Consider the following 144,179-nt stretch of genomic DNA (forward strand, 5'->3'; position numbering starts at 1 on the left):
GTTAGATCAGTGGCTGTCAGGGTAGGATTACAAAGAGCATTATCTTGGCTGGCGCCGTGGCTCAACAGGCTAATCCTCCGCCTGCGGTGCCGGCACACCAGGTTCTAGTCCCGGTCAGGGCACCGGATTCTGTCCAGCTCTCTGCTGTGGCCCAAGTCCTTGGGCCCTACACCCACATGGGAGACCAGGAGAAGCACCTGGCTCCTGGCTTCAGATCAGCGCGGTGCACCGGCCACAGTGGCCACTGGGGCGTGAACCAACGGAAATGGAAGACCTTTCTCTCTGTCTCTCTCTCTCACTTTCCACTCTGCCTATTTAAAAAAAATGCAAAGAGCATTATTTTGACTTAGACACTTCAAATATGTGCAGTTTGTTGGTGTCAATAAAACTCCCGATAAATCTCTTTGTTTATTAAAAAAAAAAAAACCCTCTGTTTATGGTTCCTAGCTGTTTTTCAAAGCAGTACTTGCCTTAGTACTCCCTGCCTCAGTAGCCTGTAGGTTCAGATGAGGCCAGGCCCACATTCCCTGATTCTTGTTCCACTTGCTGATGTGAAACATTGGCTCCACACACCCACACCCATGCTCATTCACACACACACACACACACACACACAGTCATTCAGATATTTGGGGAAGTTCCTTGCATCTGATTGGCTGCCTCTGCTGGGCTCCATAGTTCATTAATAAAACAACTAAATCATTCTGTGCTCCACCCATGGGAGAGGCACAAGCTCCTCCTCCCTAAATTGTGTCAGTATTTTATCACTGGGCACTGAAACAAGTTCCTTGAGCCCCGGTGTTTCACAGAATCTTTCACGAAACCTGAATCCTCAGCTCTGACGGCAGCTTTTCTTCCTGGAAGGCTTCGACGCGTGGCCAAGGGAGCAGACCAGTGGAATGGTTTCTGAACAGATACCAGGACGTCCACTGAATTCCTCCTCATACTCTTCTTCCAGTCTCCCTTCTCCAAAAACGCTGCTGGAGCCCAGATGCTTCACCACAGACCCATCCACACGCCAAGAGAAGCCTCAATTCTGGGCACAAACTCAGGCAAGACTGAACTGCAGAGTCCACATACATTTTTTGTGTGAAAGCTTTTACTTAATAAATATAAATTTCATAGATACTGCTTTTGGGTTATAGCGGTTCTTCCCCCAATACCTATCCTCCCACTCCAAACCATCCCACCTCCTACTCCCTCTCCCATCCCATTCTTCATTAAGATTCATTTTTAATTATCTTTATATACAGAACATCAATTCTATATGAAGTAAGGATTTCAATAGTTTGCTCCCACAAAGACACACAAAGTATAAAGTACTGTTTGAAGACTAGTTTTGCCATTAATTCTCATAGTATAACTCATTAAGGACAGAGGTCCTGCAGTGCACAGTGACTCCTGTTGTTGATTTAACAACTGACACTCTTGTTTATGATGTCAGTGATCACCCGAGGCTCTTGTCATGAACTGCCATCCACATACGTTATCATCGTGGTGTTGAGACACTACCATGTTTGGTCATACTGTTAGGACCGATCAATTCTAAGTTCTTATATACTCATTTGACAAATATTTGGCACTTTTCCCTAAGGAAAACCAAAGCAGAATGCTCAGGGGTTTTGTCAGATAGACTACTGCCTAAAGGATTACATTTGGCAGTTAAAAATTAAGGCACCAAAGTGTACGCCCTGTTCTCTGGCAACAACCTACACATGCATTTATGAAAACAAAGTGGCTACATGATGCTCTCTTGCATTCCCATCAGGTGCAAGACCAAAAGTATAAGGGGGAATATAAGACAACCAGGAGAACTGGTTTCCTTTCTGCCCACACCTCTCACTGCCTCACTGTGGTAGGAAAAGACAAGAGGACAAATAAAGTCTGCACTCAAAGTCTCCACCTTGCTGCTTTGTGACGTGTGCAGGCAAGGCAAGTTGACGCACAGTGAACCCATGAACCCCCAAAATGTATGGCTATGGTTTGAGAGCAGCAGCTAGGACTAAGAACTGAACTGCTTGAAGTAGGAAGAGCAAGAGGGAGCTTTAGACAGGGCTCTGAGTTTCCCTTGGGTAAACGTGGCTTGAACGGGATCCAGATCATCCCACGTGCAAAGCTGGTGAGGCACGGTTAACTGAGGGCAGGGGCAGGCAGAACTTCCCATCCCATATGAGTGCCAGTTTGAGTCCCAGCTGCTCCACTTCCAATCCAGCTCTCTTCTGAGGCCTGGGAAAGCAGTGGAGGATGGCCCAAGTCCTTGGGCCCCTGCACCCACATGGGAGAAGCTCCTGGCTTCGGATTGGTACAGCTCTGACTGTAGAGACCATTGGGGAGAGAACCAGCTGATGGAAGACCTCTCTCTGTCTGTCTCTCTCTCTCTGCCTCTGCCTCTCTGTGGCTCTGCCTTTCAAATAAATAAATCTTTTCTTAAAAAAGTTTCTCTTTCAGACATAATCACCCTGTGAAGTCTCTATGGAGCAGAGTGCTACCCAAATTCTAACACAGTGTTGCTCAAACACAAAACAAACTTCAGTTTTTATAATCTATAAATATTTGGAGGCCCTTTGTTACTGAAGCCCAAATTGGCTGATTCTGACTGATACAGGACCGTTCAGACATGCACAGACACTGTAGCTTCTGTGACGTATAACAAATCGGACCCCAGGCACTAATTGGCACATGAACCGCTCTATTCCACTGAAACAATCCTTGTAGGCATTGTTCAGTTCCTCTTCATTAAAATGTTCACTTCTTCAAATAGCCTCTTCTTGCTGTAGGATGATTTCCAGTAAAAGTGAAGGCAGGATTCAAAGAAGTCTTATACAACCTCATGGCAATGGGAAAGAGTGAAGGCCCTCAAAGGTGCTGTCCTCTGCTTTTTCCAGATACAGATATTTTGATTTTCCACCTGGGACTCTCAGCTGGTGCCTGCTGTGGTCACAAACTGTGCCTGGGGCTCTCTGGGGGCAACAACAACCAGAACTAAGTCCCTTCAGCCTTCTTAGACCATTCTGGGTTGTGTAAGACCCCCCTCAGCCAGCTGGTCCGCTTCTCTCTGATCACTCCTCACCCTACTATAGATAGCTCCCCTGCATACAGTCAGCTCCCATGAGAAGCAGCTTCCTGGACGCACAGCAGTTTCCGGGCTCCAATCAGAAAGAGGAGCAAAAGGAGTGGCTGGGCTTCCAGTCCTTTCCTCCTGGATGCACAGCAGCTCTGGGCCCACGTGGCCGTGACTCTGACTGGTGCCGGAAAAGGTCAAAATGAGACAGGAGAGAAAAGGCAGCTCATCAACATCCAGCCTCTCTCTCCCAGCCCAACTTCACATCAGTCTTTGCCCACAGGTCCCTACCCATCAGGAGCACAGAGCGCCGGACCCTAACTGCAGAAGATGCCCTAGCACCCAGCGAGGGAGTTTCCCAAGCTGTGCGTGCCTTGAAGAAGAATCCAGTACCACCAACCAACTGACTGACACATGACCTTCCTGGGGAAGGGACTGCCATCCTGAACATGCCCCATGCAAAAGGAGCAACTGTGCCTGCACACAACACTGTGCTGATTCCAAACCAAGCTGCCATGTGCTGAGAGCAGCAAGCAAGATACTTGAGAAGGCACAGCCAGCTAAGCATACACACACACACACACACCCCTAGACCCTGTTTGGGTTAACATTGGCCTCCTGTCAACTTCTATTGCAAGTGAGTCAAAAGCACTTCTTCCTATGCAGCCACTGAAGAAAGCAGCCAGCCTGCCTTTCTCAGCCTCCTCCATGCCTGACGAAGGCGGATGGAGACTTCAAATCCCCACATCTCACCTGACCTGCCTCCCTGTTCTTGGCACAATCTCCAGGGGCAAGAAGACAGAGCTCCCCACTCTGCCCCCACTCCCACCCACCCCACCCCCCGTCCTTGCTGTTGTCTGTGTGAGAGGACACAGGATTCCTTCCACTTGGGGTGTCACCAAATGGTCAGCCTCAAGTGGGAGCTGCTCAAGGAAAGCTTTATTTGTTTGTGGCAAGTAAAGAAGGCAATGGGAGCATATAACTCCCTCAAGAACTGCCCCCTTGAGAAGTCTTTTGCCAGAGCTTTGGCAGCGAGGTTTAGGGAGTATCCAGGTGTAGAGAAGGGGGAGCCACAGCAGCAGCACCCTTCCTGCTCCAGCAACATGTATCTTCATATATCCTGTGTTGGAAGCTTTGACTCAGACTGGATTCTTGCAGCCTCCTTGGTTGACTCCTGGTCTGGCACCTTCTGAGTACAATGTTGCAAGATAATTGCTTCCCAAAAACAAGCTCTGATGAGTAAACTGTTAGAGATTATCACCCCTGTTCTTGTGCCTGCCTCTTGCCTAAATGCTAAAAACTCTCGGTTGTATATGGATCTCATAAATTAAACTCTAAAGGCTAACCAGCAAACCTGACACTTGATATGTTAAAGGGGCATTGATGGCAATTCTTTCTCAAGACAGCAGTCTGGTTGAAAAGCCCCGTGATAATTTAGCTTCCAAATCCCATGACTATCCTCCTAGAAAATTTTTAAGAGGCTATTCAAAACTATGTGTATATAAACATGCTCTCATACAAATATCTTTACACTACAGCTTTATTCACAATTGCCAAAAGCTAGAAACAACCGTGTGCCCGTATACTGGAGAAAGATGGACAACTTATATATTCATGCAGTGGACTACTACTTAGCAACAGAAAGGAACTAGTGACATACACCGTAGGAGAAACCTCAAAAACATCATTCTGAGCAAAACAAATCACATATGAAGACTACACACACTGTGTGATTCTATTTATATGCTTTTATAACAGACAAAACTAATCTGTGGTGAAAGCAATCAGAACAATGGTTTCCAGGGACAGGGATAATGTGGGAGCTGATGGGGAAGGGACACTAGAGATCTTGCTGGAATTATGGAAATATCCTACAACTTGATAGAGGTAAGGGAATATGCATTTGTCAAAACATCTTATGTAAAGTAGATCTCAATTAAAAACTTTAATGCTAATTTGAATATCAGAAGCTAGCACTATAGGGGATTCATGAACAGAGACAAGACAGCAAGGCCTTATAACAGGGAGTGTGACAGGTGACTCAAAAGTTTAAATTGTCTGGGGCCAGCGCTATGGCCCAGTGGGTTAATCCTCTATCTGAGGCGCCAGAATCCCACCCGTTCAAGTCCCAGCTGCTCCAATTCTGATCCAGCTCTCTTCTGTGGCCTGGGAAAGCAGTAGAAGATGGCCCAAGCACTAGGGCTCCTGCACCTGCGTGGGAGACCTGGAAGAAGCACTTGGCTCCTGGCTTCAGATTGGCCCAGTTCTGGCTGTTGCAGCCATATGAGGAGTGAACCAGCGGATGGAAGACCTTTCTTTCTGTCTCTCCCTCTCACTGTCTATAACTCTACCTGACAAATAAATAAATAAAATCTTTTTAAAAATGTTTAAATTGGCGGGCGCCGCGGCTCACTAGGCTAATCCTCCGCCTAGCGGTGCCGGCACACCGGGTTCTAGTCCCGGTTGGGGCGCCGGATTCTGTCCCAGTTGCCCCTCTTCCAGGCCAGCCCTCTACTGTGGCCAGGGAGTGCAGTGGAGGATGGCCCAGGTGCTTGGGCCCTGCACCCCATGGGAGACCAGGAAAAGCACCTGGCTCCTGGCTCCTGCCATCGGATCAGCGCGGTGCACCGGCCGCAGCGCGCCAGCCGCGGCGGCCATTGGAGGGTGAACCAATGGCAAAGGAAGACCTTTCTCTCTGTCTCTCTCTCTCACTGTCCACTCTGCCTGTCAAAAAAAAAAAAATGTTTAAATTGTCTACAAGGTATAGCACACCTGAGTGGTTATAGGCTATAGGTTATTTTGCTTGGTTGTTTTAAAAGCAGAGCCTGTTCTTCATAAGAATAAATGTTGATTTATAACTGGTCTGTTTCTGGCTTCTGTATCTGCTTGATAATGGCCAAGGCCACCAGACTATGGTTTCTCCTGCACTCTCCCAGCTGCAGCCACAAGATAACATAGGTGGCGTCAAGGTCAGTGATTAAATGACTGATAAGAAAAGTAGGTTTTGCCTTTAAAAACCCCACCACCACTGCAACTGGGGCTGTTTCCTTCAGACTTGCTCTGTGAGAAAGGCAGTTGCCAGCTGGCTAGTAAAGACTCCTAATTTGATCTCAAAGTCTCGCTGTGTTTTTAATTTGTGTGTCCCACAACAGAAGTAGCTGTTTATTTTTTTAAAGGTTTTATTTATTTGAGAAGTAGAGTTACAGTCAGAGAGAGACAGAGAGAAAGGTCTTGCTTCCATTGGATCACTCCCTAAATAGCTGCAACGGCCAGAGCTACGCCAATCTGAAGCCAGGAGCCAGGTGCTTTTTCCTGGTCTCCCATGCAGGTGCAGGGTCCAAGGACTTGGACCATCTTCTGCTGCTTTCCCAGGCCATAGCAGAGAGCTGGATCAGAAGTGGAGCAGCCAGGACTAGAACCGGTACCCATATGGGATGCCAGCACCACAGGCAGAGAATTAACCTACTGTGCCATAGTGCTGGCTCAAAATAGTCCTATTTTTTACTTAGGATTTCCTTTATACTTTTTACTGAGAGATTTTCTGCCTTCACCTTTCATAGTGATGACCATGTTTCTGTGTTTCTGTGTGTAGCACATCTTTAAGCATTTTTTTATTAGACAGGTAGAGTTATAGACAGTGACAGAGAGAGAGACAAAGAGAAAAGTCTTCCTTCCGTTGGTTCACTTTCCAAACGGCGGCTATGGCCGGCGCTGCACTGATCTGAAGCCAGGAGCCAGGTGCTTCCTCCTAGTCTCCCATGCAGATACAGGGGCCCAAGCACTTGGGCCATTCTCCACTGCCTTCCTAGGCCATAGCAGAGAGCTAGACTGGAAGAGGAGCAACCGGGACTAGAACCCTGTGCCCATATGTGATGCCAGCGCCACAGGTGGAGGATTAGTCAAGTGACCCATGGCGCCGGCCCCTCTTTAAGCATCTTTTGTAAGGCTGTGTGAGTGGTAACAAATTCTTTCAATTTCTGTTTGTTATGGCAGGTCTTTATTTCACCTTCATTCATAAATGAGAGTTTTGCAGGGTACAGAAACCTGGGTTGACAGTTCTTTTCTCTCAAGACTTAGAGAATATATCTCGCCATTCTCTCCTAGCCCATAGGGCTTCTGATGAAAAGTCATCTGTGAGTCTGAGATGCTCTGAAAGTTTTCTGGTGTTTCTCTTGTGCATATTTTAGTATCTTTTCTTTTTAAAAAAAGATTTATTTATTTATTTGAAAGTCAGAGTTATGCAGAGAGAGGAGAGGCAGAGAGAGAGAGAGAGAGAGAGAGAGAGAGGTCTTCCATCCGATGGTTCACTCCCCAATTGGCCGCAGTGGCCTGAGCTGTGCCGATCTGAAGCCAGGAGCCAGGAGCTTCTTCCAGGTCTGCTACACAGGTGCAGGGGTCCAAGAACTTGGGCCATCTTCCACTGCTTTCCCAGGCCACAGAAGAGAGCTGGATTGGAAGTGGAGCAGCCGGGTCTTGAACCGGCACCCATATGAGATGCTGGCGCTTCAGGCCAGGGTGGTAACCCACTGCACCACAGCGCTGGTCCCTAAAATCTCAATTTCATGCGAAATTTTCCTTCATTTCATGTATGGGTTCCTTTAATTCATGGATTTGCTTCTGATTACTTCTAAGTAATCCTACAATCCATTTTTTGAATTCCATTTCTGACATTTCTTCAATTTCTTCATATTCACATTCTAGTAGTGAAGTGTTGTTGTGTTCCTTTTGGGGTGTCATGTTGTCTTTCTTATTCTTGTTTCTTGAATTTCTGTGGCATTTGTGGAGATACTTGTTGTTGTCTCACAACCCTCATGATGGCTTTTGAGCCTCTGTGGCTTAGTGGAGTGTCTTTCTTTCAGCGAATCCCCTGAGGCATGTGCTGGGTTTGGCCAGGGAGCTCTGTTTAGTGCTCCAGGGTGAGGGCAGGGTCCAAGGTGACACCCAAGTTGGGCATGGTAAATCTTTTTTTTCTTCAGAGGGGAGGGTTTGATAAGCTCTGCGGGCAGAGTCTCACACCCACCTCTCCTCCTCCAATACCTGGGCACCAGCCCCAGTGGGTGCAATATTCATCCACATTGCCACAAGAACCACACAAGGATCCATACAGTCCTCAATATTAGCCTAGACCTTGCAGCAGTGACTCTCACCAGGCAATCAGGAAGCCCTGAGCATGTGGAGCCACTCTCAGTGACTGCTCTGAGATCCAGCCACACCCTCTGGCCTCCTGTGCAGACACAGTGCTTTCACAGTCTGTCCCAGCACACAAGGCTCCCACAGTCACAAGCACCCAGCCCCCTGGCAAATCTCCTGGCTAGACTCAGGCATCTCCTCTTAGCTGGGTGCTGGGCACGTGGGCACAAGCTGGTGTAGCTGGTACATATGTCCAAAAATGGTGCCTGCCCTCTGTCAGCCAGTTACAGGATGCCCATGCTGGATGGCTGGGGAGAGAGAAGTGCGCCTCTCTGGTTTTTTCCTCTTTTTTGGCAGGTACACTGTCCCCCACTGGGCTCCAAGCCAGACTCATGCTAGGCCCTTCCCACAGCTTTATTGCCAGTGGTTTGGGCTGCTGCAGTCTGGTCTCACTTCATTCTCCAAAGCTGGTGCTGAGGCTCTCGGCTGCGGGGGTCCTGAGTTGTGTGTGTCCACACCCTCCATGTAGATCTGCAGTTTTCCTTTAATTAGTGTGGAGCTTCCCCTGTGGGTTTCTCCTTAACTCTTTCCCGAGATTGCACTCTCTGCACTTTTTTTTTTTTTACTATCTTCCCCTAGACTACAGCAGTAAGCTCCTCCCTATTCCACCATCTTGGAATCTCTCTGAGCGCCTCTTCTACAACCGAAGTTTCCAGGTTGCAGTGGTGTCTTAGGCCATTTTGTGCTGCTATAACAAATTAACTGGGACTGAGTAATTTATAGTGTGCAAGCGTTTATTTGGTTTGTGGTTTTTAGAGGCTGAGAAGTAGCACAAGCATGGTGCCAGCGTCTGCTGAGGGATCCTGTGCTGCTTCATCCTGTGGCAGAAGGCAGAAGGACACAAAAGGGCTTGAGTGAGAGAGTGAGTGAGGGTCAAAGTCGCTTTTACCGAATCCACTCTCAAGATGACTAGTCCACTTCTGCAGAGTATCGTGGAAACTCTCACGACTCAATCATTTTATGAGGCCCCCTTGAATACTGTTGCATATGTGTCCAACGTATGAATCTTGGGGGACACATTCAACCCCAAAATCTTGTGAATTATGGGAGTTATGGACCTCAAAAATTCATTTCTCCCTGTATTTTAGGAATGTATCTGAAAAGATGGAATTTAAAGTATGTAAGCCTAGGTCCCAGTGTTTGTTTTATTATTATTATTATTATTTTGGTCAGGATGAATATGGCTGCTTACCTTAGAACAGAGCTTCTTATCCCCATTTTGACCACTTAGTCTTTTTTTTTTTTTTTTTTTTTTTTGGACAGGCAGAGTTAGACAGTGAGAGAGAGATAGAGAGAGAAAGATCTTCCTTCCATTGGTTCACCCCGCAAATGGCTGCTACAACCAGCGCGCTGAGCCGATCCGAAGCCAGGAGCCAGGTGCTCCTCCTGGTCTCCCATGTGGGTGCAGGGCCCTAGCACTTGGGCCTTCCTCCACTGCCTTCCCACACCACAGCAGAGAGCTGGACTGGAAGAGGAGCAACAGAGACAGAATCTGGTGCCCCAACTGGGACTAGAACCCAGGGTGCTGGCGCTGCAGGCAGAGGATCAGCCAGGTGAGCTGCAATGCAGGCCAACCACTTAGTCCTTTATTATACAAATGTGGAGCATTGAAGCATCTATGGCCCCAAGGAAAGTAGGTAACAGGACCTTTAATCAACTATGAAAATCTACCTGTTAAGTCAGCTTTTCATCACTATAACCAGAATACATGAGAGAAGCTGGTTATGAAGGAAGGAGGTTTACCTTGGAGTTGCCTAGTCCAAGTTCTGGTGGCCCTAGCAGTCTGCTGTTTCTAATGAGGCCAGTAGATGAAGGAACATGTGTGGAACAAGGACCACAGGAAGGCCAGGAAGCACAGAGACCAGGCCAAACTCAATTTTTGTAACCAACCTTCCCATGAGAACTACTTTGCAAAGGTATGCCCTCAATGACCTAAGGATCTCTCACTAGGCTCACCTCCCAGCTACCATAGCTGCATCAAATCTGTACCCTTAATCCACCAACCATTGACATTAATCTGTTATCCATTAACATAACACTCTGGGGACCAAGCCTTCAGCACACATGAGCCTTTGGAGATATTCAAACTAATGTCCAAATCATAATGGTATCCTTCTAATATCTTTTATTTATTTACTTTTTAAAAAAGAGTTATTTATTTATTTGAAAATCATGGTTACAGAGAGGCAGAAGCAGAGCAGAGAGGTCATCTATCTACTGGTCCACTCCCCGATGGCCACAATGGCAGGAGCTGTGCCAATCTGAAGCTGGGAGCTAGGAGCTTCTTCCGGGTGTCCCATGCAGGTGTAGGGGCTCAAGCACTTGGGCCATCTTCCACTGCTTTCCTAGGCCATAGCAGAGAGCTGGATTGGAAGCAGAGCAGCCAGGACTCAAACCAGCGCCCATACGGGATGTCGGCACTGCAGGTAGTGGCTTTACCCACTATGCCACAGTGCCGACCCCCTAATATCTTTTAAATTGCATTGTTTCTAAGGTGACCACAAGTAAGTTTCCAAAGGAGCTTTCTAAGCAAAGAACTGACAGCAAGAGCCTTCCTGCTCTTTTGAGGTTCAGTGTATGTAGAACTTGTCCAGTATATTAAAATGATCTCAATGAAGTATGCCGATGGAAGAAGATATTACAAGTTTCAACACAGCATAAAGGAACAAGGAATCTGTTCTGGAGGTCCAGGCCTCAAGCCATGTCTGAATATTTGTGGGAATGGTTAGATCTAGTAAAGCAGAGAAATATGCCTAGTCTAATAAACATGTTTTAGTCAGTATCCAGCCAAGAAAATAGAAACTTCTCTTTGTATTCCAACAGAAGATTTAATACAGGAAATTGACTCTAAAAGTTTTAGAAGAGCAAAAGTGGGATTATACACAGAGCAGGTATTATAGGAAGTCCTACTCACCAATGATTTCTGTTGCAAAAAGTGTTTTCCAGATCCCATGAGCACACACTTGCTGCTACAATTGTGGTTAGAGCCACCACTGCTACCTGGGAGGTGGCACTCCTGCTAATGTTGAGGAGCCTGGAACCTCTGGCTGTGACTATGGAGGAATGGTCAGAGATGCAATGCTGCTTGCTTTGGAGATGAAGGGAGAGGACCATCAGCCCATGGAGCACACACAACCCCTAGAAGCTGAGAAAGATGAAACGGATTATCCTACTACTATCAACAATGGTACTGAATTTACCTTGGGGCAAATTTAGCAAAAGATGCACAATACAATTGCCCAAGAAAATGTAAAATATTGCTGACAGAATTAAAGAATATCTAGATAAGTCAGGAGATATACAATGTTCACAGATTGGAAGATTCAATATTATTAAAATATCAATTCTTCCCAAACTGACCTAAAGATTTAATGCAATCCAGATCAATAGCACAGGCTTTTTTTTTTTCTAAAATGGACAAGATTATTTTTAATACTGTAAGGAAACTGGGCTAAGATATCTAAAGTCAACTTGAAAAGAACAACAAATGTGGAGGACTTACCCCACCTGATTTCAAGACTTACTCCAACTCTGCTCTAACATTGGTAATGTCATCCTGTGGAAAGATGGGGACACAGATGAATAGAATTGTACAGAAAACAAAAAATAAACTCATAAACACAACCACATAGATTTTTAAGATTTATTTTATTTACTTGAAAGAGTTACAGAGAGAGGTAGAGACAGAGAGAGATCTTCCATCTGCTGGTTCACTCCCCAGGTGGCCACAACAGCTGGAGCTGCACCGATCTGAAGGCAGGAGCCAGGAGCTTCCTCCAGGTCTCCCACGTGGGTGCAGGGGCCCAAGGACTTGGGCCATCCTCTACTCTGCTTTCCCAGGCCATTGCAGAGAGCTGGATTGGAAGAAGAGCAGCTGGGACTAGAACCAGAGCCCGTATGGGATGCCGGCGCTTCAGGCCAGGGTTTTAACACACTGCGCCATAGCACCGACCCCAGCCACGTAGTTTTTAACAAGGATCCTAAAAGGAAAGGGAAATATTTTAATATTTCATGAGGCTGGCACTAGATAACCATTTGGGGCCGGCACCGCAGCTCAATAGGCTAATCCTCTGCCTGTGGCGCCGGCACACCGGGTTCTAGTCCTGGTTGAGGTGCCAGATTCTGTCCCGGTTGCCCCTCTTCCAGTCCAGATCTCTGCTGTGGCCTGGGAAGGCAGTGGAGATGGCCTAATTCCTTGGGCCCTGCACCCGCATGGGAGACCAGTATAAGCACCTGGCTCCTGGCTTCGGATCAGTGCAGTGCGCCGGCCGCAGCGGCCATCGGGGGTTGAACCAATGGAAAAGGAAGACCTTTCTCTCTGTCTCTCTCTCTCTCACTGTCCACTCTGCCTGTCAAAAAAAAAAATCATATGGAAATGAAAGAACCTCTACCTTACTTCATATAATACAAAGATATACAAAATGAGAGATGCAATATATAGAAAGCATAGGCAACTATCTTTGCAACTCAAAGAATGCATAAACTATGAATCATGAAAGAAAATATTGATAAATATGACTTCATTAAGGTTAAAAACTCCTACTCATCAAAAATTTAAATAGTCAAGGCAGAGACTGGAAGAAAATATTTGCCATGGATGTATGTGGCAAAGGACTTGTATCCAAAATTTATAAAGAAAAAACAAGCCGACTTTTTTAGTTAAAAAAAAAAAACCACCTTGGCTAGACAAATGAAATTGATGATGAACATGAAAATGTGCTCAGCATCAGAGAAAGGCAAAGTAAAAACACAGTAAGATACCACTGCGCTAAACAAAGAATGTGAATCAAACAGAACTCTTATACAGGACTGTAGGAATTCATGTAGTTCTTCTAGGACTCAGTTGGTTCTTGTGAGAGTGAGTTGTTATAAAATGAAGGCACTACACGTGCTTGCATACAGCCATTTCCCTTTCTGCTTCTCTGTCGTGTTGTGACACAGCCAAGGAGGCCTTTGGCAGACGTCAGCACCATGCCATCTGGACTTTCTAGCACCAGGATTGTGAAACAAATACACTTCTTTTTTTATTTTTTACTTTATTTTATTTATTTATTTATTTATTTATTTTGACAGGCAGAGTGGACAGTGAGAGAGAGAGACAGAGAGAAAGGTCTTCCTTTGCCGTTGGTTCACCCTCCAGTGGCTGCCACGGCCGGGGCACCGCGCTGATCTGATGGCAGCAGCCAGGTGCTTCTCCTGGTCTGCCATGGGGTGCAGGGCCCAAGGACTTGGGCCATCCTCCACTGCACTCCTGGGCCACAGCAGAGAGCTGGCCTGGAAGAGGGGCAACCGGGACAGAATCCGGCGCCCCGACCTGGACTAGAACCTGGTGTGCTGGCGCCGCAAGGCGGAGGATTAGCCTAGTGAGCCGCGGTGCCGGCCAAATACACTTCTTTTCTTTATAAAGTATCCACACTTGAATATTTTGTTAGCACAACACAAAACAGACTAAGACACTCCTTTATATTTAAGATGTTCCAAGGGAGACAGTCCAGGCTGGTTTGACAACAGAGAGTAATCATCTTTCCATCTTGTTTCCACTCTAAGGGTGCCTTCTGCAACTATTCATGGGGGTAGGCATTTAGCCTAGAGGTTAGTGCAGGGGTTAAGACACTCATGTCTCATAGTGGAGTTCCTGAGTTTGATAGCTGGCTCCAACTTCTTGCTAATGCAGACCCTGGGAGGCAACAGTGATGACTCAGAGAGTTTGGGTTCCTGTCACCCTTTTGGGAGCCCTGGATTGAGTTTCTGGCTTCTGGCTTTGGATCAGCCCAGGATCTTTTTTTTTTTTTTTTTTTTTTTTTTTAAAGATTTACTTTATTTATTTGAAAGACAGAGTTACAGAGAGAGGTAGAGACAGAGAGAGATCTTCCATCTGCTGGATCGTTCCCTAGATGGCCGCAATGCCAGAGCTGAGCCGATCCAAAGCCAGGAACCAGGAGCTTCCTCTGGGGCTCCCACATAGGTGAAGGGGCCCAAGGACTTGGGCCATCTTCTACTGCTTTCCCAGGCCATAGCAGAGAGCTGGATTGGAAGTGGAGCAGCCGGGACTAGAACAAGCACCCATATGGGATGCTGGCGCTTCAGGCCAGGGCTTTAACCCGCTGTGCCACAGCACTGGCCCTCTGAGGACCATTTTGAAATAGCCAATGCATCCTGTGAGTCCTCTCTGTAGAAAAGTTCAGGTATGCAAAAACTTTCTGTAAAGTGTTTTGGTAGGTCATGGACCACCTACTGTGATTCGGCATAGAGCCAAGATTTTAAAATTCATGAACCAAATTCATTCAAGTCAATTAAATATTTCTGAATTCTAATGTAGTAAGACAATAGAAACAGTTCTAATAGCTGTCTGGATTAAAAATAGAGTATATTAGATAGTGAAAATCTATTGATTGGCAGACTAGTATGGCTGCATGGGTGCTTTAATTTTCTCTTCTAAAACAATATAATTGTCCCTCAGTATACATGAGAGATTGGTTCCAGGACTCTGTGAGGTCCAAAATCCGGGGAAATCAAGTTCCTTTTGTAAAGTGATATAGCAATGCTAGTAATCTATGCACATCCTCCAAAATACCTTAAGTCACCTTTGGATTACTTAATGACAGCTCATACAATGTGAATGTTATATAAACAGATATTATACTCATACTGTGTTGTTTAGGGAATGACAAGAAAGGAAGTGTGTATATGTTTAGTGCAGGCATGGTATTTTTTTTCCTGAATGTTTTCAATATGCAGTTGGTTGAATCCATGGATTCAGAACTCACAGGTACAGAGGGCAAACTGTAATCACTATTTATAAACTGGGATATTTCAAGCAAGGATCTTTATTTCCCAGAGCTCTTTAAAAATGAAAACTCTGGGCACATATTTGACCTAGTGATTGAGGCATCAGCTAGAACACCATGTCCCATATGAGAGTGCCTGGTTTAATACCCAGCACTGGTTTCTGATTCCTGTTTCCTGTTGATACAAATCACAGAAGGCAGCAGATGATGGTACAAATACTTGAGTCCCTACCATCCATGTAGAAGACTGGGGTTGAGTTCCTGGCTCCTGACTTTGGCAGGATCCAGCTCCAGCTGTTGTAGGCATCTGGGGAGTACACTAGCAGATGGGATGCCCCTTTGCCACCCAAATAATAAAAAAAGAAAGAAAAAAATCTAGTAGTACTGAGCCCCATTGCTCCCACATTTTCTATAGGTTCTTGAAGCCCATGTCCTCTTAGCTCATGTCCACTGACCTGTAGGTCAGCCCAAAAGGCATTTAGGTTCATGATTCCTGAATATGTATTGAGTTTACGTTTTAAAACACTATGGCTCTGTTACTTCATTCTTTAGTTTTACCTTGAAATTATTTTGAGATGAATCAAAAAACAACATTGAAAGCAGGAGATTCTTTAAATATTTTTCTCCTCTCCGAAGTTCTCCTTACCAGGAAAAAAAAAAAATAAGGAACATAGAGGAAGGAGTTAATGTTGGGAGAGAAAAGATAATCTTTTGTGAGATGAAAGAAGAACTCCATGGATGGCAGGCCACGCTGCACTGTTTTGTAGATAAGAGAAGCAGGGCAGGCTCACGGTGGAATTGCGAAGTAGGAAAGTATGAGAGACAACTTCGACATGGGGCAGTTTGCTTTATGTTATCTGGGTTGGGTGTAACTTTGTTGCAGAAGTCATACCAAGAGGCCTAGAACATTGTTTCAGCTATTGTAACTCTCGTTCAGGGTGGAGTTTCTGTGTTCTGCTCATGGGGCCTCTTATCCATCTTCTCCATATGCTGGCATCCTGCCACAACAAATGGCTCTGGCTTAGTGTCAAAGAAAATATTTCTCTCAACACTTTCTCAATCTCTAACTTAACTTTTTTAGTTGACAACTTTCCCTGCAATCATTTTAGTTAGTTTTCAGAGGACAATATATTATCTATTGTGTATTTTGTATCTAGCATTTATTGAGAGTTTATCACATTAAGCACTATTCAAAATTCTTTTATTAACTTATTTAATCCTAACAATCACCTTATTACTTCCAACCCTCTGAGCTCCTTTATTTACTCACTCCACCACAATGCTGGCTCCAACAACGTGTTTTTTCCCCCAAATATTTTTTGATCTGTAGTTGATTGAATCCACAACACACAGCCATGGAAATGGGAGGCTGCCTGTATATAAACAAATTCATATATTTGAAAACCTTTCTACCTCCTAATTTTTACCCGAAATAGTTCATCCTTAAAGGCAGATATTCACAGGGCTCCTGTATGAGGGACACAGACTATTATAGAAATAGCAAGTGACAAAGAAACAGCTCTGACAGGTGAGAGGTGAATATCATTCAGCTGTTCTTGCAGACATGGAAGACTGAGAGCATTGTGTCACGCTGATGTTTTATCCACATTTCTTCTCTTCCTTGTTGTCCTCTCAGTATACACAAGTGCCAGGAGCGGACTTCCAGCCAATAAAACACAGAACTGGAGAGAATGGGCTTTCAATGCCAATTAAAAAGGAAAATTCCAAAACTGTTTTGAGTTCAAAAAACAAGGGAGCTTTCGATACTTGTTAACCCCACACTACTCTGACATGTTCAAATATTGAAAGTTCAATGCCTAGCTCACAGCTTTATATTTTCCAATTACAGAAAGGTATTAAATTGTGGTTATAAAGCTCTTCATTCACGTAATATGAATGAGCTATCAAGAAATGGATTAGGCTCTTGGGAAGTTTTGCTACCAAAAATTCAGTGCAGGAGAAACTGGAGTAATTTTTGTATTCTAGAGTCTATGGTTTCATCACTCCAGGGATGCAATTCACTGCTTATTTATTTTTAGGTGTTTGTTTATTTGAGTGCAAGGAAGGTGCCAAGGAGGCTGACCTACTTAGGACTTTGTGGAGGAAGCCTGACACTTTGAGAGAATTGAGAGAATCTGCTTGCATTGTCTGTGGGAATAACCAGAAATGCAAAAGCATTTTGAGTTGGGGGAATCCAGAGGGGAGTAGGTGGATCTGGGCAACCTCAGTAGTGACCAAGACAACACAGGCCAGAGGCCACTCTCTGTTTTGCCTAGGTCCCGGGTCCTGATATGGGGCCTGTGGTGGGAAGAGAATCTTTTGCCATGGGAGCAGTGAAGTGGGGCTTAGTTGGAGGAGTAAAGAAGTCAGCTCTTTGTTCACCTTGGCCAATGGAAGCTCAGATCCATATCTGATGTGGTTTACAAAAATAAGGAAATGTGATGTTTTTTATTCTTGAGTATTGAAAAACAATTCCTTTCTTCACATTGAACATGTTTTTCTCCTCTTAAACATCCCCTTACCCCTCCCCCCATTCATAGATTCCTTTTCTTTCATTCCTTCCATCTCATTTTACTGCTTTGGGGGCCCTAGATTAACAGCAAGCAGTGCTATAGTTTGGATATTAACTTAGATGTTCAACCAATGGCCCATGTATTAAAGCCTTGGTCTCCAAAGTGTTATGTTAATGCTTAATGGACTAAAGGTTGAGATTTCATCCAAGTGTAGTGCCTGAAGAGGCAGGGCCTTTAGGAAGTCATTGGATTGGGCTGGACTGCCCTATGCTCGAAACATGGTGGCTTTGTAAAGAGAAACCACATGGACAGGGAAGGATGAGTGTACTGTCCATGTTTCTGCTTTCTAACTCCTCATGTGATGCTCTCTCTTACAGGTGCCATTACCACCCACACTAGGTGCCAGACCAATGGACTGCCCACTCTTGGACTATGAATCTCCAAAACTGTAAGACACAATAAACCTTCCTTCATAGGTAGCATCACTCAGGTGTTTTACTTACAGTGATGAAGAGTTGACTGGTCTAAGCAGCCACATCCCTTTACACAGATCCCTAGAGGCTCAATTTTGCTTTAGCTCCTAGATCGGTATGCTATGACAACATAAGCATCAGTAATGCACTGCCCCTTTCTCCACCCACACCCACACTGAGAAACAACTGTGCCCAGCTTCTTTGCAGTTTCCAGAATCTTTCTGCCAGCTTTTGAAAATCTTTTTTAAGTCTTATTTCTTTCTGTCTTTGAAAGGCAGAGGAAGGGAGAGAGAGAGGGAGAGAGAGAGAGGGAGAGAGAGAGAGAGAGAGAGAAGAGAGAGAGAGTGTCTACCATCCACTGGTTAACTCCATAAATGGTCTGGGCCAGGTTGAATCCAGGAGCCAGGAAATCCATCCTGGTCCCACATGGGAGGCAGGGACCCAAGTCCTTAGGCCATTTTTTGTTGCCTTCCCAAGTGCATTAGCAGGAAACTGGATCAGAAGCAGCATAGCTGGGGCTTGAACTGGTTCTCTGTGCTCTGATATGGGGTACTGGTGTTTCCAGAATTTTAGAATGACCTTATGAACCATCAATTATGCTCCTAGATAAATACCCAACAAAACTGAAATGTGTGTTCAAACAAAAGTTTGTACATGAATGTTCATAGAAGCCTTGCTCGTATTTGCCAAAAAAATGGAAACTACCCAAATATCCTTCTACTGGTGAATAAATAAACAAATTGTGAAATACTCATTTAATGGAATTTTAGTCACTAATGAAATGGAATGAAGTCCTGAATTGTACAGCATAGAAAAACCTTGCAAACATTCTGTTGAATGAAAGGAGCCAAATATAAAAGGACGTATTATAGGATTCTATTTATATAAAATGTTCAGAATAAGCAAATTCATGGAGACACAAAGTAGGTCAAAGGTTCCCAGGGGCAAGCAGGAAGGGAGATTGGCAGTGATTTTTTTTTAAAAGATTTATTTTTTTTATTTGAAAGACAGGGTTACAGAGTGAGGTAGAGAGAGAGAGAGAGAGAGAGAGAGAGAGGTCTTCCATCCACTGGTTCACTCCCCAGATGGCTGTAATGGCCGGAGCTGCAGGATCTGAAGCCAGGAGCCAGGAGATTCTTCTGGGTCTCCTACGTGGGTGCAGGGGCCCAAGGGCTTAGGCCATCTTCTACTGCTTTCCCAGGCCATAGAAGAGAGCTGGATCAGAAGAGGAGCAGCTGGGAATAGAATCAGCACCCATATGGGATGCCGGTGCCTCAGGCCAGGGTTGTAACCCCCTGCACCACAGTACTGGCCCTGGGAGTGATTATTAATAGGCACTGGGTTTTTTTTTTTTCAGGGTGATGAAATTATTTTGGAAGTAGTGGTGACTGTTTCACAATATCATGAATACACAAAAAACCACTGAGTTGTTCACTTCAAAATGGATAATTATCAAATGAACTATATTTCCATTTAAGATTTTAAGACTGTAAAGCAAATAAATAAATAAAAACAGCAAATTAGCCTGGATCTCCCTCCTTCCCCTTTTTTGATGGCCCAGTTTGAATCTTACGTTTTACTGTCCTTCTTTCCCAGTGCTGAGGGTCCTTATCTGTAATACACCAATGACAGCTAAAGACTGAAGACCCATGCCAGTCCTCAACTTTCCTGACCCCAGAGCCTCATCCTCTACTCCAGCTCTTCTCTGCAAGCAATGATTACTGAGCAGATCCCCGCCCTTGTGCAGTTCCCAGAAGGAACTCTCATCCAAATCACTACTGAACTGTGCACACTTGACCCAAGGAAGCCAGCTATTCCGAAACCAGCTCATTTCCTCTGGCCTAAGAACATGGAAGTCAGCCTTCTCAAAATGAAGATACTGGGAGAGCATTTGACGCAGCAGTTAAGTTGCTGTGTGGGACATTCACATCCCATATCAGAGTAGCTGGTTTGAGTCTCAGTTCCTCTGCTTCTGACCAAGTTTTCTGCTAATGTGAACTTGGGAGGCAGCAGGTGATGGCTTATATACTTGGGTTCCTTCCACCTACATGGGAGACCCAGATGGAGTTCTAGGCTCTGGCTTCAACCTGGCCTATTCTTGACCATTGTAGGCATTTGGGAATGAACCAGCAGATGGAAGATCTCTGTCTCTCTACATTTCAAATAAAATGAAAATAAAAATTTAAAATAGTAATAAATAAAGGTATCATATTGTTATAGATCTAGATCAAAGGATAGCCACCCAAAATGTATGTTGAAGCCCTAACGCTTTCACAATGTAACCTTATTTGGAGATAGTGTTTTTGCAGAAACAGTGAAGTTAAAATGAGGTCATTAGGATGTGACTGCTGTCCTTCTTAGGAGAGTGAGTTGGTGTGGTGGGAAGACCATGTGAAGAGACACAGAGAAAAGACTTCCATATAGACGGCCAAGAATTGCTGGGAACTCACAGAAACTAGAAGAGACATTGACGAATTCTGAGAGAGAACACAGTCCTGCCAACTCCTTGATTTCAGATTTCCAGATTGTAAAATGAGAACTTTCTCATGTTTAAAGCCATACAGTATTGGGGACTTTGCTATGGCATCCCTAGAAATGAATACAAGTATACATAAAAGGGGGTATTGGGCTGTGGATAAATTTGTATATTTTAAAGAAGTCCCATTGATACTGCTCTTAAACAAGAACAAACCATTAATAATGTGACAACTTGACTGAGTCCTAAAGGAATTATATTAAGTCAAAAGCTGACCTCTAAAGAATAAATATTGAATGAGTCCACTTGTTTAAAATTCTTGAAATGGCAAAATGATGTAGAGATAGAGACACATGAATGGGTTCCAGGGCTTTGGGAAAAGCAGAGAGGGTAATAAGCAGGATCATTGCATGGGAGCCCATTCTGCGTCTTGACTATGGATGTCTATGGCTTGTATTGATGTCAGTTTCCTGGTTGTGATCTTACATTACAGTTAGTCAAGATGTTACCATAGGTGGTGGCAGAGAATTGGGCATAAAGGATCTCTCTGCATTCTTTCTTAGAACAACATGCGAATTATCCCAAAATAAAAAGTTTCATTAAAAAAGACACCACTGGGGACAAGTGTTGTGACACACTGTGTTAAGCCACTGCTTGGGACACACACATACACACATACCATATTAGAGTGCTGATTTGAGTCCTAGCAACTCTATGTGTCTGATCCAGCTTCCTGCTAATGCACCCGGGAGGCAGTGGATGATGGTTCAAGCACTTGGGTTCCTGTCATCCACTTGAGAGATCAAGATGGAGTTCCAGGCTCCTGATTTTCACATCACCCACCCCTGGCTATTGCAGGCATGTGGGCGTATGAACCAGCAAATGGTTCTGTCTCTGTCTCTGTCTCTTTCTGTTACTCTGCCTTTAAAATAAATACATAAAGAATAAATCTTTGAAAAAGTTAAAAGATATGTTTGAGCTATATCAGTATAACCCCAAGAAAACTGTCTCCACTGAATGTAAATGAGATTGAATGTAATTTCCATCTGAACACAACGCAAGGTTTTGCATCTCTTTCTCTCTCTCTTTTTTAAGGGATGGAAACAAATCTGACATAAGAATTTGAAAATTCATTGGGACGCAAACAACAAACAAGAATAGCAAAGGAGTTTTGATTAGAGAAAATTTATGGGGACTATCCCTGTAAGACAGGTAAATATTATAAAGCTGCACTAACTGAAACAGTATGGTCCTGGCAAAAGAAGAGACCAGGTAGCAGGGAACAGAAGAAGTAACCCAGTTAACAGTCTGAATTGTCTCCAAGAAAATGCTTTGCAAGAAAGGCATTTTTTTAAAAAAAAGGTCAATAAGGAACATTCTAAATCAACATTTTGATTCACTCCATTTCAGTTTCCTGCTAAAACCCTGAAAATAATTCAATGAGGTGAAACTGTAGAACGATATTGGACATTGCCTGAAACTTTTAGGGGTTATGGTAGAAAATAGCATAGACAATAGCTCAGTGTAGCAGAGTGCTGTCACCTGAGAGAATTGAAGACCTACCCCATGTGTATCACAAAAGATCAACCTCAAAAACCTCATGGGGGGTGGGGGAGGAGAGCGGTGCGTGACCAAGTGGTTAAGATGCACGTGTCCCACATGGAAGCATCTGGATTCAACACTCACCTCCTGACTCCAGCATTCTTGTTTAATGCAGATTCTGGGAAGCATAAGTGATGGGCCATGCAGTTGGGTTCCTGGCCCCACATGGGAGACCTGGCTTTGGTCCAAGTGGTCATTATAGACATTTTGGGGAGTGAATCAGTGAATATTATTCTCCCTCTCCCCTCTCACAATCTCCCCTCTCCCCTCTCCCTCTCCCTTGGAATGATCTCATAGTATGATTCTACTCAATTAAAATTATTTATTTATTTGAAAGTCAGAGAAAGAGAGAGAGACAGAGACAGAGACATAGAGAGAGAGAGAATCTTCCATTTGCTGGTTCACTCCTTATATGCCTACAACTTCTAGTACTGTGCCAGGCTGAAGACAGGAGCCAGGAGCCAGAAGCTTCTTCCAGGTTTTCCATGTGGGTAGCAGGGGCGCAAGCACTTGGACCATCTTCTGCTGCTCTTCCCAGGCCATTAGCAGGGAGCTGCATTAGAAGTTGAACATACGGGACATGAACCGGCACCCACATGGAATGTCAGCATCATAGGTGGTGGCTTTATCTGCTATGCCACAGTGCCAGCCCTGTGTCAAGATTTTTTTTTTTATTTGACAGGTAGAGTTATAGACAGTGAGAGAGAGAGGGACAGAGAGAAAGGTCTTCCCTCCATTGGTTCACTTCCCAAATGGCTGCCATGGCCGGAGCTGTGCAGATCTGAAGCCAGGAGCCAGGCGCCTCCTCCTGGTCTCCCATGTGGATGCAGGGGCCCAAGCACTTGGACCATTCTCCAGTGCCCTCCCGGGCCACAGCAGAGAGCTGGCCTGGAAGAGGAGCAACCAGGACTAGAACCCGGCGCCCACATGGGATGCCAGTACCACAGGTGGAGGATTAATCAAGTGAGCCACGGCGCTGGCCCCGTGGCAAGATCTTTCAGAACTGGAAAGCACAATTCTATTGTCATGGACAGATGCCTTCCCTGTGGCTTGTTTATTTTCTAGATGGCTTTCTCTCTCATTTATTCAAACCGCAGTCTTTAATTTTATGAAGTAATAATTAGCAGAACATGTTTCTGTTGCTGAATGTAATTTTGTAAAACTTCATACTGATCCCTGTATAGCCCCAGTCAAAGCTATGGGCCGGTGCCGCAGCTCACTTGGCTAATCCTCCACCTGCGGCACCAGCACCCCAGGTTCTAGTCCCGGTTGGGGAGCCGGATTCTATTCCAGTTGCTCCTCTTCCAGGGCAGTGGAGGATGGCCCAGGTGCTTGGGCCCTGCGCCCACATGGGAGACCAGGGGGAGGCGCCTGGCTCCTGGCTTCAGATCTGTGCAGCGCAGGCCGCAGCGCTGGCCATAGTGGCCATTTGAGGGGTGAACCAACGGAGGGAGGACCTTTCTCTCTGTCTCTCTTTCTCTAACTCTGCCTGTCAAAAAAAAAAAAAAAAAAAAAAAAAGCTATGACATAATCTCTTAGAGCCTGTTAAATAAAAATGTAAATTTGAATTATACCATCTGTGCCAATTACGGAGCAATTATTTTAAAAAAGAGTTCATTTAAATGTATCAAATTTTCTTTCTTCTTAAAAGTTTTATTTATTATTATTGATTTTGAAAGTGACAGTTACAGAGAGAGGGGTAGAGACAGAGAGGGAGGATCTTCCATCTGCTGGCTTACTCCCCAGCTGGCCACAACAGCCAGGGCTGGGCCCGGCTGAAGCCAGGAGCCAACAGTTTCTTCAGGTCTCCCATGTGGGTGGCAGGGGCTCAGACACCTGGACCATTCTCTGCTGCTTTTCCTAGGCCATTAGCATGGAGCTGGTCAGAAGTGGAGCAGCCAGGACACCAACCAATGCCCTTATGCTGTGCCAGCACTGCAGGCAGCGGCTTTACCCACGATGCCATGTATTGTTACAATACCTTCTGACTAGCATAGTGTTACAGTATTCATTTTACTGCATTCTGGACATGAATGACTTTCAAAGCTTGAAAACAGACGTCGGGACCTCTGTTATGGCATAGCAGGTAAATAGTTCAACAGCTCATGTGTTGGAAACTTAATCCCCAATACAACAGTATTAGCAGGTAGTACCTTTAAGAAGTGATTAGGTTATGAGTTATCTGCCATCAGGAATGGACTCAGAACATCACTACAGAGTTCTTGATAAAGGATGCATTCGGTCCCTTCACCCCTGCCCGGTAGACACTTACCCTTCTATATTCTGCCACGGGATGACTTAGCAAGAGAGCCCTTATGACATATTAACCCTCTGATCTTAGATTTTGTGGCCTCTAAAACTACTGCCTGGGACTGGCACTGTGGCATAGCGGGTAAAGATGTTGCCTGCATCCCCTATGAGTGTTGGTTTTAGTGCTGGCTGCTCCACTTCTGATCCAGCTCCCTGCTAGGGGCCTGAGAAAAACAGTGGAAGATGGCCCAAGTGCTTGGGCCCCTGCATCCATGTTGGAGACCCAGAAGAAGCTCCTGGCTCCTGGCTTCAGCCTGGCCCAGCCCCTGCCGTTGTAGCCATTTGGGGAGTGAATCAGCAGATGGAAGATTTCTCTCTCTCTTTCTCTCTCTCTCTCTCTCTCTCTCTCAAACTCTTTCAACTAACTAGATAAAATCTTAAATAAAATTCAACAATCTACAAATTAGGAAAGAGGAATAAAATCTAAAAATGCTTCTAGCAACACATGGGAAAATTGTTAAAAGTATTTATTTCTTTACTTGAAAGGCAGAGTTACAGAGACAGAGGAAGACACACACACACAGAGCGAGATCTTCCACCTGAAAGCTCAGTCCCCAAACAGCCGCATCAGCTGGAGCTGGGCCCATCCAAGGCCAAGAGTCAGGAGCTTCTTCCTGTCTCCCACAGTGCAGGGGCCCAACCACTTGGGCATCTTTAGCTGCTTTCCCAGGCCATTAGCAGAGAGCTGCATTGGAAGTGGAGCAGCTGGGACAGGAACAAGTGCCCATATGGGATGCCAGCCCTGCAGGCAGTGGCTTCACTATCTGTGGAAAATGTTCATAATAAAAGACATCTGTATTTAGAGGTAGGGAATGTGTGTTATTTCCAACCCTCTGAGCTCCTTTACTGAGAATCTTCTGTATTTATCGTGTCTATTTTAGACTTTTTAGGGAAAGAGGAGTAGACATAGGAAAAGTCTTCACGTTTTCTTTTCCTGGTATGTATGTGGTGGTGGTGGTAGTGTTGACATGTAATAAGTTAGTGGTTTTTTGCCCAATTAGTTTTTTGCAATTCTAAGGATTTTTTTTTTTTTTTTGACAGGCAGAGTTCGACAGTGAGAGTGAGAGACAGAGAGGAAGGTCTTCCTTTTCCGTTGGTTCATCCCCCAAATGGCCATCACGGCTGGTGCGCTGCAGCCGATCCGAAGCCAGGAGCCAGGTGTTTCTCCTGGTCTCCCATGCGGGTGCAGGACCCAAGGACTTGGGCCATCCTCCACTGCCTTCCCGGGCTACAGCAGAGAGCAGGACTGGAAGAGGAGCAACCGGGACAGAATCCAGTGCCCCAACTGGGACTAGAACCCGGGATGCCGGCGCTGCAGGTGGAGGATTAGCCTAGTGAGCCGTGGCACCGGCAGGATGTTTTTAAAATTAGATTTATTTTATTTCGTGGGAAGGCAGAATTCTTCACCTGCTTTCCCAGGCGCATTAGCAAGGAGCTGGAACGGAAGTGGAGCAGCTGGGACTGGAACTTAGGCTCATGTCCCAGGGGGCTGCTGCACCAGCTGTGCCAGGACATGGCCCCAGTCACTTACTTTCACAGACCACTAAAATCTCTTCAAGGAGAATTCCCACTGAGCAGCATTATGTCACAGAAAGCCTCCCAGGGATGCTGGGAGATTGTAGATAAGAAGTGTGGGACTGAAGCCCAGGGCTGTGTGTCTTGCCTAATTCCACTTGTCTCGCTCTCCCTGGAAATTTCCGACTGCACCCAGAGCTTTCTCCTTATGGACCTGGCTCTCTCTAACCACAGGATTGACTTGCGATCCCAAGAAAGAAAAAGCCCCACCTGCAAAGAGGAGGGTAGGCTGGAAGAATTCGTCCAGGGAAAAGAAAGGAGGCACAGCAGTGAATAACTGTCAGTTCCTCTTCTTTTCTCTGCTCCCTCCGCAACCCTTTAAATAATTGCCTTTTTTTTTCTCCCGTCCAGGAAGGAAGCAGCTGGAATAAGGCGAAGTGGCTGGCCAGGGCTGCAGCAGGCGCCAGTTGCCGCCACCTTAGGAGTTGAGGAAGTGGCTGAGGCTGCACTCCAGTCGCCACGGCAGCGCTCACGGGGCAGGTGGCAACGCTGAGCGCGATGGGGCTCCCCCCTCCGCGGTCACCCACTGACAGCGAGCTCAGAGCCACAGAAGCTACTGGAGCAGAGTTGGCGAAGTGGAGGTGACCAGCCAGTGGGACCGGACAAAGGCGTGGACGCCCAGCAGTGGCGTGTCCTGGAGAGTTTGCTCGCCCACGACGTTGCCCGTGCCTGCTGCAGTGGGCACAAAAGACCGAATTGACCTACGGGGATTCCAGGGACAAGGAGCCTCCCGGAGAGGAGGAGCCCAGGCTTGTGCAGGTGAGGTCTGCGGGTTCCCGCAGCGCAGGGCCGGCGGCACCCCGGGCACAGGGGTGGCGGCGGCAAGGGTCACGACGGGCTGCTGGGGCTTCTTCAGAACAGGGGTGGGGATGCTGAGTCATGGATCTGTCACTGTTTAGCACCTCTCCTCGGCCCTCCAGGGGCCAAAGCAAAAGCGAAAGCGAATGCATCTGGCCGGGCGGCCGGTCCCGGAGTTGCACTCTCCACCTCGCTTGGGCCTGGGCATCGTACGCGCCGCTGGCCCTTGTCGTCCCGGAGGGGCACTGTCTAGCCTGCTGCCATGGCCCGGAGACGGCTCCGCTCCTTCTCGGCCCACGCCTTCCTTGCGCTGCTGCTCCCGCCAGCGGTGACACTGGGTAAGGAACAGTGCGCCAGGGCGGAGCCGCGGGAGGGGTCCCAAGCACAGAGCCGGACGGCACCAGGGGTCCCATGGCCCTGGGTCAGACCCGGAGGGAGTCCCGGGAGGAACTCGGTGAGCGCCGGCACACGGGGAAGGGACGCGGCGTCCAGCAGAAGGCTCAGGTGAGGCCAGGCGCGCCAAGGGGCCGCTAAGCGCGCCCCCGACTGCTCCCGGCTCTCGCGGCTCCTAGGTCATCCACCAAACGGAGCTGAGCGGTCAGGCTTGGGTTCCAAGGTCAAAGGAAGAAAATGGTTTTGTATGGCCAAGGGGGCGGCGTATGGGGAGGCGCTTGAGTGCGCGCCGGGCGCCCGTCCCACCTGGACAGCTGGGTGGGAGTTGCACGGCACGCGGTTCCCCGAAAGGGTCCAGGGAAAATAACTTCTGGAGTCTGTCAGGCACAGATACGTGATATGGGTGGGCAGCTGGAAGGACAGGTAGGACCCGGGAATAACTCCCAGTTCTTGAGTGAGCAAAGCAGGAAAGCGGGAGGCAGCGCGGGGATGGTGGTGACAGCCTGGAGGCTGCACTCGCAGAGAAGTGAGGACGAAAGGAAGCTGGTGATTGCTCCGAGTAATCAAAACCTCGGGCAGGTAGATCTAATCTCAGCAGGAACAATGAATGAGTGACTTGGAAAAAAATTTTTGGGCGGGGGGGGGGGGGGGGCGAGTGCAGCTAGTTGGAGGGGGACGAAAGATCGGTCTAACTGGATTCCTGGATCCTTGCCGGAGCTCCCTCAGGGTCTCATGAAAGCTATGAACTCTTTACCCAGAAAAGTACAGGAATGCATGCTAACTTAGAAAATGTGCATATGAGTTTGGCATCACGGACCCATTGAAGACCAACCACGACAGTTGGTAACTCCATGATTTGTGTGTATTTGTTTTAAGCAAGTTGCAAATACGGTTAGCCAGTCTGGCCAGAGCTGTCCCACCTCCCCACTTGCTGCTGCCTGGCTTGGTCTGATGTCTTAGCACTGGAGTGCGCGTAAAGTTTCATGTTTACAGGACTGTGAGCTCTTGGTGCCTTCCCCCATCCAAAGCTGAGTTTCCTTGGTGATCTGGTCATTTCCTCCCAGCTGGCCAGCCAGTGTCTCCCTTGCAAGTAACAGCCTGGGGCAGGGCAACTCTTAACACAATGTGAAAGTGAAATGCAACTGTGGTCAGAACCCAGCAAAACTTAAAGTAATCAAGAGACACTGCAGAAAGACCTCTGTAGATAATCAACCACATACAGCCTTGCTCTTTGACCTTGCAAAAACCTTGCAGCTGTGTTAAGATCTGTTGTCACTGCAATCAAGGGAGCAAATGCATTCTTTATGACCAAAAGTTTCCTAAAGCTTTGCATAATCCCTGCCTCCCACCCCACCCTGTCCCCAGGCAAGGACTTACCAGTTTTCTGTCAATATTGATTTGTTGTGCTTCCTAGAATTTTAATACAGTGTGGAGTCTTTCTTGTTTGGCTTCTCTCCCTTGTGGTAATCATTCTGAGAATTCATCAATAGTTGATTTCTAAGGCTGAGCAGTACTCTACTTTTTTAAAATAAAGATTGTATTTATTTGTTTGAGATGCAGAGTTACAGACAGAGAGAGGGAGAGACAGAGAGAGGTGTCTTCCATCTGCTGGTTCACTCCCCAAATGGCCGCAATGGCTGGAGCTGTGCTGATCCGAAGTCTGGAGCCAGGAGCTTCTTCTGGGTCTCTCACATGGGTGCAGGAGCCCAAGCACTTTGGCCATCCTCTGCTGCCTTCCCAAGCACATCAGCATGGAGCTGGATGGAAAGTGGAGATGCCAGGCCCTGAACTGGTGCCCATATGGGATATGGGACGCCGGCGCTGCAGGCTGGGGCTTCGACCCGTTGCGCCACAGTGCTGGCCCCGAGTAGTGTTCTGTTGCATGGCTATCCCACCATTTACCCCTATGCGTGTCAACAGACACTTGGGGCTATTGTGGGCAGTCACATGCATATAGGTTTTTATGTGTGCATCTGTTTTCCTTTCTCTTGGGTAGAAAACAGCTAGGAGAGAAGTTGCTGGGTCATATGGTTTGGTATGTGTTTCACCTTTTAAGTAACTGCTAAGCCATTTTCCAAAGTGGTTGTAGTATTTTACGTTTCCGCCAGTGGCGGTGGAGAGTTCCAGGTCCTCTATAGCCTCAGCAACACTTGGTGGTGAGTCTTTTTAATTTTCCTCGTTCCAATAGGGACATGGTGGTTCACTCCCCAAATGACTGCCAACAACCAGAAATCGTTCAGGCCCTACTGAGGAGCCAGGAGCTTCATCCAGGTCTCACATGTGGGTGCAAGGGCCCAAGTACTTGGGCTGTTTTCCACTGCTTTTCCAGGTGCTTTAGCAGGGAGTTGGATTGGAATTAGAGCGGCAGGGACTCAACCAGCGCCCTTGTGGGACGCTTATATGGCAGGCAGCGGCTTTCCCACTATGCCACAATGCTAGCCCCGCATTTGTTTTTAAGAGATTATCCATATGACTTGTTTTTACACCATTTGAACATCACTTGTCTATGTGTGTATGGGTTAGTTGCAGGATGCAAGGCATCAATACACGAAAACCAATTGTGTTTCTGTACATTTGCAATAAAAGGTTGGAAATTGAAACAGTAGTAGCATTGAAAAGCATTAAGTTCTCAAGGATAAATCTGCAGGCAATTTGGTCAAAAACTCCCAGAGAAGACCGTAATTTGTCCGTAGTGAATATCATGATCCTTTGTTTGGGTTTGGTTTTGTTGCATCGGGTATTAGCGCACTTGGGAATGTTTGCACAATCATTTTTTTTTTGAAACTGTTTTTCAGAACTCTGAGAGGCTTTGGTTTTTGTTTCAAATCCATCATATGTAGTTATTACCACTATTGTGTTGCTCTGATAGCAACAAAGTGGTAGAACTCTAAATGTACAAAATAGGAGATTTGTTGCAATAAACCTAAATGTTCAACATTGAAGACCGTATTAAAAAAAGGGAGTTGCTTTCACATAGTTTGCATTGTATGATTCAGTGTCTTTAAATTTTGTGTTTATTTGAAAGGGAGAGAGAGAAATCTTCTATCTGCTGATTCATTCCCCAAATGCCCACAACATCCAGGAATGGGCCAGGCCGAAGCTGGATGCCAAGAACTCAATCCAGTTGTCCCACTTAGTTGCAGCAACGCAGGTACTTGAGCTGTCACCTGCTGCCTCTAGGGTACACATTTGTCGGAAGGTACAATTGGGAGTAGAGCCAGGACTCAAGGCCAGGCACTGCAGTATCTGGTGTGGACATCCCAAGTGGTGTCATAACCACGACACCAGACACTCACCCCTGACCTGATTTTTATTAGAAGATCTAGAAGTATTTGTCACAGAATAGGAAGATTTTTTTTTTTTTTTGACAGGCATAGTGGATAGTGAGAGAGAGACAGAGAGACAGAGAGACAGAGAGAAAGGTCTTCCTTTTTGCCATTGGTTCACCCTCCAATGGCCACCACAGCTGGAGCGCTGCGGCTGGCGCATCGCGCTGATCCGAAGCCAGGAGCCAGGTGCTTATCCTGGTCTCCCATGCGGTGCAGGGCCCAAGCACTTGGGCCATCCTCCACTGCACTCCTTGGCCACAGCAGAGAGCTGGACTGGAAGAGGGGCAACCGGGACAGAATCCAGCGCCCTGACCGAGACTAGAACCCGGGGTGCCGGCGCCGCAGGAGTGAGCCGCGGCACCAGCCAATAGGAAGATATTATGTATTGGTTCTGTGTGTGTATATATGAAGTTTTTGGCTTTTCTTAGTTTTCAGTCAAAATTTCAATTTTTTATAAAAGGAAAAGTAAGGAAGACTACAAAGAAATAACCATAAAGCTCTAGAATTTTAGAGACTTTTCTAATTACCTCTCTGGTAACATTTTCATAAGTTTATACATTTTGCAAATTGAACAAGACAGTGTTCTGTACGCCACTACATATAACATTTGTGCATATCCTATATACATTCTGTAATCATTATGATTCTTTATTGTTGGAACTGTGGCTAGATTTCAGTGATCTCACAAGTGTTGGATATTTAGAGTGTCTCAATAGGTTTGAAGTTCTGAGCAGCACAAAGTAGGAATAACTGGATGAAAATGAGCTACATATGGGCCGGCACTGCAGCTCACTAGGCTAATTCTCCACCTGCGGCACCGGCACACCGGGTTCTAGTCCCGGTTGGGGCGCCGGATCCTGTCCGGATCGCTCCTGTTCCAGGCCAGCTTTCTGCTGTGGTCCAGGAGTACAGTGGAGGATGGCCCAAGTCCTTGGGCCCTGCACCCCATGGGAGACCAGGATAAGTACTTGGCTCCTGCCTTCGGATCAGCGCACCGGCCATAGCAGCCAGTAGGGGGTGAACCAACGGAAGGAAGACCTTTCTCTCTGTCTCTCTCTCTAACTGTCCACTCTGCCTGTCAAAATAAAGAAAGAAAGAAAATGAGCTACATAGAGCAAAAAAAGTTGAGGAGAAACCCCTTTATGTCTAAAAACGTTTCTGGGGTTATTCATTTCCAATCAAATCATCATTTCAGCTAACTTGCTTTGGATCAAATAACTTCTTGGTAAGTTGATTTTATCAAACTGAATGAGTAAACATAAAATGCTCTCAGTTACTCACTACACATGGTTGATGTGATTTGAATGCTTGGAAATTTTGGGGAAGACTGACTTCTTGTTGCTGGGGGAGAGGGAACATCACTCTTTCTTTTATTTGCTTAGCAATCTATACTCACTCAACTCTTCCAGTGCTTTTCCAGTCATTGTTATTGGATGAGCTTTGATGAAATTCGCCTTCCACACAGGAGGCAGGTTGGAAAGCAGAGTTATGTGCCTGAGGAAGGAAGAACCGAGTTGATGAGTTTGGGCAGTGAGCCTGGTGCAGTTTGTACTTACAGCAAATGCCAAAAGTAAGAGTGCTTTCTTGTCTGGCATTGCAGCTGGAAAATAAGGAAGGAGAAAGGACTAATGGGAGTGCAGACGCCTTGGCCCTTTGGATGTCCGCTCCACACTGAGTTTCTCAGGGTAGGAACCACATCTCGCACTCCTTTGGATCCCACTGGACTTAGCACGTTGCCGGCGTCTGAATGGTAGACTACATGGAAGAAGGTGTTGGAAAGGACTCTGACTGCTTAAAAGAGTTGGAGAGGCATGCTAACCAGAAGACTTTTAAATTTTGGATGTGAGACTAGGCCAGGGCCCTTCGCTTGTATTAAATTCTCATAGACTGACCTGATAGACAAAAAAGATACACAGGTTCTGGGAAGGAGAGTGATTGTTAGGGCTTGCTGTATATGGTTTTATTTGTTTAATTTTTGTTGTTGCTGCCTAATTTCAAAAAGCCAAAAACTTTGACTCCAGTTTTTGTTACTGCATCCATTCCAACCTATGTATGCATAAGCCACTAATGTCAGAAATGTCACTACTGTCATACCTATTGTATGTGGATCTTACAGCTGTGAGAGTATCATAGAACTGCAAAATATATGCAGCACCTTCAAGAGGCATGGAATATTATAAACAAAGTGAGACTACTTACCTTGACTAACTGGGGAACAATGTTGTGAGAGTATTATACACAAACTGTAAATGAAGTATCAGGTGGCGGCGCGGAGCACCCTGGGATAGGGAGCGATCTCTGAGCGAGGCAGCAAGATGGACGCGGGATTCTTCCGCGGAACAAGTGCGGAACAGGATAATCGGTTCAGGAAGAAACAGAAGAAACTACCGAAGCAGGTGAAGTTTGCAGAATGCCTAGAAAAAAAGGTGGACATGAGCAAAGTAAATTTGGAAGTTATAAAGCCTTGGATAACAAAACGAGTAACGGAAATCCTTGGGTTTGAAGATGATGTTGTGATTGAGTTTATATTCAACCAGCTGGAAGTGAAGAATCCAGACTCTAAAATGATGCAAATCAACCCGACTGGGTTTTTGAATGGAAAAAATGCTAGAGAATTTATGGGAGAACTGTGGCCTCTGCTGTTAAGTGCACAAGAAAACATCGCTGGAATCCCCTCTGCTTTCCTGGAACTGAAGAAAGAAGAAATAAAACAAGGACAGATTGAGCAAGAAAAATTGGCATCTATGAAAAAGCAAGATGAAGTCAAAGATAAGAGGGATAAGGAAGACAAAGAAAGCAGCAGAGAAAAAAGTGAACGGTCTCGAAGCCCGAGAAGAACCAAGAGCCGGAGTCCTTCCCCCGCGCCAGAAACGAAGGAAAGAACTCCCGAGCTCCCAGAACCCTCAGTGCAGGAGGCGACTTCGACTAGTGACATCCTAAAAGTTCCCAAGCCTGAACCTGTACCAGAACCTAAAGAACCTTCTCCAGAAAAAAAATTCCAAAAAGGAAAAGGAGAAGACCAGAGCACGATCTCGGTCACGTTGCAAATCAAGGTCACGGACGCGGTCTCGCTCTCCTTCTCTCACTCGACCTAGACGGCGCCATAGATCCCGATCAAGATCACACTCGCCTAGAAGACGGCCAAGCCCAAGCAGGCGCCCATCCCCTCGGAGAAGAACTCCTCCAAGACGAATGCCTCCTCCGCCACGGCACAGGAGGAGCAGATCTCCAGTACGACGAAGACGACGTTCGTCAGCATCCTTGTCTGGAAGTAGCTCATCATCCTCTTCATCTCCTTCCCGGTCGCCGCCAAAGAAACCTCTTAAGAGGACATCCAGTCCCCCTCGAAAAACTCGCAGGCTATCTCCTTCCGCGAGTCCTCCAAGGCGAAGGCACCGGCCATCCCCTCCAGCAACTCCACCGCCAAAAACTCGCCATTCCCCGACACCCCAGCAGTCAAACCGTACGAGAAAAAGCCGTGTTTCTGTGTCTCCAGGGAGAACTGCAGGTAAAGTGGCAAAGCATAAAGGTACTGAGAAAAGAGAATCCCCTTCACCAGCACTGGAACCTAGAAAAGTAGAATTATCTGAATCAGAAGAAGACAAAGGTGGCAAAATGGCTGCAGCAGATTCTGTGCAGCAGAGACGCCAGTATAGACGACAGAACCAGCAGTCTTCATCTGACTCTGGCTCCTCTTCCTCCTCAGAAGATGAGCGACCCAAAAGGTCCCACGTGAAGAATGGTGAGGTAGGCAGGCGGTGGAGACATTCCCCTTCCAGGAGTGCCTCTCCCTCACCACGAAAGCGCCAGGGACTTCCCCTCGTGGTAGACGGAGAAGTCCCTCACCACCACCCACCAGAAGGGGGCGCTCTCCGTCTCCCGCGCAGGTCTCCTACACCACCACCCCGACGAAGGACTCCTTCTCCACCACCACACCGGCGCTCGCCTTCCCCTCGGAGGTACTCCCCTCCCATACAGAGGAGATACACCCCTTCTCCACCTCCCTAGAGAAGGACGGCTTCTCCTCCACCCCCTCCAAAACGGAGGGCGTCGCCATCTCCACCACCAAAGCAGAGAGTCTCGCATTCTCCACCTCCCAAACCGAGAAGCTCGCCAGTCACCAAGAGACGCTCGCCTTCGTTGTCATCCAAGCATAGGAAAGGCTCTTCCCCAAGCCGCTCCACCCGGGAAGCCCGCTCGCCACAGCCAAACAAAGGGCACTCGCCTTCCCCTCGGCCTCGTGTTCCTCAGACCTCCTCCAGCCCTCCACCCGCGCGGAGAGCACCGTCGTCCTCACCCCAAAGAAGGCAGTCTCCATCTCCAAGTACTAGGCCCATTAGGAGAGTCTCCCGGACTCCGGAGCCTAAAAAGACTGCCTCTCCAAGCCCACAGTCTGTAAGGAGGGTCTCATCCTCCCGATCTGTGTCTGGATCTCCTGAGCCAGCAGCTAAAAAACCTCCAGCACCTCCGTCCCCTGTCCAGTCTCAGACGCCCTCTACAAACTGGTCACCAGCGGTACCGGTCTAAAAGGCTAAGAGCCCAACACCAAGCCCGTCACCGGCAAGGAATTCAGATCAAGAAGGAGGTGGAAAGAAAAAGAAGAAAAAGAAGGACAAGAAACACATAAAGGATAAGAAGCACAAGAAGGAGAAGGCGGTGGCAGCGGCGGCTGTCGCGGCTGCTGCTGCCGTCACCCTGCAGCTGTCGCTGCTGCCACGACCACCTCAGCACAGGAGGAAGCAGAGGCAGCGCTGGAGCCCAGGAAGGAGACTGAAAGTGAAGCTGAAGATAACCTTGATGACCTAGAGAAGCACCTGCGGGAGAAGGCCCTGCGGTCCATGCGGAAGGCTCAGGTGTCCCCACAGTCCTAGGTGGAAACGTTTGTTAGGATGTCCATTTTAGTTTGTACGCAATTCAATTTCGAAATTGCTAACTTGTTTTTGAGCTTTAGACTATAACATTTGTTGTAATAATTGCTAGGTTGAAGTTCACCATGTAAAAAAAAAAAGGACATGGATTTACATTGCAAAAGGTGTGCACAGTGTATTAGTGACATTCTTTCATTGACAGCTGACATACATTCATTTAGAGTGAAATATTTTAAGCCAAAAAAATCTCTTTTTTAAAAAAGGGGGTTTAAATATTGTTGGCATTCTTATGGTTCGTTTAAATGCCCCTGGCTATTTCCAAAGGGGTTCCTCTCACTCTCTTTTTTTCTTTCTTTTTTTATTTACCTTTTCTCATTTGAGTCTCTTACCACCCATGTAAGTTATGCTTCCAACCTCATGGTTTGTAAGCTCGCCCAGAAATAAGACCACTGTTGAACTACACATAAGTATAAGTGGGTATTTTAATGCCACAATCTTTCCTGTTGCCTGTGGAGTCTCTGCTGAAGTGAATCAGGGTTGGAGCTCTCAGAAGAGACAGCAAAGCCACGTCATTGCCAGGACACTGTGGGTCTCTGTCCATGTGGAACAAGTTGATTTGGAACACTGGAATTTCATTCTATTCTGTTCTGGCGTGTTCTTTTTTTGTTTGTTTGTTTTCTTTCTTGTAAAGGCAATTAACTAGTCCCAGGAAGGATCCTTCAGTTATATAAAATTTTGTTTTATGAAATGTCATGGCTCCATCATATTTTTGTCTTGTTCTTCCAATTGGTATATACAGCTTTCAGAGCTCTTGTATTTGGAAGGCTGGAAGGGCCCGGACTCTGAAATAGTGTCTTGGTTTCATGGTTTTTGTTGTTGTTTGTTTGTTGTTGTTGGTTTTTTTTTTTTTTTGACAGGCAGAGTGGACAGTGAGAGAGAGAGAGACAGAGAGAAAGGTCTTCCTTTTGCCATTGGTTCACCCTCCAATGGCCGCCGCGGCCGGTGCACTGCGGCCAACGCATCATGCTGATCTGAAGTCAGGAGCCAGGTGCTTCTCCTGGTCTCCCATGGGGTGCAGGGCCCAAGCACTTGGGCCATCCTCCACTGCACTCCCTGGCAGAGAGCTGGCCTGGAAGAGGGGCAACCATGACAGAATCCGGTGCCCCGACTGGGACTAGAACCTGATGTGCCAGCACCACAAGGTGGAGGATTAGCCTATTCAGCCACGGCGCCGGCCTGTTTGTTGATTTTTTTTTTTTTTAAACTAAAGCTATATAAAGCTTGTGGATAAAACAGAATAAATTTCTAAATTTAAAATTAAAAAAAAAAGAAGAATCAAAAGATGGGATTAAGGCTTCAAAAAACAGAGGGGATTTCTAGTGATTAAATGTATTGTCTGCAGTGTAGCTATGAGACAATCTAACTCTGGGAAGGTGACCTGACATGGCCACAGGGGCCGGCTTTGTGGTGTAGCTGAGAAAGCTGCCCCTGGCCATGCCGCACCCCACGTGGGTGCCAGTTTGTGTCCCAGATACTCCACTTCCCATCCAGCTCCCTGCTAATGGCCTGGGAAAAGCAGTGGATGGTGGCTCCAGTGCTTGGGCCCCTCATCCACGTGGGAGTCTTGCATGGAGCTCCTGGCTCCCAACTTCGGCCTGGCTCAACTCCGGCCATTGTGCCATCTAGAGAGAGTACCAGCCGATGGACGATCGATCTCTCTCCCTCTCTGTAACTCTGACTTTCAAAATAAATAAATGGGGGCCAGCACCTTGCTCACTTGGTTAATCCTCCACCTGTGGCACTGGCATCCCATGTGGGTGCCGAGTTCTAGTCCTGGTTGCTCCTCTTCTAGTCCAGCTCTCTGCTGTGGCCCAGGAGGGCAGTGGAGAATGACCCGGGTGCTTGGGCCCCTGCACCCACGTGGGAAACCAGGAGGGAGTATCTGGCTCTTGGCTTTGGGTCGGCGCAGTGCTGGCTGTGGCGGCCATCTGGGGAACGAACCAACAGAGGGAAGACCTTTCTCTCTGTCTCTCTCTCTCTCACTGTCAATAACTCTACCTGTCAAATAAAAAACAAAACTAACTAAATAAATAAACCCTTAAAATAAAAGAATTGAAAGCCCAAACACTGGTAGTCCCCCGGTCAGATATCAGTTGGCATCATCTTTCCACAATAAAACCCAGTAAGCACACTCCCTGCCTTACCATGACTTCATGGAATGATTCAGAACAAATCCCTCCAGCTCTGCAGGGCTGTCTGGCTGTCTGAGATGTCCATGCTGGGAAAAGACACCAGTGTGAGGCCTCTGCACTACTTAAGCCCCAAGTTGTGGGGAGAAGCTTAGGTAGTCACCAGTGAAGCTTTTTGTGATATTGTTGGTACTGGGGAACCTAAGGAGGACGCGGCCACTAACAGACTCATTGAATTTATCTTGTGGAATCTGCCAGGACCATGGACACCTTCTCTGAAACAGTAACTCCACTCTCTGATGACCCATTATATTTATAGGTTGAGCTGTGAGTGGCCTTCTGGGCTCTAGGTCTTCCTACGTGATGGAAGGGCTCCTCTTCCAGAAACACCCATGCAACTTTCCCAGCCAAACACACTCCTCTGCCACTGCTTGTCCTGCAAAGGGCGGAACCACTCCTCACACAGATGCTCGGATGCTCGCATTGCTCCTTTCCTCCACCGTGACCTTCATGCTGAAGGAAATTAATTCTGGAGTGAGCAGCCCATGAGGAAGGCACACCCTGGACCCACGGGCCTCAGTGGCCCTCAGATGGAGTGTAAGTGGGTGCAGAGAGAACCTTGTAGCTCAGAAGGCCTGAGTGGAGGAGAGGGGACGGTACTGGTTTGTAACCCAGGCCCACTCGTGAGGACTTGGCTCTTGGCCTCCTGGCAGTTTTGCAAAAGCTCCTTGTGATGTGATTCTCACGACCTCCTCCAGGGCCCTGCACGTTTTTAGCATCTCCCTGGATTCCTCTTCTTGTCAGGAGTGTTTGGATCTCTTTTCCTTCAGTTCTTGCATCAGAGAAGCTAATTCCTCCACCAGCCTCGTGCTGCCCTCCTCACTTCTCTGTAAATATTTGCAAGGCTGGGAGTACATGAAGACCCTGTATCTACCCTGGTGTTCCCTAAGGTTGACAGAATGGCTGCATGTTTCATTTTAGCAGCACTGACCTTGTTGATAAGTTGCCATTCCTCCTTAGTGAAGCCAAGGTTTTTTCCTGTTATTTTTCTCAACATAAAGCCAACTTCTTCTTTTTTTTTTTTTACTATTATTTTTGACAGGCAGAGTGGACAGTGAGAGAGAGAGACAGAGAGAAAGGTCTTCCTTTGCCGTCGGTTCACCCTCCAGTGGCCGCCGCGGCCGGCGCACTGTGCTGAAGCCAACTTCTAACAGACATAACAAGGCTGAGCAAAAATAAGACACCCACGAATAAACCAAAGACAAGCACTTCAGGGTCTTCCCCTGGAAGCTGTAGAAAATGAACTGTAGACTCAGGTTATTGGACAGTAGCTGCACAATCAGCTCCTTCAGCTTCTCAAAGTTCAGCCCATCACAGCCCCACCATGGGGCTCTCTGCTCAGTAACTGTGGATCCAGTAGCCACAACAAAGCCTGGGGACGTTCCAACATTTGTACAGAACCCAGCTGGCACCTGGCATTGTGCATTGGTCAGCTGTGTGGTTGGTAGTAGACTTGAGAAATTGAAGACGTTTGCCTCCATTGTTACATAATGATCTTCCTTATTTGCCTCCTTTCTTATGCTATTTTATCAAGATAAAATTTAAATATACTGAAATGTGCCCATGATGTTTATGATCTTAACACATTTCAAAGTTTTATACCTCTCTAGATCACCCAACACCCTCTCAATGTGAATTATATCTATTAATTCTATCTGCTACCCCTGTAAGTTCATCAGTAGCCTCTCACCCGCACAGTATGCTGCTCTGTTTTGATTTCTAGTAACATATATAATTTTCACCAGTTCCTGAACCTCAGAGAGTGGAACAGATTATAGTGTGTTCTTTGGTGTTTGACTTTTGTACAAAATAGTGCTTTTGATATATGTTCATGTTTTTTCTTTTCATAAGCTATTCACTCTGCTTATGTCTGAGCAATGTGACATTGTATGAATGTATCACAAACCATTGAAGAACATTTGTATTGGTTCCCATGTAGGCAGGTAAGAATAGTAGGTAATCAGCAACAGTTAGAAAGGAGGAACCGGTTCTGGTGTTCATCAGCACCGTAGGGTAACCAAAGCCTACAATAATGTATGACATATTTCAAACTAACTAGAAGAGTCCAGAAGCTTCCAGCACTAAAAATGACAAAACGGGAGGTAGAGATGCTGATTATTCTGATTTGATCATCGTACATTGAGCTGTAGTGCTGTACTTCATACACACGCATAAATATGTGTCAAACAATTACTTAAGGGCAGGTGTTTGACACAGTCGTCAAGTTGCCACTTGGGACACACGCGTCCCCTATCGAGGTGCCTGGTTCAGTACTAGCTCCCCTGCTTCTGATCCAGTTTCCTGTTAATGCATACCATGGGAGACAGCAGATGACGGTTCAAGTACTTGGAAGCCTGTCACCTATGGGGAAGACCTGGATTGAGTGCTGGGCTCCTGGCTTCAGCCTGGCCCAGCCCTATGTGTTGTGGACATTTGGAGAGTGAACTAGTAGTTGGAAGATATCTCTCTGTTGGTTTGTCTGCCTTTCAAATACAATTAGAATAAATAAATAAAAATTTAAACTATTTAAAGAGAATAAAGGGGCTGGAGGTGTTGTGTCACAACAAATTAAACTGCTGCCTGTGACACTGGCAACTCATGTGACCTCCATTTTGAGTCCTAGTTGTTCCATGTCTGATCCAGTTCCCTGCTGATTTCACCTGGGAAAGCAGTGGTAGATGGTCCAAGTACTTGGGTCCCTGCCACCCACATAAGAGACCCAGATGGAGTTCCAGGCTCCTTGTTTGGGCCTGGCCTAGCCCTGGCCATGGAACCATTTGAGGCATGAACCAACAGATGCAAGATCACTGTCTTTCCCTCTTTCTGTAACTGTGCCTTTCAAATAAATAAAAATACATATTAAAGAAACAATAAAGATATTGTGGATATCCAAAAAAATACTAGGAGTAAGCAACAGTAATTTGAAATAAAACTATCATTTGTATTAGCGTAAACAGCTGAAATAGTTAGAGACACTTTTGACAAAAGATCTCCAATGCTGATATGCTGAAAATTATAAACATTTCTGAGAGAAATTGCAAATTTACATAAATCAAGAGAGAGACTGTGCCTTTGGGTATTGAGAAGATTCAATATTAGTAAGATGTTGGTTTTCCCCTAAACTTTTTTTTTTAAACTTTTATTTAATGAATATAGATTTCCAAAGTACAGCTTATGGACTACATTGGCTCCCCCCCCCCCCCTGCCGCGATGACTTCCCTCCCACCCGCAACCTTCCCCTTTCCCGCTCTCTCTCCCCTTCCATTCATATCAAGATTCATTTTCAATTTTCTATATATACAGAAGATCAGTTTAGTATACATTAAGTAAAGATTTCAACAGTTTGCACCCACATAGAAACACAAAGTGAAATATACTGTTTGAGTACTCGTTATAGCATTAAATCTCAATGTACAGCACATTAAGGACAGAGATCCTACATGAGGAGTAAGTGCACAGTGACTCCTGTTGTTGACTTTACAAATTGACACTCCTGTTTATGGCATCAGTAATCTCCCTATGCTCCAGTCATGAGTTGCCAAGGCTATGGAAGCCTTTTGAGTTCTCCGATTCTTATCTTATTTAGACGAGGTCATAGTCAAAGTGGAAGTTCTCTCCTCCCTTCAGAGAAAGGTACCTCCTTCTTTGAAGACCTGTTCTTTCCACTGGGATCTCACTCACAGAGATCTTTCATTTAGTTGTTGTTGTTGTTGTTGTTGTTGTTTTTGCCAGAGTGTCTTGGCTTTCCATGCCTGAAATACTCTCATGGGCTTTTCAGCCAGATCCGAATGTCTTTAGGGCTGATTCTGAGGCCAGAGTGCTGTTTAGGACATCTGACATTCTATGAGTCTGCTGTGTATCTCACTTCCCATGTTGGATCGCTCTCCCCTTTATTTATTCTATAGGTTAGTATTAGCAGGCACTAGATTTGTTTATGTGATCCCTTTGACTCTTAGTCCTTTCATTATGATCGATTCTGAACTGAAATTGATCACTTGGTTTTCCCTTAAACTTAATGTAAATTTAATGCAATTCCAATAAAAATTTCAGTAGGCTTTTTCCTTTTTTTCAGAATTAATAAATTGATTCTAATATTCAGTAAAGGACATAGAAGGCTAAATTTATTTTTGTTTTTAAACTTTATTTTTGTTTTTAAGATTTATTTATTTATTTGAAAGGCAGAGTTACAGAGAGGCATAGGCAGAGAGAGAGAGAAAGGTGTTCATCCACTGGTTCACTCTCCAAATGGCCACAATGGCCACAGCTGCACTGATCTGAAGCCAGGAGCCAGGAGCTTCTTCTGGTTCTCTCGTGCAGGTGCAGGGGGCCAAGCACTTGGGCCATCTTCCACTGCTTTCCCAGCCCATAGCAGAGAGCTGCATCAGAAGTGGAGCAGCCAGGACTCAAACCAGCATCCATATGGGATGCCAGCACTGCAGGTGGCAGCTTTACCTGCTATGCCACAGCGCTGACCCCAAGAAGACTAAACTGTGAAAGCAGTTAACAAAGTAAGAAGATTTACACTGACTTAGATACTTATCATGAAGCTACAGTAAGCAAACAGCAGGGTATTGGTGTCAAGAGACACAGACAAATAGATTTATGGCATAAGGATGCATCCAGACATAAATTCACACTGCTTGGTGGGTCTCAGGGTCCTATAGAAAAAGCTCATGGAGATCTACCAGTGCTAGAAGAGGGCCAAAGAAGTTCTCGCACTAACCTTGCCACTGCCCCTTGCTGAATATACAATGGAGAGGTTGCTGTCATGAAAGGAAGCTTCAAACTGAGACCCTGACACACAAGATCTGCCTGGGACTGGGGCTGGACTAGAGCAATGGAAGCCACTCCCCCTCATTAGCCCCACAGCCCCAGGCAAGTGAACACATTTGTCTGTACCAAGAGAAGGATGAGGTGACTGAGAACGTGGGGAGATACTCTCTCGGTGGCTTGGGCACATAGAAAGAACAAAAGATGGGTGGAGCAGGAATCTTGAGAAAAACCCTCTGACACTGCAGCCCCCACTGTAAGTGCTGGGTAATACTGGAGGAATGTGGAGCCAGTTGTAGGCTGAAGCAACAGCAAAATCCAAACCCAAACACAACTCAATGGGAGACTGGAATGGCTCAGTATCCCACACCATTGCTGTAGCAGCAGTGTCCCCACCAGAATGGTAGCCAGTGGTGGCAGCAGCTGGACAAGCGCTTGACACAGGAAATGGACAGAACACTACCTCTCTGCCAGAGAAGAAGCTTCCGCAACTGGTGCTGGATTGAAGAACAGTCTGAAGTTGGAGATCCCCAACCCCATTAAAAGGATAATGCACACCCCTCACCTAAAAGAAAGGAAGCTGGTTTAGGATCGTTACATTTCAGAAGCAAGAGCAGAGGTCAAGGAATTCAAACAGAGTTATACTAGTGGGTTTGGGATTTTTTTTTTTTTTTTGTATGGGTGTAGTTATTGTTTCTTTTGTGAATCTCCCATCATGCCCTTTGGCTGCTGTTCCATTAGGATACTTGGTTGATTTTATAAGAATTCCTTTACATATTAAAAATATTGCAAATATTTTTTTTGACATGATTCTTTTACTTCTTTCATTTCATGAGCTTGCATGGTCAATTTTTCCTTATAAGGTTTTTTTAAAGATTTATTTATATTTTTATTTGAAAGGCAGAGTGACAGAGAAAGGGAGAGACAGAGAGAGATGTCCCATCCAGTGGTTCACTGCCCAAATGCCCACAACAGCTGGAACTGGGCTAGGTAGAAACCAGGAGCCCAGAACTCCAGCTGGGGTCATCTTCCATATGGGTGGCAAGGACCCAAGCAATTGGACCAGCCTCCACTGCCTTCCCTGGCACCTTAGTAAGAACAGAAGAAGCAGAGTAGATTGGACTTGTACCAGCACCCGATATGGGGTGTGGATGTCCCAAGCAGCAGCTCAAACCACTGTTTTTGAGCCACAATGCCTGCCCACCTTTATCATTTTGACTCATTGTGTCCAGGAATGCTTTACCCACCTCAAATTATTATTGACTGAGATATACTCTCCCATGTGCTCATCTCATTCAACAGTGGGTACATTGGGGACTGGAAACAACTCTTCATCTACTTCCTTCTCCCAAGCTTGCCATGGGAATTCCTATATGGGGGAGGGAGATTCCCAGTCTTCTGGTAGAGGAGAAACTTCTCAAGAAGAGACAGAGATCATCAATTTAGAATTAAGAAAGAATGTCCACGTCTGCTTTTCTATAACAAAATATCTGAGAGGGGCCGGAGCTGTGGTGTGGCAGGTGAAGCCACCACCTACAGTGCTGGTGTCCCATGTGGGCACCGGTTCGAGTCCCAGCTGCTCCACTTCCGATCCAGCTCTCTGCTATGGCCTGGGAAAGCAGTAGAGATGGCCCAAGTCCTTGGGCCTCTGCACCCGTGTGGGATACCTGGAAGCTCCTGGCTCCTGGTTTTGGATTGGCACAGCTCTGTCCATTGCAGCCAATTGGGGAGTGAACCAGCAGATGGAAGACCTCTCTCTCTCTCGCTGCCTCTCCTTCTCTCTCTGTATAACTCTTTCAAGTAAAATAAATAAATCTTTAAAAAATATCTTGAGGGTGGGTATTTTATAAAGAAAAGAAATTTATTTTGTTTCTCGGTTTTGGAGGGCCAAGAGCATGGCATTAGCACCAGCTTCTGGTGAGGGAGTCATGGCAGAGAGCATCATGTGGTCTGAGGATATGAGTAACAGAGAGAGGCTGAGAGAGGGAGAGAAAAGGAGGAGGAGGACAGGAAGAAGAGGGAGGGGAAGGGGAAGGACAACAGCCTGGAGAGATAAAGCAAGAAAGTGAGTCAAGAAACTTGAACCCTCTTGTAAGTACCTACTCTCATGGTATCCAGGCCAGTTCTGTAAGACCTAACCTACTCCTCTGAGACAGGCATTAACGCCTTCCAAGGATGGTGCCATCCCAATGACCTAATGACCTCCAGTGCGGTCCCGCTATCTCTCAATGCCATGCCACTGGAGACTGGACCCCTAGCACATGATCCTTTAGGAGACAAATTCTATTCAGATGGTAGCAAGGGGGTATGCGCAGATGGACAGCCAAGCCTTCGTACAAGAGCAGGTTCTCAGGAAAAAAATATTGTGTAATTAAGCACCACATTGTGTGGTAAAACCAAATTCAGGAGGAAGGGGAGCGACCAATGAACCTGTGAGGAATCAGGGAGGGAAGGAGCCTGAGAGTGGAGCTGGCCCAGGACTGGAGTGAGTAGTGGCTGACAAGGACCGAGGGGAAAGAACCTGGAGCCACAGCACCCAGTGCATTAACAGACTGAGCCTGGGGGAATCACAAACTGAGGGAGAGCCACAGTGTTGGTGTTTGCTGCAGGGTGGCAGTGTGCAGAGGAGGAGAAGAAAAAGAGAAGAGAGGGAGGAGACTTGGCCTGTGTGTGGCCTCTGTCATTCCTCTATTTCCTGCCGTCTGGCAGTCTGATCTGTGCAGGAAGGGAAGGATGGGCTCCGCACCATTTGAGATCCTTGATTGCTGATACTCAGGCAGGCAGTAGACGAACCCTGGATTGTGACCCTTTGAGTTGTTCCCCAGCTTCCTATTCCCTGTGGCCATTGCTCACATAAAGCCTGAGTCATCTTGACTCTGGGCATCGCCCTTCAGTTTCTGAAGCGGCTAATCAATAATAGTAATGATGAGGAGGAAAATTCCTTCCATTTGAGCCACAGTTCACAAAGTGCAATCTGCAGTCAGTGAAGCCTTGAGACCTCAAGGCCGACTTGTGAATTACTGAGTTCGCTTCCTTCCTAAGGAAACTGGAATTCAGTGTGAGTGAGTGGCTTGCCCAGCCACTCAGCTTTGAATGCCACGCTCAGGACTCTGTACATAAACCTCCATGCGTTCCATTCACTTATTCCCTTACTCTTTTATTTAACAGAAGCCACTGATTGGTTTGTGGATGGACCAGATAAACTATCATGTCCCATGTGCATTGATTCTGAGTACTTGTGCAGCAACAATAAAGCTGTTCTATCTGTCTGAGGTCCCACTTCACTGTTTTGTTTGATGAGGAAGAAGGAGGAGGGCAGAGGTTTGCCTCATTCATGATTTTATTCTGACAGTCACCATGGTTGAGCTCACTTTTCCCCAGCAATAATAAGAGATTGGGGTGGACACTATTCTATGCAAAAAGGCCAGGACTAAAAACTTGCAAATTATTGAATGGGGTCCCAGTGGTGACGTCATGGCTCCCAGCTTGGCCCTGCCTTCCTCAAGCTTCCTCCTGTGTTGGGACCTTGGTTATGTACAGATCCCTCTTCCTGGAAAGCTCCAGCCCTGCCTCCACCATCTGCATATCGCTAATTCTTGTGCGTATTTGTACTTTTTCAGGGACATGTGCCCACAATTGCAATTAAATAGCAGTAGCTATCATTCTCAGCCCAGTAGAGCTTGTGTCTACCTGGTTCATATCATGTGCCTGTATTCCAGGAACACTCCAAAATATGTGGAGTGACGCGTCTGAACTTAAAGCAGCATCAGCTTTCAGTAAGAGGGCACTTCGTGTTCAATAATATGTCTAATATGTCTTTTAAATCACAGAGAAATGGGTTAACCTTGGGTGTAACCGTGTTATGTGGTGTGTGGGGTGAGGGAGGATTGTCCAGCATAACACACGGCCGGGACCAGCAGTCATCTGGAGGCAGAGGGCTTGACCCTGTGATTTCACAAGATCCCCAGGCCCAAGACAGTGCTGGAAAAGAGCTGACGGGGTGAGGAAGAAGGGAAGGGGAGGAAGAACCAGTGAAGTGCACTTCTACCAACTAAACTCAGTCTTTGTCTCTCTAGCCTTTTCCCCTGGGGCCCTCAGGTCTGTCTCTCTCTCTCTCTCTCTCTTTCTCTCCAGTCAGTGATCTGTGACTGGAGGAGGTCTTCTGGCTTCAGGTGACATAATAGCCCCAGAGAGGTCTCAAGGTCCAAGGTCTATTCAGGCTCCACCAGAAGGAAAGAACATTTTATCACAGAGCAGAGTCTAGTATTTTTAATGAGACTATTCATCTGGTCTGCTTCCAGATGTTTCTAGAGTTGATTTTTTTTATGGTTATTCCTCCCCACCTTACTGCACCCCTCCATCCCTAAGTATTTTCCCAGCTATGTTAGCATACATCAAAGCACTACGGATGCAGATTTAAGACTTCAGTAGGATGGAATTAAACCTATGATATTGCCAAGCTAAACACACAAACACACACACACACACACACACACAGGCAGGAGAAGGGAAACTATATTTCTGAGGTGGAGGTGGGGGAATTAGATTTGGTTAAAATTATTAGAAAGAGAGTGAACATTTTGTCTAGGGTTAGGATATCTGTCTCCCACATTGGAGTACCTGAATTTGATGCTTGGCCTGGCTTCTTATTCCAGCTTCTTGCTAATGGAGTCCCTGGGAGGGAGCAGTAATGCCCCATGTGATTGGGTTCCTGTCACTCATGTGCGAGACCTGGGTTGAGTTCCTGGCTCCCAAATTCAGCATCCTCGACTATTCCAAGCATTTGGGGGAGTGAACCAACAGAGCACACACTCTCTCTCTTCCTTAACTAAATAAATACTTAAATAGAATAAGAATTCAGAAGAGCATATCAGGAGGAACCTGTACAAGAAATCCACATTGGTGCCATCAATACAATGCCCTGAAAAGGGTACGTACAAGCTATTACCCATAACTTTAAGAGAAATTTTAAATTAATGCTGAAAAGTCTTGCTGTGGTGCTGTACCTCTAGATACCACATAGCAGAAGTTCTCAAAATGTGGTGTTAGGACCAGCAACATTGCCATTTCCTGGAACTTGTTGAAAATGCAGATTCTTGAGCCCTGCCTAGTATTTTGTGTTCTAATCAGCCACCTGGCTGGTTCTGATGCCACTGAGCACTGCTGGTAGAGGACCCAAAATGAAGAGAAAGGCAGTTAAGGGGCAGAACAAGGATTCCTAGTGGCAATGGTGAACCTGCACCAGAAACCAAAACTATGACTCAAACACTCAATGTAAAAAAGTAGAAACGTGGGGCCCGCATTGTAGCATAGCAGGTTAAACATCTGCCCGCAGTGATGGCATCCTCTATGGGCACCGGTTCAAGTCCTGTCTGCTCAACTTCCAGTCCAGCTCCATGCTAATGTGCCACATGGGACACCTGGAAAAGGCTCCTGGCTCTTGGCCTCAGCCTGGCGCTCCCTCTCTCTCTCTCTCTCTCACTCTCTCTGACTCTGCCTTTCAAATAAATAAATACATCTTAAAAAAAAAAAAAAGAAAAGCAGAAACAACACCTCTGGACCCTAGAAATGGAAGAAGGAACTCTAAAAGGTGTGAATGAAGGACAAGAGGACAAACCAGCCCCCTGAAAATCACAACTGGGGATACAATTAAAGGACAATTTCCTGACCAATAGGTAATCTTGGTGTCCGTGATTGAGAGCTCTTAGCGTTTCCTTCCAGAATCCTCAGAGGCCTCCAGAGCACCATTCACCAAGTGGTTTTTATTTGGTTACTCACTTCACTTATGTTTACATTTTCTCTTCTCATAGAGCCTACAACTGAAAGTTGCAAGCGTAAAGACCTTTTGGAATATCTTCTACTCAGATTCACCAACTGTTCACAATTTGTCTCATTTGTTTTATCATTCCCTCTCCATGTCCACATATATTTATTTATTTAAAGATTGATTTGCTTATTTGAGAGACAGAATCACATATAGAGAGACGTCTTCCATCCTTTTTTTTTTTTTTTAAGATTTATTTACTTATTTGACAGGTAGAGTTACAGACAGAGAGAGAGACAAAGAGAAAGGTCTTCCTTCCATTGGTTCACTCCCCAATTGGCCACTATGGCTGGCGCTACACCGATCCGAAGCCAGCAGCCAGGTGCTTCTTCCTGGTCTCCCATGGGGTGTAGGGGCCCAAGCACTTGGGCCATCCTCCACTGCCCTCCTGGGCCACAGCAGAGAGCTTGACTGGAAGAGGAGCAACCAGGACTAGAACCCCCCACCCATTATGTGATGCCGGCGCCACAGGCGGAGGATTAACCAAGTGCGCCACGGCACCGGCCCATCCGTTGGTTTAATCCCTAACTGGCCACAGTGGCCAGAGCTGGCCTACCTGAAGCCAGGAGCTAGGAGCTTCTTCTGGGTCTCATGCCAGTGGAGGGGCCCAAGCACTTGGACCATCTTCCACTGCAGAGAGCTGGATTAGAAGAAGAATAGCTGGGACATGAACCGGCGCCCCTATGGGATACCAGCACCCATATGGGATTCCAGGGCGGCAGGCGGAGGCTTAACCCACTGCACCACAGTGCCAGCCCCTACATATATTTATTATACTTACATATTTTTTCTAAAGCATTTAGAAGTAGGTTGGAGGCCGGCGCCACGGCTAAATAGGCTAATCCTCCGCCTTGTGGCGCCGGCACACCGGGTTCTAGTCCCGGTCGGGGCGCCGGATTCTGTCCCAGTTGCCCCTCTTCCAGGCCAGCTCTCTGCTGTGGCCCAGGAGTGCAGTGGAGGATGGCACAAGTGCTTGGGCCCTGCACCCCATAGGAGACCAGGAGAAGCACCTGGCTCCTGCCTTCGGATCAGCGCAGTGCGCCGGCCATTGGAAGGTGAACCAACGGCAAAGGAAGACCTTTCTCTCTCTTTCTCTCTGTCTCTCTCTCTCTCACTGTCCACTCTGCCTGTAAAAAGAAGAAGAAGAGGAAGAAGAAGAAGAAGAAGAAGAAGTAGTAGTAGTAGTAGTAGTAGTAGTAGTAGTAGGTTGGAGACATTATGCCTTTCTATGCCTTCATATTTCAGCGTGTATTTCCTAAGAACAGCATTCTCCGGGGCTGGTGTAGTGCTGTGAGCTAAGCTGTTACCTGCAATCCCAGTATCACGTATTGAAGCAATGGTTCCAGTCCTGGCTGTTCCACTTGCGATGCAGCTACTTGTGAATAGGCCTGGGAAAACTGGAAAATGGCCTGAGTCTTGAGTTCCTGCCACCCACATGGAGTTTCTGGCTCCTGGGTTGGCTTGGCCTAGCTCCAGCTGTTGCAGCCATTTGAGGAGTGAGCAGCAGATGGAAGATATCTCTCTTTCTCTGCCCTCCAAATAAAATAAGTCTCTTTTTTTTAAAGCCATCATTTGGGTCTGACACTGTGGCAAAATTGGCTAAGTCTCTGAGTGTGGCACCAGCATCCCGTACGGGCACTGGTCTGTGTCCTGGATGCTCCTCTTCTGATCCAGCTCTCTGCTATGGCCTGGAAAAGCAGTGGAAAATGGCCCAAGTGCTTGGGCCCATGCACCCACGTGGGAGACCCAGAGGAAGCTCCTGGTTCCTGGCTTTGGATCAGCCAGTCTCCAACCATTGTGGCCATCTGGGGAGTGAACTGGCAGATGGAGGACCTCTCTCTCTGTCTCTCCCTCTCCCTGCCAGTAACTCTGTTTCTCAAAGAAATAAAATCTTAAAAAAAATCATTCTCTATATAACTTCCAAAAAACATTACACATAATTATAGGTCATTATCAAAATGAGGAAATATAACTGTGATATTATCTAATATGATCGCCTGATTGAGGTGGTGTTTTCCAGGTGTTAGCCATTTTCCCATCATAGCTGGTCACTGATTTGAGGCTGTGTGTATCTGCCAGGATTCCGATCCTAGGCAGCCAAGAACAGCAGAACCCCTCAGCTGGTTTCACAGCTGGTTGCACAGTCTGTGAACTGTTTTTTCTGTGCCTGGGACTGGAGCCTGAAGTCCATGGGGCGGGCAGTCTGGATAAGAAGATAGGCATGGCATGGGAGAGCTGAGAACACCCTGGAACCTATGGGGCTGAGTTGGAGTCCATGGTTGTCCTAAACCTTCAAGACTCCCCCATCCATAATGGTGTGTCTTGCTGGAGAAACTGTCACTTCTCATAATAGGCTCCGGGCACAAGAGTGAGAAACTGAGCTGTCCAGAAAATGGCACACGCACAGCACCACCAAGAAGCAGCAAGATCTGTGACCTCAGGAGCCGCACACCCCACACTCACCCCAAGTATACTGGAGAAGGCCTGGTACTGACTGGAGCTTCTGGTGTCACTTGTCACAGAGAATGACAAGTGGTCAACAGTTAACCCAGGTAGGGTTCCTTAGGAGTTTATGCTCCAGTATAAAGGAGACAGCATGGTGGAAAGAGGTCTCTCCGGCTGGCTTCCTGATGGGAGCTGAGCAGGCGGTTTGGGTGGGTTGTGTCCTTTTAGTCTCTGGCTCATCTCCCTTGGCACATGACGCTCCCAATTCAAGTGATCCCCTTCAGTGTTTTGCACAGGCGCAGTGGCTTTTTTTCTGCACACGATGTTGCCAGAATGGTGGTGCTACCCACTATGGCCTCCAGCCTCCCCAGGAAAGACCATTGTGCTGGGCTATTCTGGACCAGTGCATGGATCAGGGAAGTCCCTAATGGGTCGAGAGGTCTTTTGTGGTTAGGGTCCTGACGCTCTTTGCTCCTGATTTGTTTGGATCTGGGTGGTGCAGCCTGTGGTCAGAGATGGTCCCATCGTTGTTGGGGAGGTTCTTGATTCCGTGACTCCTGTTCCTATCATCAGGGCGGTTCCTTTATTCCATTTCTCATCCTTGCGACCTGGGTCAATGGCGCTCTCTGCAGGGAAAGGAACCAAGGGTATTTGTGTCCAGCTAAGCTAAACACACAACACAAACCCACCATACTCCGAAAACGCCCTGCTCTTTGTCAAACTTGAGCATCCATGGTTTCCTCCTTAATCCTTATTGTGTTGATTACATAGCAGTCCAGTGTAAGGAGGTCTTTCCTTTTACCCCCATTTATTTATTTGCATTAGTACAGACTTGGGGAGTGTTATTTTGTTTCTTTAAATGTTATCTGTTACTGTCTTTATCTCTCTTTTTTTTTTTTTTTTGAGAGAGAGAGATTTATTTTATTTTCTTGATTTATTTATTTATTTATTTTCAGAGAGAGGAGAGCAGAGAAAGAGAGAAAGAGAGAGAGAATTTTCCATGTGTTGGCTCGCTCCCCAGATAGTTGCAATGGATAGAGCTGGGCCGGCCAGTCAGGAGCCAGGCACTTCATCCAGGTCTCCTATGTAGGTAGCAGGGATTCAAACACTTGGGTCATCTTCTGCGGCTTTTCCTAGGCCATCAGCAGGAAGTTGGATCAGAAGTGGAGCAGCAGGGACACAAACTGGCACCCATATGGGATGCCGGCATTGGGGCTTGATCAGCTACACCACAACTCCAGCCCAACAAAATTTTTGAAATCTATGCATAGTTTTTCATAACACACATTTCCACAAACTTTTTGAAGACTCCTTATATATCCTTTTTCATATGTCCATCATTCGTTGAGTACTTCCTTACATTCTTGGACGGCGAGATGTTCTAGGCTCATCTTATGCTTTCCTGGATTCTCCTTTTTCTTCCAAGGAGTCCTGGCACCTAAGTGGTGATCTAGATGTGAGCACAAGGTGATTGCAGCTAATATGTCATTGCTTTGCTTCTAGGGGCTGACAGAGGACAGAATGGGCACACATGAACCCATCTGCACATTCAAGTACCCACATACCACATATACACACACATACACACACACACACTCAAAGTGATTACATATGGATACCCCCAACCCCAAATCAACTCCAACATCATTAGGTATAATTTCTAATCTTCCCCTCCCTTTCTATGGTTGAAAATTCTTCCTTCAACTGTAGGAAACTTGAACTTGATGGTTTCTGTAGATTATCAAGAAGAAAAGGAGAGATAACAATGACTTTAGACCTTTACCCTCAAACAACCTGGATGGAATTGGGAAGAAAGTCTACAGACTAAGAGCAGTCATTGCTTACTTAGTGTCTGGCCAAGGCTCACTTTCACTTGAAAACAGTGTATCTCAACGTGTGCTCAGCAAACATAGTTGCTGTATATTTTTTCCTATTCAACATGGAAAGAGTATTGTTTCTTTAACTAAATATGCATGCAATCACAGTAATACCTGACAGAAGGGCTGAGGAGCTGAGGAGCTGAGCTTGGCAGTACTTGCCCTGCATCTAAGATTGACATTTATTGAAATGCGTAAGCATTGATCGATTTATTTGAAAGGCAGAGTTACAGAGAAGCAGAGAGGGAGAGAGAGAGACAGAGAGAGAAAGACAGAGAGAGAGAGATTGGTCGGTCATCCACCAGCTGGTTCCCTCCCCAGATGACAGCAACAGCCAGAGCTGTACCAATCCGAAGCCAGGAGCTTCTTCTGGGTCTCCCACATGGGTGCAGGGGCCATTCTCCACTGCTTTCCCAGGCCAAGTTGCTGAATCTGAAAGCAGCACACAACTGTGAAGACTGAAAAAAGGTGACCCAGGAGAGATGAGCAGATGCAGAGAATAAATTGAAATTAAGATCTATTGGCAAAATTGAGCTTGAGGGCTAGATCATGAATAAAACTGTTTTGAAAGAGATTCAGGCAAAGTACAATTCGAAGACTGGGTGGAAAAGAGAAAGAAAGGAGAAAGAGAGAAGACTAAACGCTAGGTTTCTTTTCTAAGGGAAAATTCAAATTACCTTTCTCATAGGAATTAGTAGTTTAAGAAATCTAGTAAGTTAAAAAAGTTATTTTATGGGGCCGGCGATACGGCTCAATAGGCTAGTCCTCTGCCTGTGGCGCCAGCACCCTGGGTTCTAGTCCCAGTCGGGGCGCCGGATTCTGTCCCGGTTGCTCCTCTTCCAGTCCAGCTCTCTGCTGTGGCCCGGGAGTGCAGTGGAGGATGGCTCAGGTCCTTGGGCCCTGCACCCACATGGGAGACCAGGAGGAAGCACCTGGCTCCTGCCTTCGGATCATCGCGGTGCGGTGGCCGCAGCGGCCATTGTGGGTGAACAAACGAAAAAGGAAGACCTTTCTCTCTGTCTCTCTCTCTCACTGTCCCCTCTGCCTGTCCAAAAAAAAAAAAAAATTATTTTATGATCTCATTTAAAAGTAAATTAGTAGTCTATTGTATAGCGTGGTGCCTACAGTTAATAACAGTGTATTTACATATTTGATAATACCTAAGGGGCTGTTGATGTGGTGTAGCGGGTAAATCTGCCGCCTGCAGATCCAGCATCCCATATGGGCCCGGTTCGAGTCCTGGCTGCTCCTTTTCTGATCCAGCCCTCTGCTATGGCCTGGGAAAGCAGTAGAAGATGGCTCAAGTCTTTGGGTCCCTGCACCTGCGTGGGAAACCCAGATGAAGCTCCTGGATCCTGGCTTCAACTTGGCCTAGGCCTAGCCATTACAGCCATCTGGAGAGTGAACCAATGGATGGAAGATCTCTCTACCTCTGTCTCTCCCTCTGTCTGTAACTCTACTCTGACTTTCAGATAAATAAATAAATCTTTACAAACAAAAACGAAAGTGAAACAATGCATTTTCTCTCCCGAGACCAGGTAAATCAAGGTAAAACCTACAGTGAGCGACCCACTGAGCTGTTGTGGTTTAGGTGGGTTCAGGGGTGAGGCATGCCAAATCCCCCCCTCCAACCCTCTCCCCATCCACAGAGCTGAAAGAGAGCAAGTGAGGACATTTGAAATCAGAGGGGGAAATTTGACAGCTAACCCTTGGGTGGCTGGCCTGTTGGAAGGCTGCCAGGCACCTTTCAGGTTGTTCCAGCCAAGTCCTGAAGTCACGTGTGGCTCATGCTGATTCTGACCAGCGACCCGATGGGGGTCATGGTATAAGGCACAAGCGAAAACCCAGCAGTCAGGTGAATAAATATCCCAGTGATTGTGGAGTTTGTCCTTGGGCATCCAGACCTAAGCCAGCAGCTGGGGAATGTTCGAATCCAGAGATTGCTCCAGGGAGGAGAAGTTGGGCCACAATGAGGCAGAGGTTCAGGCTTTCTGACTGAGAAGGGGCAAACAGAGGAAGCAGATGAGAAGGGAGAAAGGAAGCTGCTGGGGAGGCTCCATGGCCAGCCAACACGGACTCCAGATGTTGCACAACCAAGAGAGGGTTCAGATGGCTGGAAATCAGGCACGGGGTAGTTTGGGTAAATCCAACAATCTGGTTTATGGGAAGTATGCAGAAGAAATCAGCAACCCCAACACACACAGCGGAGAGAGAGAGAGGACACTTCCCAGGACAGATGGAGATCCCCATTCCTGGGCTCTGGAATCTTCACCAAGGCAGGCCGAGCAGTGAATGATCACTGGATTTCCCATGATGCATCCCCTTCCAGGTCCCTGCACACCTTTTAATCTGGAAACGTAGCCAGCTCACCTCCTCCATTTGGGAGTCGTGTGTTCACGGGTCTCTCAGGTCATTACAGGCTCAAATTTCCAGATGAGGATGGCCTGGTTTCTAGCACATTCCAGACTCAGCCAGGAAAGCTGAGAGCCAGGGTCTGCTGCCCAGCTGACACCGGCGTCATGCTCACTGGCCGCTACACCAGCAGTTTACCTGCAGATAATCCAGCTGCTAAACCAATGGTCTACTTGCAGCTACACTGAGTGTCTTAGACAGAGGTGCCCCAGGAATGAAACCAATGAAAATGCTCAGGTGGGACACCAGGACACTGGTTTAACCATTCAGTGTCGTATCGGAGAAAATCTTGGGGTGAAAAGCTTGTTGAAATCTTTCAATTTCTAATTAGAAGGAGGAGTCATTTTTAACCCAGTTTTATGGGTCAAAGAAAACTTCAGTTGTTCCGGCTCTGGCTACTTTGGGCAACATTCTTCCTGATAAAACTGATCTTACTTTTCACGCTGTGTGCATTCCATCCTGTCTCCAGCTGTCTGCAAGTGACTTGTGGGTTATGTTCTGGAGCATGACCAGATCCTACCCAATGGCCCTGCACACTTTTTTGGCCTGTTTTTTTTTTTTTTTTTTTTTTTTTTTTTTTATCTGAACAGCTGTAACTGGCTCAGAAAAAGGCAAGAACTCCTAATTCAAGGATCTTCTGCATTTCTCACGTTTATTTGACAATAAACACCCACTGTTAGCATAATTTATTCCTGTGTTGCCCTAGGCCTAACCAAGGTTTCTGATCTCCTGTGGGAAGATACCCTAAAATCCACTCTAGCTTTTATTATTATTATTATTATTATTATTATTATGAAGTAGTTAGAATACTTAGAACCGTCTTAACATACAGATGGCTGAACCACAGCCCTTCCTCTTCAGTATGGTCCTTCCTCTCATTTGTAGCTGGTGGTCACCCAGCCTGGTCCAAATTAGCACCAACATCTATTCTGTCTGGTCAGTCTGAAAGGGACACTGGTAAACATTTTGATTTTTACGCCATAATGAATGTCATGGATAAAAAAGGATAATAAATACACAGGTACAAATCAGATGAAGAAGCAGAGTTTACAGGGAGGGCATTGGTATGGTGGTTAAAACACTGCTTAGGGTGCCCGTACCCCATCTTAGAGTGCCTGGGTTTGGGTCCTGACTCCAGCTGCCTGCTAAGGTGCACCTGGGAGGCACCAGTGATGACTCAAGTAGTTGAGTCCATGCCACCCATTTGGGTGCTCAGATTCAGTTCCAAGATTCTGGTGTTGGCCTTGCCCAGCGCCCACTGTTGTGGATATTTGGAGAGTGAACAAGCAATGGAAATTCTATCTGTCTCTCTTCTTTTTGAGTAAATAAAATATGTAAATTGACAAAAATGAAAAGAAACAGGGCATTACAAAAACTCCCAAATGCATTTTCAATAGGCAAAGTGTTTGTACCATTGAAAAATTCAAAGGTAAAAAGGCCTCCATTTATCTTTCTTTCTCAGCTGCCTTGGCCCTATTGCTGAGTTTCTTGTGTATCCTTTCAGAGACTTTATGTACAGACCAAAAAAAAAAAAACTTATGTATAGGTTTTATTTCTCCTTTATTCTCTGCTAGTAGCATACAGTACACGGCATTCTGCTTTTCTTTTAAGCTTAACTGTGTATTGGTGGTCTCTCCACTTCAATGCTCAAAGGGTTTTCTTAGTGTGTTTGGCAAAGCTAGGTGGTACATCATTGTGTGTTTGTACTGTAATCTGCTTGATGAGTCACCTCCTGACTACATACAAGGTTATTTACAGATACTGGATACGATAATGAATAACTTTGTACATACTCACTTCACAAATGTGCCAGCGTATCTGTAAATTAGATTCTTATAAATAGACTTGCTAGTTTACAGGGTGTGTCATAACAATGTTTCACAAGTATGCAGATAAATCTGTATGACAGAGTCATAGAAGTAGAACTGTCAGGTCAGAAAGCAGGTGCATCTGTAATCTCTATAAAGAGATTGAAGATATGGCCTCAGTAGGGTTGTGCAAGCCTTATGAACATAATAGATGACCAGCATAGTATATGACTGAACTTTTAGCTCTTTTGACAGCTGATAAGTGATATCTCATATAGTTTTTATTTTACATTTCCTTCATTTTTTTAAAATAGTTTTTTTTATGAAAGGCAGAGTTCCAGAGAGACTGAGGGAGAAAAATCTTCCACCTGCTAATTCACTCCCCAAATGGCCACAATGCCCAGAGCTGGGACAGGCTGAAGCCAGAAGACAGGAGCTTCTTCCAGGTCTTCCACATGGGTACAGGTGCCTAAGCACTTGGACCATCTTCTGGTGCTTTCCCAGGCAGATTGGCAGGGAGCTGGATTAGAAATGGAGCACCTGGGACTTGACTCAGCATCCATATGGGATGTCAGCTCCACAGCTTTACCCACTACAACTCAGCACTGGCCCCCACATTTCTTTGATTATGAATGAGGTTGAACAGATTTTTATATATTTATAAGGGCTGCTATCTGCTGTGAATGTCCTGTTTATATCTTTTTATGCTTTCCTATGGGATTAGTGGACTTTATACTGATTTTTAAGAGCTCTTAACATATGAGAAGAATTAGCCTTATGGAAGTACACTATGAGATGTAATTTTTTTTGTCATTTGGTCATTTGTCTTTAACTTAGGTTGGATTTTGATATGCAGAAAGGTTTTCATTTTTATGTGGGCTGTATCACTCTCGGTCTCCTGTACACTGTGCTGATTGACTATGCAATTGCTTTTACCTACAAAGGCAATGATTTGTTTAAAGGCTATCTAGAACATAAATGAGCACTTTTTCTAGAAAGGACTGGGCAATGAATAAATATTTTATTTTAGATTTAAAATCAGTTCACCACATCTGCTCTGCCACTGCAGTGTGAAAGCTGGCATCAACACGACTTAAATGAATGAATGAGGCCATGCGCCAGTAAAACTTGATTTACAAAAATAGGTTAGCAGGCAGGGTTGGCCCATGGGCCACTATTTGCATAGAGGCCACTAGGAGTCCTTTCCTGGCCGGTGCAGCCACTGTGTTTGGCCTCTTCTGTGGTCTCCCCACATGAACAGAAAAATGCTTTTAGCTCAGTTCTTTCGTCTGAGTCCCACCCTTCCCACCTGCTATGGCACCAGCGGCTTGCTCAGCAGAGATTATTTTTGGCGGTTTTCCAATCTGGAACCAAATATCCAGGTTCTCGGGCAGCTATAGGCAGCCCATGGATTTTTATGTTTTTCAACTGATTTGGTTAAGCCAAGTGGTGGCCTCTGGCCAGCATCTCAGCTGGTGAATGACTCAGCATTTATACATGTTTTCCAAGCACCAAAAACTCACTGCACAGGAATCTCCCTCCAACACAACCTACTGGTAGCCCCTTCCATACCCGGGGTGGTGCTTGGCCTCAAATACCAATTCCTGCTCATCTCATCTACATGTGAGAAGACCTAACATGTGTTACATCAATGAGAAAAATAGTAAAAATCATAACAGTTATTTGTAGTGGCTAAAGAAAAACTGCTTTTTAACATCAGCTACAGTGGAGTTTTCTGGCATCAGATAGAACCTCATCTTAAACAAGCATGGGCCAACAACCTTGGTTTGAAATGTTGGTTGCCACCTCTCCTTTTAAGAACTAAGGGAAATGCTCGTGCCATAAGCTGGGAAGGAGGGTTGGCGATAGTAACCAGCCAGGAGGGTGGCTGTGGGTTGTGTAGGGGTGTAGGGTGGACGGATAGTGAGTAGCACAGGGGAAACCCAGACCAGAGTGGCCAGGAGGAAGAGAGCTGGAGAGGTAGATGGGGCCAAATCAGGCAGACTCTCCGAGACTTCTTAGGGATGTCAGTCTTTATCCTACAAATACGAGCAGGGGAAAGCCAGGGAAAGTGATGGTATCAAATATGCATGACAGGTCATGCTGGCTGCCTGGTGCACACGGATTGAAGTCTCCCGGGAGACTGGTCTGGAAGCTCTTCTTGCTCAGCAGGAGGGCCCGGAGGCTTAGTGCAGAGTGGAGAGAGCTGGATGCTTGGGGCGACCCTGAGGATTTGGGGATGGATGGGAACTGGAGGGTGACAGGGAGGGGACGTCACTGGTGACTCTCTTGTCTGTAGCTATGCAGGGTGGCTCCTGGAAGGTCTCTAGACAGTGAGATACCCTTCCAGAACATCTCCTACATGCTTGGATCCTGGGGTCTACCCTGAGGGGCCCCTTGGATAAGCCTTGACCTTGGTTATACTATTATTGACTGTTGGCTGTACCTGGAGATCTGCTCTTGGCAAGCTGAAATCTTTTTATCTGTTCCTTCTCATCTGCACTTCTATAGGTGTCACATGCCCCACGCCCACATCTGTTGAACATGCAGCCATCCGGGTCAAGAGTTACAACTTGAGCTCCAGGGAGCGGTATGTTTGTAACTCAGGTTTCAAGCGTAAAGCCGGGACATCCAGCCTGACGGAGTGTGTGTTTAACAAAACCACAAACATTGCCTACTGGACAACTCCCAATCTCAAGTGCATCAGTAAGTATCCAGTTCCTACTCTTGTCCTTCTTCACCCCGCTAAGGCCACACAAAGAGCAGAGATGCAGTATGGGGCCAGATGAGTCCATCTCAGGGCCAACACACTTCTCTGTGTTGAAGTCGGAGGCTAAACACCAATGGGACACTGAAAAACACCTTCTTCAGTTGTAGACACATGGGTGTTTGGGTCACACAATTCTGGGTTCACAATTGGCTCTGCCATTTCGTACCTGTGAGGTCTCAGGGAAGGCCCTTAATCTCTTGGAGCTCTGGATGGTCTTCTAGGAAATGAACCCCATGTTCACACTGCAGGTTGTATGAGGATTCAGTGGTACATATGAACTGACACTACTGTGAATGCTTGCTTTGAGATTTATGGTAGCAAGGATTTGGGTTACAGAAAGGATACGTGCTTACAAGCACACTTGCTTTCCAGGGAGTTTAGTGTTTGTTTGTTTGTTTGTTTGTTTTTTTCCCAAGGAAGGAGACTGCAGGGAAACTATTGCTGTTTTTCCCATTACTGCTCAATCCCAAGGACTGGAACAGACCTGTGCAGCAATGTTTCCCTTAGCTTAGTCACTGTGTATGGTATCTTACAGTTCTCAAGTTTTCCCCTAAAAACAGTCTACAACTGGACAGACATGCTAAAAGAAGCCAAATGCTGTTGAGGTGGAAGCCACTAGGTGCTATTTCCATGAATACTAAGCTCCACTTCTACTCCTCCCTTCCCACCTCTAGAAAAGTAAAGATTGACCCATGCCCTGACTTAATGAGTCTTGGCTCTGTCTAGCAGTGAGCTAGATGCTTTCTCAAATTTGTATAACATTGGCGAGCATTCTGAACTCCTGTATGGGGCAGGGGCTGGGAGGGGACTGTCCCATAGCGAACTCACTCTGCTGGAGGATCCCTCAAAGAGCCACACTTTCTCATGGGATGTGTAGTGGTAGATAGCCCTTCTCCCCCATCCTTCTCTTCAGAACAGAAGTCACAGGGAAGGGAAGCAGGAAGCCCTTCCACTCATATCGAGGAATCATCCAGCTGAGGAATCAAGCTCCCTGTGGCACTGGGTAGAACTGAATAGAGGAGCCAGGTGAGGCTGGGTAACTGTGGGAACCCCGAGCGGATCTCTGACTCTGTCCTGTCCTGGGACCCACTGGAACCTGTAATTCAAGGACAAAAATAAGGGCCTTTCCACTGTAAGGAAAGTTACATTTCCGTAAAGCTCTGTGTCATTTGGGTGAATGAATCTATTAAGGAGTGGAGCTGTAGGCTCTGAACCAGGCAGATGCGAAGGGAAGAAGACACCTTGTAGTCCAGTTAGGTTTCACCTAGTTCAGAGCTTCCTCCATTTTTTTTTTTTTTTTACCACCAACTCCCTTCAATCATTGTTTTTCCCAGCCTCTTGTGCTTTGAATGATTTTTTTTTTTTATTTGACAGGTAGAGTTATAGACAGTGAGAGAGAGACAAAGAGAAAGGTCTTCCTTCCGTTGGTTCACTCCCCCAATGGCTGCTACGGCTGGAGCTGCACCAATCCAAAGCCAGGAGCCAGGTGCTTCTTCCTGGTCTCCCATGCAGGTGTAGGGGCCCAAGCACTTGGGCCATCCTCCGCTGCTTTCTTAGGTACCTCAGCAGGGAGCTACATCAGAAGTGGAGCAGCAGGGACTTGCACTGGAGCCCATATGGGATATCGCCATCACAGGTAGTGGCTTTACCTGCTATGCCCTGGCCCCTGATTTTTCATTCTAAACAAACAGAATCTATTGAGTAATTGTTTACTGTCCCATGAAAATCCAATATTGTAAAACTGAGTTAATATCATTAATACTGTTCCAGCCAAAAATAAATTTGATGCCTTAGTTGTGTAGTTTTTTTTTTTTTTTTTTTTTTTTTTTTTTGGAAATGCTACAAATAAAGTTTGCTGGGGTGTTGTGGCATAATGGGTTAAAGCTGCTACCTGTAATGCTGACCTGCCATATGGGTGTCAGTTCAAGTCCCGGCTGTTCTACTTCTGAGCCAGCTCCCTGCTAATGTGCCTGTGGAGGCAGTGGAAGATGGCCAATGGGTCCCTCCACCCACATGGGAGACTCAGAGACAGCTCCTGGCTTCAGGCTTTGATCTGGCCCAGCTCTGGCCATTGTGGCCATTTGGGGAGTGAACCAGTACATGGAAGACCTCTCTCTGTTTTCCTCTCCCTCTCTGTGTCTAACTCTGCCTTTCAAACAAATAAAATAAATCTTAAAAAAATAAATAAAGTTTGCTATCTGTCTTTGCATTTGGATTGGAAAACACTGCTGTTTATTTCCTGAACTTTGAATCCGACTTAGGAAGTTAGATATCTCCATTGTATATTTACGTGTTTTTAAAATGTATATCCAGTTCTGAAGCCACCCCCAAGTTCCACCCTCAGGATCGTAAATGCCATGTGGTTATCCTCTCTCCAGGAGACCCCTCCCTGACTCACCAAAGGCCAGTGCCACCCTCCACTGTAGTGACGGCAAGGGTGACCCCACAGCCAGAGAGCCCCTCCCCTTCTGGAAAAGGTAGGAACACAGGAAACTTTTTAAAGATTCCCATTCCCTACTACCACCCAGCTCCCCACCCCCGAATTCTGAACATTCAAGGACCCAGCTGCTTTTCTGCTGCCAACGTAGGTAACAGAACAGACTCTCTGTTGAGGACAGGAGTCAGAATTTATAGTGGCTCTAATTTTCTTTTTAAAATCAGAGTTGCTTGATGTCTAGATTTCATATGTGCACAATGAATAGTGGTTTAAAACTCACTGTTAATATATCAAATTATGCTTAGTTGTAGACACTTATCCTTATCACGAACTGGAAACAGCCTGAGATGTGATCTCATTTGTACCACGTTAGCCTGCCACAGTTTTATGGGTGTTGGCAGAAAACATAATACTCCTGGAGAAGAGACAGTGTGGCTCATTTATATGTGGCATAGCAAACAGCAGGATCATTAGCATGTTCGCATCAACTTCTTTATTTCTCACAGAAGCAATGTGGATGGGCCTGAATAGATGCCCAGATGTCCAGTGGGTTACACTCTGGGAGGAGAAACCTGGGCTCAGGGAACCCGAATGTTTTATAATTGGGAGCAAACAGAGTCACTTTTGATTTGCCCAATAAATCAGATAATCACCAAGTCACCACTCCTAGCCTTGCATCTGTGTCCCAATCACTTGGTCAGATGTCCTTTGCTGAGACCAAACTGTGCAGCTGGAAGCTCGGCTGTGAGAGAGCAACATTTGATACAGACTGATGTGAGCGTATGCTTGGATGTGAATGCTTGGTCTGGGGGGGACTCTAGATGTGGGGGACCCTGGAGTGCTGACAGCTAGAGTAAGGTGAGGGGCATGTGAGGCCGTAACGAAGGGTTAATTGTAGGGGACCTCTCACCACGTAGGTGGCTGGGAGAGGATGGGGACACAGGCTTCAATCGCGTGTCAAGAGCATTGTGATGCTTGGCCTCACCAGGTGCTTTGCTCTAAGGCTGTATTTTCTAAGTTCTGTATCTGTCAGAAGACCCAGTTGCCATGGAGACAAGATAGGAAACAGCTATGCCACACCTTACTTAACAGTGTAGGGGCAGCCATCCGCCAAGAAGGGGCAAGGCAGTCTCCCTCCCTGAGACCGAAGCTAAATCAGGATATATCCCTCAAATACACACCACTGAGTTCAGACAAGCCAAATCTCAGGCTTCCCCATATTTCAAAAAGTGTTTGCCAACATGTAAAAAAGAAAACCAGAATCTTAGTTTTTTGGCAAACACAAGTCCATCCACTGGCTCATTCCCCAAATGGCCACAAGGGACAGGGCTGGGCCAGGCCAAAGCCAGGAGCCAGGAGCTGCATCTGGGTCTCCCACATGGGTGCAGCAGCCCAAGCACTTGGGCCACCTTCTTCTGTTTCCCCAGGCATGTTAGCAGGGAGCTGGATCGGAAGTGGAGCATCTGGGACCTGGAACTCATGTGGGATGCAGATGGCGGCTTTACACGCTTACATGCTACGTCACAACGCCAGCCTCCCTTGTGTTGTTGAGCTACGTCTTTGAGCATGTGAATGTCTCCTCTAGGCAGCAAGCTTGAATATGCAGCTCTTTAGGGTTCTTCCTATATATGCACCATGAAAAGTAACTGATAAGCCCCATCGCCATGGATGTGTCACCACTGAAGGGGGGCATCATGCTGGGGCAGGGCTGGGGGGTGGGCTCCCTGGAGTGTGTCCTGAGACTCCCCATCTGCTGGAACTCAGAGGACTCCAGTCTAAATACTTGTGTTCTCACCATCTTGAAATCTCCTGCAGGCCCAGCCACATTCTCTCCAGAGTCAGACACCACAGTGGCCACAGGGACAGCTATTGTACCAGGCTCCCAGCTGATGCCATCCACGTCACCTTCCACAGGAACCACGGGGGTAGGCAGTCATGAGTCCTCCCAAGCCCCATCTCAGACAACAACAAAGACCTTGGAACCCACGCCCTCCACCTCCCACGAGACAACAGGTTAGCACTAGCTTTGCATGGCGACAGGCCGGTTCCCCACATCCTGCTTCTGAGATTTGGGTAGGGATCTTGCACCGTTCAGTCCAGAGTCAGCACTGACCTAGCGGCCTTGCTGCCTTCTGCACCTGCCACAGCCCCCTTTGCCTGGTTTCTGTTCCCCGTGGTGCGCACTTTCTGCCTGGCTTAGTCCAGCTGGGAAAACTGGAAAAGAAAAATCCACCTCCGCAGTGCGATGTGGCCAACCTTATTAAGCTGCCCAGCAGAGCCCATGGCACAGCTCTGAACACCCATCTGAACTGTACCCCCATGGGAGGGTGATGGACACATTCTGCCATCTGGAGACATTGTCTGTGGGGTAGAGACGCTCTTGGGATTCTGGGCCTGCTTTAGGTCTTGCCCAATTCGGAAGGATGTCCCAGCAACTCAGTGAGTTTCCTGCGTGTTCTTGGCTGAAATGATTTTGGTGATGCTACTGGTGGGTCTCCCAAGGTTCTAAGATGGGAGCCAAGATATCCCAAATTTCTTGGGCTCCGTGAGAAACTAGTACCTTAAGGACTGCAGCCCAGACTCGGCTGTTCTCTCTCCTCTGCAGATGCTCATCCGTACAGTTCCAGAGACGTCACTGGTAAGTACTCTCCTTTGTCTGGCGTGCTTACGATTGGGGTGACCACAGAGCCAGCAGGCTGAACAGTCCTGCTCTGGGCCTGCCGCCCGGCATGACCTCCACCCTCAGAAGTGCCTCCATCAGAACAACTACGTTCTGTGATATCTCGGTAATGGACAGCTTCGTCTGTCATGACATCTTATGTCCATACTGCTCGCTGCTACCTGTCATGCTAGTGACGTTGAAACCAGACAGCTGCTGTACCACAGAAAGGGCCTCGTGGTTCACTTCTGCTCAGCAATGCAGGACTCTTGTCCAGGAAACTGCCCGTGCCCACTGTTGCCATTTTTCTGCCAGCAGCTGCATTCATCTCCCACAGGACAGGGGCACCGTAAGCTTTACAGAGGGAGCTCCACTTTTCTCAGAATAAAGCACTTCGTCCTACAGAAGACACGTGCAACGTTAAGGCTAGGAGAAAAAGAAAGGAACAGACAAGTGACTATGAGGAGGAAATGGGAAGTGTTTGTAAGAATAGGAAAGAAGAAGGGAGGAGAAGAAAGTGCAGAGAAGGCAACAGGAGAAAGAAAGGGAATGGAGGGTCCGGTGCTGGCCCCCCCTCCCCCCCAGCTACTTCACTTCTCTGTTAATGCGCCTGGGAATGTGGCAGAAGATGGCTCAAGTACTTGGGCCCCTGCCACCCACATGGGTAGACAGAGACCCAGATGGAATTGCAGGCTCCTGTCTTTGGCCTGGCTCAGAACCAGCTGTTGCAGTCATTTGGGGAGTGAACCAGTGGATGGAAAATTTTTCTCTTTGTATGTAACTCTGCCTTTCAAATAAATAAATAAATCTTTAACAATGAAGACTTCAAAAGCAATTAAAGATAAAATATATATATTTATAAAGTTACAAAGATAATAAAAAAAAATTCTCAGTTGTGACTAAAAATTATCTTGTAGAAAGGAAACAACGCCTGTTCCCAGATTTTAGGGCATGCTTCCAGAGAGGCAGTCTGGAAACAAGCACTCAGGGGTTAAATGACGCTGGACACTTGTTTTACTTTTACTGTTCTGTACTTCACTTTCACTTAATGAGGTATCCTGGAGATCCTTCCACATCAGTGCATAAAATCCCCTTCTTTCTTTTTCACTGCCACAGAATATGGATTTGCCATGCTTGTTTAGCTTGCCTCCTCTTCGTATATGTCATTGTTTACATTCGTTGGTTATATTACAAATATGATGACTGGAAAATCCCCATGTGCCAGTCTTATCTGTAGGATATCCTACACGTAAAATTCTGGGGCCAGGGGCCAATGTTGTGGTGTAGGGGGTTAAGCTACCACTTGCGATGCTGGCATTCGATATTGGAATGCTGGTTCGAGTCTCAGCTGCTCCACTTCTGATCCCTGCTAATGCACCTGGCAAAGCAGCAGAGGATGGCTCAAGTGCTTGGGCCCCTGGCAAACACATCCAAGACCAGGATGGAGTGAGTTCCTGGCTCCTGACTTTAACCTGGATGGGTCCCAGCTGTTATGGACATGGGGACTGAACCAGTGGACAGAAGATCTCTATTTCTCCTTCTCTCTGTTGCTCTACCTTTTAAATAAATGCATAAATCTTTTTAAAAATGTCCATTTTTGGCTACATAGATTTTTCAAACAGTATTTGATTATGAGTTACAATCTATAATCTGCTTTTCCAGTTGATGACTTTCACTGGATTAAAATATCAAAATCTATTCCAGGGCAGGTGTTTAGTTTTGTTTTTTATTTTTACTTTTTTTTTTTTTTTTGACAGGCAGAGTGGACAGTGAGAGAGAGACAGAGAGAAAGGTCTTCCTTTGCCGTTGGTTCACCCTCCAATGGCCACCGCGGCTGGAGCGCTGCAGCCGGCGCACCACACTGATCCTATGGCAGGAGCCAGGTGCTTCTCCAGGTCTCCCATGCGGGTGCAGGGCCCAAGCACTTGGGCCATCCTCCACTGTACTCCCTGGCCACAGCAGAGAGCTGGCCTGGAAGAGGGGCTACCAGGACAGAATCTGGCACCCCAACCAGGACTAGAACCCAGTATGCCGGCGCCGCAAGGCGGAGGATTAGCCTATTGAGCCGTGGCGCTGGCTAGGTGTTTAGTTTAACAGTTGAAATGTCCCTGTCCTATACAGGAGTACCTGGGTTTGATATTTAGCTTCAGCTCCTGATTCTGGCTTCCTGCTAGTGCCGACCCTCGGGGTCTGCATCAGTAACGGCTCGAGTAATGGGGTTCCTGCCACCTGGACTGAGTTCACAGCTCCCAGTTTCAGCATGGCTCAGCCCTGGCTGTTGCAGGTATTTGTGGAGTAAACCAGCAAATGGGAGCTTATTTCTCTGTCTGTCTCCTTTTCTCTGCTTCTCAAATAAATAAAAAAAAATGCTATCTCCCAAATTCTGAAATGTAATAAACATTAACTGAACAACTACAATGGGCAAAGATAGTTGCATGCAAGGAATTGTGAAAATACAGAGGACTAAAGAAAAAAACAAACCAAAATATTTCATGTGTGATTTTTTTTTCCTTCAGACTGCTGAAATAAAAAGATAGGGGCTGGTGTCATGCCACCGTGGGTTGGTATGCCAACATTTCATATGGGAGTGCCAGTTCATGCCCCAGCTGCTCCACTTCTGATCCAGTTTCCTGCTAATGCCTCTGGTAGGAAGTGGGTGATGTCTCAAGTACTTGGGTCCCTGTCACCCACATGGGAGTCCCAGTTGGAGTTCCTAGCTCCTGACATCAGTCTTGCCCACTGGTGGGTGTTGTGGGCAGTTGGGGAATGAACTAGCAGATGTAAGAGATTCTCTCTCTCTCTCTCTCTCTCTGTCTCTCTCTGCTTTTCAAATGAATAAATAAATCTTCAGAAAATTTAAAAAGATAGGTGAAGAGAACCAAGTACTTGTCAGAAAAGAGATGAAAATAAAATCTGTTTCATTGTATGTGATTTAAGTTTTTTCTACTCATAAGGTAGAAATTAAAATCATGCTAGTTTTCTGAAAGCACTTAGTGAAGGTGCCATTACAATATGTCACATATGTCTGTCCCAGCTACCCCAACACCCAACAGTGTGCAGGCATCACTTTATATGGGCTGAGATACTCCCTGGCTCCTGAGTGTCATTGTTTCTGCATGAATTAGCAGTCAGTTGAGCTTATCTTTCTAGGAAAATATTAATAATGCTTTACCATAGTGGTTACTCAATAAATTAATGGATTTTCAGTGAACCCATGATACACTAGTATCATAATTTGTTTTTCAAATAAGGTATTTAAATGATCATTACTTTTAAAAGTTGCTCTTTTTTAATTCAACAGAAAATATTCAATAAATATGGAATGAGTAAGCAAATGGATAAGTGAATTTAATAAACATTTAAGAAATGTCATTCATAGTTTCATTGTCTTAAATATCCCTTGGTTCACTTGACAGTACTTTTTGACAGTAACTTTGTTGGATTATTCCAATATCTCTTCTCCAGTCTCTACCTAGGCTGTTGTTCAAGGCTCCTAATTATAAAATAAAAGGTGAGCGTGCAACACTGCCACCTTCACTGAGTACACTAGGAATGAAGCATGTGTTTTTCAAAATTAGGATTCCTCTACTTCTCTATATTTGAAATAAACTTGCCACAGCCAACCTGCTCAGCTGTTGACAGAGCTTTCTCTTGTCTTACTCATCTGCTCATTTCCTACTCTAGACCTAGTTTGGTGCTTTGCTGCTATGGAATGCGGATTTCTCATAAAAAAAAAAAAGTCCCTTTCAATTTACTTCATTCACAGAACGTTAAAGGCTTACTTTGATCAACTGAGTAATGAATTGATGCAATGCTGTTCCATCCAAACTGCCTTCATTTGCCGCAGGGACACCAGCACTGTGTCACAGTGATTGCTACCCCACGACTGGCCTAGTTTGTCAGTATTGCTAAGCAATGACTACTCTCCATGTATTCAGAGGATATTTCCACCATCCGTGCCAAATACTGACCACTGGCAGTCTCGCCTGCCTTCTCTGTCCTAGTCTCAGTCTGGACTATAGACTGAAGTCGGGGGAGGGGGTATCTATTGCTGCATCATAATCAACATTTTCTTCTCTCTCTCTCTACTTTCTCTCCTCCCCCCTTTATCTCACCAAATTTTCTTTTCCTTTTTCTGCAGTCCATATTGCCTTGGAAACACAAAAGGGTAGAGAATCTGACCAGTGATGTATTCATTCATTATCTTGGTGATTTTGGTTTGAATCTCATTATTTAATTTGCTTTGGCTATAAGTGAGGAAGAGGCTAAGAGTCTGAGGTTGTCACCGAATTCAAATTGCTTTGTTTTGTCATTGGCCCGGGAGCCCTGCAAATTTTATTCTCATTTAACAGGAACCAGGAGGAAGCATTGTGAAAGCAGAACTACAGCTTTCATCAACTTGCCCTTTCCAGTAAACACTCCTAGCAGTAAATGCATGCCACATCTGTTAGTGAACATGAAGACATAGCTTCCCATAAAGTACAAAAGTTCTGAAAAAATTCTTTTTTTAAAGTCATAATGATGATTAATATTAAGTCTGAGAGCTCAAAACATCTTTGCTTACTTTTGCATGTTTTCTGTTACAGTAGCAACTTTTCTATGCTGATTTTAGTTACTTAAATGTTGCTTGCTTTGTTGATATAGTTTTGATCTTCTGATTAGTCATTAAAAATGAGAAAGAAGTTTAAAAATAAAGATGATATGTAATGCCATCATTAGTACTCTGGTGTACTGTATATTTCTCTAGCCCGTTCTGTGCAATATTGACACTCACAAGGCTTGTTGGAGATTGGGATTCATGTCTATCTCAACCGGATTTTTTTTAAAAGTTTTATTAACCTACTAGAGAGAGAAAGAGAAAGAGATCCAGTCCCTTCCACTGGCCAAGTCTCCAAATGCTTGCAATTGCCAGTGGAGGGGACCAGGAACTGAATCCAGGTCTCCCAAACGGGTGGTAGGAGCCCAATCATTTTTTTAAGATTTATTTTAACTATTGAAATACAGAGGGGGAGAGAGAGAGAGAGAGAGGGAGAATCTTCCATCCACTGGTTCACTTCCCAAATGGCCACAACAGCTGGTGCTGAGTGGATATGAAGTCAAGAGCCAGGAGCTTTTTCCAGGTGTCCTACATGGGTGCATTTGGGAAGTGAACTAGTGGAGGAGAGATCTTTCTGTTTCTGTCTCTCTGCCTTTCAAATTAAGTTTAAAATTTTTTTTAAAAAATCTAAAAAGATGATGGAATTGGAAGGAAAGTGGCACTGCATGCAGCTCTTAAATCTGTGAAGTTGAAGAACAGAGACATTTTCTTTTCACTTTGGTTTTAGTGGCAGGAAGGAACTCTTGCTCTTCTGGAAGGGCTAGCCACCACCTCCTCCTTCTCCTCCTCCTCTCTACCTCCTATCACCCAGCTTTGGCTTGGAGGCGCCTCCTTTTCCTCCTATCCATCCCTGCTCACAGTCACTTTACTCAGCAAGAAAAAGCATCAGGAGCAGGGGTGTGGGGTAACACAGCTGGGGATGGGTTGCATTGGCAGTGTCGACAGGGAAGAGGGCATATTTTTGCCCAGAAGTAGAGTAGAGCAAGCTATGAGGCCCTCAAGAAATGTTAATAATGGTGAGCCAATTGGGAAAGCATTTGGATTTCTCTGCAGGAATGTAGGACATACAGGATTTTCCAGTGCGTAGTAATGAATGAGTTCTTAGGATTCTCAGCATGGCTCCAGCTTTGTTCTGTTCTTTTACAGTGGCCATCTCCACATCTGTCTCGCTGCTGGGTGTAGTGTGTGTGGGGTTCCTCCTGGCATATTGCCTCCGACCAAGGTGAGTAGCACAGCAGAAACCACAGGACTAAATCTCTCCTTCCCAAGAGAAAATAGCCATATCATCATGATTCTGGGATGATTTCTCAAAGGAAGAATCCCTTTGTGACTAGATTCTCACACTCATCCACCTCTGTTTTAGCCAAAGAGAGCATTAGAGCTGAGCACTGAGCCAGCCCTAGAGGGCCCTTAATCTGCCACACAGTTCTCAGGCCACTGGTTGGAACTGGGGGGGGGGGGGGTGGGGGGGGGGATGGGGGCGGCAGATAATGCTGCAGGAGGCCAATCTACCAATATGCAATTTAGAAAGAAAGAGTGCCCCTAGTGGCCAGTCTGATGAACATGCACTGTGTGCCTATTCTTCAGGTGATATATTCATGAATATAGTATACTCTCCTTGAATGCACTCTTAATTTTGTGTATATTTTCTTATCCTCAATCATGTTAACCTTAATTTTGTCAAATAATTGAAATTCTGCATTTCAACATTTATGACAAGTTTCTGCCACTGGATGGTATGTATAAGGATCATTTTTAATGATAAATACATTAAAATAGATTGTTAAAAAGTGTGCAAATTGGTTGTATGCTGCCAATAAATATGCTTACAAGAGAATAATATCAATTTGCTGACTATATTAAATAATAAATAATTTTTCAATTATTTTTCCAATCTTTAGGCATTTTGATCCTTTTTTCACTAAAGACTGAAGCAGCAGTGCTAGCCTTATTGTGTACTTCTTTCAGGTGGTGACCAAGATCTCACCCTTCCAGATTGATGTGGTTGCTCTGGGTCTGTTGAAACTAAAATTTTACTGACTAGTTATAAAATATTAAATATGATGTCACTATAAAAGTATAGGACCCTTTGAGCCTAATTTTTACAAAATGAACATTCCATGAAATTCTATCGTAAAGCCAAAAATGAAAACTAGTCTTTAAAAGTTCACATAAATCTTCAAAAGCTGTTAATACCAGACCAACCAATAAAAAATGCCATCAATATCTTATGTAGTACCTCAGAAGTTAATGAACTACGGTTAATAAATTACTCAAAAATTTATCTAAAAAACCTCTTAAATGCCAAATGTTGAAAATACAGATGAAATTACTTTCAAAAGGATTTTCAAAATATCATTGCTGAATAATTTCCATATAAAAAGCTGAATGTAGAGTTATATTCTTAGATTATAGCTAGCTATATTAAAATGAATCTATATGTCATCTTTGTAATAAATACATTAAAATATATTCTTAAAAAGAATTTGTAAGTTTGGTATATACAGCTAATAATGTACTCACAAGAGGAAATACCAGTGTTTACTGACTATATTAAATATTTTTGTAAATGTATGTTTAAAAGGTTTGGTAAATCTGGTAAATATGATATTTGGTCATTTGGTCAATTAAATCTTCCCGTAAACTGCATTTTGCAAGTTGGTTATCAGATATCCTAGTCAACAAACTGGCTTTTAGCAAATTGGCCTAAGATTCTGATTTATAGCCAAGCTTTCACTCGAAGGGGCTCAAATCACTTCCCTTAAAATGGCCTAAAAAGTTGCTTCTCTGTAGAAGAGAGACTCCGTAAGCCAGGGAAGAAGGTGCTGCTGACCCAGCTACTCAGAGAGGCAGCTTCATGACAGGCACACAAATGTGTAATCAAAATATTGTGCCTTCCTCACTCTCATTATTCAAGAGATGATTAGTCTTTCTCTCTAACACTTACTAAGCACCAAGAACTGTTTTAAAACCTTCATGAGCTTGGATGATGTAGATGACCAAGTGTGGTGTGAGCAGCCTCCTGGCTACACTTCCCTTTTCCTGTCCCTGCCATCTGAAGTGCTTTTCAACAAGGGGTGGGGATGAGGAGCTTGTGGGAGGGACGTGAGCTGCCCCAATAGCATTGGTAAATCTGGTGGATGGGGAGGATGAAAATATGGTATTTAAATTCCATCTGGAAGTTGAAGCCTTTTAGGTTTTCTAGATCTTTGAGCAATACCACCATCAAAGACCGAGTATTTTGTGATTCCTGCAGGCAGGGCATGTGTTTGCTAATGCCTTCCACACTGTGCTGGACACCCATGTTCAATAGGAAGTTATCTGCTGATTTGAGGGTAACCCTCTCCTCTTTTCAAAACGTGTGAATCATCTGCTTTGCAGGCAAACTTCCCAGCCACCTGGTGTTGAAATGGAAACCACAGAAGCAATGCCAATGACTGGGCGCACCAATAGCAGAGAGGAAGACACAGAAAACTACCCACCTGACCTCTGAAACTCGTGGTGGGGTGTTCCAGCCCAACTAAGTCTGGAGCAAAGGAACCACCTCTGTTTACCTAAGGAGGAAGAGACTCAAGGAGTTGGGTGCCCAGAAAAAGCCGACCAGGATAACCACACGTCCCTGATGTGATCTAACTGTGCCTGGCCTGGGCACACCCCCGTAGAAGCCAGGCGATCACTGAGCATTCAGGAGGATGCCATCCATCCACCCACCTGCTGCCAACTCAGGTACAAGGGCCAGCTTCCCGAAGTCCAAGCAGGTAAAGCTCTCTCAGGAAAGGCTGATGGCTTCAGGCCAGCATTTGTATTTCATTATGACATTTATTGAGGCTACTTTATTGGGCTGTTTAGTCCATGCGTCATCCTGACTTGTAGTTTAGAGAGGATAGTAATACAACCAAGGCTGTCCATTGCACAATGCTCCTTCTGACTTGAGAGATGTCCACAGGGAAGGCATCTGCATTTGAGCTCCAGAAAATTCTGACAATAGGTGCTCTGCATGATTGGAAGTAGGCCAAGCAAGGCAGAAGACATATTGAGCCCACTGAAACCTCTTGATTTAAGGATTCAGAAAGAAAACTGAATTCAGTGACATTTTACATACACATTCGTTTATATTTATTCTTCTGTTATATCTGCATATTATATATGATTTGTATTTTGAAATTGTCTAGGTAAGCAAAATAAAAATATATTTTCAATACAAAAAAGAATCAATGAGACATGTTCCACAAAGAAAACAGCAAGGATGCAGAATCTGCAATGATTGTAGCACAGATTTTCTTTCTAAAAAGAGAAAAAAAAATGCTTGCCCAAAGCTGGATCATATCACAGTTTCGGGAATTTCTAACAAAATTTCCATGTGAGAAGTAACTTGATGTAATCTGGATGATGGTAAGTTTTGGCTCAGCTATGTGTGGGATGTACATTTCACTTTCCTTCTCATGTTCTTCTTTGCTGTGGATGCCATTTATTTCTGAAATCCTAGGCCTAATCTCACTTTCTCACCCATTTTATAGATGTGAAAATTGAGCCCAGAGAAAGTGGAACCACCATAAACATCTGGGAGGTAGGGCATGCACGCAGCATGAAGATGTAACTATAAGGAGAATACCACTAAGTACTGTAGACTCAAAATGGGAAAAACTTCCAAATATTTTGTTCGCATTAGCTCTAAAAACATGTAGAAAGAAAACAAACTGCCTCTGTAGCTCTTTCCCTGGGTATTCACTGCTGACTCAGCCACTTGCCAGCCACCGTATCCTGTTTATCTCTAAACCCGAAATGTCCATTTCACACCCTGAAAGACAGCACTCATTCTTTATAGTGAGCAAGGGTTTCACACTGTATGTTTCTTGCAAGGATAGGAAGAAGTGGCAAAAAAAGAAATTACTATTCACTGTCCAGGACATATTTGTATATATTTAAAGGCTTTCTCTATTGACAATTGATTCCATAACCACTTTTCAGTGTCTACTCTGCCCCAGATTAATTATAAACTCCATGATGGCTTTCTCTTGCAGTATCCTTGCTGTTAAAAATCATTTTAGACACTGAGGACACACAAATGAATAAGCCTGAACACAAGGTGGCTATCAAAACAAACACAGATTATTAAACATAGGCACTGTAAATATTAGATAAATGCATCCATGAAATGGCATGGTAATAAACCAAAGCAGACAAATAAATAGCAAATAAGAGTTAAAGAACTGGAACAGTACATTGAGTTGAAGAACTTCCAAAAGGCTTTATAAAGAGCTGAGCCTTGAAAAATGAATGGGATTCAGTTAGGCAGAAAAACCAATATATGCAAAAATATGGAGAAATAACAAAGCTTTGGTGTGGCCAAAAAGGTGGGTTTTGTCAGAACACGAGGTTCCAAGATGAAGAATGATGGGAGACACATCTGGAAGAATCTGGAGCTACCACTACACAGGTCCTTAACCACACTGCTAAAGAGACTGCACTTTATCATGTAGGCCATTCAAGGTTTCACCCAGTTTTCAACAAGAGTCATTACCTAGTCATTCACAGAGGACGAACAGACATGCAAGTTGTCAGGAAGACAAGTCATAAAATCACTGTACCAACCTAGGCAAGAGTCGGTAAAGGCCGGAGAGCAACAGAAATTGGGCAGAGGGCAGTTGGGCAGAGTCTCAAGAAGCCTTTCTGACAGGACTGTTAGGAGAAAAAGAAAGAGCAGAAGAGATAACATATTTCTATTATAAGAATAAAAGAGAAACAGTGTTGTTTTAATTGCTCTTTTCTGGAGTGAGGGGGATGCTAATTATTTTTCCTGTTTTAAAGATATCTATGGAATATTAGGTTAAGCTCCAGGAAGTATTATGAAATAGCAGACTGGTCTTCAAAAGGCAGGTGAATGATAGATGAAGACGTAAGGTTTGTGATGCTTTGGTAATAGACAAATTTCTAGAAGTAATTTCACAACCAGAACAGTAAAACTGAATTAAGTTCAGCTTCCAAATACAAATCAGCCTATAAGGGATACAGAAATGTAGTAAGCAGAGCAAATGTTGGCAACAAATCTGAAATTAGAATTCTAAGTCTCATGAGAGTGTTTGGTGTCTATGCACACTCACAAATCACAAAACATGTCAACCAATCAGTATTCCAGTGGCCACAGCTGAATGCTCAGGAAATGCAACATGAAAAAAAGGAAAGACATCCAGGTAACAAATCACAACACCAACCACAACGCCATGTGAAATGGACAATAAGGTCAAACCACAAAGTCCCAAAGAAAAGGGTAGTCCAACCGGGAAAAGCTCCACCTGTCTCTTCGCTTACTTGCAGATCCTCTCCCTACACCAAGCTTGTGCTCCAGGAAAACCACAGGGACTGTGTGAAGTCACATACTGAATCTTCCTGTTATCCAAAGAGGGGACACAGGCCAAAAGACGTTTATAAAGAACACAGGAGAAGCTGAATTGCATCTGGAACACCAATTAAGTAGCAAACTGTCCTACATTTTCAATATTCCATCCGACTGTCAGCCCATGTATCTCAATTTTGCTGAAAAATCAAAGGAAACTGGAGACATGAAGCAAGCAAAGGAAGGTCATTTATAATCAGAACCATGGGGATGGAGAGGAGGATTAATAGCAAAAAAAAGTATGAAGTTCCTGGATGCCTTAAGTTCCAATTTGCACTGACTCCAAGAGCAGGCAATAAGAACACTGCTTGGCATGTCCTAAGGTTTGCACATTTCAAAGCACCTTTACTCATTCCCTACTTTTGGGGAGGAGAGTTTGGGGAGTGGGTGGAGAGTGACAGGATAAATGAAACTGTAACTTTGGCAAAGCTGGTAACTAGGACTTATTCTGTCCCCAGTGACTGGGCATATTATTCAGGAAGTTAACCAAACGGAATCTGCTCTTTAGTGAAACTAGCTTCCTTTCACTGACCCTTACCAGAGATCTCTCTTTATTTTATCTCTGCCTATTTCTGCAGTGTCAGGCAGTAGGACACTCTGTAGATGTTACCACCTTTCCTTCCAGAAGATCTTCTTGCCCGCACTTATAATATAGAAAGAATCACTAATAGAAAGAACCACTATCCTCAAGAAGGCCCACTTCCCTCACTTGTAAAACCAGAGCGATGCTCTGCAGGATCGTTTGCGGATGAGATAATTAATGTAAAGTGCTCTGCAAACCACAGAGTGCAATATCAAATGTAAAGGGTATTTGTTTACAACCCAGGCACAAAGCAGCAACTCTCCTCTTACCCTCTAAAGGAGCTGACAACATCAAGAGGCAAACAACCACTATCCATAAGGTCAGGTAAGGAACGTCAACACCTACCCAAATCTCTTCATTCACCCATAGTCTTTTTTTTGTTTGTTTTTTAAGAGCTCAGTGTAGCCCAAAAGTTCAAGGCCTTCCCACATCACCTTAACCTTATCTTCGGACAAGGAGGGAGGAGGCTACCAAAAAAAGCAAGGGCAAACAAGGCAACAAAAAACGACTCGCCCAAGGTCAAAACATCGGAATACAAAACGAAAGCCGGGCTTGCCAACAGCTGCGGCCACGTCTACCGTGCCACCTCTTCCAGTCGCCGAGAAACGCCGAGCTACCCCTTCTGGGCCCCACGGAGCAGTGAGGGGTCGAGGGCCTGGCCCGAGCTCACGCGGAACCCCAGCCGCCCCGATGCACAGCCTGCAGCGCCCTCCACCTGCCCGCTGCCGGCCGGGGCCGCGCCCCTTCACCCAGGTTCAGCCAGGGCTTGGCCGGGCTCTCCCAGCAGACCCACTGACCCCCCACCCCGAGACCGGAACCCCAGCGCAGGACCCCCACAAGGGTAAGTTCCGCGCACGGCTGACACCCGCCCGCACTCCGTGCCACGTCCGCGGCCTCACGCACTTTGGCGCTCCGGACTGGGGCTGCCGACGCTGCCGCAGCCGCCGCCGCCGCCGGCCCCACAGCCCAGCGTCTCCAACCACCCAGCTCCTCCTCCAGGCTGGACCGTGATCTCTGACAGCCGCCGACTTCCTCCGCGAGCTCCACCCCGCAGCAGCCGAGTGTAGCATCCGCCGCCCGAGCCGACGGATCGCCTCTGGAGCCAATCGGGACGGGCAACCGGAAGGGGCGCGCTGACGGTCAGCCGCCGCTACCAATAGAAATGCGCTCCAAAGGGGGCGCGGCCGTCACTAGCGCACCACGCCTGGTCTGAGCTTCCGGTCGGGCCCCCGAGGAGAGGGGCAACTTTCCCAGAGTTCCTTAGAGCTCCGCTGGTCCCCAGGTCTGCGGGCAGGCGAGGAGGCGGAGAGTGCTGCTGAAGGGGTTGGGAGAAGGTGGAGCAATGGAACACCACCCATGCGCCTAGCGGGTCGGGCAGCGGGCTGGTTCATGCAAGCAGGAGCGGCTGCACGTCCAGGGGTCGGCCGCCCAGCAGTCATCCCTGGGCAGTTCCCTGTCAGGCAGGCTATGGTGGAAAAGGCCATGTGGGCTTGGCGGGCCTCCTCGTCGCGCTTGCGGGTTTTGCGGTAGGGCGACGCCCCCATCCTCACTCTTTGACATTTTGGGTCCAACTCACAGCTGTGCAGCAAGCTCCAGGACTGCGGAGGCGCCCGGAGCCCCGACGTGCGTGAGTTCCGTGCTTTAGGGCAAGCACACTTGACAGGCACTTGGCAGGTAGCACGCCGCAGAGCAACCCCGAGAGTGCTCACCGTCGACTGCCTGGCCCCCTTGAAGAATCAGCAAGCACCCTGCGCTCTGAACTGTTTCTTCCTGGCCTTGGGCAGGAGTCAGGGTGTGAAAGCACTGGGGGCTGTCGCAGTGCTGGAGACAGAAGCTGGTGGGTAGGGGTTCTCCTGCGAGAAGAGAAAGTCCCTATCCACTCTTAGCTTTGTCCAGCCTGGTCTGCAATGACGGTCTCTTCCGGGAACCCATGGCGCCTTTGCAAGCATTTGCAGGAGGGCCGGCTGCAAGCCCAGCACGAGGAGTTGCAGGCTGCACTGTGCCGCCTGCCACGGGCATTTGGACATCCTGACCCATCTGCCCCAGGCCTGAGACAAGGACATCGAGGCCAATGACCAAGACTACAAGCGGCCTCTGCACGAGGCGGTCTCTAGGGGCCACCGGGATTGAAGGGCGACTGGTAGGTGGCGAGGATCCAGAAAGACGCCCCGCCTGTCTACTGCCTGTGGAAACGTAGATTTCTGTGTACTTCATTCATCTCTTCCGACATCATTAGCTTTTCTCAGCTCCTGGTTCTCTACCCAGGCCTTCTCAATGGCAGGGTTCCCCTGCCCCAACCTTCCCCTAAAGTGAAATTGACTTACAGCCTACTTCATTCCTGCCCGTGTGGGGTTAGCTGGCTGGTTGGGTCAATCATTTCTCCGTGTAAGGTAGAGAACAATATAGAATATAATTTTAAAATGTTGTCAAGCTACACGTGGCCCCCAATGCAATGTTCTTCTGGGGACATAGAGCTACTTCAGCAATTGTTTTAATTGGCATTCTTCAGTCAATACACTTATTCAGATTCCATCAGTTATACATGGCATGTGTAAGTGTGTAGCACGCTGAGCAATTTTATCACCTGGGTAGCCTTGCATAGCCACTACCACAATCAAGATAGGCTACTGCACCACTACACCAATTCCATTTTGTTTGTTAGATTGATAAGGTTTTTAGTACTCGCTTAAGTACCTCTTTAGGTTCACAGCATCGTGAAGTCCCTGCCTTCAAGTGATGCCTGGTGTGATATAAATAAGAGACAGAGGACAGAGTTATACGTGAAATGAAATACATCTTTCACAGCCAGAAGATGGAGTCTTGTAAGCAGCTTTGCCTCCCAGGTAGCCCTTTGTAGGTACACATTCAGCACAGTTGTTTTTGCTGTTATTTATCCTGGGGTTCTCATACCAGGCAGACCAGTTGCCAGTCAAAGCTGTTTTCTTGCCTCCCAGACCCATCAATCACATACTGCCAAATAATGTATATTTTCTGAAAATCTGACTACTTCTACTGTCTCAGCTGCCTTCCCTCAGCTTGTCCTGGTTGGCCCTAAGACTCCTCTGAGGATGGCTTGCACAAGGAAGAATCTCGAGGTGATCCAGGGCCTTCTGGAGCATGGCATCAATCCTGCATAACCAAGATAACTGCAACAGTTTCCATATTGCCAGCGGAGCAGTGACCCTCTGCTCCTCCAGTACTTGCTCACTGCTTGCCCAGTTGCCTGGAATAGGAAGAGCAAAATTAGAAGGCCTCTGTGCATTGCAGGTATGGCTTGCAGCTCTGCAGGCATGCAGGCACATATGTGCAGCTTGCCTCACCCAGCACTGCTGAACATCATTTTGTTCAAGTCATCTGCAGAATGGAGGATTTGGGAAAGTAGAGGGCAGGGAGCAGGAGCATCTTGGGACCTTTTGGCAAATGATTAGTTTTTAAACTAATGTAACTCAGCTAAGCGTGCCTTCTGCTCTTCTGTTTACGGTTTTTTTTTTTTTAAAGATTTTTTATTTATTTATTTGAGAGTTAAGAGTTACAGACTGAGAGGAAGAGACAGAGAAAGGTCTTCCTTCCGTTGATTCAATCCCCAGTTGGCTGCAACGGCTGGAGCTGCGCTGATCTGAAGCCAGGAGCTTCCGCCAGGTCTCCCACGCAGGTGTAGGGGCCCAAGCACTTGGGCCATCTTCTACTGCTTTCCCAGGCCACAGCAGAGAGCTGGATGGGAAGAAGAGCAGCCGGGACTAGAACCAGTGCCCACATGGGATGCCAGCGCCGCATGCAGAAGGTTACCCTACTGCACCATGGTGCCGGCTCCTTCTGTTTACTTCTGACGTGCATCTGTATCATCCTCCAAGTTAGATGATAAGCTGGTCCTGTTCCTTACAAAGTCTTTGAGTTTGGATAATGGACTGAGGTCTCTTGTGAGCAAGTTTCCCCAGCAGCAAAACCTGAGAGTAATGAAGCCCAAGTTACAATCTTGTTGTAGGGTTTAAGGAGCACAGTGGACACGTGTAAACCCCTTAGCATGATGATTGGCAGCGAGTGAGCACAGCTGTGATTTTCTTGAGTTGTTTTCACATTGGCATTCACATCAGCATCATTGTTAATTGCAGGAGAATGTATATGTCCTCCTAACCTTAGTGATAGCTGCCACTCTGCTACACATTTATTTATTTATTTATTTGACAGGCAGAGTGGACAGTGAGAGAGACAGAGAGAAATTGCTATACATTTAAATGCTTATAATTAAATACCTGGGCTCTTAGCATTAGATAAGTCCAATATAAAATTGAGATGCATTTTTCATTATATGGAGTCATAATCCTTTGCTCTGAATAATCTTATTTCCTTCCTTATTTTGTCTTGTTCCCCGAATTACCTTTTGCTTCCTTCCCTCCCTTATTCCCTTCCTCTCTTCCTATAAGAGACAGTTAAATAGAGAGAGAGAGAGCATCCATCTGCTAGTTCATTCCTCAAATGCCCACAATTTACCTGACTAGGGCTGAAGCTGGGAACTCAGGATTCGATACAGGCCTCCTTCCTAGTAGTAGTAGAAGCCCAGTTACTTGAGCCATTACTGCAGTCTCCACAGGTCTGCGTTAGTAGGAAACTGAAGTCAGTAGCTGGAACCAGGAATCAAACTCAGGTATTCTGATATGGGACATCTTCACTGTAAATTGTCGCTCCCCCTCTTCACGGAGGAACGACACAGGACCCTGCGCTGTTCTTTTGTCTGCTCGGCCCTCCCCGGGTTTGCTGCTGGTTCTTCCCGGGTTGGCTACCGACCCTTCCACCTCCGTGGAAGGGCGGTTCCCCCTAGCCACTTTCCCCACTTCCGCGGGGGAGCGGCACACCGCCGGCCGGCTCTCTCGGGGGCTGCACAGGTGTTCCCCTTAGATGTTCCTGGTGCATGTTGTCTCTCTCCTCCTTTATAGTCCTCTTCCGCCAATCCCATCTCTGTTACCCACACGCCGAGTACGCTGCTCTCCTCCAATCAGGAGCAGGTCCTACAGTTTATTGGTTGAACTGGAGGCAGCTGTGTAGAAGCTGTTTCCTCCTCTCCCAGCGCCATATTGTGGGAGAGCAGATGCATAGAATAAGTCTTAATTCCAGTAACTTAGTCTAGTCCGAGTTGCTCCCAGTTGCTCCCCACAGTAAGCTAAATGCTCACACTGTAGATTATTTTAAATTACTAAAAATAAGTTTCTGTGACCTAACAAGAAGTGGATACTAAGAGGTTTAACCACCCAAATCAAGAAATTTGGAAAATAATCTTTATCCTCTGGGATAGTACATTGAATTAAGATACAAGGCTTTTAGTTTCTCTAAAAACTAATACCTTTGACATGAAATAGACTAGGATATATAAATACAATTTTCTAGCCACAGTTGGAATTAGAGATCAAGAAATCCTTTTTAAAACTTGGTAGGTAAGTGAAAAACTTCAGCTCATGAATTACATGACCCACTTTTCCCCCAGCACCCTTCATGCCATTGGAGAAATAATTCCCAATATAGTGGAGACAGAAATAGTGGAGAAATAGTGGAGACAGATAATCAAAAGCTTTTGGGAGTACAGTTATTTTTAGTGGAATTAAATCTCTGGCTGTTTTGTTATGGATTACTGTTGATAGGTTTTTTTGGCCAACAATGTGCCAGTGGTTAAACTGCATCCCATACTAGAGTGCAGTTTGAGTCCCAGCTGCTCCACTTCCCATACAGCTCCAAGCTGATGCTAGCAGAAGATGGCCTAAGTACTTAGGCCCCTGCCACCCATGTGGGAGATCCCAATGGTGTTCCTGGCTTCTGGCTTCAGCCTGGACTGGATGCTGCAGCCAGTTAGGGAATGAACCAGTAGATGAAGGACCTCTCACTCTCTTGCTCTCTCACTCTCTCTCTTCCCCCCTTCCTTTCCCTTTTCCCCCTCCCGTCTTTCTCCCTTCCTTCTCTGCCACTCCACCTTTCAAATAAATAAACAAATCTTTTCTAAAAAATTGTTCTGCATTTCCCTAGGTGGAAACCGGTCCTGGGGATTTGCCACACAAAAGTAGGGAGGTAAGTTTAGAATTGATAGATTGCCATGAAAGTGATCATAAAAGATCAGTTTTGTACATGTAAAGTGAAGCCATCGCTGCTTATCACTTGTACATTTAAGTTTTTATTATTCTAAGGCAATAACGGTGAACCTAATTTAATTACTTCTCCTTGTAAGACTTGACTACTAGATGGGGCAGAGAGTGGAGCCAGGATGCAAGAAACATTTTGTATATGCACTAAAAAGCCCCATTTCTCAACTCTCTTCTCCCAGCAATGCATGGCCATTTAGAAGCAATAAAGATGTATCTTGAGAGATGAGGACAAAAAAAGCATATTGAGGGAAATATGTATTATTTCAAAGAGTTGATATTGGTACTATGTAAAGAGCTCAAATTAAGAAAGAAACTATGCTTCCAAAAGACAAACAAATGGATGTAAGCAGATAACTAAAAGCATATAAAACAAAACTAGCTAATTGAACATATGGAGGAAAATGTTCGTGCTGGCAAAGTCACCCATTTATTTATTCAACAAGCATGCATGCTTACATATTCATTCAGTGCCTAATATCAACTAAACCCTGTGCCAGATGTAGACTCCAACCAACGAAACAGCTGTGCTTCCTACCCTCACAGGGTTGCTAGTAAGAGAGGCTCTAATTAAGTGCTGTCAGTCTGATAAGCATCATAAGGACCTAAAGGATCCCTACAGCACATAACAGGAAGGCCCAACTTGGCCTGGGAGGGAAAAATCTCAATGCCCATGATTTATTTATTTATTTTTTTTGACATGCAGAGTTAGATAGTGAGAGATAGAGGGACACACACACACACACAGAGTTATAGACAGTGAAAGATAGACAGAGAGAAAGGTCTTCCTTCCGCAGGTTCGCTCCCAAAATGGCCGCTATGGCCGGCACTGTGCCGATCCAAAGCCAGGAGCTGGGTGCTTCCTCCCGGTCTCCCAAGTGGGTGCAGGGACCCAAGCACTTGGGCCATCTTCCACTGCCCTCCTGGGCCACAGCAGAGAGCTGGACTGGAAGAGGAGCAACCGGGACTAGAACCCAGGATGCTGGCGCTGCAGGCAGAGGATTAGCCAAGTGAGTCACACGCTGGCCAATGCCAGTGACTTTTAAGCTGTGAGCTGAAGGAGGAATAGCAGTGAGCTGAATGTGGAAGGCAAGTGAGCGTTCCAGACAGAGGTAGCAGCATCCATGGCTGCTGTGAGCCAGGAAGAAGCACAGAACATTAGAGAAATTGAAAGAAGTTCAGAATGTGCTAATGCCTAAACATAGTTGCAAGAATGAGCTCTGTAGACTATGTTAAGGACTTTATACTTTACTTCTGAGCTTAGAAGATGCCATTGAAGAGTTTTAAGCAGAAAAGTAATAAATTTTCAAATATCCTTGATTTGCTGGTTGGAAAATAGGGAATGGATAAAGGAGAGAATTGCCTTGGAGGGTGCTGTGCAATCACTTGAGAGGCTATTGCAGTGGAAAGACATGGTGATAGCTGCATTAGAGATGACTGTAGGGATGAATAGAAAGCTTCGTAGATATTAAAAGTGTAGAAGCAACAGGGCCAGGTGAATAAACTGAGAAAATAAACCAGGCAGAAGAAGTCAAGTAAGACTTGGGTGTCCGGCACCTGAGTGGTACAAGAGCCATTTGCAGAACATTAGAAGAGGGAGGCAGATCTGGTGGAAATACTTTCGCTTTTGGACACATCAAGGTCCAAGCGCTTGTGAGATAGTCTGATAGAAGCATTACGGACACAGATAACTGGGATAGTCTACCTAGCCTGCATCATCCACATAGAGATGATGACTGGAGCCAGAAGAATGGAAGAAGTGACCTGAGAAGACCACCTATCACAAGGTAATAGAAGAGCACTTAACGCTGTGCCCTAAAAGCACTGCCATGTGGAAGCTTTCCTCATACAAAATGGGAAAATACTTGATTGTCTGCAAACTTAAAAAATGTTCTTCTCTTTACTGATTCAAGAAACATTTTTTCAGGTACCTCCTGTGTGTTATGTTCCAGTGATAAAACACAGATTTTTCTTTTTCCTTTTTTTTTTTTTTAAAGAGCCTATGGGCTTGCATTGGAAGACAAGCATAAACAAATAAGTCCACAAATAAATGTCATGTAATTCACCAGGTGTGAGAGGAAAAGTAGAGAATACTGTGAGAGAGCAGAGATCCTTGTGTAGATTGAGAGAGGCGAGAGGACAGATAAGGCAAGGCCCTTGTTGAGGTCACACTGACTTTGAAACTCCTGAAGGATAAATTGGAATCATCCAAGAGAAGAGTGGAGCAGTGGAGGGCCCAGCAGTGGGACGACCAGGAAGCAGGGAGGAGCATGGTGGGCCTGGGGTGAGGGAACCTGGAGAGGTGGATAGGTACCATAGAAGTCATGTTGAAATTTGAGATCTTTGTTCTTTATGCAGTGGAGAACATTTAAAGGTTTTACGCAGGAATGACCTTACCCAATTTTACTGTAGAGAAAAAACCATGGTTGCTATGGAGCATGGTGTGGAGATGAGAAGACCATTAGGCAGCTATGACCAACAGACTTGGTCTTAGGGGTGAAAGCAGAGATGGCTGGATGGATATGGATGCTTTAAGTATTTTGGTTGTGGAGCAGAGAGATTTGAGTAATAGATTGTTATAAAGAATAAGGAAAGGCAATGGCAAGGATGACTTTTCTGGCATGAGAAGCTAGAGAGACAAAGATGCCATCAGCTGTCATGGAGGAGTTGAGAGGAAGAGGGGATTTTCTAGGGTGATGTACATGCGCCTGAAGACCTAAAGGTCAGAGACTGAGATGGGGGAGAAGAGGGAGAGAGGGCTCCAACCTTCACAGATCATTTTTTTTAAAATTTTTGACATGCAGAGTGGACAGTAAGAGAGTGACAGAGAGAAAGGTCTTCCTTTGCCGTTGTTTCACCCTCCAATGGCCGCTGCGGCTGGCGTGCTGCGGCCGGCGCATCGCGCTGATCCGAAGCCAGGAGCCAGGTGCTTCTCCTGGTCTCCCATGGGGTGCAGGGCCCAAGCACCTGGGCCATCCTCCACTGCACTCCCTGGCCACAGCAGAGAGCTGGCCTGGAAGAGGAGCAACCGGGACAGAATCCGGTGCCCCAATTGGGACTAGAACCTGGTGTGCCACAGGCAGAGGATTAGCCTATTGAGCCACGGCTCCGGCCCATCACAGATCATTTGTAAGGCACACAGACTACTTGCAGGTGATCAAGTATCAGCTGTCGATTGGGTTTGAAGTGTTGTTACACAAGTGGCATCACTTTATAATGATACATCTAGTAAGAATTTCTGTACTTTTCTCTATGCATGTCATATTTCAATTAAGTTGTGTGTATATACATGTGTCTGTGTGTTGTAACAAAAAATTACTTATAAAATCCCAAACAATTCATATTGGTTCGAATGGCTTTTGCTATTTTAAAAATTTACAAAGGAATCCTGAAAATGCTAAAATGTTGGCAAAACAGAAAATGACAAGCATCCAAAGGAAATCGGTATAAATGGGAAAACTTCCATATGTAATCCTGACATTTTAGACCTATTCACAAGGATAACATAATCATGACTATATTCATATGAATATTACATTTGCAACCAAAGTCTTTTTCACTATATTCAGTGTACGTATTCATAAGAAGAATCTTCAATTTGGTATATTCAGCAATGAACATATATATATATATACACATATATATATGTATTTTCAAGAAGAATATGCTCATGAATATATTCATAGAAGAATTGGTTAAATCTGTCAAATTTGGTGAACTGACTTTTGGTGACTTGACCCAGAGCCCCTGCTTGCTGGGGGAAGGGAGGGTAGGTGTCAGTAGCTCACCTGCCAGCTGGGATGAGCTGCACCTTAGGTCTTTCAGGATCACTTACCGGGAGGACTGGAAGAAGTAACATGAATTCCAGCTCCTGCACAATCTTCCTGTCTCCGCCCCAGATAAGCACACTGATTCCATTCTGTAATACACAACCTCAGGAGCGTCTTCCCTACCTAGCTCCTGAAACAAACAGCACCCTAGACCGTTCAATGACAGCAGGGCAGTTGTCACGGACCAGGGCTATAGGGGGCAGCCATCCCCAGCAGGTTTGCTGCTCCACACACGTGTTGCTGTCTTAGCTTGGTATTAAAGGGAGACTTGTTCCTGAGTGTGCACTGACTCTTAGGGCAAGCCTAGCAGTGAGCCTCTGCATGCAGGAAGCTGTCCAGGATGAGACCTCCCCAGCAGCTAAGCTACTGTGGCTCCATAGCTGCAAATGGCAGTTGCCCACAGTTGCTCCACTGACTCAAGACACACACACACACACACAGTTGAGCGCATGCCTTATCTGTGCCTCAGGCCCCAAAGCAGTCTACAGCGGGATGCAAGAAAGTCATGATGAAGATAAGGATTTACTCAGCACCAGGGCAAGGAGACAGGGCCAGACCTTACAGATGGTGACTCCCTGCCGTCTGCTTCCTTCTCCCTTGCAATGGCTATATGCGATCCCAGCCTGCAGGTTCCTCACTGTAGGGTGTGCATGTGCGTGCACATACATGTGGTGTGAGGCAAGGGAGAGAGTCTGCATTACAAGAAATGCCTTCCCTGAGCTCTGCACGCTCCAGGCTGCACAGAGAATGGAGGACGGGCTCTGCTTGGGACTGGATGGCTCGGGGGATGCAGGCTGGTCCTGCAATGGGGAGCTGCACTCAGCTAGGCACCTTTGGTCACCAGTGGTACCTGCAATATAGGCACTCTTGCTCCACTCTGCTGACCCCGCCCTCTAGAAAGGAGGGAGAGGGGCATGGTTATCCTCTCCACAGAGGAACCTCACTGCCTCTTCCAACTTCTGCCCTCCCAGGTGCACATCTGACCCATGGCCTGACAACTGCCTGGCCATCCCCACCAGCAGCCCCTGAGTGAAGGCATGGGGTTTGAACAACAGCTTTGTGACTTGGTTACCCACTGCTAACATGACATGCACCCAGAGGTTCATGGCAACACTCACTCATGGGATTGCTCTGAGCACCAGATGAGACCATGCACATCCTGGGCACATGGTTCTCATTGGAATACGAATTTCTCATTTGGAAATGGCCTGTGTTGGAGGGCTTTCCTTAACTCCAAAAATCAGATGCCTCTGGGCTCACCAAGTTCAATGTCCTACTTTCTGAACAGCTCACACTTCAAGTCATGTGCCCAGAGGCCTCCTATGCACTTAGTACTCTGCAGGAGGTAAGACCTGGGGAGCTCAGGAAGTTCCAGCCACTGTTCTAGGTGCTAGCTGTTATTAGCCTTCCCGGGCTCCTGTCCTGCGCTGGGGCAGGTGTCAATATGAGCTCTACCTTGGAAGAGTTTGAATGCTGAATCATAGGAAGCATTGACAAGTGGCAGGCACTTGTGCTATTATACACAAGGACAGATGCCTACGATAGTTATGCTTCTAAATTGCATCCTTGATGTGGTTTTCCTTTGGAGTGGAGAATAAGAAAGGCGTCTCCCTCTGCGCCTGCCAGTGGACTCCCTCTATCCTAGCTCTTCCAGATGCTACTCCACTCCAGGCCGCTTCCTATCCCTCAGTCCTACTTTGCACTTTGGGCTTCGCCTCAGTCAGCTGCTCCTGGAACTTCTTCTTGAAGAAGAGGGCCTGCAGGCGCTGCTGGAGTGGTCAATTCTGGAGAGGGCGAGCAGCATTGCAAGGCAGCCTCCCCCCACCCCCACAGCCCCAGCTCCGTCCTCATCTGGAGCCTGCCCAGCTCCCTGCTCTCCATTCCACTCAGCAGGACCCTGCTGGCCCTGCCTACTCATTTCCTAGAGGAAGCAGTTGGCGCAAGCCATCAGCTCGATCTCATGTTTCTGCTCCTCCAGGAAAGAACTTGAGGATCTGCCAAGGGGAGATGACAGACAGGACCCTGGTGAGCAGCTGATGGGGGCAGGGTAAGCCCAGACATGGACTCTGCTCAAGATGGGGAATAGGCTGAAAAGAGAGGTCCCCTCTGTGGACTGGCTGATTTGTTTCTGTCTGCCCAAAGACAATGCCAGGCTACCCAGCTTCAGAATTGTTTTCACCCTTTAGAAACGAGGTGTGACTTCTATACAGTGCATCCTTATTAAACACATGGCTCAGTGATCTCTGCTTTGTAAGCAAATTGTAGTGAACTGTCACTTTTGTGAGAGAAAATGCACTCATTTCCAACGCGCAAGTTCAATGTGTTTTGTCAAAACTTCCCACTCACCGAGCCATGTCCCAGGGTCGACATGTAGTACACTCCCACAGCCTTGCATCCCACCCACTCCCAAAGTATCTTCTCAAGTGAACTCCCCTGCCTTGGGTCGGCCTGTCGCTGGCCCGCACGGGGATGAGCTCTTGCTGTGTGCTCTTAGCGGTGTCTGGCTGCTTTCACTGCACACGATATCCGAGAGTTGTCCGTGGCGTGAGTATTGGGCACCTGTGCCTCTGACTGCCGAGCAGCAGTCTACCATGTGGCTACGCCAGGGTTTCTGGGTTCTCTTTCCCACTGGGGGCAATCAAGCTGCTCAGATTTTGGGAATTTCAAAAATAAAAGTTGCTATAAATATTCCTGTGTCTTATATTCAATGCTTCCACTTGAACGTGCCTAAGAGTGGGATGTTGGGGCAAAGGCGTACACGTATGTTTAGCCTTGGTATGCACTGCCAAATAGTTTTCCAAAATGACTGTGCAGAACGAGAATTCCCACTGCTTCACAGCACCTGGTGTTGTCCGTCTTTAAAATTTTCGCTCTTCTTGTGGGTGTGGGGACCACCATCCCCTGGTGCCTGGCTGTGTTTCTCTGATGATTTTAACCGTATTGAACACTTTTTCTCATGATCACTTGCATTTGCAAGTGGCCTTTTATGAAGTATTTGTTCAAATCTTTTGCTCATTTTTACGTTTTTTTTTTTTTTTTTTTTTTTTTTTTTATCGCCATCTCTTGGATTTGTGGAGTTCTTTATTCTGGACATGAATATCTTTCGTTAGATACGAGGGAACTTCAAAACGTCTACGGAAAATGGAATTAAAAGATTTTCCATGAGCTTTTCAAAGGCACACTGTACATCCATCGCAGGTATCTCCTTCTCAAGTTTGTCTTTTCATACAGTAATTGTGTCTTTTGTTATACAGAAGTTCCTAATTTTTTTTATAATCTTTATTATATCATGAATTCCCCTTTTAAATGAAAACACATCAGATAACTGGTCAAGTGGAAAACAATTTACAAAGTTCTATTTACTTAAAACCTCTTTCCAGAGTATGCCTCTTGTACAAAGTAATCATGCAGATGATTTCATTTAGATGACAAGAATTTATAATTTAATGACCAAGATAATTCTTCCTGAAATCTCTTACTATCTGCTAATTTACTTAATACAAAATGTTTATTTGGTCTTTTTAACAACAGGCACTCTTAGAAAATTCTTTTCACCTGTTCTTTTAGGCTTCCATGAGGCATTAGCTGCAAGTATATAGCACCAAAATGCATTTGGTATTATTGTATTAGCCACTAATATTGAAATTATAACATAAAATTTCATGTGCACATGCTGGAAAAAATTAGAACTCCAGACAAATATAAAATTTTATGAAATGGGTAATTAAAACCTTTTTAAAAGTAGCAATTTAAAAATGCAAATAATTTTTAGATAACCAGGTAAGTTTAAATGGGTTAGATTATAAAACTTAAATCTCATTAAATCTTTGACTTAAAAATCCAGATTATTTCAAAATCATAAAAAACTTATTGTATTATAAAATCTTAGAGCAATTTAGAAATACTGAAGTTTTTATAAAAAGCTAAGGGGTGACAGATTTTCTTTTCTTTTTTTTTTTTTTTAAGATTTATTCATTTATTTGAGAGGTAGAGTTACAGACAGGGAGAGTGAGAGACAGAGAGAAAAGTCTTCCATCTGCTGGTTCACTCCCCAAATGGCTGCAACAGCTGGAGCTGGGCTGATCCAAAGCAAGGAGCTTCTTCTGGGTCTCCCATGTGGGTGCAGGGTTCCAAGCACTTGAGGCATCTTCTACTGCTTCCCAAGGCCATAAGCAGAGGGCTGGATTGGAAGAGGAGCAGCCAGGATATGAACCAGCGCCCGTATGGGATGCCAGCGCCGCAGGCGGAGGCTTAACACACTATGCCTCATCCCCGGCCCCAAGGTGCCACATTTTTAAAGAACAAAGTAAACACCATTTTCCTGTTACAATTCTTGATTTTCTATATTCAATTAGACCAATGTCCATATTTAAAGTTACTTATGAAGAAATATTTTCTTCAATTATATAACAAACTATATTCTAGCACAGAACTGGAATGGTACAAGCAAAATATGCAACTTCTTCATACTTTGATAAATAATAAGTGAAAAAGATATTGCCTATAAGTATGATGCAAAATTCTACGTAGGGCCCCTCTTACTTATACTACTACTACTACTTTAAAAATTATTGGAGGAAGGGGGCCCCATTTATCAATTTCCTGACTTACAGGATATTCAAACAAGAAGGCCTGGCTGAAAGTAAAAGTGACCAATTCTTTCTGGAAGCCTTACTTAGTTACCAGCTCCACACCTGACTCCCAACCTGTGGGAACTGTGCTGTCTCTACAAAACCAAGTATGACTTAAAAGTTGTATATAAAAAGAAAGATGAGTTGGAGAGGAAGGTGAGAGAGGGAGGGAGAAAGAGAAAGAAGGCAGGCAGGCAAGCGAACAAGCAAGTGAGCCTTGCTAATCTGAAAAGAAACCAGGGGCCTTGACCTAAAGGGGAATAGTATAATGTGAGTCTCTGGCCACTTCAAATCACCGGCAATTGATTTAAAAACAAAACCAACACACCACAGCCCTTATAAGGGAAGCGTTACCCTGTTAAGAAGGCTTATTACCATAGCATGCAAGCAGCTGCCCATTTCATTATATAAACTACCTTACCCAAGCTGAAGCAGCAGACACTTTGCAAGTTAATTTCTTAAGACTTAAACCTCCCTGTAAATTCTTCTTAATTTCGAGGCAAGGGTTACCGGATTCCTTCCCTCCCTCTCTTGGTAGCTATGAATGCCTTTGCCAGCTCTGCTCCATGGGCTGGCCCTAGGGCATGACTACAGGGCCCTGTCTCACTCAGGGCTAGCCCACAGTGGCACACTGTTCCATTGTTCACTTTAATACTTGGAGCACTCTTCTTATAGAAATGACTTTTACACACACGATCTGGACAAATATAAAAGGAAATGTGTATCAAAAGTCAGATTATGGAGAACATCAATTTTCTTTATTTGTTAGAAAATTTGTAGTGGAGATTAAACACTGTTCATGTAACTTTGGACTGCATATAAGACCTTTTGTTTATGCTATGTAATATCAAGTAATTTATATACATGCCTGTTATTATTTATTGACCAGCAGTTTCAATGACGCTTTTGCAAGCTCCTCAGATTTAAACTGCATCATATTTGTTACCTTTGACTTCATGTGTTTAACAGCAGCTTTTTTTTTTCCTTTTATCCTAAATAACTAAGAGTTGGTCATATGCCCTTTTATGGAAAAGAAAAACAGCCTTTTTACTCAGGTGCTTTTTACTGTTAGCTTCCACAAAAATTTAACAATGCCCACATTATTAAAATGAAAACCTGTGATGAACTTAGACACAGCTATCCTTTTAAGCGAGGTACGTGACCTGGACAGGCTGACGACGTTGAGACAGACCTGGGTGCTAAGCCACAGCGACAAGTGCACTTCCCGGGAACGCACAGAGGGCCTGGCTTTCTCCCTGGAGATCTGATTCGGCTCCTCTACAGACAACCAGATTGAGTCACCAGTCTTCAAAAATTCTGGTGTGTTTTTTTCATGATAAGGAAAAAACACACCATTGCCAAGATCATGTAGTCAAAAAAAAAAAAAAAAAAAAAAAAAAAAAAAAAAAAGAAAAAAGAAAAGTCTCCAGGCCATGGAATAAAGAAAGCTTTATGCCCAAAGGAAGCAAAAGCAATTTTGACATCGGCAAAGTCCCTTTTTGATTTAAAAAAGATTGGTCCTCAAAACGTTATTGTACATTAATGGTTTCTGAAACATCTGTACAAGTATTTTTTGCCTAAGACTCATCATAAATCATTAAGGCTAATTATTTTAATAGAAAGTAGAAATGTTTCTAGATATAAAATACCACCTACTGCTGATTTTACAATTTGAAACTTAAAACGACTTAAACTAGGAAAAAAAGATGTAATTAAAAATAAGTTTTTCCAGTCTTTTCCCTTCTACCCAGGAAAATGTTACTTCAGCTGTCACCAATGTGAGCCCCCGGTGCTCTTCTGAAGTCTTCCAGGACCACACCTTGGTGGACTCACTGGTGGTCTCAGAAGTTCCTAATTTTAATGACCCCCAATTGATGGTGCTTTTCTTTAATTGGTATTTCCTACATTTCTCTTAAAGGGCATTATAAATTGAGAAAGAAGAGATTTGGGGAAAAATCATTATTCACCTTGACTCTACCCTGAGACCCCCAGAGCACGTAGCCCCTATCTCCCGTAGCCTTCCCCCAGAAAGGCTGTCCCAGGAAGGTGTCCAGAACCTTTCTCCTCCACTCCTTCAGCCTGATTTCTCCTGGACCCAGGAGTTTCAGCTCTCTGTAGGCTGCTGGAGAGGGAACAGCTGCCCCTTAGGTTGAGCTCCCTTGCCTTTGCCACGAGTCCTCACCTGCTCCAGCATGTCCTTGGCCAGATCCTCCTGCTCGTCCATCTTCAGGACAGCCTGCCGGATCTCTTCACTGGAAAGCTTCAACCTAAGGCCAGACTCACCTGCGGAGCAGCCAGCCCCGCCCCTTCCTCCCCAGGAGGTGCAGCCTCCCCCTTCTCCTTCTCCCAGATGTGAACCCTGCTGGCCTGCCCTGCAGTCCACCAGGCTAACCCCGGTGATGCTCTCCACAGACTGTGTAACAAGCAATTGTGCCTCTAACTCACTCGAGTCTCCTGTCTCTCGCTTGAGACTCCACAGAGCTGAAGGGAGCACCTGGGAGGGAAAGGAACTCCTTCTGTGTGGATGGAAGACACGGAGCAAAGGGTTTCTGGCCCTGCTCCTCCCCATGCCTCGAGAAATCATTGCATCTCCAAGGTGGGATGGGACTGTGGGGCCGATTTCCTGCTTCTCTCATTCTCAGAAGGCGGAATCCCTCTCCGTCTCCTCAGCACCTCAGCTCCCACCCAGCTGTCCCACTCAGTCTTGCTGGTTGGGAGGAGGAGCAGCCACCCTCTCACACCACCCCACCCCTTCTCTGCCTCCCCCCAGCCCCAGCATGCACATCTGCTGGGAATCCTTGAGATTAGGAACCACCCCAAAGTGGGAGAAACTGAGGCCTGGTGCCTTGGCGGGGGTGGAGGGAGTTGCAGACGTCCCAGTGGCAGCTGGGAGCAGCACTAAGAATAGGACAGGAGGTGGTGCCCTCTGACCCTGGTGCAGAGGGGAGGCCCCTCATGGAAGCAGTGCCATCAGGGCACACACTGCCCCATTTGTCCTGCAGCCGCAGGAAATGCTTAGCGGCTGACAGCCTGCTGCTACCTGGCCTGATCTGAGCAGTTCACTGCCAGTGTGGACCAGGCCGCTCAGAGGGCCTGGCGAGTGGGGCAGAGCCGCATGCCGCTGCTCAATGCAGGCTCCTAGATCAGTGCCATCCCCCACTGTCACACACAGCTGCTTCCACTGCCTCCTTTTGTCCTCCCTGGCTCAGGCCTCTGACCCCTGGGGGCCCCGTTTCCTTCCATCCAGAGCCCAACCCGTACTTGGAGAGAAGGATGATGCAGTTCTGTGCCCTCCGGCCATCAATGACTGACAGCTCTTTGACCTTGTGGGAGGCCAGGTAGATGTCCTCAGTGGAGCCCAACTCTTTCTGCAACCCATGAGCCAAGGGGAGGAGCTGAGTGTCTTCCTCAGCATTCTTCCTGCCCAACCCTCAGGGTCCACCCTCCTGCCCAGGGCAAGGACAAGAAGCCAGCAAGAAGGAGGACGGACGGCTCCTTACTGACTCTAAGTGGTGGGATCTGGGACTTTGCCATGGGCCAGGATGGGTGAAGGGGCACAGTGAGCAGCCCCCTCTCTAGAGATTATCCTGTCCGGGCAAGGCAGGCAGAGGGGCTGACCCAGGGGATAGGGTGTAACCGATCCCCGAGGCTCTGGGCAATGTGACGTAACTACCATGTCCCCTAGGGAATTCAACCCCCATTCTCCTACGGCCCCAGGGGTCCTCCCCAGGGAAGGATGAGAAGTTGGGTCCAAGCTCCCATGAGGCCATAGCTCCAGGCCCCTGGGGACTTAAGGCCCAGCCAAATATGCCCAGAGTCAAGGGAATGCAAGGGTTCAGAAGTGGGGAACAGTGAGGCAGAGTCACTGGTGGAGTTCTTTCTGAGGTTCTGGCAGGAAGGTACCCAAGAAGTCAGGGCTTCTCCCACGCCTCCCTGTCTTTGGCCCCTGAGGAGGGAGGCTGGAGACTCCCCAGTGTACTGTTCTCACTCTAGGAGCTCCCTCCTTGCACAGGCTCCACGTTGGCCACCACCCACGTCAACGTCTTTGGGAATTGTGGTCCTGGCACTGTGCAGTGCCCCGTCTGTGCATTCATTGCCTTGGGCCTCAGAGACCTAGAAGCCTTCTCGTCACTCCAGTGGGTGATCCCCTCCCTTACTCCAGGAGGCCGTTCGTGTTAGCGCCCTCTTCCACGATTGCCCTCTCCCTCTGGGGCTGGCCCTCTCCCCATGCCTCCCTGTATGGAACGGCAATGAGTCTGGAGGTGGAGTGGAGAAGCCCTCTCTTTGGGGCCCAGTGCAGGGCAGCGGCCCAGCACAGCAGTGGGCAGTTAGAGTGTTCAGAGGCCCAAGAGTGACTCACCTGCTGGGGAGGATTAGTTGTCAGCTCCTGGGCAGGTAGCAGCCACAGCCAATAAAGAATTAAACATGCACATTGTTAGTCAAGAGATTCAGGAACCCAGGAACAGCAGAACAGAAGTGGAGATCCTCAACATCTACTCTATTGCCTTCATCCAGTGAGAACCCCACAGGTGGAGACCGGGACCTGCGATAGGACTGGGCAGGGGCTGCTTGAAGCAGGCATGCACTCAGAGAGAAGCCAGATCCAGCAGAGCCAGCAGCTCCTCCCGGGGAAGCCCAGCACCAGCTCTCCCACCCCTGGCCTTGACTGCCTGCCTTCCCTTTCCTCTGCTGAGACCCTGTCCAGAGGGCTCAGGGCACTCGTGCACCTGAGGATGAGGTCAAGTTCACCTTTGACCCAAGCGAACTTGAGCCAGAAGCTCAAGGAGTTGCATTCATTGAGGCAATGCAAAGCCAGCGTCCTGGAGTTTGCTCCTTGCCCTTTGTCTGTCCTTTGAATGTCTCAGAGGGGCCCAGGAGATGCAGCCTGCACCTGTGTCCTCCCCGACTGACCCTGATGGAGTCGAAGCCACCAACTCAGAATTTGCCTAGGGCATGAAGAGGGGGAGAGACGTCAGCCCCTCGGATTTCCCTTAGCCCACATCCCAGCGCCCAGGGCCCCAGACAGGGAAGGCCATGAGCGGCATACTGGGACATAGCAGTCTGGGTGAGCCCAGCCCTGGAGCAGGGCCTTGGACTAAGCAGGCTCAAGGAGCAAGGAGTGCAACACAGGGTCTTTCAGTCTTAACCTTTCTCACCTCACCGAGCTGGGGACTCCACGTTGCTCCTAAACCGACGCTCCCTGTTTTCTGACCAAGCCCCTCCCTGCCCACTTTGGAGCCCTGGCCACTGGGTAGCCTGGGCCAGAATCCTAGCCTGGAGGAAGACTCCCATACAAAGAGGAGGTGTGTAATTGCCACGCCTGATGCAGCCCCTGCACACTCCCTCTGCCCCCAGCACCCACTCAGGGAGACTGGACCTCAGGAGAACCAGTGCTCCAAGCTCCTGCAAGCTCCAGCAGTCCAGGCGGGGCTGACACAGGCATGAGGCTAAAATGCTTCCCAGAATCAAGGGCAGAGAAGCCAACGCCTTGAACACCAGCACGTACATGAAATGAACGGCATCTCTTCTTTTTCTAGAACCTCAAGACAGCGCCAGAGCCCAGCCTCCACTCCACCCTGTTGGCCAGGGTCTTAGGGCATTCCCACGTGTCCTTAGACCTGCTTCCCGGAAGGCTCATCCACAGGTCTGTTTTTGACTGACTCTGATGGTGGCCAGCCAGGTCACAGCACACTCTGCCACCTGGGGCCCAAGGCTGGCACCCTGGGCTGAGCAGAGGAAACAAGGAAGGTGGAGTGCAACCCAGAGAGGCAGCCATCCCCTAAGCAGAACAGAGAGAGAGAGAGAGAGAGAGAGAGCGAGGACCTTAAGGCCTCTGCCAGCAGTGATTCCCAAACCGGACTTGGGGGAAGGCCCCCAGGTGTGCTAGTGACAATGCAGATTCCCAGGCCCCAGCTCAGCTCCTGATAAAGGATGAGGTCCCAGAACCAGCTTTTTCCCTGCAGAACATGACATAGCTGGAGACCCCTGCCTCAGGAGTGCCTTGTGTTCTGCCCCCGGCCCCCTCCCCTACTTCCTCTGTGGCTGGAGGCCCAGACCTGCTGGCCAGCTGTCTGCACACAGAGCCTTCAGAGTGGGCCCAGGGACCAGCCCCAGCCTCAAGCCGCACAGGGGCCACCGAGTGGCACCCAGGCCTTCTCTGCTGGGTTAGCATCATCTACTCAGCAGACTCTGAGGGTGTCGGGAGACGAAAACAAGAAGACAGAGAGGTTTGAAAAGTGACAACGTCCTGTTTCTGAAGGTGACTTTCAGTGATCGGGGAGAATGGCTCGCTATTCACTTGACCTAGAAAATCCCACAAAATTGTGACAATCAAGAGGTTCCAAACTCCGTGTTCACTTTAAGAAAGCCTGAGAAACTGCCTAGGCCACCAAGGGTACGCATGGCTGAAAACTACCAGGGATCTGAACGATGTCACACAAAAGAAGCAACGTGTGCCATTCCGTTGTTACGATGGTGGCATTGGTGGGTGCACCCAGGCCAAGCAGTGGGGTGGACACAGGGTTGACGGCCCAAAAAGAGCACCAGGTTTCTGTTGTATGTGCTTACACATGCACTGTAACACAGAACTGAAGGGTTTCAGTATAGACTCCCTGGTCCTTGAACACATCCAGGTGAACAAGGCACACAAGATGTGCCACAGCCTCTACAGAGCCTGTGGCTGGATGTCCCCATACATGAGCTCCCCCGGCACACTGAGATGATCCCACTGAAAAGGAACACACTGTTCCTAAACCAGAAGAGGAGGTGTCATAGAATAAACAGATATTCCTGATGAAACTGAAGAAAAAGAAAACTTATAGCTTGGGAATAAATTCAGCATAAGTTAAAAGAATAGAAATAAGAAGTGATAATGCAGGTTTGGTTATGCCACCACCTGCAATGCTGGCATCCCATATCCGAGCACTGATGTGAGTTCCTGCTGCTCTGTTTCTAATCCAGCTCCGTGCTAATGCACCTGGGAAAGCAGTGAAAGATGGCCCAAGTGCCTGGGCTCCTGCACCCATGTGAGAGACCCAAATGGAGCTCCAGGCTCCTGGCTTTGGCCTGGCCAAGTCCCAGACACTGGGTATTTGAGGAGTGAACCAGTGGTTGGAACTCTCTGTCTCTCCTACCACTCTATCTTTCAAATAAATAAATAAAGCCTTAAAAAAGTTATAACGCCCTGCAGCTATAGCTCCTAAATCCTGGGTCAAAGAGAACATGGGTCAACAATGACCACCCCCAGAGCACCAAGACGAGAGAGATGCACAAAATCGGAGTTCCTCTTTTGCTGCATAAATACAAACTGTGACGTGGTGGGAAGTAGGTGTGGCTGCACCTACATCCTCGGCAGGAACATGGGAACCTGTACAGAACACCCCATTGTGTCTATGTGTGAGGGAGGAGGGGGAGGGAAGGACGGAGGGAGAGAACCCAGACAGGGGCAAGGCATGTGGTGTGTGAACTCAGACTGGACACCAAGACACAAGAGGCCAGAGGGGCCAGGGGTCTTACCTGGTGCTTCTAAGAAGCTGAAAACATTTTTTCAAAAACCTTCAGATCCAGGAACCCGAAATACCCGTGTGTCGTCGATGTCATTCCACACGGGGCCGGGGACTCGCTCCTAAGATTCAGGGTGAGATTCAGGCTCAGCTGAGCCAGTTCCTTCACTATGGGGGTGCCCAGGGCCTCCTGAACCCACCTGTCCCCTACAGCAGCCCTGCAGTGGAGCCAGGTCCGAATCCATGCCTCGCTCATCCTGAAGAACAATCTGCTGCAGGATGCGGTCCAGGAGCTGCCTCTGCCGGAGGTAGCCACTGTTCTGCTTGTCTGTGGGAGGACAGGCGTTACACCTGGGCTCAGGCTGGTGACACGTGCCCTTTCCCATCCATGGTAAGCTTCTAGTCTGGCAGGAGAGGGATTGCCATTGCTGATGATGGAGACTCACAAATGCATCCATATGATGGCCTACAACTGACTATGAACGTGTCATATGAACGTGGTCATTTCTGGGAACAAGCGCAGACTTCCCCCAAGGTCCTGAGTAGCCTCATTACGTTTGCAGCAGGACTGGGTGGCCTGGGCCTTAGTTGTCCAGGATGGCGTTCTCGTGTTATCAGAAGTTATCGATCACAGGCTGTGTCCCCAGCATCAGGAACTCATACCGTAGATGTAGGTGGAACTGGTTATCCTGGAGGGGAGGGGGAGACACACAATGGAGAAGCAGCTTTGGTCTCAACACCCGCAAGAGTCCCTGGTGGACTCAGCTCCCCTGCCTCCGCTACAGTTACATTGAATCTCTTGCAGCAAACGCACCTGTAACTGCACCAAGTCCCAGAAGCCCAAGGAAGCACAGGAAGAGGTGTCCTCCAACCTTGCCCTTTCTCTAACGCAGGCCATGGCCCAGTACCATTTAGGTATCCTGCCTCACTGCCCTCAAGCCCCTGACCAGTTCTCTCTTTGCCTCTGGCACTGAAGAGCAGTGGTGTAGCGGACCCAGAACTCAAGCTTTGGGGTTAGACAGGTCTTAGCTCAAATCCCTGCTCTGCTACTTACTACTTAATTAAAAAAAAAAAGTTTGTATCTATTTATCTATATTCACATCTACAGTAGGGGGAAAAGATAAAGATCTTCCATCCACTGGTTCACTCCTCAGGTGGCTGCAATGGGCAGCACTGGGCCAGGCTGAAGCCAGGAGCCAGGAGCTTCATCCTGGTCTCCCATGTAGATGGCAGGGGCCCAAGTGCTTAGGTCATCTGCCAATGCTTTTCCCAGGCCACTAGCAGGGAGTTGGACTGGACTTGGAGTAGCCAGGATACAAACCAGTGTCCATATGGAATGCCAGCATCGCAAGAGGCGACTTTACTTGCTACGCAATGACACCAGCCCCACTTACTAGTTCTATAACTTTGGGAGGGGCTGGCGCTGTGGTGTAGCCGGTAAGGCCTCCCCCTGGAGTGCCGGCATCCCATATGGGCACCAGTTCGAGACCCATATGTCTATGGGCTGGGAAAGCAGAAGATGGCTCAAGTCCTTGGGCCCCTGCACCTGTGTGGGAGACCCAGAAGAAGCTCCTGGCTCCCGGCTACAGATCAGTACAGCTCTGGCCATTGCAGCCAACTGGGGAGTGAACCAGTGGATGGAAGATTTCTCTGTCTCTGCCTCTCCTTCTCTGTGTAACTCTGATTTTCAAATAAATAAATAAATAAATTTTAAAAAAAAAAGTTAAAAAATATAATGTTGGGAAAGCGTTGGTTTCTCCATTTGTAAAATGAGTGTATCACTACTTACCTACAGGGGATGAGATCCATAAAACTTACCAGATGAGATATGCTTACCAATTAATCAGAACATAAACCAGGCCCAGTCAGTGAGTACTGATCAGGTGGCATCATGTGAGGGGTAGATGACTTCCCCCTTCCCACCCCCGCAACTCAGGTCAGTAGGACTGCATGCGTAAAGGTATGCCAGCACAAAGGAGGGCGAGGCAGGGGTCATTTAATTGCCTCCTTTTCCCCTTCTGCCCTTCAAGTTGACCTTGACAGGGGCATCTGATTGTCTTAAGAGTTTAGGAAGGTCATCTCTTCTGCTCTTTAATGATTTCTTCTAATGTTGCTATTTTTGCGGTCTGAGAATCCCATGCTGGCCCCACAGGGAAGACAAACAGAAGCCATGGCTCCAATAGAATATGCCAGGAAAGCATCACCAGTCATTCCAGAAACCACTCCAGAAGCAGGTCCCTAGAAAGGCCTAGAGAGAAAGCCCAAAATGTGCCTCCTTCCATGATGAAGCCCCCGCCAATCTGAGCCAGCATCAGCCAGGCAGGTTTAGGGCTTGTGCACAACACACCCAAGGCAGGATGCTACCTAGGCAGGGGCCTTCTAGGTTTAGATGGAATCAGAAGAATTTTGTGAGGATGGAGCATCAGCATTAGTCCTCACAACTACTTTGGAGAGCCACCAGTAAGCCCTGGGAAGCACTTGAGCACACATGCTCTGCCCCGCACTGGGAGCAGGTGCCCAGGTGCCTCACCTCTCCAGCTCCAGCGTTAAGGACAGCATTGATAAAAGACATGATGGCTGTTTTCAGATTCACTTCATCCCGGCACCGCCCCAAGCTGCGGTCCAGCTCGTTCAGCAGGGTCTGGGTGGAATGCACGCCTGGGTAAGAGGGTTCTACAGGGGCAGCCTCAGGGCTCGGTCCTGGCTGGCCTGGAAGCTAACCTTGCATCCCTTCTGCATCATCTGCAAAGCACCAGGGGCCACTTTCTGCAAGTAGTAGGGCTCCAAACTGCTTGATGACAGCCATACTGGTGGATCAACCCCAGAGCTCCTAACAATGGTTCACATTCACTGACACTCACTCTGTGCCAGTCATGTGGTAGGACAGGCCACACTGTCCTTTTCTAGGCAGGCCAACCAGCACAGAAGAGAACAGCTTGGCCTGAGCTCCCAGCACTGGCTCCAGCATCCCTACATGAGGCACGGGTGCAGGCATGGGGCCTGACATCTTGTTTCCAGCAACTGCACTCAAGTCAGCAATTCTTGACTAAGCCCCCATTGTGAGTCAGGTACTGGGCTCAGAGAGGCAGAGTCCCCAGAATGAAGCAAACCGATATTCCAGTTTCAAGGGACCCACAGTCTGGTGAGCAGGTCCAGTCCATTTTCCCAGCCAAACACCCAACTCAGTCTCTCGTGTCATTTTGTCAGCCCCCTGGGTCCCTGTTCTCTCTGTAGCCTGCATTCTATGCCTTTCACAGCGAGCTTTTGCTTACAGAGAATTCTGGGTCCCCTGTGCAGGATGTCTCTGCACCACCCTGAGCCTCCTCACCTGGAAGCGTGTTCGCTCTGCGGCATATACTTGGTAATGCAGCATGGCCTGGAGCATCTTCTTGTGGCTGCCAGGTACGAGGCACAGGGCACCCAGGACCTCCAGCACGGCCACCTTGGTCTTGCTGTTCTTTGTACGCAGACTCTACGCGATGATGCTGATGGCCTCACGCTGGGCCAGCACATGCATCCGCCCCTGTGAGTTGTTCAACAGTGCCTTGATGCGGGAGGTGTGGATGCAGCTCTCACAGGTGGCATGGTCCATGCTCCGGAGGAAACTCAGCAGACGGTCAAGCCCTCCAGCTCGAAGAAGCGGGTCACAAACCTACCAGCCAGAGATGGCAGAACCAAAGGCAGCTTGTGTCTGCATTTCATTCTGTATGTATTTTGCAAATAGCTTACTACTTGTGGGGTGCATCTCACCTAGGGCCGACTGCTTGGCTTGTTAACAAAGTTTGTCTCAGACACTGAAATCCTATGACCCTCACAAAGCACTCACATCTTACTTGCATTTCAAATACTGTGCATTTGCATATTATATCCCATTGCATAGCTTAAGTGGTTTGTACATGAAAGAGAAGACCACGATGCATCATTATTACATTATTACTTTATTACATTAAACCAGAATGCTCATCTCCAGCAAGGATAGAAACAGTGAGTTAGAGGACAAGCAGTACTTCAGACAGGGACAGCATTAGAATCACTAAATCCAAGGGCCAAGGCTGGGGTAGCTATATTTCAAGGGATCTGTAGGAGGCCAGCAGTTATCCTGACTGTCAGCAGAAACCATGAAAACTCACTTAGGACAGAGGTTCTTAACCTAGAGGCTGTGCTCCCCTAAAGCGTGTACAGAGAGCATTCAAGGATCCAAGGGCTAGAATGGGAAAAGAAAATTATATTTTCCCTTTTGGTAACTGAAATTTAGCATTTCCTCTGTGAAGAATGCAGGCAACAAGTGACAGCCGAGTGAGCAGAGTCCATGACTCTGTCACCCAAAGAAATCACAGCTATTTTCATATCAAATTATGGTTGTTGTAGGTATCTCAAAATGTCATTTACACTCATCAGTACTTCCAAATCACAGTTCTCATCACACCCGGTGCTGGCTTTTGCTGTTTAAGGCATAAAGAAACACATTAATTTCTATCTCATACATTTTTAATGTCTGGTAGCTGCATTTTAATCTAATTGGTTTATTTGTTTAAGCCTATCTATTTTATTATTTAAAAACATCATTTCTGGGAAGTAGCCCGTAGATCTTCCTGGATGCCAGATACCCCTGGTGAGCCCGTGTGCACACACATGTGTGTGTGCGTGTACACACACACAGAGGCTTAGAACTCTTGATTTAGAATAATAATTAATGATCTGAGGAAAGGGTCATAAATTGAACTGCGGGAATCACTATATATTTATTCTAAATGTATTTATGTGCATTATATATTGTTGTAGGAATATGTCTACAACCATTGAATATGCTATCAAATTAAGTTGACAACAGACACTTTTGTACTGATATCATATGCTTTTCTATTATCCACAACAGTTCCACAATGAATACATGTCACTTTTGTGATCAGGATCTTGTCATGGCAAAGTCTAATAAATTGAGGTGATGATGAACCTGGTGATTCTCTCTCAATCCTTCTGACTTCCTGCTCTGCACCCCACCACCGCAGGCCCCAACAACCCCTAGCAGAGTGACAGGCAGATCAAGATGTCCTCACTCCCTGGAAGGCTCTGTTTCCAGGCTCCTGGGGTGGAGCACTCAACCCAGACACTCAATCTCTCTCTCTCCCTCTCTCTCTCTCTCACTCCCCCCCCCCCCCCCAGTCAGTGGATGGCTAGTGTTCAGCAACTGGATCTCTGGGGAAAGAAAAATTAAAGGTCTGCCCACAGTGCTCTCCATTTCCATGGTATAAATACTCCTAGCATAGCCAATTCCAAGCTGTCAACAAGCCATCATTGAACTGGGCTAGGGAAGAAAGACACCGTCACACAGCATCTCCACATGGACATGTACACATGCGTGCACACACACACACAAGCTGCAAGTTCAAGAGTACACTTAATAGTCAGGTGCATTTGTCATGGTACAAAGTAGAAAAGGAATTAGCTGATTAGAGAATGGTATGTTTCAAGCATTTATTAACATTGTTCTCAATATAATTTTCATCCTAAATTTATATTTTAACCACAGCTATGTTTGACAACCAATTTGCAAAACTACTAAAAACTCAACAGCCAGCTCTCATCAGCCAAGTCCAGAGAAACCCTGGCTGACCCAGACACAAGGAACCCCTAGAGGCTCTTGGCATTCTGTAGACTCCACACAGGGTGGCTGGCAAGCTTTCCTCAAGCCTGTGTGACAACGAAGCTGGACAGCTTCTTCACACCACCCGTGGTCTCATCTTGCAGTGGGCCTGTCGTCTGCAGGGGCTGGATCACCTTAACCAGAAGCTAATAGCAAAACCACATCCCAAACCTCATGGCTCCATTTTTCCACTCCCGTGATGACTGGTCCCATCACAGGAGTGAGTGACCGAGAGTGGACAGCAGAGGAGTGCGAGCCAAGGCTCCATGCCAGGGTGCAGGTGCAGCATCCCCGAGCTGGGACTTCCCTCAGTGTGCAGTCCTTGTCTCACCACCAGACCTCCAACGAGAGGACTCACACTTCCTTCCTTTATCTCAGTGTGATCAGAGTATCAAGTTTCATACCCAGGGACTTCTTTTTTTATTTATTTATTTTTTATTTTTTGACAGGCAGAGTGGACAGTGAGAGAGACAGAGAGACAGAGAGAAAGGTCTTCCTTTGCTGTTGGTTCACCCTCCAATAGCCATCACGGCTGGCGCACTGCAGCCGGCGCACCGCGCTGATCTGATGGCAGGAGCCAGGTACTTCTCCTGGTCTCCCATGGGGTGCAAGGCCCAAGCACTTGGGCCATCCTCCACTGCACTCCCTGGCCACAGTAGAGAGCTGGCCTGGAAGAGGGTCAACCGGGACAGAATCCGGCGCCCCGACCGGGACTAGAACCCGCTGTGCTGGTGCCACTAGGCGGAGGATTAGCCTAGTGAGCCGCGGCGCCGGCCCCAGGGACTTCTTAACAAGCAGACTTATGCACTGGCCCGGATGGATATCATCTGGAAGCAGGAAGGTCTGGTGTTAGCACAAACGGGAGACCCTCTGATTGCCCCTGGCTAAGCATGGGGTACAATCATCCCAGACCTGACTCAGATCCCACGAATGCGGTGGGCATTTCTACTTCTATATTTCCAGCCAGCTGTCCTCCATTGCAAGGTGCCATGGCTGCCTATGGACTTCCACTCGGCCCTTCTTCCTCCCTCTGAGATGAGAAGACCCTAGGAAAACCCCAGAAGACAGAGAATGGCTCCCAAGTGTTCCAATGCTCTTCAAGGCTCCTCACCACCTTATTTCACAAAAGCCTGACTGCCTCTTTCTATTGGAATCTAAGCACTGCACCACATGGCCTCAAATCCAATGGAAGGAGTCCATTCTTCTGGGGACACATCTCCTGGCATCCACCTAGTGAGACACCCGTTTCACCCACACAGCGAAGGTATCCTGGGACCCCACCTCAGGCCCAAGAAGAGTCTTGAGAGCAGGAGACCCCAGCACATGGGCTCCCACCCGCTGTCCATTCACCCTCCCTTCCCTGCCCACCGTGCACTGAACACAAGCTCTGCAAAGCAGACGTTGAGCTCCTCGAGGTTCGGGATGGGACTGGAGAACTCCAGGTACTACAGAGGGTGCTTGTCTCAGATGTTGATCTCAGGGAGGTCGCTGCCCTCCCCCCAGGCCATGGCAGCTCCTCCTACAGGATGCTATGGTCACCGCAGGCCATCGGGGCGGGAGGCTCACAGGCAGACATCCTAGGTCCTCATGGTGATCTAGGCAGAACGGAGCACAGGGCGTCAGGCACAGTGGTCAGACTGGGACAGAGGTCATTCTGCCTTCTATTCTCTTTGCTCCACAGAGTAGCAGGGGCCTCAACCCCTCCCAATTCCCACTGCTTCTCTCTGTTTCCCCAGCTCCTTCCACCCAGATGCACTGACACGCCCTCTGGGTGCTTCCTGCAATGCATACTGTCACATTCCTCCTCTCTGTCCCCAGAAAAGCCAGGAGGACTGAGGACTCAGAGTGTGCCTCCCAGGCAGTCAGAGCATGCACTCCTCTTAGGTTCTGCAGGACTGAAGAGTCTGGGGACGGCTGAGCCAAGGGCAGCAGCCAGTAGTGGGGTGAGGATGGAAGTAGGTTGGGTGGGAGACAGCGAGCTGATCCTATAGCAGAGCTCCTGGGTCAGACACTCAGCAGGTAGGGAACAGAGAGCCTTGGGGTCCCCCACAGTTTTCTCCCCAGTGTACTGCACTCAGGCAGGTATGGGTGGATGCCAAATATCCACAAGGTGACGGCTCACCCACCCAGCTAGAAGGAGGCCATTTGCCTTCCCAGAAGGCACTGTGGGAACAGAGAGAGTGAACCCTGGGAAAGGAAATGGGCTGACACTGGAATTGTGTTCAACATCTCAAAGGAAATCTGCTTAGATCTGCACTTTCTTCGAAGGACAAAGGGCGTTGCTCTGGCCAGAGATGAACAGACAGATACCCAGCAGTTGGTGGTGCTCAGGACAGAAAGGGTGAAGTCTACAGCTTGTCACTGGTAAAGCCTTGCTCAGTGATGACCAGGCCTGAGGAGGAACTCTGGCCACCGGTCACGGAGGCCACACAGTCTTCAAATCAAGCAAGCCCGACATTCAGCACGCAGGCCTCCCGAGGGTGGGAGCTGCCTGTGAACGTGGGGTCCTGGACACACTTTCAGATAGCTGGCTGCGCTCAGCAGAGACCCTGAATCCCACACCACTCTGACCAGCAACAGTCGGCCCATCCCATAGAGACCCTCATCCTTTGAATATAAATACAAGACCCTTCGATATCCTTGTTGAATATCGTTGACTTGGTGGTCAAGCTGTTTTTGAGTCTCAATTGCTAGCTGTTTATCTGAGATTCTGACCATGAACAGCGTGGAAGGCATCCATGGTCATCACCCATATCATTAATGGACAGGTCGATTCTGACAAGGACACTGCTACCTTGTCCTGCATGCCAGAGACTTATTCTTCATCACTCTTGGGACAGTCCATCAACCAGCTCAAAGCTCATATAACTATGCTGTCATCCAGCCCCATTTTCTATTTTTTTAATAAATATAAATTTCAAAATTGTTATTGCTGTTGAGAAGCAAAGAGAGACAAAGTAAGAGCACCCATCTGTGGTTCAGTCCCCATATGCTCTTTTTTAAAAAAAAAATTATTTTATTTATTTGAAAGAGTTACAGAGAGAGGTAGAGACAGAGAGAGAGGTCTTCCATCCACTGGTTCACTCCCCAGATGGTCACAATAGCTGGAGCTGCACCGATCTGAAGCCAGGAGCCAGGAGCTTCTTCCAGGTCTCCCACCTGGGTGCAGGGGCCCAAGGACTTGGGCCATCTCTACTGCTTTCCCAGGCCATAGCAGAGAGCTGGATCGGAAGAGGAGCAGCTAGGACTAGAACCAGTGCCCATATGGGATGCCGGCACTTCAGGCCACAGCGTTAACCCACTGTGCCACAGTGCTGGTCCAGCCCCAAATACTCTCTTTTTTTGACAGGCAGAGTGGACAGTGAGAGAGAGAGAGACAGAGAGAAAGGTCTTCTCTTGCTGTTGGTTCACCCTCCAATGGCCGCCGAGGCTGGCATGCTGCGGCCGGCGCATCGCGCTGATCTGATGGCAGGAGCCAGGTACTTCTCCTGGTCTCCCATGCAGGTGCAGGGCCCTAGCACTTGGGCCATCCTCCACTGCACTCCCTGGCCACAGCAGAGAGCTGGCCTGGAAGAGGGGCAACCGGGACAGAATCTGGTGCCCCGACCGGGACTAGAACCCGGTGTGCCGGCGCCGCTAGCCGGAGGATTAGCCTAGTGAGCCATGGCGCCGGCCGCCCCAAATACTCTTAACAGTTATGGGTGGACCAGGCCAAAGCCAGGAGCCAGGAGCTCCACCCAGATTTCTTTCGTGGGGGCAGGGACCCAACTACTTGAGCCACCATCTGCTCGCCGAGCGTCCACTAGCAGAAAGCTGGAGCCAAGAAGCTAGGAAACTCAGGCAATTCTAATACGGGACTGTGTGTCTTCATTGTCAGGCTAAACGTCAGCTCCCCAGCCTCCTTTTCTGTAAAGATAACAAGAGAGGTTTTTCCTAGATCCCCCTGGAACTCCAGATATGCTACATCTAAGGCATTCCTTTGCATCTGCTCTAGAATCTTATCAAAATAACAAAATAAGGCAAATGTGGTGTAACTTGTTCTTAGTGAAAAAGTAATTTCTAGAGGACACTGCTTTGTTTCCCAGCTTCCAATAACACAGCTAGCAACTCCCTGTACTCTGATTTGGACTCTTCTAGAATCACAATCAGTTTTAATCATCACTATAGAGCTTTTAACTGACTGCTGTATCTTTCTTTATGAACTTTGTGACAGGCTTTTAATTTATTTAAAGATTTATTTATTTATTTAAAGATTTACTGTGCTGTGGCACAGTAGGTTAATCCTCTGCCTGCGGTGCCAGTTCTAGTCTCAGCTGCTCCTCTTCCAATCCAGCTCTCTGCTGTGGTCTGGGAAAGCAGTAGAGATGGCCCAAGTCCTTGGGCCCCTGCACCCACATGGGAGACCAGGAAGAAGCACCTGGATCCTGGCTTTGGATCGGTGCAGCTCCAGCCGTTGCAGCCATTTGGGGAGTGAACCAACGAACAGAAGACGTTTCTCTCTGTTTCTCCCTTTGTAACTCTACCTCTCAAATAAATAAATAAAACCTTTTTTAAAAAGATTTTATTTATTTATTTGAAAGGCAGAGTGAGAGTGAGAGTGAGAAAGAGAGAGAGAAAGAGAGAGAGAGGCAGGCATGTCTTTCATCTGCTGGTTCACTCCCCAAATGGCTGTAATCAGGGGAGCTGTGCCATGCTGAAGCCAGTATCCAGAAATTCCATCTGGGTCTCCCACATGTGCGGCAGGAGCTCAAGCCCTTGGGCCATCTTCTGCTGCTTTCCCAGGTGCATTAGTAAAGAGCTAGATCAGAAGTGGAGCGGCCAGGACTTGAACTGGTCCTTGGATATGGCATGCTAGCACCACAGAAGGCAGCTTAACCCACTGCACCACAATGTCAACCCCTTTGACAGGCTTTTTAATTGGCCCAGGACAGCCTCCATGATCAGAGGTTGCCTTGTATTCTTTGAGGGAGGCAAGAAGTAGACAGAGACCTTCCTGACGGGAAGCTCTGCCCCCAAGAGAAGGGCCTCGTGTGCCCGGGGAGGGCTAGTTATATATATTTCTTTTTTTTTACAGGCAGAGTTAGACAGTGAGAGAGAGAGAGAGAGAGAGAGAGAGAGAGAGAGAGAGAAAGGTTCACCCCCCAAATGGGCGCTACAGCTGGCACGCTGCGGCCGGTGCGCCGTGCCGATCTGAAGCCAGGAGCTTCCCCCCATGCAGGTGCAGGGCCCAAGGACTTGGGCCATCCTCCACTGCCTTCCCGGGCCACAACAGAGAGCTGCACTGGAAGAGGAGCAACCGGAATAGAATCCAGCGCCCCAACCGGGACTAGAACCCAGGATGTCGGCGCTGCAGGCAGAGGATTAGCCTAGTGAGCCACGGAGCCAGCTGGGCCTGGTTATATTCTGAGGACAGCTCCCTCTCACAACTTCTCCTGTCTCCCTCATCAGAACACCCAAGGCTGAAACCACAGGCTCTTAGCTGGCAAGAGCCCCAGAAGTCAGGTGGTCTCATGGCAAAGAGCAGAGAAATGGGGTTAATAGAGGAAATGTCTTAAGTGAGGGCACAGGGCTACGGACAGAGCTAGGATGAAAATCCAGGGCTCCAGCGCCCAGGCTGGGGTTTGGGCCCTGCCCAGGCCAGTAGGCCCTGTTCCGCCCTGTCCCTGGGCCCCCAGTAACCTCCCTCTGTTGGAGAAGTCTTATTTCTACTACTTGCTTCAGAAATACCCCCTAGTCTCAAATGCCCCCTCTAGACCATGGGGTGCTTCCAGAAACCCGAGAGGCTGCCCGCTTCTCTACCCTCAATGGAACCTGCCTCTGTCTCACAGCCTGACTACCCATCTCCACTGCTCTAGCACCTCTTCCACTCCAGCATCCTGGTGGCAGGGCACAGGCCTTGAATGCTGACCCACCAGGGTTTGAAAGCTCCCTCTGCCTTCCCAGCAGGTCTCCTAACATCTCAGAGCCCCAGCTCCCTTGCCCGTGACACCACCCCAACCACAGCGTTTGCACTCCAGGTTCTAGAAGAGTAAATGAAGCCATGTGAGCAAACCACCTGTGGCCCAACACTCACTAGCTGAAGAGCAGCACGGCGAGGTGAGAGTTAACCAGCACAGAGCCTACAACCATCAGTGTTTCTCCAGGCACACATGGGACTGCTGAGGCTTGGCCCTATAGGACTTGGCCCAGCCAGACTTAAGAAGTCACTAAGGAGCTGACACTGTGGCGTAGCGGGTAAAGCCGCTGCCTGTAGTGCCAGCATCCCATATGGGTGCAAGTTCGAGTTCCAGCTGCTCCACTTCCAATCCAGCTCTCTGCTAATGCACCTAGAAAAGTGGTAGAAGATGGCCCAAGTGCCTGGTCCCTTGGAGACTCGGAAGTTCTTGGCATCGGATTGGCACAGCTACAGCCATTGTGGCCATTTGGGGAGTGAGCCTGTGGTTGGAAGACCCTTCTCTCTCTTTCCCTCTCTATAACTCTGCCTTTCTTTTTTTATATATAAAGATTTATTTATTTTTATTTGAGAGGCAGATTTACAGAGTGGCAGAGGCACAGAGAGAAAGAGGTTTTCCATCCACTGGTTCACTTTACAGATGGTTGCAATGGCCAGAGCTGTGCCAATCTGAAGCCAGGAGCTTCTTCCAGGTCTCCCATGCAGGTGCAGGGGCCCAAGGACTTGGGCCATCTTCCACTGCTTTCCCAGGCCACAGCAGAGAGCTGGATTGGGAGTGGAGCAGCCAGTTCTTGAACTGGTGCCCATATGGGATGCTGGACTGCAAGCGGCAGCTTTATCTGCTATGCTGGCTCCCACTCTGCCTTTCAAATAAAATAAATCTTAGAAGAAGTCACAAAGCTTTGCCTTCACTAACTGGGACATCAGGTCCAAAGTAGCTGGCTCTTCCTGGGCTCTGAGCTATCGCTAGTTGGAAAGGCAATGAAATCCCTGTGCTGACCTGAGCAGGCAGTGGAGAGTTGGCCAGGGCGGTTCATTTCTGCAAAGCCGCTTAGAGACAAGAGCCATGGAGGAGTCACCTTAGAGGAGCGTGGGAGGAAACAGGAAGTGGAGACACAAGGAAATTCAATGCACTTGAACTTGAGCCAGTGGGATCCCACTTGTTCCCACAGTCACCCACTTTTCCCTCCACGGAAACCTCTGCAGCACAGACAGCTGCCTGTCTCTTCCCCTCTCCTTCTTAGGTCTGCCCGTGCTAAAACACAGAACCCCTGGCCTTCGATAGCAACCATCAGCTGTTAGTTGGCACCTCCCATGAGGGCTGTAAGGGAGCTATGAGGCCCCCACCAAGAGGTCTCCCCTGGCCCGTAGCCCCTGCCTGACTTTGCTCCCAGTTGTCCTGGAAAAAGCATGGGGCCTGAGCTCCAGAGCCCACGTCCCCAACCCCTCTCTGTCACCAGCCAGTTGTGGCCTTGGCTTCCCCCTGTACAGTGGCCAGCCCCACCGAAGACCTCCAAAGACCCAACCAGCCCAACCATCCACACTGTCTAGTTCATTCCCATTCCCAAAGCTTTCCCCAGGGGCTCTCTGCCGCCAGAGCTGTCTCCCCACATCCCATCCTGAGCCAGAAAGGACTTCCTGTTGCTTGATCTCAGTCTTCCCACTAAGCCTGTCAACCAGAAAACCCTAACCCTTACCCCAAAGCCCGAGGCCGGCCACCACCCACACTGTCTCCTGAGTCTTAGGTCCTCAGCAGTGGCCTGCCAGCCATGCTGATTCCTTACACTTCAGTAAATGCTGGTCAGTAATAATACCAGGCTTTGCTATCTACCAGATACTGAGCTGTATCTACATTGTATCTTCACAACTCTCCAAGATAAATGGCCTCATCTTAAAGTTATTTTTAAAAAAAACAACAGTGCTGGCATTGCAGCTATGGCAGAGAGCAGGATCAGAAGAGGAGCATCTGAGACTCAAACCAGTGCCCATGAGATGCCAGCACTGCAGGCAGCGCCTTTACCTGCTACGCCAGAGCTCTGACCCCAAACTACCAGATTTTACATTCGTACTTAGGCTATTGAAGACTTTGATCTGACAGACTACTACCTCCATTGCCAAAGTTTCATTCATTCATTCAACAAATATTGATTGAGATTTCCTGTGTGCCTGTCACCGTAGGCAGAGGGGATACAGCAACGAACAAAACAGTCCAAAGTCTTTTTTTTAAAGATGTATTTTATTTATTTGAAAGACAGTTACAGAGAGAGGTAGAGACAGAGAGAGAGGTCTTCCATCTGCTGGTTCACTCCCCAAATGGCTGAAACAGCTAGAGCTGAGCTGATTGGAAACCAGGAGGTAGGAGCTTCTTCTGGGTCTCCCATGTGGGTACAGAGGCCCAAGGACTTGGACCATCCTTTGCTGCTTTCCCAAGTGTATTAGCAGAGAGCTGAATTGCAAGTGGAAAACCTGGGACTCAGATCAGCTTTCACATGGGATGCCAGCATTGTAGGCCAGGGCTTTAACCCATTGTACCACACCACCGGCTTCCAACCAAAGCCAAAAGCCAGGAACCAGGAGCTCCATCTGGATCTGCCACATGGGTGCAGGGATGCATGCAGTTGGGCCATGTTCTGCTACTTTCTCAAGTGGAAGTCTGGATCAGAAATGGAACAGCCAGGACATGAACCAACAGCCATATGGGATGTAGGTGCTGCAGGTGGTGGTTCCACAGGGAAGGAACCAAAACAGTAGTTTTAGAGGCTACTGGTGAACTCACAGAAAGAGAATTCAATAAAGAAATTCCATTAACAATAGCAACCAAAAAATCAAGTATTTAGGAATAAATTTAACCAATGAAATGAAAGATCTCTACAATTGAAACTGTCAAACATTGATGAAAGAAACCATGAAGGATACAAACAAAAAGGGAAAGATATTCCTTGCTTGTGGATCAGAAAGTTTAATATCATTAAAATGTATATATTGCCTGAGTACTTTACAGATTCAGTGGAATCCCTACCAAAATACCAATGACATTTTTCACAGAGTTAGAAAGGACAATCCTAAAATTCATATGGAATCACAAAAGACCACAAATAGCTGAAGTGATCCTGAACAAGAGAGCCCAAGCTGGAGGCATCACACTACCTGATTTCAAAGCATACTACAAAACCATAGTAATTAAAACAGCTTGGTACTGGAATAAAAACCAATGAGTAACTCATTGGAATAGAAGAGAGAGTCCCAAAATTAATCCACATACATACAGCCAACTGATTTATGACAAACATGCTGAGACCACACAGTGGAGTTAACGACATTATGTCCAAACTGGTGCTGGCAAAACTGGATACGTATATGTAGAAGAATGAAATTAGATTCATATCTCTCACCACATACCAAAATCAACTAAAGATAGACCAAAGACTTAAGACCTGACATGATGAAGCTGCTGGAAGAAAATGTAGGGGAAACACTCAAAGACACTAGTGTAGGGAACAACTTCTTGGACAGGAACCCCAAAGCACAGGCAACAAAAGCAAAACTAAGTAAATGGGACTGTATCAAACGCAGAAGCAAAGGACATGGTAATTAGAGTGGAGAGACATCCAACAGGATGGGAAAAGTATTTGCAAACCATCTGACCAAGGATTAATAGTCTGAATGTATCAGCAACTTAAAAAAGTCAAAAACAAAGTCAATCTAGTTCAGAAATGGAAAAGGACTTCAACAGACAGTTCTCAAAAAGACTAAATACAAATGGCAAACAAGTATATGAAGAAATGCTCAAAATCTCCAGGCTTCAGAGAAACCCAAATCAAAACCACAGTGAGGTATCTCCTCAGCCCTATAAGAATGGCTAAAATCCAAAACACAGAGTGTTGCTGTGGATTCGTTCTGAGAGGAGCGTGGTGGGGGCGAGAGGCATGGAGTCACCACACAGACCCCCAGAGTCGGGTGAAAGCAGGCCAGAGGCGAGCAGCCTGCAGACTAGTTTATTTCAGTTGGTACAGCAGCTTAAATAGCCAACGCAGCCAATCCGGTCAAGGGGCGGTTTATGCCCTAACCAATCACAGCCTGTTGCCAGGCAGTATTTGAAACCATCAGATCACAGCCTGTTACCAGGCAGGCTCCATTGCCATGTGGTGTCCAAAGCCATCCAATCACAGCCTGTTGCCAGGAAGGCTCTGTTGCCAGGTGGTTTTCAAAGCCATTCCTGAGTAAATGATGCTCCCTTGCCAGCAGCCATCTTGGCATGACCTTCTCATTCCACCACAACAGAGTAAATATGCTGCCAAGGACATGGTCAAAAGGGAACACTTACACACTGCTAGAAGAAATCTTAGGGATTAAAAAAGAACAAATAAATGTTTTGTGTATCAGTTGCTGCAAATACAGTTTTATAAAACTTTGTTTTAAACCTTTGTGAAACCAACAGTTCAAATGTTATGCTACCATATTTTAATGATCTGTAATTACTACTTTAAAATTTATTGCATAAGAATGAAATGATAATTTTCTATTCAATTACTATTTATAGTCATTGTCTATATTCTCACTAAACTGGCATAATTTTGTTTTTACTTGTTAAGCTTATTTGGAAAAGTATTAAGCCCTTTTACTGTAATGTGATTTGAAAATTGGCTCTCTCAAAAACTAAACCAAAGACAGAAAGAAAAGGAGAAGGAAACATGGTGGAAGGGAGAAATGGGGAGGGAGGAAGGGAATATCATTGTGTTCTTACAATGTGTCTACAAAGCACAGAGTCTGTTACAAACACTAATTAAAATTAAAAGAGAAAAGAAAATAAATACAAAGAGAAAATGATGCACACTAATTTGTTCCCTACATCACTGCTTACCTCTTTGTGAAAAAAATGCAAAACTCGGTATAGAACTAAGAGAATGAGGTACATTAAGTCAATAATAAATACTGAAATGTATTAACTATAATCATGTGATATGTAAAAAACTACATATAATGTCACAAGAAAAGACTTCACACAGTACCAATGCATTTACATAAAATGTGTACACATATGAAAAAGATTATGATAATTTGCAAAGAAAGAAGTAACTATATGAAGGAAATGAAATTAAAACACATTGTAATTTCTCAATTTCCCTTTAAAACTGTTACTGAACTCTAGTGATTTCTATAATTCAAGGGGCGAGGATTTTAAATCTTGGTTGACATGCCAATTAATGTCACCTGCTTTCCATACCAGAAGTACCCGGGTTCAGTATCCACTTTCGACTCCTGACGCTAGCTTCCTATTAGTGTAGACTTAGAAGGCATGTTATGATGGCTCAGGAAATCAGGTACCTGTTTCTGGCTCCTGACTCTAGCTTTCTGTACTGTGGGCCAAGGGGGCAGTGGTTAGGGTTTAAGAATTTGAGTACCCATCACCAATGGAGGAAACATGGAATGAGTTACCAACTCTTCAACTCAGCCTGGCTCATGCCCAGTAGTTGTGGGAATTAGGAAGTGAACCAGCAGACAAGTATCCTCTTTATATCTGTTTATTGCAGTTGTGTGTGTGTGTGTATGTGTGCATGCATGTAGGAATATCTTCCTCTGAAATAAATTTTAAGAATAGATAAAAATCCATTTTTGAAGAATTCTAACTTTATTTGAAAGGCAAAGAGACAGAACTCTCCCATCTACTCCCTCATTCTCCAAACGCCTCCAACAGCTAGGACTGGGTCAGGCTGAAGCTAGGAGCCAGGAACTCGGTCTTTCCTTGTAGGTGACAAGTACCCAGATACTTTTGCCATCACCTGATGTCTCCCAGGACACACATTACCAGGAAAGCTTGAATTGGAAATGGTTCCAGAATTCAAACAGGCACTGTAGCACCGGAAACAGACATCCCAAGAACGGACTTAACTCCCGCACCAAATGTGTGCCCCAAAGAAAGATTTTAGCATGGGCAAATGAATCCCAAAGACTGTTAGAAAGCCTAGAGCTACTGTTAGGTGATCTTTCAAAGCTAAAGGAAAACTTTCATGAAATTTTCTGAATATATTCCTTTCTCTTCATTTAGCATATTATGACTATTATGATGAGTTTTACTCTCCAATCTCTTCATTTGTAAAGCCTACCTGATGTCAGGTCCTGATTTCATAATACAATAGTACAGGCCAAAAAAATTCATTTTACATTGGTTAATATCTGGTTGGTTAGTAACAATTCATGTCAACGGAAATAGAGAATAGGAAATGACAACAGCAACCAAAAAAAAAAAAAGTCCCTTGATAATCTTAAAATGATCTCCCTACAAGAGTCATGTAAAAAGATTTAAAGAAACTCAAATTCTGTGACAATAGGAAAAATCTTCCACACAAAAATATTTCAAATACACTTGCTTATATCCACCAATTTAAAAATATTCAAGAAAGCATTGGTAATGATCTCTTTTAATAAAACAAAAGTAAAGGTTTTCACTGGAAAAGACAAAAAAATAAATAAATAAACCACCAAATTAGATTCTGTCCCAGCAGGAAGATGGGAGTGAACATAGCGATTCTTCCATGATACTCATCCTCCCACCTGCTCTCTCACCCTTGTTTTCCCTCTTCTATTCCCATTCTTTTTTTTTTTTAACGAAAATCTATTTTCCATTATCTTTATATGCAGAAGATGAACTCTATACTAAGTAAAGAGTTCAACAAATAGTATGAAAAAAACTTACTCAGATGTTCTTTGATTTCTCTTTTGATTTCTTCTGTGACCCACTGTTCATTCAGGAGCATGTTGTTCAGTCTCCGTACGTTTGCATATGCTCTAGAGATTCTAGAGTTGTTGATTTCTAGTTTCATTCCATTGTGGGCTGAAAAGATGTACGGTATGATTTTGATTATTCTGAATTTGCTGGTGTATAACTCTGCATTTTTATATAACCTAAACTCTTCAGTGGGATTATGAGAATAAATTACTCATGATGTTATAAATTATATCACTTATCCAGAATGGATTGGATAGAAGGTCATTATATAAGCTTTTCTCCTTTCTGGGAATCTTTTCATCTTTGAATACTGAAGGCAAAGAAATGCCTGGGAAAGATAGAAATGACTACTCCAACAGGACCTCACAGAATAACAGTGCTCACAGCACTGAGGTTCAGAAACAAACTTTTTCCCATTAGTCTGTTTCATCACCTTTTACAAAAACTTAGTTCAGTCTCAGAGAAATAGTAATTTGTGGTCCAGGATCCCAAGGATGGATAATGAATACTATATAACTGTTTACCCAGAAAAACAGGACACTCCTATCATTAACGTTCTCCTTTAGTAGGAAATAAAATAACAAGATTGCATTTAAATACAAGTACAGATCCATGGCATAATTGATTTTATGAATTGGTGTTTTTAAGTCACAATGGCTAGATGCCACATCATTGCGCAGATGCTGAAGTTGTGGATGTAGAACCTTGCGTTGACTTGTCTTTCTCATATCTTAAGGAAATTGAACAATTATTTTTCTCTAGATCTCTAATTAATTAGTTCCACATATGTAATACACACACACACACACACACACACATGTATATGAAAGTATGTTGACAAGGGTCTTTTGTGGGTGAGATTGCCATGATATGTCCTCTTATATATTTGTCATACAGAAACATTTGAGGTACTAAACGTTTAGAAACTTGTTGCAAGTACCTATCCAGCTTGTTGGAAATAATGAAGGAGTTTCTGTAAATTCATGGAGATTTAGCTAGGAATATAGCATATAATTGTTATTCACCTTGAAGTCTAATAGATGTATCAGAAGTTCGGTAAGAAACAGCTTTCAGTCAACTCTTTCAATAACTCCTAATTTTCCAGAAGAGCTGCATCGGAAGAGGAGCAGCTAGGACTAGAACCAGCACCCATATAGAATGCCTGCACTTCAGGCCAAGGCTTTAACCAGCTGTGCTACAGTGCTGGCCTCGAGTGCGTATCTTAATGGAAACTCAGACACTTTCCTAGGATCATGTGTCTAAAGAAAAGGGAAATATTGAAAATACAGCAGAGGCAAACCATTACCTGACCTTGGTAAAAGTTTTCCATTAGGAAAGAAAAACAAGACAAAGTATGCTGCTCAACATGCTATGGATGAGGGTTCCCTCAAGATTAGCAATGAACACTGGAATCAAAGACACTTACATAAGACTCAACATAAAATTTGCACAATAGACTGTCTACAAAAGTAGTTCACTCTGTTTTATGTGTGATTGAGGATGTAGTCTATGAGAAGTAAACTGGAAGGAGGAGATTAAATTCTAAAAAGTAACCCCAATAAAGAAGAAAGAGCTCACAAAGTATAGATTTGTGAGTTGAAGTCTTGGTGTTTAAGGAAATCTGAGAAAAAATTTAAAAGGAATAGAGAAAGATGATATTAAAGTTCAGGTGAGGGTGAGATGAATATGAGAATTAGAAAGTAGAGGAGGATAGAAAGTAGCAAGGATCAGGAAAAACAAAATAATTTAAAATTTGAATTTGAAAACCAGGTTTGTCTAGAGCCTTGAAAGCCATTGGAGTTTCACCCTTGTTTTTGAGATAGGGATCTATCAGAAGAATTTGATAAAAGGGTTGACACTGTGAGTAACGCTGAAGATACCAAAGTGAGAGCACTAGTTCAGCAGTATAGAATTTTCCCACCACTGGTTCTACCCACATACTCATTGCTCTGTGATACTTCAGTAGATTGGTAAATGCTGCAAATTTATCAGCAGAGAAATAGTGAACTGAATATCCCGTCTTAAATAAAAAGAAAAAATACTGATTATACACGAAGGTAACACTTTCATTGTGTTACCTGAATTCAATAATTAGGAATGGGTATGCATGAGGGAAATAAGGTGAATTGAGACAAGTGACAATATTATTCAAAGCACAGATGCTCCGTAGCATTTGATGCCCCCTGAAAAAGTCACTAGTAAGTGGAGAATACCATATCAAAAATGTTTATAATACACCCAGGCTCTGCACTCTCCTGAGACACACAGTACATTGTATAGTGTGGTCACTTGCCCTTGGGTCTGTGTGGTTGACTGAGAGCTGCATTTCATTGTGGCTTCCAGCATCCTGAGAGAGAATGATATAATATATTATTGTTCTGTGAAAAATCAAAACTAAAGTATGTGCAGAAATCAACCAACAACAGATGATGCTGGCGAGGATATGGGGAAAAAGGGACATTAATCCACTGTTGGTGGGAATGCAAACTGGTAAAGCCATTATGGAAGATAGTTTGGAGATTCCTCAGAAACCTGAATATAGCACTACTACAGGACCCAGCCATCCCACTCCTTGGAATTTACCCAAATAGAATTAAAGGGGGGAAAAAGAGCCATTTGCACCTCAATATTTGTTGCAGCTCAATTCACAATAGCTAAGATATGGAATCAACCTTAATGTCCATCAACAGATGACTGGATAAAGAAATTATGGGATATGTACTCTATGGAACACTATACAGCAGTAAAAAACAAACAAACAAACAAACAAAAAAAAAACAATGAAATCCAGTCATTTATAACAAAATGGAGGAATCTGGAAAATATGCTGAATGAAATAAGCCAGTCCAAAAGGGACAAATATCATATGTTCTCCCTGATCGATGGCAACTAAACGAGCATCTAAAATGAAACCCATTGAAGTGAAATGGACACTATGAGAGACAATGACATGAGCAGCCCTTGTCTAGACTGTTGAGGAACAACTTACTATTTTATTCCTTTTAGTATTTTGTTGTTGTTGTTGTTGTTGTTGCTCTGTTCTACTTAATACCACTGGTTGAACTCTGTAAAAATAAATAAATAAATTTTGAAGTAAAAAAATTAAAGTATCTGTTTTATGGGATGAATATTGCATATGCTTCCTCACAAATAAGAATAATAGTAAGTCAAACTTTCATTAAGTATATGACCATTTGTATATACCATTGAGGTAATATTATAGACATTATATAACAATAAGGTGATATATAAGATAGTAACCATACTATTTTATCAGATAGATATAAAATTCCTTAAAAAAAACTGCCCCCCATTCGGAGAAGAGAATTAATACCAGAGATTTCAACGGAAGAAGTGATACATGACCGCATTAAGTTAGCTGATGAGTCAAAAGATTTAAAGAACAAAATAGAGGAAATGAGGAGATAAGTACATATGATATTTAACATATCAACAGGAATGATGTGTGGTTGGTTGAACAATCCAATTGTTTTAGGTTAGAAAGTTCAGTAAATGTAGCTTTCTTACTTTCATTATAATTGTAGCAGATTTATAATGTACTTACTTCTTAAGTGCAGATATTATCCTGCCATTTTTCTTATAACGACCTTTTTTTTTTTTTAAGATAATATTCACTGTTAGGAAAGTTAAAAGTATGTATCACAGTTCATGGAATTTCTGACTTTTTCTGTTCAACAATATTTTTAATGGTATCCCAATTGCCATAGTGAAATAAGACAGTATAAATCAGATCAAAATTTAGAATTCTCCAAAAAGTTTTTATTTTTATGAATGAGAGTGGATTTGCAACCTTTGTATGTAAATGTGTGTTTTGGAATACATTTTATAGAAATTCTATAGCATTGACCTAAAAAAGCAAATATTTTATTAGGATCTATGTATACACACACACACAACATGTAAACATGGAAATTTCCCTCTCATGTATAGTGTATATATCAAAACTAGAGAATAAAAAATTTATTTGGATCCTGCCACTAGATTTTTTTAAATGATTTATTGAGATAAAGTGAGCTTCATAAAATTTGTGGGACATATGCATTGATTTCCAAACTTTGCACCAAAATTGTCTTAACACTTAAACCCATTTTTGCACAAGCTTGAATTTTTAAAATTTGTTTTTTTATTTATATAAAGAGTCAAGTATTTCATATATGCAATGTTAAGCCCATAATGGTGCTTCCCAATCTCCATCCTCCATCCTTCCACTTCCTTTCTATTTTTGTTTTTCCTTTTAAATTTTTACAATAACATAACTTGCAATTTGCTTATAGTCACAGGCAAATGAGGAATTTGAATAGAAAGGATAAATACCACGGTTTCCCCAGAGTATAGAGAATGGCTATACACAATAATATCTCACGATGTCAGGAACATTCATACACACTATATTTTTCTATTAGCTATAAATCAAAGAGAACATGATATTTAACTCCTGGGACTAAGAATAGTGGTCTACAATTGCATCAATTTTGTGAAAAATTAGGTTTCATTTTTTTCTATGGCTGAGTAGTATCCCATCATGTATACATGCACGTATTTTATTTACCCAGTCATCAGTTGATGGTCATCTGGGTTTACTTCATATCATAATCAAGCTGTTATAAACACGGGGGTACAGATAACTCTTTGATATGCTGACTTCATCATCTTTGAGTAAATTCCCAGAAGTAGGATGGATGGGGCTTATGGTAGATGTATTTTCAGATTTCTGAGATATTTCCATACTAGCTTCCATGTTAACTGCACTACCTTACGTTCCACCAACAGTATATTATGGTACATTTTCCTCCATTTCCTCTCCAGCATTTTTTATAATATTTGGATGATGTCAATTCTAAATGAGGTGTGGTAAAACCTTATTGCACTTTCTATTTTGATTTCCCCAATAGCTGGAGATCCTGAACATGTTTTCATGTGTCTGTTGGTCATTTGTATTTCATCTTTGAAAAATACGTGTTCATGTCCTTTACACAGCAGTTTTCTTTTGACCTTAGTTTTTCCTTCTATGACAATTTTGACAATTATCAGAGCTGACTCCTTTCAGAACGTGTCACCTAGCTAGTGTAAAATAATTTAAAATTCAATTTCACAATGTTTTCATTGTTATCATGAGAGATAACCTTGTGTGAATATAAATTAACCTCAGGTTAAGAATATCTATTATACATATCACATTTCCTTGTATAGATTGAAGATATTTTAACTTGAATATAAAATTAAGCACTATTTACTGTACCAAAAGTTTCTTCCTTGAGACATTGATCTAAGCATTATGAGAAAAGCTTTCAAATGCAGCTTTTATTGTAAATGTATTGAAGCAAATTATTATAAGTTAGAAACAGTTGATTCCAGAAGAGAAAAGTTTTGTCTATGAAATATTCATGCTTTGCACAAAGAAAAAAATCTGAATTCATTTTCTTTTGTCATGTAGCCAGACTGGGTCTGTGCAATTTCCTAGCTCTCCATAGGGTGGCTACAGGATTTTTGATTCTACAAATTGCATAATGTTACGCTTTCCTTAAAGGAAGCGTCTCAGAATGAATGCATTTGGAAAATTTGATATAGCCAAGTCTTACAGAGAGAAAGTATCCATAAATTACACTTGAAGAAGGAAAACACTGTTGTCTAATGAAATTGATGACAGTTTCATACAATGCTGGGGAAGTATTCTGACACTCATGCTCCCATTGGATGTCATTTTCAGTAGTATGCACAAGGACTGATTGCATCTTGTATAGGACACCACTTTCATTGGCATGCCACATGATTTTAATATCAAATTATATAGAGACATGAAATAATAATTTTCTACACCAGATGGAAACATTTTAATTCGGGGCCACATTATCCCTGTTGCATCAGATCAACTCTGCAGTTACAGTGCAACTTGATCAATGAACTATAGGAAGAGAGGAGATACTGCTATGTTGCAATAAAATTTTATTTGCAAATATGGGTAAGGAGAATTTTTATACCAGGTAGTTGTAAATTTGTGTTTTCTTAATTCTTATTTTAGTTACAAGAAGCAGAAGCTAGACACCAAGGAGTTGTACATAAATTTGAAAAGTTAAATGATCAACTGGAAAGCAACTCAAAGTAACATGCAAAATAACTTGAGTAAGCAATGAATGTATTCCTATTATTCACAAAGCACACTTAGAAGATTTTGTCATGCAATTAAATTCAAATTTCTAAGACTTTACATAATTGTACCATCTTCTGTCTATTGAGAAATTTTGTGGTTTTTTTTTTTTTTTTTGGACAGGCAAAGTGGACAGTGAGAGAGAAAGACAGAGAGAAAGGTCCTCCTTTGCCGTTGGTTCACCCTCCAATGGCCACTGGGGCCGGCGCGCTGCAGCTGGCGCACCGTGCTGATCCGATGGCAGGAGCCAGGTGCTTATCCTGGTCTCCCATGGGGTGCAGGGCCCAAGCACTTGGGCCATCCTCCACTGCACTCTCTGGCCACAGCAGAGAGCTGGCCTGGAAGAGGGGCAACCGGGACAGAATCCGGTGTCCCACCGGGACTAGAACCCGGTGTGCCGGCGCCGCTAGGCGGAGGATTAGCCTAGTGAGCCGCGGCGCCGGCTGAAATTTTGTGTTTTCTTAAAGTTAAATCTGAGAATAGGCCAGCGCCGCGGCTCACTAAGCTAATCCTCTGCCTGCGGCGCTGGCACACCGGGTTCTAGTCCTGGTCCGGGCTCCGGATTCTGTCCCGGTTGCCCCTCTTCCAGGCCAGCTCTCTGCTGTGGCCTGGGAGTGCAGTGGAGGATGGCCCAAGTACTTGGGCCCTGCACCCCATGGGAGACCAGGAGAAGCACCTGGCTCCTGCCGTCGGATCAACACGGTGCGCCAGCCGTGGCGGCCACGGGAGGGTGAACCAACGGCAAAAGGAAGACCTTTTTCTCTGTCTCTCTCTTACTATCCACTCTGCCTGTCAAAAAAAAAAAAAAGTTATATCTGAGAATAATTAACTTAATATCTACATTTTAGGCTTGCACACCAAAATTCCATGTTGAATGATGAAATCAAAAGGCAAGCTTGCAAAATCAAACAACTTGAGGAAAACATGTTTGCTGCATGTTCAATAAGTCAGTCCTTCAATTTCTCTTCTTACTGAAAAGGATGATGTTTCCTCTAGTAGGAGATTATAAGGATGTTGAAGATATTATATGTGGTCTCAGTGATAACTATATTTTACTGAATTTTATATTTATAAAACCTGAGAAAACAATGTATTTCAATATACAGTTTTAAGAACATAATGATACTTCCCACCTTACCTTCTCCTTCCTTTTTTATTATTCATTCAATTTTTGCAATTATACAGTTTTTTTTTTTCTGAAACAGCTTTTTATTAAACAGCAAAGCAGAATTGCAACACAATTTAAATATCTGTCAATCAGGTCACAAAAGGGATGCAAAATGTTTGTAGTGTAACTATTATATATTCATACATCAAATCTTACACTTCTACAATAAGATTATTCCATGATTAAAAGTAGTCAAATCTAGTAATCATAAACTATATTATTTGATCTCTTTTCCTAGAACATTTTAATAATACTTCTGACATTGATTATTCCCTTACCAAACAGTCTACAAACTAAGTTTTTAAAAATTGTTAAAGAATAATGAAAACTCTGCAAACCAAGTCGACTTTACAGAAAATTCTGGGAGAACAAGTAAGATAAAATACTGAGCAAGGTTATCAATTAGTGCACCCGTGAAATTCTCCCAATTCTGATACTAATATACTCAAGGAGTTTTGCAGTTGATCTGCTGGGTTCTACAAATAAACCTTGAGACCAAATTCTTTGTACTGTTCTCTTCCGGTGGTGGCTTATGTAAGGTCAAACAATCCATTTTCAAATATATTCCCCAAAATAGGTACTCTGCACTAGAGACCACACGACTCTCGAGTGAAAACATCTGGACTTGTTTCACTACTGTTTTACCAAGTACTTTTACACCCTAGTTTATTTTCCCTCAAGATTTTCTATTTTTAAGCACACACATGACTAGGACGCCTATCTTTACAGATACCAAGTAGATTATCTTGTACAAAAGGAAGCTTTTAAAATTCATGACAATTTACTTTCAAGGAAAAGTCATTTTTTTAGCCTCCATCTGTTTTCAATTGATTAAAGAGAAACCAGCAATCCTATCTTATTACTAAATATCACAAATGACAAGCCCTAGCTGAGAAAGTATCTTATTTTGGTTAAGTTTCAACAATTAGGGTTCAGATTACATCATAGATGATTAACTATTAAAATTACTTTTACAAATGTCAAACTGTTTTCCTTGGGGAAGTGAGTGGGAAGGAAGAGGCAAATGGAGCAGAGGCACAACATGGTGGACAGGTACATAAAACTGTGCATTCAGGACATGATTTTGGTCACTTTTTCACAACATGGTGGGTTTTTCTTGTATATCTTGCTAAGCCTATAATAAAAGACAGTGCTAAGCCTATAAATCAAAGTAAACTCGATAAAACATTCATCTTCAAGTGTCATAAATATATGCGATTCTAATTATAAAGTCTCTACAATACATTTGCACATTTTCATAGACTAACATAATACACAAACTTGTGGAAATCTCTAGTTAAGTAGTTAATTTTGCCTACATCTGACATTATCTTCCGAAATATTCAGTGAAGCCACAAATAAAAGTACTGTAACTTTTGGAATCTATCGAAGTTTTAAAGGAAAAAAAAAGGTCAGCAGCAACTCCATGAAAGAGAAGGGACATCAGTCCCCTACTTCCTTTTGCTTTTCGTGTCAGTTGTTTGAAAAACACTGGAAGCTGACATGAGGTTTTCTATATACTGTCCAAGAACTTGGTTTTCTGATTTAAGCTTCAGATTTTCTTCCTTAACTGCATCTACTCTTGCAGAGAGATCTTCAAGTGTGTGTTGGAGTTCCAACACTTGATTAATAAGTCGTGTTTTTTCCTCCAGTTCCACCTGATTTTCGGCATCAACTGCATCCATGTCAGCATTCATCATCTTGGATAACAAACTTTTGGGCCGTGGATGCCAAATCCTTGATGAATGTTCTTCCGTTGGAGGCGCCGGGGAAGGGGCACAATTATACAGTTTCAATTTACTTTATAATCACAAGCTTAACCCTCCACTAAATAAAGAATTTGACAAGTGATAAGTAGAACAACCACTGTTCCTCGAGTATTGACAAGCAGTACAAATGATAACCAAATCTCAAAATGTCAATTCCACTCATAATACATTACGTTTTATGCTGTATATTAGTTATGAATGCTATTTGTCTTTTTGGGGTGGCTTATTTCATTAAGCATTATGGTCTCCAATTGTGTCCATTATGTGATAAAGAGGATTTCATTTTTATGGCTGAGTAGTGTTCCCTTGTAAATAAATAGCACCATGTCTTTACTCTTTCGTCAGTGGGTGAATGTCTGGGTTGATTCCATATCTTAGCTATTGTGAATTGAACTGCTATCAAGATGGTAGTATAGATAGCTTTTATATGATTTCATTTCCTTTGAGTAAGTTTCCAGGAGTAAGATGGCTAAGTCATGTGGTAGATGTATTTTCAGATTTCTGAGGAATCTCCACACTATCTTCCATAATGTTTTTACTAGTTTATATTCCCACCAATAGTGTACAGGGTTTCTTTTCCTCCACACCATCAGTAACATTTTTTTTTAATTTTTGGGTGATACCCATTCTAAATGATGTAAAGTAATACTTCATTGAGCATTTTATTTCCATTTCCATTATGGCTAGTGATCCTGAGCTTTTATTCTAAATGCATTTAAATAAATAATTATAAAATTATCACATTTGACTCCAGAAGAGGAAAATTACTTCTATCAAAGACCCATGCTTTACTTACAAAGAAAAACATCTGAATTCTCTTTCCTTTGTTATGTATGCAAGAATGAGTATTTAAAATTTCATAGTTCTTCACACGTTCACCACAGCATTTCAGATTCACCAAACTGCATATTTTTATGCTTCTCACAATGGAAGCAGTCCTAGATTGAATTCATTTGGAAAATTTGGTGTAGCCATAGAGTCCAGTAGTTTCAGGTCTGTGATGGTCATGTAAGGTGTGTACTCTTCCTGTTTACATGGTTTTCATGGTCATTTCACACTAAATATTACAGAGAGAAATTATCCACTAGTTATAGTTAAAAAAAAAAAAAACCACTGCTGGCTAATGGAATTGATGACAGCATCATACAACGCAGGGGATGCATCCAGAACTTCATGTTCCTCATTAGATGCCATTTGTAGTAGTGTTAAAAAAGACTCAGTGCAATTTCTGTAGGAGACCACTTCCTGCTAATCCACAACCTGGGAGACAGCAGATGATAACCAAATACATGGGTCCCAGCCTCTGGGTGAGAGTCGCACTGAATTCTCAAATCCTGTCTTCAGCTTAGCTCAGCACACTGGCTCCAAACTTCGGCCTGGCCAAGCCCTGGGGTTGAGGCCATTTAGAGAGTCAATCAGTGAATGGAAGCGATCTCTCTCTTTCTCTTCTCTCTGTCTCTCTCTCTGTCTCTCCCTGCCCTCCTGTGTGTGTATGTGTGTGCGTGTGTCTTCTCTCTGTAACTCTGACTTTCAAATAAATAAATAAATCTTTTAAAAGAAAAAGTTATTTTTCGAGTTTCTAAAGGTGGCAAGTTAGGGTATTAATTTTATATCTTTTTAAAATGCAGACATTTGTAGCTATAAATTTCTTACTAAATACTACCTATCTGGCATCCCACAGGGTTGATATTGTACAATATTTTGATTTAATTGACCTCAAAGTACTAATTTCTCTGGTATATCTTTTGCTTCTTTAGTATATGTTGTTTAATTATATATATATATATATATATATATTTGATAATTCCTCATTGTTCTGTTATTGATTCCTAACAGCATCCTGTGATTGGAGATCATGGCTCAAATGATTTCAATATTTTTAACTTACAATTTATTTCACAACTTCTTATATGACTCATTCTGGAAAAAGTTCCATGTGCACTTTAAATTTTTAAGTATTTATCTTCATTTTATTTGAAAGGTAGAGCAACTGACTGAGAGGGGGTATCATTCATTGGTTCACTCCTCCAGCGTGCACAGCAGCCAGGACTGAGCTAAGCTGAAGACAGGATTTCAGTGCGACTCTCACCCAGAGGCTGGGACTCATGTATTTGGTTACCATCTGCTGTCTCCCAGGTTGTGAATTAGCAGAAGCTGGACAAAAACCTGGGACTCAAACCATGAACTCCAGTATGGGCTATGGTCATTTGAAGTAGAGAATTAAATACTGCACCAAAACCTGACCCTTGTGTCAACTTTAAAAGAAGCTGAATTCTGCTGTCATACGTTTTAGGTCTAATTGATTTACAGTGTCTATGAAATCTTTTATTTCCTGGTTGATCTGCTGTCTAGTCACTTTAGTCATTAATGAAGTATGTATTTATTATTGTTGAATTACCCTTTTCCAGCTTCATGTCTACCTATTTTGTCTGCATGTGTATTAGGGATTTGTTGTTAGGCTCATTTATAAATATAATTGTCATATCTTCTTGGGAGATTAAATGACATTCAGTAGTAACAAAGTCTGCACTGAGATATTTTATTGTATAACACTATGCCCATTCAGCTCTCCCTGGGTCACTACTTGGGTGATGTGTTATTTTCCAAACTTTCAACTGAGTTGTGTCTTTCCATCTAAAGTATGTGTTTTATGCAAAGCATATGCTTGACCATTTTTTGAATACTTTTGATTCTTTAAATATCTGACTTTTGATAGGGAATATCAATTTGTTTAATGCAATTATTGTTATATAAGATTTACCTATCATTTCACTATTTTTCTATATATCTTACGATTTACATGTTACTCTATTTCTTAATTATTGCCTTCTTTTTAAATGAAATAGTTTTTTAATGTACCATGTTAAATCCATTATCACTTATTTTGCTACAATTTTGAATATTTTTATTCTGGTTTTACTGAAAATCAAAATTACTATTACTCATAATTATCTATTTCAGATTAACTGTAGTTTACATAATGTACAAAAATATTACTACTATGAAATTACTGTCCTATCATTTTCAAACTACATCATTATACATGAATGCACAAGAAAGATTTATAATTATTGTTTTATGTTTTTATTTTGTAAATCAGAAGAAAAAAATAGTTGCAAACAACAGGGCATTTATCATGCTTTTTTAAATAACTACCTATCTAATTATGTTTATCAGTGCCTTTTATTAAATTATTTGGAGAACTCTGTTAGTATTTCTTATAAAAGAGAACTAGTGACAATAACTTGTTTCAGAAATTTTAATTTCTCTTTCATCTTTTAAGTGTAATTTTAGCTTGATGCAGAATTCTTGGGTGACAAGCTTTTCTTTCAGCTCTTTGACTGTGTTGCCCCAATGCCTCTAACTTCTGCGCATCTTAAATCACCTCTAAATATTGCTGAAAATTCATGCACATTATCAGTTACTTTTCTGTTGCTGCTTTCAAGATTCTTCTCAGCTTTTGGCTACCACCAATTTGATTATGATGATTCTTTGTGTTGATTTCCTTGAGTTTAGTCCACCTATGATTTGCTGACTTATTAGATGTGCAGATTAATATTTTATTACATTTGTGAAGATTTTGACCATTGTGTCTTTAAATATTCTTTCTTTTTCTTTTTATTAGTATAGAGAACAGATTTCATGTGTTTAATAGTTCCAGTTCAAAGAACATAACCACACTCCCTTCCTCCCTCCCTCTCTCCTTTCTTTTTCTCTCTTTCTGTTTTTATTTTTGCAATAACAGACTTGCAATTTGCTTTACAGCCGCAAGCTTAATGCACCACTAACAATAGTGTTCAACAAGTAAAAAGTAGAAAGACCACTGTTCCAAAGGAGTATAAAATGGGCTGTAAGCAATAATCAAATCATAAGATGTCAATTTTACTTTTATACATGCAGGGTGATTCATTTTTGTACACTATATATTAGCTACCACATCAGAAAAAACAAATATTCTTTCTGTCCCTTTTTATGTGTCCTCTACTTTTTGGTATGTGTGGAAGTATTAGTAATGTCCTTGGAAAAAAATGTGTATTGTGATAAAAACTCTAAATGGATTTCAAAATTCTTGTATCCAAATGAACTAATGTGTTAGTTCCATACTCTGATAACTTTTGGAAGTATCTTCATTTGTTACACTTGTTTGTATCCCATTAGTTTCTGAGGATAGTTCAGCTTTTGTTTATCCATTGGTCCTTCTCATTCCTACGTTCGATGATCTCAAGGAACTTGTCTACTCCGTCTGCTAATTCATTTTTTTCTAACTTTTCTCAATTCTGTTAATGCTCTTCAATGAATATTTCAATTTAGTTAGTGCATATTCAATTACTGAATCTTTACTCAAAAATGTAATTTCTATTTTTTCATTAGCAGCCTATATTTGGTGAAATATGCTCTCTCTTTTTAATACTTTATAAAAATTTACTTTATTTGGCCAACTTAATCTTTAGGTCTTTAAATATTGAAATGGCTTCTTAGGGCTGCTGTAACACAGTACCACAACCTCAGTGGGTTCCAACAATAAAAAGTTACTCTCTCACAGTTATGGAGGCTAGATATCCAAAATCAAATGTCAGCAGAGTCACGCTCCTTCTGAGGACTTGAAGAATCTGCTCCACGCCTCTCTTCCAGCTTCTTGTTGCAGTCCTCCGGTATTGTTGCTTCTAACTGCATCATTCCACCTCCACGTCTGTCTTTGCGTATTATTTTACCATCTTAATCCATTAAGATCTCATGTAAACTAAATATACCAGCAAGCTCATGATCTAAGTTTCTTGGTGGATGTGGATTTTAGGGGAACATTTCTCAATCCAGGATAAGCATATTTGTAAGAGTTAATTAATAAAGTTGACTATAGCTATGGCTTCCTCAGGAATATTTTCTACTGTTTTACTTCCTTTGGATAGGTCATACCTCCCCATTTCTTTGCATGTCTAGCAATGCTTTGTTGAAAATGGTAGTTATTAAATAATATATTAGCAATAAAGTCAGACTCTCTCAGCTTCCCAGTGTTTGCTGTTCTTGCTTGTTTTTGTTACTATTGTTTGTTAATGAATTTTTTGAACCAATTCTGTAAATCTATATCCTTTTTCATGTGTGACACTGAAGTTTCTGCTTGTTCTGGTTAGTGCTTAGCTAATGATTCAAGAGAGATTTCTGTAGATGTCTGGAACCAAAAAATCTCCCAGCCTTTACTGAAGAAGTCTGTGTGCTCAGGCATGCCTTTAAAACTCAGTCAGACACTTGATATTTCTGCACCACTGTGTGCTTTAGTAGATTTAAAAGTCATCTAGAGGTGAAAATATATGACCTCTCATGTCTTTTATGCTCATATTTACAAGTCTATGCATGTATGTGATTTTCCACATCCCTGTGAGACAAGGACAAACAGGCCTTGTGTGGGGGGTCTTCTGAGAAACACTAGACAGTTAACATAATGACAACTCTATGAGAATGAGACTTTGGAGGAGTACCAATCTTATTTGGCACCCACACTTGCAACCAGGCTGCTGGTTTTCTTTAAGAAATTGTGCTATTTTCAAAGCTACCACAGAGTTTAAGAGGGGACTGAAAAAGTATGTCAAGATACCATAAAATTTTGCTGTTTTTATCAATATTATTTTCTTTAAAAAACACTCTGGATTATTGAAAATTTTGGTTAGTTGTTCAAGTTTTGAAGAAGTCAATTATACTAATTTTTGCCAGTGTTCTCACTGCTTTTATTGAGTAAAGGCTTTTCAGAAGTTCTTACTCTGTAATTCCCCCTAACATCCCATGGCTATATCTTTTCAGAGTAGGAAATGATTTCCTTCTTTCGCAATTACCAGAATTAGAGAAAACAGAAAAAATGCCACTCATTTGGCTAAGCAGCATACCCTTTATTCTAGATATACACATTGAAGCAGGCTGAATGCTTGACCTGGGGAAGCTGGGGAAGGCTGCATCTTGGCTGGCATCACTGCTGTTCTCCAGATGATGGGCAGAGCAAAGCTGCTTCTGCATTCATTGTAAAGATATAATTCATCCTGTAGGAATAGGAGGAAATCAGAGTAACCTATTCTATTTCCAGAAATCACTTTAGCAAAAGTGACTTTAATTAGTTACTTCACACAATGGATTTCTCTTTATCTTTGAATATCTGGATATAGTACCTTTCCTCAGAACACTGCACTGGTCAAACATGTTTTTAGATCAATTTAGAGTGGAATAAATGTATTCTAAAATTCCATGGAAAATATAATGCATTGAAAAATTACAATACAAATTGGGAATATAGGGAAGAATGTTAAAATGAAAAAAATACATATTTTCCTGAACATCTACTACCATGCTCTAAATATTGTGCCTTGCATTTTCATACATGTGTCATTTGTTTCTTACAATACTTATTTGAAGAAGTTAATAGAATTTCTGTTTACTAATTGGAAAAGAGAGTCATTTAAAACTGCTCCAAAGTTACACAACTAGCAAGAATTGAAAAGGCAATTTGTGCATTCTCATTTTTATAAGTTAGGCTTTGGATTTTGGAATAACTTTGATAATAAATAAATTTATAATGTCTGAATTTCCATGAAGTTTAAAATAGTTTAAAGGATTTCTCCAATTAAGAATACATAGATACCATTTTTCTAGTTGCCTTTCTGAGATAATAGCCAGAGGCAAATCCTTGTTCTTAATGTTGTGAACCATAATTTGATAAAGAACGTAATATTATTAGGAAAGCGTGAATCAAAAATGAGAGCTTGTATTGACTGAAGTTTGAAGAAGAAGAGACTGAGGGGCACTTCCATTAAAAGATATTGGGTATACTTGCCGTTCTGGTGTATTCTTTCATCTCAGAGACTCAATTATGTATAGGTTAGTGATTTTTGTCTTGGCAGCATGTATCTATTATTATTGGCAAGATCCACGAACACTTCATGAATGAGTCTTGTCCATCTGACTGATTCAGAAAGTCTCGCTCTGATCCACTCAGATAAGCATCGCTTCACTTTCTAATTGCCCTCATTATGCAAGAGCTCTTTCTTTTTTTTACACTTCCCATCAAAAACTCTGTTGTGTAAGGTGGTTACCTTGATAAAAATAATAGCAATATTTTAAGTACTCAGCATATTTATTAGGTGTAAGGTAGTTTTTAAGATTTATTTTATTTTATTTATTGGCCGGAGCTGTGCTGATCTGAAGCCAGGAGCCAGGAGTTTCTTCCTGGTCTCCCACGTGGGTGCAGGGCCCAAGGACTTGGGCCATCTTTTTTTTTTTTTTTTTTTTTGAAAGATTTATTTTATTTATTTGAAAGACAGAGTTACAGAAAGAGGTCTTCTATCCATTGGTCCACTCCCCAGATGGCCACAACAGCTGGAGCTGCACTGATCTGAAGCCAGGAGCAGGAGCCAGGAGCCAGGAGCCAGGAGCCAGGAGTTTCTTCCAGGTCTCCCACATGGGTGCAGGGGCCCAAGGACCTGGGCCATCCTCCCATGCTTTCCCAGGCCATAGCAGAGAGCTGGATGAGAAGAGGAGCAGCTGGGACTGGAACCAGCACCCATATGGGATGCCTGAGCTTCAGGCCAGGGCTTTAACTTGCTGCACCACAGCACTGGCCTCAGGTAATTTGTTTTGTATAGAATGAAGTTGTGTGTATGGTGGTTGGTATTTTAATACCCATTTGAAGAGAGGGGAGGAAAGATTAGTTAATATCCTTGCGGCGCCGGCACACTGGGTTCTAGTCCCAGTTGGGGTGCCAGATTCTGTCCCGGTTGCCCCTCTTCCAGGCCAGCTCTCTGCTATGGCCTGGGAAGGCAGTGGAGGATGGCCCAAGTGCTTGGGCCCTGCACCCCATGGGAGACCAGGATAAGCACCTGGCTCCTGCCATCGGATCAGCGCGGTGCGCCGGCTGCAGTGCGCCAGCCGCGGTGGCCATTGGAGGGTGAACCAACAGCAAAGGAAGACCTTTCTCTCTGTCTCTCTCTCTCACTATCCACTCTGCCTGTCAAAAAAAAAAAAAAAAAAAAAAAAAAAAAGATGAAATAGTAGTAACTCTAGCCAAAATGCTAAATCATTTCTTGTTTTCTACTTCAGACATAGCAAAAGAAGCTGCAGCCAGACCAATTTTCCCACAAATAACAATGATAAACTGCATAATATTTTTAAATAACAGTCTCGGGTAGCACAGAGTGAACAAAAGCAGGGAAAATTATATAAGGTAATTGATTTAGATGACAGAATGGCATAGAGTGATTTTCTGATTTTTTGAAAAATTTATTAATATAAAAGGAACAGATTTCATGCATCCATAGATACAGTTCCAAGTTCATTTGTTTTGTTTAAATAATTTTAGATTAAAAACAGGAGAAGGAGCAGCTGCTGGCGGAGCGAGACTCCCTGAGGGAAGCCAACGAGGAGCTGCGTTGCGCCCAGCTGCAGCCGCGGGGGTTGCAGACCCAGGCTGACCCTTCCCTGGATCCCACGCCGCCAGCCCTGGAAAACTTAGCAGCTGAGATTCCACCTGCGGAGCTCAGGGAGACCCTCGTGCACCTGCAGCTAGAGAATAAGCGGTTGTGTCAGCAGGAGGCCAACCGCGAGCAGCAGGAGGAGCTGCAGCGCCACCTAGAGGAGGCCAACCGCGCGCGCCATGCGCTGGAGACCCAGCAGCGACTGAGCCAGCGCAGGTGTCGGAGCTGCGGGGCCAGGTGGAGGATGTGCAGAGAGCCCTACAGGATCAGGGCGGGAAGACGGAGGATTCCACCTTGTTGAAGAGGAAGTTAGAGGAACACTTGCAGAAGCTGCATGAGGCGGACCTGGAGCTGCAGCGGAAGCGAGAGTACATCGAGGAACTGGAGCCACCGGGCGACAGCAGCACAGCGCGGCGCATTGAGGAGCTACAGTATAGCCTGCAGAAAAAAGACGCCGACTTGCGGGCCGTGGAGGAGCGGTACCGCCGCTATGTGGACAAGGCGCGCACGGAACCTAAGCAGAGGCCCCCTGCAGGGCCGCCCCCAGAGCTGCACGCCCTGAGGTCACAGCTCCGGGATTGGGACGTCCGAATCCGGCACCCAGAGGTGGACTACGAGAAGAGCCGAAGCCAGCGAGAGCAGGAGGAGAAGCTGCTCATCAGCGCCTGGTATAACATGGCATGGCCTTGCAGCAGCGCGCCGGGGAGGAGCGGGCACCCGCCCACGCCCAGTCCTTCCTGGCCCAGCAGCGTCTGGCCACCAACGCCCGCCGCTGGGACGCCTGGGGTCGCTGAGCCTCCGCCCAGCCACCGACAAACACTGACACGCCTCGGGGCCTCTGCCTGCTGCCCGGGCCAGCCAGGGCTCGGCCCGACCCGGGATTCCTCCGACTCCCACGGTGCCCAGCGCCCGGGCACTGGCCAGCAGCTGCACCCATGTCCGTCGTTTGGTGCGGGAAAAGAGAGGTGGCCCGGGATGGCCCTGTTCTCTGAAGCCGTGTGGTTTTTATCTTTGATTTCATTATGATTTCTCTTCACTATCACAGTTTCATTTTCTACTAATTGATTCATTTCATTTTGATTCCTCCTTAAGATTTCATTTTCACTAGAGATTTTCTATCCTGTCCAGTAAGGATTTCTGTAGTTCAAGAATTTGTTTTTGAGAACTTCTTAATGTTCTTATCAATTTTTGAGATCCGTTTCTTGCATTTCTTCTATCTCATCTATCTCATCATCTTCATAATCTTGAATCGGGGTGTCTTGCTCATTTGGGGGCATCATAGTGTCTTCCTTGTTCTTGTTTCCTTGGTTTCTGCATTTGTTGCTTGGCATTGTGGAGATATTCTTTGGTTTCTTCGCTGTGGTGGTTTTTCTCATTATACTATGTCTCTAGATTAAGTGGACTGTCTGCTTTTGATGGATCCTTAGAGGATTGTGATGGGTGTGGCCAGAGAGCTCTGTTTGGTTCTTCAGGGTTAAGGGTGTGCCAAAGGTGTCTTACCCAGGTTGAGAGTGGTAAATCTTCTCTCTCTCTCTTGCTCTCTCTCTCTCTTTTTAATTCAGAAGGGAAGTAATTCAATGCACAAAAATCAACAGCCTTTGCATACACAGGCAATGCCATGGCTGAGAAAGAACTTTTAAGATCAATCCCATTCACAATAGCTACAAAAACAATCAAATACCTTGGAATAAACTTAACTAAGGATGTTAAAGATCTCTATGATGAAAATTACAAAACCTTAAAGAAAGAAATAGAAGAGGATACCAAAAAAATGGAAAAAATCTTCCATGCTCATGGATTGGAAGAATCAATATCATCAAAATGTCCATTCTCCCGAAAGCAATTTATAGATTCAATGCGATACCAATCAAAATACTAAAGACATTCTTCTCAGATCTGGAAAAAATGATGCTGAAATTCACATGGAGACACAGGAGACCTCAAATAGATAAAGGAATCTTGTACAACAAAATCAAAGCTGGAGGCATCACAGGACCAGATTTCAGGACATGCTACAGGGCAGTTGTGATCAAAACAGCATGGTACTGGCACAGAAACAGATGGATAGACCAATGGAACAAAATAGAAACACCAGAAATCAATCCAAACATCTTATATTTGATCAAGGATCTAAAACCAATTTCTGGAGCAAGGACAGTCTATTCAACAAAAGGTGCTGGGAAAACTGGATTTCCATGTGCAGAAGCATGAAGCAAGACCCCTACCTTACACCTTACACAAAAATCCACAAAACATGGATTTTTTTTTTATTTTTGACAGGCAGAGTAGACAGTGAGAGAGAGAGAAAGACAGAGAGAAAGGTCTTCCTTTTGCCATTGGTTCACCCTCCAATGGCCAGCACAGCCAGTCTGCTGCAGCTGGCGCACTGCGCTGATCCGATGGCAGGAGCCAGGTGCTTTTCCTGGTCTCCCATGGGGTGCAGGGCCCAAGTACTTGGGCCATCCTCCACTGCACTCCCGGGCCATAGCAGAGAGCTGGCCTGGAAGAGGGGCAACCTGGACAGAATCCGGTGCCCCGACTGGGACTAGAACCCGGTGTACCAGGATTAGCCTATTGAGCCACGGCGCCGGCCTAAAACATGGATTAAAGATCTAAATCTATGACCCGACACCATTAAATTATTAGAGAACATTGGAGAAACCCTGCAAGATATAGGCACCGGCAAAGACTTCTTGGAAAAGACCTTGGAAGCACAGGCAGTCAAAGCCAAAATTAACAATTGGGACTACATCAAATTGAGAAGTTTCTGTACTGCAAAAGAAACAGTCAGGAAAGTGAAGAGGCAGCCGACAGAATGGGAAAATATATTTGCAAACTATGCAACCGATAAAGGATTAATAACCAGAATCTACAAAGAGATCAAGAAACTCCACAACAACGAAACAGACAACCCACTTCAGAGATGGGCCAAGGACCTCAATAGACATTTTTCAAAAGAGGAAATCCAAATGGCCAACAGACACATGAAAAAATGTTCAAGAATACTAGCAATCAGGGAAATGCAAATCAAAACCACAATGAGGTTCCACCTCACCCCAGTTAGAATGGCTCACATTCAGAAATCTACCAACAACAGATGTGGCGAGGATGTGGGGAAAAGGGGACACTAACCCACTGTTGGTGGGAATGCAAACTGGTAAAGCCACTATGGAAGTCAGTCTGGGGATTCCTCAGAAACCTGAATATAACCCTACCATACAACCCAGCCGTCCCACTCCTTGGAATTTACCCAAAGGAAATTAAATTGGCAAACACAAAAGCAGTCTGCACCTTAATGTTTATTTCAGCTCAATTCACAATAGCTGAGACCTGGAATCAACCTAAATGCCCATCAACAGTAGACTGGATAAAGAAATTATGGGACATATACTCTATAGAATACAATACAGCAGTGAAAATTAAATCCGGTCATTTCCAAAAAAAAATGGAGCAATCTGGAAAACATCATGCCAATCAACTATATTCTGTATGTTCTCATCGGTCAAAATAAACTATGCCATTGATTCCCTGAGTAGACTGAAATTTTCAGTTAGTGGTTTTCCCCATATTATCAAAACATTCAATCCGTTTTCGGCAACACTTGCAATAGGGTTATAAAAAATTTCAGCTATTCATACTCTTCTTTCTGCATCCAGAGCAGGAAGCTGTTAATTAGAGTCTAGCCGTTATCTTCAATTGGTTTTCCTGGGATGAAATTCTTTATCAACAGTATGTAAGGGCTCAAGCTTTTCCTATGTTTTAAGGTTTCTGATTCAGCCTTCAACAAATGCTTCACTTATTTATGCCTCATTCCATTCAAATGTGAAATTCCAATCGTTTCCTAGATTACATTTCGGAAGTCTTTGTGCAACTCTTGGTTTCCCTGAACGTTCACAGATGTTGCAGAGTCCTCAGCCGAAAACTCATGATACATCGGGAGAAGCAGAACAACAGAGGGCTTGTAGAATCCAACCAGGAGAAGGTAAGAACTGTATTTTTGAGAGTCATTATGCACAATGTTTCTCTAGAACTTGAATAGTGATGTATACCCCATTCAGCACGGAGAGTCACTTATTGAGATCCAAAATAGTGACAAGTTCTGCATCTTTTTATGTGTTGCCACTTGATTCATTTTAGTCCCCTCTTCAGAATTCCCAACCAATGTTTATCAGTGTAAGTGGATATTAGTTATTAAATGGGATCCATTTAAAATCCAAGTATTCTTTGTTCAACAGATATAAAATGATTTGTGCAGTAAATGTTTCCTAAATACCTTGAGCAGACTAATATGATATGTCAATCCTTGACTTTGCAAAACAGTAGATATTAGAAAATTCATTCTGTTGGCACCAAATCTGTGTTACTGCATTCCTTTGAAATAGAACATGATACATGAAAGTTTCGTTGGCCAGCGCCGCAGCTCAATAGGCTAATCCTCTGCCTGTGGCGCCGGCACACCAGGTTCTATTCCTGGTTGGGGTGCCGGATCCTGTCCCAGTTGCCCCTCTTCCAGGCCAGCTCTCTGCTATGGTCCAGGAGTGCAGTGGAGGGTGGCCCAAGTCCTTGGGCTCTGCACCCGCATGGGAGACCAGGAGAAGCACCTGGCTCCTGACTTCGGATCAGTGCAGTGCGCAGGCCACAGCACGCCGGCCACAGCGGCCATTGGAGGGTGAACCAATGGCAAAGGAAGACCTTTCTCTCTGTCTCTCTCTCTCTCTCTCACTGTCCACTCTGCCTGTCAAATAAATAAATAAAAATAAAGTTTCGTAGCATTCAATTCATTTTTCTTTTGATATTAAAAATTGAAATCAAAATGTTTTTGACCTATGATTTCTATGTTTTTCTTTGTTGTTCTTTGGTTTCTTTTTAAATTTGTTTTTATTTGCATCCATTTCATAAATACAACTTTAGTAACATACTCATTCTTCCCTCCATACCTGTCAGCCCACCCACATTCCTACACCACTTCTTCTTCCCTCCCCTATGCATAGTCTTGATTTTTTACCAAGATCCTTTTTTATTTAACTTTATACTCAGAAGCTTAACAGTATTCTTGGTAAAGAGCTCAGCACTTTATGAGGGAAGAAAACTATAGATAGGATGAAAAAATTAAACAAACCAGAAAAGACACTGAAAACAAAAATATCAAAAAGCATGTTGTATATATTTTTTTCTTCCACACTGTGGATCTAGCATCTTTAAGCTATCTAAAGTAGGCCTAGGCATCATGCTACAATGAGTTGAGCTGTCACTTGGCGTGCCTACATCTCTCTTAAGAGGATGTGGAGCACATCCTGGGTACTCCTTGCTTCTGATCCAACCTGCTGTTTAAGTGTATAGGAAGCTGTGGATGTGTAGCATGCTCTTAGGTTCCTGGAGCCACCGGGTGAGACCCAGATGGAAAGTCAGGCTGCTTCCCTTCAACCTGGCCCAGTCTTAGCTGATGCTGCCATGTGAGAACTGAACCAGCAATCAAAAGCTCTCTTTCCTAAATCAGTTCTTCTGTTTCTGCAATTCTGCCTGCCTGCTACATAAAATAAATTATTGAAATCTGAATTAAGCCCTCAGTGAAATACTATATAGCTGGCGCCGCGGCTCACTAGGCTAATCCTCCGCCTTGTGGCGCTGGCACACTGGGTTCTAGTCCCAGTCGGGGCACCGGATTCTGTCCAGGTTGCCCCTCTTCCAGGCCAGCTCTCTGCTATGGCCCGGGAGTGCAGTGGAGGATGGCCCAAGTGCTTGGGCCCTGCACCTGCATGGGAGACCAGGAAAAGCACCTGGCTCCTGCCATCGGATCAGCGCGGTGCGCCAGCTGCAGCACGCTGGCCGCGGCGGCCATTGGAGGGTGAACCAACGGCAAAGGAAGACCTTTCTCTCTGTCTTTCTCTCTCTCTCACTGTCCACTCTACCTGTTAAAGTGAAATGAACACTATGCGAAATGGTGACTTGATCAGCCCTTGCCCTGACTGTTAATGAACAACTTAATACGTTATCCCTCTAAGTATTTTGTTTGTTTGTTCTACTTAACACTTTTGGTTGAATACTGTAATCAATACACAGTTATTCTTATGTGTTGAAACTTAACTGAAAAGTGTTTGCTGTTAAATATAAGAGTGGGAATAAGAGAGGGAAGAGATGTGCAATTTGGGACATGCTCAAGCTAACATGCCCCAAACGGTAGAGTTAGAAACATAGCAGGGGATTCCAATTCAATCCCATCAAGGTGGCATGTAGCAATGGCATTTCACTAGTCCCAGTGATCAATTTCTGTTCACAATTGATCATAATGATAGGACTAAGAGCCAAAGGGATCACATAAACAAGACTAGTGTCTGCAAATACTAGCTGATAGAATAAAAAAGGGAGAGAACGATTGAACATGGGAAGCGAGATACACAGCAGACCCATAGAATAGGAGATGTCCTAAACAGCACTCTGGCCTCAGAATCAGCCAGTTACAATCTTACAATTAGAATTAGGACTTGACATTAATGTAAGACACAGACAAATCACATCTTTATTATTAGCCCATGTAACTCAGGTGCAACCTTTTTACTTTTAAGCTTGAGCAATCATGCTAGGGAGTTTTCGTGCTCTGCCAAGGGTGATGTAGTGCACTGCTATTGTCTGACTATTTGAGATCATAGTTTCAGACCAGAGTCTCATGGTAGGGGGGTGCTTTCTCAGAATGGAGTCTCAAGTGCTCCAAAATGGAGTCCCTACTGTCAAGGTGCTACTTCACTCTGTCTTATTTTTACAGCTGTACCAGGAAGGTTTAAACCTGTAAGCTTAAGCTTAACTTTTTACACCCACACATATACAGTTTTAACTCTTCAGCTATTGTAATTCTAGCAAGTTTTCCACAGGAGCCGATGCTGATGAGCTTCTGTGTAGCAGTGGATTAAGCTTTCCCTTTAGAGACATTTAGAGGAATAGCCATTAGATAAGAGTTTTAAAACAAAATAGAGGGGCTAAAATGTTTCACTTTATTTCTGACCATGTTCCTAACTAGGGAAAAGGACAATGCAATAAAGAAAAAAAATTTTGGTGTTCAGTCAGTTGTCACCGATCAGGGAGAACATATGGTATTTGTCCCTTTGGGACTGGCTTACTTCACTCAGCATGATGTGTTCCAGTCCCAAAGGGACAAATACCATATGTTCTCCCTGATCGGTGACAACTGACTGAACACCAAAAAGGAAACCTGTTGAAGTGAAATGGACACTATGGGAAACGGTGACTTGATCAGCATAGCCCTGACTGTTAATGAACAACTTAATACATTATCCCTCTTAGTAGTTTTTTTGTCTGTTCTACTTAATATGACTGGTTTAATTCTGTAATTAATACACAGTTATTCTTAAGTGTTGAAATTTAACTGAAATGTGATCCCTGTTAAACATAAGAGTAGGAATAAGAGAGGGAAGAGATGTACAATTTGGGACATGCTCAAGCTGACTTGCCCCAAATGGTAGAGTTAGAAACATACCAGGGGACTCCAATTTAATCCCATCAAGGTGGCATGTACCAATGCCCTCTCACCAGTCCAAGTGATTAATTTCAGTTCACAATTGATCATAATGAAAGGACTAAGAGTCAAAGGAAGCACATAAACAAGTCTAGTACCTGCTAATACTAACTGATAGAATAAATAAAGGGGAGAGTGATCCAACATGGGAAGCGAGATACTCAGCAGACTTAGAATGGCGGATGTCCTAAACAGCACTCTGGCCTCAGAATCAGCCCTAAAGGCATTCCGATCTGGCTGAAAAGCCCATGAGAGTATTTCAGGCATGGAAAGCCAAGACACTCTGGCAAAAACAAAACAAAACAAAACAAAAAACCCTAAATGAAAGATCTCTGTGAGTGAGATCCCAGTGGAAAGAACAGGTCATCAAAGAAGGAGGTACCTTTCTCTGAAGGGAGGAGAGAACCTCCACTTTGAATATGACCTTGTCTAAACAAGATAAGAGTCGGTGAACTCAAAAGGCTTCCATAGCCTTGGAAACTCATGACTGGTGCATAGGGAGATTACTGATGCCATAAACAGTAGTGTCAATTTGTAAAGTCAACAACAGGAGTCACTGTGCACTTGCTCCTCATGTAGGATCTCTGTCCTTAATGTGCTGTACATTGAGACTTAATGCTATAATGAGTACTCAAACAGTATATTTCGCTTTGTGTTTCTATGGGGGTGCAAACTGTTGAAATCTTTACTTAATGTATACTAAACTGATCTTCTGTAAAAAAAAAAAAAAAAGAAGACATTATCAATTCCCAACTTGACTCTCACTGGGATTAAACATGACAATAGGTCTGATCTGATTTCATCATCATTTAAAAAATCATCTATTATTTTTCACTTTATGTTTCTGTGTGGGAGCAAACTGTTGAAATCTTTACTTAATGTATGCTAAACTGATCTTCTGTATATAAAGAGAATCGAAAATGAATCCTCATGTGAATGGAAAGGGAGAGGGAGTGGGAAAGGGGAGGGATGCGGGTGGGAGAGACGATATGGGGGAAGCCATTGTAATCCATAAGCCGTACTTTGGAAATTTATATTCATTAAATAAAAGTTAAAAAAATGTAAAAAAAAAAAGATTAAAAAAATTGTAGCTGTCAATACTAATGCTAATTAAGAAGGGAAGAGGTGGGTAGATGATGCATAAAAAATGACAACACTTTTGGTTTTTGTTTTCTCTTTCCATATTTTATATTGCAAGAAGCAGCAAGGCAATCCGGAAAATGGACAAAGAGGAGGGCATGAAGCTGGAGCACGGAAGGACACGCATCACTACACAGCAATGTAACATGCCTGTACTTTTGCTAGGGCATGTTGCTTAGCATTTCTGAGAGAATTCTAAGAATACAAAGATATACTGATTTCATACCACAATATCAGTGAGCTGTTTTTCATTTATTTTGTTGATAGTAGATTGAAAGCAATTCACTCTCAATTCACTGATTTCCTTCCCAGATGACTGCCAAAGTCAGGGGTTGGCCAAGCCAAAGCTGGAAACTTCATCTTGGTTCCCCACACAATGTAGGGGCATAAGCACTTGGACCATCATCTTCTACCTCACTAGGCACATGGACATGACGCTGGGACACAAGTGGCCATTCCACTATGGGATACCAGCACATCAAGTGGTGGTCTAACCCACTGTGCCACAATGTAGTCCCCATGATGCCTTTAATTTTGAAAACTTGAGTAGGAATACTCCGGAGGAGACCTCTTGCAATACAGTGTGATAGATTTCCACACATTTTACAATTAAGGAAAGGAAGCGAAAATAACTCAAGTATTTGAAATAGTGGACCTAACCTCTGAAGAGAAGTTAAAGAGCTATTTATTTTGCCTGAAATGGAACCTAGAACCTTTCGAACCATAAATTAATGTGCTCCTTCGCTCTTTCTCTATTTACCCTTTTGTCAAGTAAATATTATGTATATTTGTGTCCTTATGAATAAAGAAAAGTTGACTCATAATACAGATAGCATAGCAAATTAATTTTCACTTGCTACGACACTATCACTTCCTCCACTTATATCCTTAAGATTCTGAAAACAGACAGTTTTGAACACACTTTGGTTTCTTAATTTTGATTGTTTCCATTCTATCTCAAAAGCAGAAAGTGTGATATAGAGACAGACAGCCAGAGCTCAGCTAGATTGAAACCAGGTCCCAGAACTCAGTCTCCCACACAGTTGGTAAAGATTTGAGTTCTTATCTGCTTTCTTCCCAGGGTGGGCATTGGCAGTAATGGGTCCAAAGAACAGAGGGGATTCGAACCAGACTCTGAGTAGCAGTGGGTTAAGCTTTCCCTTTAGAGATATTTGGAAGAATAGCACTTAGATAAGAGTTTCAAAATGAACAGAGTAGAGGGAATGCACGGTTTGATTTTATTTCTGACCATGTTCCTAACTAGAGGGAAAAGGACAGTGAAAAAAGTTGTAACTGTCAATACTAATGCTAATAAAGGAGGGAAGAGGAGGGGTAGATAATGCATAAA

At 45.1% G+C, this 144,179-nt stretch overlaps 2 protein-coding genes, 4 long non-coding RNA genes and 3 pseudogenes across 7 annotated transcripts; 4 read left to right on the plus strand and 5 right to left on the minus strand.

Annotated features, from left to right (window-relative positions):
• Window positions 1-10,359: 10,359 nt before the first annotated feature.
• On the minus strand, window positions 10,360-11,396 carry LOC127487865 (uncharacterized). The gene is made up of 2 exons (XR_011381589.1): window positions 11,166-11,396; window positions 10,360-10,614 (listed from the first exon to the last, which is right to left on the minus strand). It is a non-coding gene; the product is annotated as an uncharacterized lncRNA (long non-coding RNA).
• Window positions 11,397-26,779: 15,383 nt separating this feature from the next.
• On the plus strand, window positions 26,780-73,432 carry IL15RA (interleukin 15 receptor subunit alpha). 2 transcript variants are annotated; one of them, XM_070055788.1, is made up of 7 exons: window positions 26,791-27,124; window positions 59,273-59,467; window positions 61,910-62,008; window positions 63,784-63,981; window positions 64,574-64,606; window positions 70,371-70,446; window positions 72,606-73,432. In XM_070055788.1, the coding sequence occupies exons 1-7, from the start codon at window positions 27,049-27,051 to the stop codon at window positions 72,715-72,717; spliced, it is 789 nt and encodes a 262-aa protein (XP_069911889.1). In that variant the 5' UTR covers window positions 26,791-27,048; the 3' UTR covers window positions 72,718-73,432. The 2 variants fall into 2 exon arrangements, with proteins under 2 accessions (XP_069911890.1, XP_069911889.1); XM_070055789.1 differs by lacking the exon at window positions 61,910-62,008 and having other exon boundaries at window positions 26,780-27,124.
• On the minus strand, window positions 28,699-32,036 carry LOC138845012 (uncharacterized). The gene is made up of 2 exons (XR_011381588.1): window positions 31,905-32,036; window positions 28,699-28,936 (listed from the first exon to the last, which is right to left on the minus strand). It is a non-coding gene; the product is annotated as an uncharacterized lncRNA (long non-coding RNA).
• Window positions 32,691-35,497, plus strand: LOC127487071 (serine/arginine repetitive matrix protein 1 pseudogene; annotated as a pseudogene).
• LOC138845013 (uncharacterized) lies at window positions 38,766-53,170 on the plus strand. The gene is made up of 2 exons (XR_011381590.1): window positions 38,766-43,385; window positions 49,057-53,170. It is a non-coding gene; the product is annotated as an uncharacterized lncRNA (long non-coding RNA).
• Window positions 62,447-77,331, minus strand: LOC127487866 (uncharacterized). Its single transcript, XR_011381587.1, has 2 exons — window positions 77,105-77,331; window positions 62,447-65,053 (listed from the first exon to the last, which is right to left on the minus strand). It is a non-coding gene; the product is annotated as an uncharacterized lncRNA (long non-coding RNA).
• A 21,539-nt stretch (window positions 77,332-98,870) lies between these two features.
• LOC103346057 (disheveled-associated activator of morphogenesis 2-like) lies at window positions 98,871-106,666 on the minus strand (annotated as a pseudogene).
• An 18,360-nt stretch (window positions 106,667-125,026) lies between these two features.
• LOC138844875 (short coiled-coil protein) lies at window positions 125,027-125,716 on the minus strand. The gene has a single exon (XM_070054966.1). It carries the CDS (start codon window positions 125,642-125,644, stop codon window positions 125,396-125,398), a length of 249 nt encoding a protein of 82 aa, XP_069911067.1. The 5' UTR covers window positions 125,645-125,716; the 3' UTR covers window positions 125,027-125,395.
• Window positions 125,717-134,053: 8,337 nt separating this feature from the next.
• On the plus strand, window positions 134,054-135,836 carry LOC103346058 (protein Hook homolog 2 pseudogene; annotated as a pseudogene).
• Window positions 135,837-144,179: the final 8,343 nt, after the last annotated feature.

Source organism: Oryctolagus cuniculus, chromosome 13 (genome assembly GCF_964237555.1).
Source record: "Oryctolagus cuniculus chromosome 13, mOryCun1.1, whole genome shotgun sequence".
NCBI lineage: Eukaryota > Metazoa > Chordata > Mammalia > Lagomorpha > Leporidae > Oryctolagus > Oryctolagus cuniculus.

What these genes read in the sequence shown, in the direction of transcription:
- IL15RA (XM_070055788.1), top strand. Translation starts at nt 27,049, where the DNA reads ATGGCCCGGAGACGGCTCCGCTCCTTCTCGGCCCACGCCTTCCTTGCG. An exon ending in CCCGCCAGCGGTGACACTGG is followed by an intron (nt 27,125 to 59,272) that starts GTAAGGAACAGT and finishes GCACTTCTATAG; the next exon opens with GTGTCACATGCCCCACGCCC. An exon ending in CCCCTCCCCTTCTGGAAAAG is followed by an intron (nt 62,009 to 63,783) that starts GTAGGAACACAG and finishes AATCTCCTGCAG; the next exon opens with GCCCAGCCACATTCTCTCCA.
- LOC138844875 (XM_070054966.1), bottom strand. Translation starts at nt 125,644, where the DNA reads ATGATGAATGCTGACATGGATGCAGTTGATGCCGAAAATCAGGTGGAA.